At 32.3% G+C, this 138,074-nt stretch overlaps 10 protein-coding genes, 1 non-coding gene and 1 pseudogene across 17 annotated transcripts; 8 read left to right on the forward strand and 4 right to left on the reverse strand.

Moving 5' to 3' along the window:
* Nucleotides 1-23,501: 23,501 nt before the first annotated feature.
* LOC118039704 (squalene synthase 1) lies at nt 23,502-29,068 on the forward strand. The gene is made up of 14 exons (XM_035046466.2): nt 23,502-23,867; nt 23,993-24,035; nt 24,534-24,623; nt 25,179-25,254; nt 25,431-25,500; nt 26,071-26,214; nt 26,319-26,423; nt 26,595-26,741; nt 26,963-27,038; nt 27,480-27,568; nt 28,219-28,310; nt 28,395-28,440; nt 28,697-28,766; nt 28,851-29,068. Exons 1-13 carry the CDS (start codon nt 23,673-23,675, stop codon nt 28,763-28,765), a joined length of 1,242 nt encoding a protein of 413 aa, XP_034902357.1. The 5' UTR covers nt 23,502-23,672; the 3' UTR covers nt 28,766; nt 28,851-29,068.
* Nucleotides 29,069-36,844: 7,776 nt separating this feature from the next.
* LOC118039703 (SH3 domain-containing protein 2) lies at nt 36,845-40,712 on the reverse strand. The gene is made up of 10 exons (XM_035046465.2): nt 40,430-40,712; nt 39,386-39,508; nt 39,235-39,304; nt 38,992-39,143; nt 38,486-38,587; nt 37,987-38,187; nt 37,810-37,872; nt 37,546-37,698; nt 37,355-37,429; nt 36,845-37,264 (listed from the first exon to the last, which is right to left on the reverse strand). The coding sequence occupies exons 1-10, from the start codon at nt 40,487-40,489 to the stop codon at nt 37,148-37,150; spliced, it is 1,116 nt and encodes a 371-aa protein (XP_034902356.1). The 5' UTR covers nt 40,490-40,712; the 3' UTR covers nt 36,845-37,147.
* An 8,201-nt stretch (nt 40,713-48,913) lies between these two features.
* LOC118039702 (subtilisin-like protease SBT3.9) lies at nt 48,914-52,983 on the forward strand. Its single transcript, XM_035046464.2, has 11 exons — nt 48,914-49,146; nt 49,231-49,322; nt 49,626-49,723; nt 49,828-49,977; nt 50,053-50,164; nt 50,418-50,961; nt 51,285-51,382; nt 51,467-51,706; nt 51,837-51,951; nt 52,027-52,240; nt 52,313-52,983. The coding sequence occupies exons 1-11, from the start codon at nt 49,054-49,056 to the stop codon at nt 52,879-52,881; spliced, it is 2,325 nt and encodes a 774-aa protein (XP_034902355.1). The 5' UTR covers nt 48,914-49,053; the 3' UTR covers nt 52,882-52,983.
* Nucleotides 52,984-62,744: 9,761 nt separating this feature from the next.
* Nucleotides 62,745-64,532, forward strand: LOC118039701 (GATA transcription factor 5). The gene is made up of 3 exons (XM_035046463.2): nt 62,745-62,987; nt 63,102-63,416; nt 63,510-64,532. Exons 2-3 carry the CDS (start codon nt 63,105-63,107, stop codon nt 64,182-64,184), a joined length of 987 nt encoding a protein of 328 aa, XP_034902354.1. The 5' UTR covers nt 62,745-62,987; nt 63,102-63,104; the 3' UTR covers nt 64,185-64,532.
* A 4,949-nt stretch (nt 64,533-69,481) lies between these two features.
* Nucleotides 69,482-71,748, forward strand: LOC118039700 (cytochrome P450 84A1-like; annotated as a pseudogene).
* Nucleotides 71,749-72,781: 1,033 nt separating this feature from the next.
* On the reverse strand, nt 72,782-75,691 carry LOC118039699 (protein FMP32, mitochondrial). The gene is made up of 7 exons (XM_035046462.2): nt 75,366-75,691; nt 75,154-75,285; nt 74,985-75,044; nt 73,921-73,997; nt 73,780-73,836; nt 73,260-73,326; nt 72,782-73,159 (listed from the first exon to the last, which is right to left on the reverse strand). Exons 1-7 carry the CDS (start codon nt 75,537-75,539, stop codon nt 73,040-73,042), a joined length of 687 nt encoding a protein of 228 aa, XP_034902353.1. The 5' UTR covers nt 75,540-75,691; the 3' UTR covers nt 72,782-73,039.
* A 969-nt stretch (nt 75,692-76,660) lies between these two features.
* Nucleotides 76,661-88,636, reverse strand: LOC118039698 (zinc finger CCCH domain-containing protein 19). Its single transcript, XM_035046461.2, has 10 exons — nt 87,143-88,636; nt 86,934-87,013; nt 84,669-84,856; nt 82,414-83,329; nt 82,190-82,317; nt 81,793-81,852; nt 81,668-81,718; nt 80,431-80,501; nt 79,240-79,394; nt 76,661-79,131 (listed from the first exon to the last, which is right to left on the reverse strand). Exons 1-10 carry the CDS (start codon nt 88,510-88,512, stop codon nt 77,054-77,056), a joined length of 5,097 nt encoding a protein of 1,698 aa, XP_034902352.1. The 5' UTR covers nt 88,513-88,636; the 3' UTR covers nt 76,661-77,053.
* Nucleotides 88,637-99,089: 10,453 nt separating this feature from the next.
* Nucleotides 99,090-103,439, reverse strand: LOC118039697 (uncharacterized). Of its 4 annotated transcripts, XM_035046459.2 has the most exons (5): nt 103,270-103,439; nt 102,757-102,812; nt 101,807-102,020; nt 101,072-101,164; nt 99,090-99,862 (listed from the first exon to the last, which is right to left on the reverse strand). In XM_035046459.2, exons 3-5 carry the CDS (start codon nt 101,935-101,937, stop codon nt 99,325-99,327), a joined length of 762 nt encoding a protein of 253 aa, XP_034902350.1. In that variant the 5' UTR covers nt 101,938-102,020; nt 102,757-102,812; nt 103,270-103,439; the 3' UTR covers nt 99,090-99,324. The 4 variants fall into 4 exon arrangements, with proteins under 4 accessions (XP_034902350.1, XP_034902347.1, XP_073264932.1 ...); XM_035046456.2 differs by lacking the exon at nt 102,757-102,812; XM_073408831.1 differs by lacking the exons at nt 102,757-102,812; nt 103,270-103,439 and adding an exon at nt 102,602-102,749.
* Nucleotides 103,440-111,413: 7,974 nt separating this feature from the next.
* On the forward strand, nt 111,414-115,246 carry LOC118039696 (endoglucanase 24). The gene is made up of 4 exons (XM_035046455.2): nt 111,414-111,896; nt 113,032-113,331; nt 113,495-113,656; nt 114,341-115,246. Exons 1-4 carry the CDS (start codon nt 111,477-111,479, stop codon nt 114,947-114,949), a joined length of 1,491 nt encoding a protein of 496 aa, XP_034902346.1. The 5' UTR covers nt 111,414-111,476; the 3' UTR covers nt 114,950-115,246.
* Nucleotides 115,247-118,297: 3,051 nt separating this feature from the next.
* TRNAE-CUC (transfer RNA glutamic acid (anticodon CUC)) lies at nt 118,298-118,370 on the forward strand. The gene has a single exon. It is a non-coding gene; the product is annotated as a tRNA-Glu (tRNA).
* A 4,460-nt stretch (nt 118,371-122,830) lies between these two features.
* LOC118039694 (fructose-bisphosphate aldolase 1, chloroplastic) lies at nt 122,831-124,968 on the forward strand. Of its 2 annotated transcripts, XM_035046454.2 has the most exons (6): nt 122,831-123,112; nt 123,353-123,622; nt 123,814-123,923; nt 124,024-124,114; nt 124,207-124,476; nt 124,567-124,968. In XM_035046454.2, exons 1-6 carry the CDS (start codon nt 122,942-122,944, stop codon nt 124,843-124,845), a joined length of 1,191 nt encoding a protein of 396 aa, XP_034902345.1. In that variant the 5' UTR covers nt 122,831-122,941; the 3' UTR covers nt 124,846-124,968. The 2 variants fall into 2 exon arrangements, with proteins under 2 accessions (XP_034902345.1, XP_073265056.1); XM_073408955.1 differs by having other exon boundaries at nt 124,207-124,968.
* Nucleotides 124,969-135,579: 10,611 nt separating this feature from the next.
* Nucleotides 135,580-137,999, forward strand: LOC118039791 (putative transcription elongation factor SPT5 homolog 1). 3 transcript variants are annotated; one of them, XM_073408550.1, is made up of 8 exons: nt 135,580-135,781; nt 135,867-136,240; nt 136,324-136,565; nt 136,660-136,806; nt 136,914-137,072; nt 137,154-137,237; nt 137,474-137,544; nt 137,640-137,999. In XM_073408550.1, the coding sequence occupies exons 2-8, from the start codon at nt 135,898-135,900 to the stop codon at nt 137,695-137,697; spliced, it is 1,104 nt and encodes a 367-aa protein (XP_073264651.1). In that variant the 5' UTR covers nt 135,580-135,781; nt 135,867-135,897; the 3' UTR covers nt 137,698-137,999. The 3 variants fall into 3 exon arrangements, with proteins under 3 accessions (XP_073264651.1, XP_073264653.1, XP_073264652.1); XM_073408552.1 differs by having other exon boundaries at nt 137,478-137,544; XM_073408551.1 differs by having other exon boundaries at nt 135,580-136,240.
* The last annotated feature ends 75 nt before the right edge of the window (nt 138,000-138,074 follow it).

Here is a 138,074-nt window from a genome sequence, read left to right on the forward strand (position 1 = left end):
TATTTAATTATCAGACTTTCATACTTTCATGACACATATCCTAAGCTTAACAAATTAACTTGGTTTGATGGGTTAACCCAGTTAATTCTGGGTAAACCCCGTTTTTTTTTTCTATTTAGTTATCAAACTTTCATGATGCAAATCCCAGGTTTTACGGGATAACCTGGTTTAAAGGGTTAACCCAATTAATTCAATATTGTTTTCTTTTTCTTCATTAGTTTTTTCCTTTTTGTTGATTTTTTTTCTTTGTTTTTTTTTAATTAATCTATTTAATTATCACACTTTTATGACACGATCTTATAGCCAGACCCACATCCAATATTCTTGGGTCTGGTGTTATAGTCAGGTTCACTTAAACTTGAGTCATGCAAGTTTAATTTTATTATTAATATTATAAATATTACTCTTAGATCAGGCGTTGCAGTCAAACCCAAATTTTCTTGGGTATAACTTTACAGAAAAACCCAACATTTTTATATTTTTATTTTTTTTAATATTTTTTATATAAAAAAAATAACCCGCGGCATGGTGCGGGTATCAAAACTCGTCAAGAACTGGAAAGGGCGATGAGCTTATTGTCTCTGGGAAATTTTCGAAAGTCCCGACACTGCTGCTTACTTCAATATGATATTGCCCGGCTGTGTTCGTTGATAGGTTTATTATAAAAAACTCATATTACTTGTCAAATATCACTGAATTTTCTTTTTTATATAAATATTTATCTAAGCATTTATAAAATAAAGCTTTTATAAGTATAGGTTACCAAACATTAACCACTCTCTTGCTTAGAAAAAAATATATCAAATTACTAAAATTAACTAATTATTAAATATAAAAATTTTATTTTGAAATATTTTCCGTCAACATGTAATAAAAAATTGAGTATAAATTAAAATACTCTAATCATTCTAGTGGAATAAAATGTGATTTTATCTTTTATTTTGGCACAATTTTTTGTATTTTGATTGTATCTATACAGTAACTATTATTAATTATTACTGCAATGATACATAAATTTTCAAGTTTCTCGTACTCGTTTGCTCGCAGCCTCTCTTGACATATTCCTGAAACTTAACTGGACATTGCAACAAATTATTCAGTATGGATAAATATATTTTTTAAATTTAATTTTAATTTCGGTGTTCGTATTTAAAAAAATATTAACTTAATAGAATTATATATGAAAAAATGTTAGGCTCAAATAATATGGATATAGCTTGCTTCTAAACCTAACATTATTAAATTTAATTATGAAGAGAGTACAAGCAAACTTAGATACCTGACAAGTTGTTATAATCTGAAAGCTTTGTATCATGTCAAGCCCAAATAGATACGAGTTTGATAATTATTATGCTCCCTGTTGAGCACCGGTTTTATTTGTTTATTCTTATAAATTTTAATATAAATTGTTGATGTTGATAATCATCATCTATCTATATTTTAATATGTATAAAAATCTTTAAGGACCTATAATACTTATCCTTCATCAATGTTGTGTGAAATGATTTTATCTCTTATTAATTTTGTCGAGAAAAAATAACACTTCAATCCTTCATTCAAACAACATGACAATATTCAAAGGTAATATATACTCATTGAATCACATAGATAAAAGAGTTTGCAATTTTTATTTTTCAAGTATTTGTATTTTAATTCTCAAAGTATTTACTATACAAAAACAAAAACAAGTATTTTTATTCTTAAAATTTAAAACTTATTCTTTCATTTATTATAATTCCCTACTAAAAGCACCATCAACATTATTGTCCAAGGATATCCAAACTCTAATGAAAACAAAATAATTTACAAATATTAATCTTTCATAATCAATTGTCTATTTTACAAGTTTTAAAAAAGGGAATATTAAAGTGAATGATTGATTACTCACTATTCAAAAATTCAAAAACTTCATTTATAAGCCTAATGTAATTCTAAACATCATCAATTCCTTTATCTTTGGTCACAACAAATTTCCTAACCGAGTGACGTCATTGTTGGTATATAAAAATATATTCAGATGAGATTTATTAAACTATTTTTTCATGAATCATGGCTTCCCTAAAAATGTCTTGCTTATAAAAACACGGTGTTGATGGATGTTTCATATAATCTCTCTGATTCTGGGGATTTTAACTTTTTACTCAAATATATGAACTCCACCCCTCATAACATCCGTAGTTACCTGGATTCAATGGTAAAAAACATGGTCACGGCAATTCTCTTCTAGTTGGTGTTATATTTTTTTCAATTAAAATGATATGATTTAGTTTTAAAGTGTTTCGAGTATGTTTGGAGTTTTTATTATTTATATTTGTTGAATTAATATATATATATATATATATATATTAAATAAATTTAAAAATAAATTAGTTTTAAATTATATAATTCAAATTTAAAACAAAAATAGAAAAATAAGAGTTGAACCATTATGAGCCGATAAACTCAACGAATTTAAAGACAACCATAACAACTGGTAAAAAATATAATTTGGCTAAAAAAAATTTAAAATGACAACTTTTTTTTTAAATATGGAAAAGATAATTTATTGGATCAATTTGGGTTAAAGCAGGTTAAAAATTCAAATTTATAATTCAGGTCATGAGACCATGATAACCCAAAATAAAAAAAATTATGAAATTCAATTATCAATAAACTCACTATTGAGTGATGAGATCGATAAAAAATCAATATAAAAAATGATATAATAAAATAACCAAAGTCTACCTAGGTTAACTCGTTAAACTTGTGATTCAAGTAACGAGACTGTGATAATTTCATAAAAAACAAACTAAAACAAATAAAAAAAACTTAATTAACAATCAATCAAATGTTGAAGAAATTGAATGATAAAACTGAAGAAAAAAATCAATTAAAAATAGACAAAAAAAAACTTAAATCAACTAAGTTAACTCGTTAAACTCATGACATGAATCATAAAATAGAAATAACCACACAAAAAACAACCACGATAAAATTATTAAGTTTAGTATCAAATAAACCAAGTGTCCGAGATGTGAAATTAGAGAAAATAACATGGATTTTTTTTTTTTATAAAAGAAAACATTGTTTAGCCAGAATAGATCTAGAACGTTCGATGCACAATTTCTACGATGAACTAAGATTTCGAGTGAGTTAAAATTTATCTTGATTTGTTATATTTTTTTAACTTAAACAAGATCCACTATCGAATCTAAAATAAACAAAATTGATAACCTTATGCTTAACAATTTAATAAGGCTATGTTTGTTTTCCAAAGTGTGATTTTTTAGAAACCATTTTCCAAACTTTTCTTGTGTTTATTTGTCATTAAAAAAGTTGGTCAACGGAAAACACTTTCCAGTCAAAGAAAAATTTGGCTTGGTTTCTATGAAAGTGCTTTTCTGGAAATTTGGACGGAAAAACATTTTTTCGGAAGTTATAAAAAAATTAAAAATGTCATATTATTTGCTGATTATATCAAATTTGATCCTCAAACTTTTGATTTTTATATATATTTTGTTTTGAATATTTATTTTTCAATTTCATATCTTAAAATTTAATTTTTATATTAACTTTGGTTTTCATTTTTATAATCATTATTTTCTTTTTCCTTGTCATTTTTTTATTGAAATTTTTTATCTATCAAATTTTGATCATCATTCTTTTTGATTGTTACTTATTTTATTTAAAATAATTTATGAAATGTTAATTATTATTATTTTAATTTCTTCATTTTTTATTATTTTTTTATTTCTTAGATTTGATCTTTATTATTTTGATCATTATTTATTTTGATTTGAGATAATTTATGAAATTATATATTTTTTTCAATTTCATTCTCATTCAACTTTTTAATTTCTAAGATTTGCTCCTCATTATTTTAATAAACTCGAGAAAAATATAACATTAATAAGTTATTTTCCAGCTCGTTTTTCATAATATAACCAAACACTAGAAATTATCTTCCAACTTATTTTTCATTACACTACTAAACATCAATAAATAATTCACTTTTCAGGAATTCACTTTAAAAAAAAAAAAAAACTATTTTCCAGCAAACAAACAAGGCCTAAGTGTTGTGGGTTTTTATTTCCGGGCATACCATTTGGTCATGGAACCAGTAACTTCAGTAAAGAGGTTAACAGATGAGAGACATAACTAAGAAACCATAATAGAATTTATTGAGAATATTATAATTTAGTCATGGTTGCTCTTTAAAAATTAAAAATTAGACTAGTAATCTTTATACTTGCACTATAATTAAAACAAAAATTTAGCATGTGCTATAAGCATATAATTGAGTATATAAAATCACATTATGATTAGGAAATATTAATAGATTTTCTGTAATTGAAGCACGCAATAATAAAATTGCAATTCATTTATATAAAATTTGTTATCCTTTACTATTTTGAATAATCGATAAACTATGGCTGGAATATATTGACAAATTTTATGTCCTGTTAGAATTAAAATTCCTGTCTGTGTAAAAATATATACTTGTCAAAAGGTCATAAATGTCACTTGATTATGAGGTTTTAAGGAAATATTCTTACATCAATTTAATATATTTTTAAAAATATATTTTTTCAGTAAAATCTAAACTTTTAAAATTAAAAAATGTCAAAGCTTTAATTAAAAATATCTGGGAGTGTAGCCGCAGTTATTTTTTAAAATCTCTTTTGTGCCGAAATGCATCAAAATAATTTTTTTTATTTTTAAAATCAGTGCATCAAAATAATTCAAAACATATAAAAACTTATTTTTTCACAATGTTTTTTTTTAATTTAAAAATACTTGTTTATAAATATGGTTACTTATCAAAATACTTTTCATAGAAATGTGTCAAAATAATATATTATTTTATTTTTTAAAAATTATTGTTAAAATCAATACATCAAAATGATCTAAAAATAATTAATTTAAAATAAATAAAAAAATTTAAAATTTAAAATTTTTTTAAAATATTTTTTAAAAACACACAAAACAAGCTACAATTCAAAAATACTGAAACTCGAATTTATAGCATGTGGGCTAGCATAACAACACCCCCATTGACATAACAAGACGCAAGATTCCATGAGCTGTCCCATGTGATTTGACTTGGGTGATATGTGGCCTTATAGCACAATTATATTTTTGATTTTTGATTTTTTTTAGTTTTAAATTATTTGTTTTTTTATATTTTTTAACTATTTTAATGTAATGACGTTAAATTTTTTTTTAAAAAAAAAAATACATCAAATATAATTTAAAACAATCAATTACTCTAATAATACTTACGATCATGGGAGCATTCAGGTGGCAATTCCTATTCTTGTCCGCATTGCAACATAAAAATCAAGAATAATAACGTCCATGAAAAGCAAAATGCGCAATCGACTCTCATGTTATCTTGTCTGGACACGCGTAGGAATGTCTGACAGTTCGGCAATACATCGTCATAGAATTCAACCATCTACTCAGTCCATATTGTCAGGTAGTCAGAACAGGTTACAGATGAAGTTATAATTTTATGTTATCACATACTAGCTGCAGGGAAATCACAAATCACTTAAATATAGCTTCTAAATATTGTGGTAATTTTTGTAAATTACTAGCGTAGCTTTTAAATAATTAACAATCAAGACATCAAATCATGGTTTTTTTTTTTTATTATTATCAATATGGGTGTTCGGCCAACATGCTTGTACATTGACTAATTTCACGAGCTCTAAAACTAACGACTGTGTAAATCTTCAATGATTATAAAAAAACTTGAACTCATAATTATTAAAAAACAAATTCAAAATTTATCAATTAAACTATTCTCATCATTTCAAATCATAGTTATTGAAATTAGAGGAATTAAGATATAACATCACTAAAACCAAAAAGGACTAAATCGTTACTGACAAGAGTAAAATGGAATGGCAGATGGGAGGAATTAGACAAAAGGGACCTGGCTTTTAGAGTGTGTTTGGCAGTGTGGTAGCGGTTGCTTTTCAAATAGCTTTTCGTGCTGAAATACATGTCAATGATGTTTTTTCATTTTTTAAAAATCATTTTTGACACCAGCACATCAAAACGATCCAAAAAGTACAACCAAACTTAATTTTAGCAAAAAAAAAATAAAATTGAATTTAGGCAAAACACCGTTTGGAACGCAATGCCAAACGGTGTCTTAGTCTTTCAAGATATGTTTGATATTGAGTTTTGGAAGCGTTTTTGAAAAAAATAAATTTTTTTATGTTAATATTAAAATTTTTTTTAAAAATAAAAAAAAATTATTATTTTAATATATTTTAAAATAAAAAATATTTTAAAAGATAATTACTATTATATTATCAAACACACTTTCCATGCAATGATGATATCCAAAACCATCCCCAATGAAACAGATTAAGGGACTGTTTGGTAGTGCGGTTGCACCTGCGTTTCGTCCAAATTTGAATTTTTTTTTTTTTACTAAAATTGAGTTCGGTTTGTACTTTTTGGATCGTTTTGATGTGCTGATGTCAAAAATAATTTTTTAAAAAATAAAAAAACATCATTGGCATGTATTTCGGCATAAAAAACTATTTCAAAAACAACCGCTACCACATTACCAAACACGCTCTAAAAGGAGCCCTAAGCACAAAGAAAAAGAGGTAAGGTGTAATTGTGTGGTCCAATAGCAACACAAGTGATTTTCTAGAGATGGGCTTGTTTAAACTAACCACCTACCATGTCTGAAAACCTACCCTATCACTCCAATCGGCAGCTCCAAACACGTCAAGAGGACCAAGAGAAATGTTAGCTTCTGAGATAAATCACTCACTTGTTGAAGTAACTCTTTTCTTCATGCGCCTTCTGTCCTGCAAACGACTTAATTTCTGACAAGAGTACAAGTAAAGATAGGTGTATGCGTTAGCAATTGACATCTTTTTTTTTTAGCAAGGCTTGATTGGCACATGCAACCTTTTATGTGGACCTAGAGATGTGTATGGTTGTGGATTCTTTTGATCATGTCTTGTCTGATTGTGATTGTGAGGTGAAAGTAGCTGCCTGTCATTTCCACTATGTTTGTGCCTTACAAGTTGCTCATGTGCTCTCAAGGCATGTATATGTTGACATGTGGGGCAAGAGTTCCTTTCTGTTTGGAAACGCATATTTTTTTAAAAGATTTATTTTTATTTATTTAAAATTAATTTTTTATATATATATTTTTAGATTATTTTAATACATGTTCTAAATTATTTTGATGTGATAATTTAATTTTTTTTTTTAAAAATAAAAAATATTATTTTAATACATAAATAAAAAAACATGTTTAACCACTACCACATTTCAAATACCTCCTTAACCACTAAATAGGAGTTTCGCAGAGCGGATAAAATGCTGTTTGTTTAGAATTTGAGTTATTGTTTTTGTTTTTTAAATGTTAATATGTTATATAAAATATAAATTAAAAAACAAAGATAATATTATTTTAATATATTCAAAACAAAAAACAATTCAAAGCACAATCTTTATCCCACTCTCATATATAAAAATATTCCTGGAAAAAGTTGCTCAATCCCATCCAGAATTTGTTGAAGTTGAATGGAATTGGGGTTCTGCCTTGGACTGTCTAAACTCACTTTCCTTTTCTCCTTTACAACCAACCCTAGAAAACCCGCCTGGTCAATTAACTGGAAATGGAAATGGCAATTATTCTTCTTTGGGTATTTTAGCTTCAGCAGTTTATTTATGGAAATGGAGTGGCAGAGTAGCTTGAGTTTGGTCTTGATGTCTCTCCAAGGTGTCCAGCTCCACTCTCCACATTCCTTCCCAAATACGTTGGCCGAATTCGAGATTTGGGGAGATTTCATTCTAAAAGATTAATTTAAATGTGATAAATAAATGTAATAATGGTTGTTTTTTTAAATTAATTTTGAGTCAGAAATATATTAAAATAATATTTTTTAAAAATTATTTTTTATACAATTACATAAAAATTTAAAAATATAAACAAAAATTAATTTAAAATAAAAAAATCAAAAATTTAAAAAACACCTACCTTAGATATTTTGTGTCTCTCTTTGTATCTATTGGTAGATGACAGAACTCCTCGAATGGGTTTGACGACCAAGGGGTTTCTGTGGTAACGAGGCGTTGAACATGTTAAAGTTCCGCTATCAACTTTTTGCTAATTAAAAGAAATGCATATTATTGAAGAAAAAAAGTGGTTCACAAGTCGCAACTCATGGCTAGCAAGTTCCTCAGTTCCCAACAAGGCTGGTTTATGGTGTTACAAGCCTTATCTCAATGGACTCACGACCCTGGCAGCTCACCCATCGTGTGGACGCAGGATGGCTCGCAAGCTTTTTGCGAGCTTTTAAACAAATGAAATAAATGCCGTTTTTCTGATGTTTTGATCCTGATGGTTAAATAATTATAGCCGAACTGTTGATATAAACACCGACAGAAAATTTAATCGTTAAAACTATTAAATCTGGTTGCGGTGGTACCGTCGGCGGAGGTGCAAAACATGGATAAAGATACGAGAGAGTGCACTATGGAGCAAACGTGAATGTACGGAAAAACTGATCAAGGTCACATTTGTAACTCCAATTTTTGAGATATTATCGCAAAAAATGTGAAGAGGGACGAAATTTCAGCAGTGAATGTTTCGAATTCGATGGAGAAAATATACAGATAGGTTTCTCATGGGCCAAACCTCTACAGAGAAAAGGTCATGAAAATACCTTTCTAGTTTGGTTGGATCAGACAGGCCTGAGAGGCCATGTATTGGTCTCAAAATAATGGGCCACCACTCTCCTAATCTTTGAGCTCTCTAATTAATAATATAATCATTTTCCTTTCCCCCCCCCCTTATTTCGAACGAGTCCTTCTCGTCTGACTAGAAGAGGAGCTGTTGTTAATAGAAAATGGAGTGCGATGACCATTAATAAAAAAATTCCAAGGATCGTAAAAAAAAAAAAAAAAAACCCGTAAACACTGCTAATCAGCAAGAGGTATCGAGGCTAGAAAGTTAATATAGAATCTCATAAAAACAAATAATATTGGTGTCAAACATGCAATCAAACCATTTGTATTGAGCTTTAGCCCCATTTGTTGAGAAGTAAAAAGGTAAAACACATCAAACAAGAATACTCTGATAAATTAAAAAAAAAAAAAAAGGCTTGATCACCCTTTCACGGTGGAGCAAAACTCAGTGTATTGTGGATTGATATAATATATTAATAATTTTGCTCTTCATGATTGAAAAAAAAGGGCCGAGCTTTTTTGGGACAAAATAGTTTTTTTACGGGGTTTTGTTGGCACTGTCAATTTGTTTGGGGATAAATTGATGTTTTCATATTTTGATTGCAATGAATTTACTAATCTATTATTTAGAAACAAAAATTATAACATGGGGTTTTAACATTGCAATTACTTAAATACCCTTGCAATTTTGTTTTGCTTTAACTTGGATTGAGGGGTGTTTTCATCATTTTTCTCTAGTTTTAAGTAATTTTCAATAAAATTTAGAAGCAATTGAGTCTTTCGATGTATATAAAATAGATTTAGAAAACAAAACTTGTTGGAGCATGCACTATACATACCTTTCAGGTGATGCATGTTAGCTCCGCCAGCAATCAAACATCGTTTTTTACAGCGCTTTTAAAGTGATGTATTGAGAGCTTTCATGTGGTGTCGCGTATGTTGACAATGATAAACAGTGTGGCTCCGATTGACCCCCCCATTTCTCTCTCATCTCTTGGGAAAAGTACATGAGATTATTTTTTATATGTTTTTTTATACAATGTGGTTCTTATTTCTTTTTATTTCCATCTATTTGAGTATGGATTTCATTTAGTTTTTATTTTAAATTTAATCCTTATTCTTTTGATGTTTATCTATTTTGTGTTTTTATCTTACGTGTGTTAGTTTTTTTTTTTTTTTCTTTCTAATTCCATCCCTCATCATTTAGTTTCATTTAGTTTTTATTTTAAATTTTATCCCTATTATTTTAATTGCTATTTATTTTAGTTTTAGCTTTTTTCTAATTCAATTTTGTTTTTAATTTCATCTCTCAATATTAAAGATAAAAATTTAATTTGAACTCAATGATACACATGTGTGTTTTGTTATTTTATAGTTTAATAATTGGGCACACACACTCTCTTCAAATTTATATATTAGTTGATAATAAATAATTGTTAGGATAATAGATATCCATATGGATAAATAAATTCATCCCTTAACATTAGGGGTGAAAATCTAATCCGAAATTGATGGATACTGACCTGAACAAGTCATTATTTCTTTCATAGTTACCTTACCCAATAGGTAATAGATTATGTATGAATATTATTAAAAACCGACCCAAAATCCACCTAAACTTAACATGAAATATATATTTATATCATATAGATATATTTGTTGAATATTTTTATTTTCTTAATGCAATATGATATATGCATATCTTAATATTGACATAAAATTATAATTTTATAATTTAACAAACACATGCTTCAAATATATATGATTTTTTTATTGAAAAATAAATAATAGCCAAAGGATCCATACCCATGTGAATACACAAAATCCGATTCATAGTTTATGGATATTTAAATTTTTTATTTGGTTGGTAACGTGTAAGATATGAATATCGAGAAATTCAACATACATGTACTCATTGCCATCCATACTCAACATTTGATTTTGATTTATATTTGTGTCAAATTTTATCCATTTTTTATTGCTCTTTGTGTTGTTTTGGATTTCTTTTTGTTTTTTCCTCTCCAAATTTTACTTCATTATTTTTTCGGGTTTATCTTTAATGAGGCTAGTCACGAGTTTTAAATATTAACACAGGGTAACCTCAATTTTTTTTTGGTTCTTTATTATTTTTTTCATTATTATCCTTCAATGTTTGATTTATTGCAGATTGGTCTTTCATGTTTTTTTTTTTCCACTTTCTTTTCTATTTGATCATCTCAATCATATATTTGTGGTTGCAAGGTTAACAAGTTGACTTAATTTGATAAATATTTTTTTTTTAGTGTTTTTTTTAGTTTTACCCTTTAATATTGGATTGTTTGATAATTAAATTTTTAGTTTGTTAGTGTTATAAGCGGAGAGAAATAAATCAACACAAACTTTGCTGCATTCCAGGCTAGATTTCTTTTTTAACCCTAAACCTCATCTTCTACTTGTTTTTAACCAAAAAAACTTAGGAAACACTTTATAAACCTTGATAAATCAATTCATGGCCACGAGAAACATAAAAAACTGTCCTAAAATCCAAAATCCACCCGAAACAAAAAAAAAAATTCTGAGCTTAGATCTAGTTTTTAGTGTTTTTAAGGTAAAAAAACATATAATCTTAACTTTTCTCGTTATATAAAACCATTTGATACAAAAAATAACTTTTGGTGGTCGAATTCCAACATACACTTTCTCTCTCAAAGCTATAATCCAATGTCCTCCTCTCTCTCCTCCAACCAAAAAGCATTGAAAAATAATTAAAATGAAGTTCAGTATCAAAATTTAATTTTGTAAAAGTCTAGGGACCGATAACCCTATAAATAAAAAAGATGGAGGAAACAAATAAATTTTTGACAGAAATTTTCAAACTACCACCTATCTTACTTGCTTTTTTCACTTCAATTTCATTTTTTTCAATTCATCTATTCCTTTCAACAAAAAAAAACTTGCAATTAGTCTAATTTAGTTTTAATAGGGCTTAATTGTGTAAAAAATAAGTTTAACGCTTCGTTTGTTTGTTGGAAAATAGTTTTTTTTATAGAAAGTGGTTTTCTTGAAAAATAAATTCCTAAAAAGTAAATTATTTTATGATGTTTGATAGCATCATGAAAAATAAGTTGGAAAACACTTTTTAATGTTTAGCTATGTCATGAAAAAATGAGCTGAAAAATAACCAATTACTATTTTTTTTCAAGTTTATTAAAATAATGAGGAACAAATCTTATAGATTAAAAAAGTTGAATGAGAATGAAAATGAAAAAAAGAACTAATTTCATAAATTTTCAAATAAAATAAATAACAATCAAAATAATGGAGATCAAATCTAACAGATAAAAAAAAGTTAAAACATTATGAAATAAAAAATAATAATTACAATATCATAAATTATTTCAAATAAAATAAATAAAAATCAAAAGAATGAAGATCAAATCTATTATCAATGATAAGAGAAAAACAAATAACAATAATAAAAATAAGAATCAAAATTGATATAAAAATCAAATTTTAAGGGGTAATTAAAATTTTAAAAAAATTTAAAATAAAATATATAGCAATCAAAAGTTTGAGGATCAAATTTGATATAATTAATAAATAACATGACATTTCTAATTTTTTCACAACTTATAAAAAGTATTTTCTGTCCAAAATAAAAATAAAATACTTTACTGAAAATTAAGTAAAAATTTTCATTAATTGAAAAATAATTTTATGGACCAATTTTTTTTAATAATAAATAAAAATAAAAAATAAAAATATTTTTTTTAAATCACTTTGCTATAATGATATTAAGAACAAAAGTGATTTTTTTTTTTTTAAATTGCGAGTGAAGAGTGCTTTCGTGAACAATAAAAGCAACTCTTGTTTCAGCTCTATGTATAAAATAATGTATAATGTATAATTTCCTTTCATCATCTTGAGGCTCCACGCCGGAAGAAGTGTTGAACATGACCTAGCTAGCAGCTCTCTCTGCTGTGTGTTTGCTACACGCCATTAATTCTTCAAACATTGCTCTCTCCATGAAAAACCAGTCTCGATTCGGTGTTATACTGTTATCAATGGTTGCCTTGTCTTCTACTCAAATTAGCACCTTGAGCCCAGAAGCACCTGAGTTCTTTCCTCACAATTACCTAATTAACCTGCAAAACATTGCTGCACCTTCACATAATGTTGTTAACTATATAGTCAGCAATATCTGCCAAATTCACCAATCTTTTCAGCAACAAATCGAAACACATCTTCTTATTACTACTCTACCTCAGGACCATCTCATTCTCATCCTTATCCTTATAAAACTAACACTGATTATGAACATCCTAGCAATGCAAAATGTGGTATATCACACAACCATGATCTCGTGGTCTCTACAGTATCAACCAAGCCAAGCCCTATTTTGGCGCTGTCTGTGCAAACGCAAATGGTGCAATCCCAAGATGAGCCCAAAGCCGCGGAGATGCAACAGGTGGTGATTGCAAGTGTTGGCACAGAAGCAAAAAGAGAGGGGACTGTAGCAGATATCATGGTTCTTTTAATGGGAGAGAAGGAAGGTATAGAGGGCATGAAAAGAAACACGCCAAGAAGGAATATTTGAGAGCCAACTCTAATGGAAGTGGTAGAAATCGCGAGAGGCAATATCCTTATACCGGAAGAAATGCGAGGTCCTGTGCTGCCTGATGGCCAAGATACCACAGTCATGGTCAGGAACATTCCCAATAGATACACGTATCTGGTTCTTCGTATTGCTCTCTCTCTTTCTCCTCTTGTGTCTATGACTGTAGAGGGGTTCTTCAGTAGCTCTTCTCTGTTAGGTTTAATCAAGAAGTATTGTGAATTTGTATCAATACTAACCCGGTTCAAAATTATTCAGAATATTGTCCTTTTTTTTTGCTGCAATAGCATTTGTAGTTTGTCATTTATAATCTCTCCAACATTGGTTCTAATACGTCCACTTGCTCCACTTCTTTTCTTGCAGCCGTGAAATGTTAATGGAGTTCCTTGACAGTCATTGCAAGATGGAGAATGAAAAAGCAAAGCTTCAAAACTCTGACTCCACCAAGGAGACAATTGTGTCGGCTTTTGATTTTCTTTATCTGCCTGTTGACTTTGAGCACTTTCCATTTATGCATTTGATCTTCAATTTTCCACTGCTTTTTGTCCAGCTGAATTATTTATTGTAGGGTTTGGTTGAGATCACTCATATCTATATATTGTTGGGTTTGCCAACAAAGGTTATGCATTTGTTAACTTCACAGCTACAAGAGCTGCGTGGAAGTTTTGCCTTTCCGCCAAAAATCAGGCATGGGATGTTTTCCAGTCCAACAAGATACGTGAAATAGCCTGTGCTAGGATCCAGGTATGGCGATCATTAGTCATTAGTGTTATCTTGAAAGGCGGCAAGTAAATAAAACTCCCGTCTCTCATATAAACTTTTCTTGGGTTTGATTTGAAAATGTGATGATATCGGGGCAAGGAGCAGCTAGTGAAACGTTTTGAGAAATCAACTTTTGAATGCGACTCCGATGAGTATTCACCGGTATGCTCCAGCCCGGGCAGGGATGGTTCAAGGGCAATGGTGGAACAAAGGACGGTAGGTAGACGTATTGGTGGCAAAATCTAGCTATGCCTATTAGATCTGGTGGCCAGGATGTGACAAGATTTATGTGCTTACGTCATTATCATTTCTTGGTCATCAATCTCAAGCTTCTAGAGCTAGTTTGGTTACTGATTTAGTTCAGTTTCGGTTCTTGTTTAATTAGTTCTGTCGGGGTTTGTAAGTTTTTTACCTTCTATGACTAGATAAATGCATTAGGCTTAGGTTAGGGGAGGCCGGAAGGGTCACTGTGCAGCCTCTAGACAATGCTAGTAGGCTGTGATAGATGCTAGGCTCGAGAGAGAGGGGACCTGGTCACCTTTCCAGAGTGTGGAAGGGAAGGTGTTGAGGTCCACTTTCCATACGAGTACAATTTTTTTAGATTTTTTTTTTTGTTTATACTACAATTTTTTCCTTCTACATATCATCTACCAATAAAATATTTTTTTCAAAAGATATTATCCAGCGATAAAATATTTATTTCAAAATATTAATAGAGTACTTAAAAATTTTAAGAACTTCAATTTCTCCTTTGAACTTTTTTTTAATGATCACAAAACAAATTACTCTGTAATTTTACTAAAAATGAAGGGTAATGCAGTCTATCAATATAATTTATATTAATGAATGTTGATTGAGAATAACAAATAATGAAATGAAAGTAACATTACCCTATTGTTTACCGCTAATAATAGCTCGCATGCATTTTCTAAAAAGAAACCCAAACACACTTAAATTTCATAAGTGAACTTTAATCGTGATCTGTCAAGCAAAGGTAAAAAAGCGTAAAAAAAAAATATGGATAAAAAAAAACCTATGAAACGGATAATGTAGGCTAACACATCAAATCAATTTTTATATTTGATTAAATCCTTAATTTTTTTTTATATGTTATTGTAATAATAAAAAAATCATTATAAAAATATAAAAATATCTCTTGATACCAATTTTAATTGTTTTTAATAGTATTTTGATCGATTCACTATTTATATAGAATGAAAAAAACTTATTTATTTTAAATTAATTTTATAATAATTAATAGATCAAGTTAAAAAACTTTAATATCTTTGAAAACCATTGTTAAATATTTTAGATGGAGAGGAAAAAACAATCATTAACATGGTTTTAGTAAACAATGTCTCAAAGTTAAGAGTTACAACATTTTTCCAAAGCAAATTAGTTTCTATTAACTAGATATTTACCCATAACGTACTTTCATTATACACAACCCGTGCTTCACTCCTCATTTAGTGTTCAAAATGAATACTCTGATAAAAAAAATTAAATATAAAAAATATAAACGCATTTCTAATGTGTTTTGAAGAATGAAATAAAAAAAAAAAATTGAAGCTTAATTTTTATTCAACTAAACATTGAAGAATAAAAATAAAAAAAAAGATAAAAAAAAGACCCAAGACAACTTGGATTAACTTATCAAACCTAAATTATAAGACCATGATAACCTATTAAAAAAACAAATAAAAATAAATTATGAAGATCAATTCTAAATCAATCCAAGGTTGAAAAATAAAATTTAAAAAAAATCAATTAAAAAAATAAAAAATAAAAACTCGAGTCAACACAAGTTAACCCACAAAAACCTTGACTCGGGTTATGAGATTACGATAACCTAATATAAAGCAAACTGAAGTAAGTTATGAAGCTTAATTCTCAGAGTATGTTTGGCAGTGTGGTAGCGGTTGCTTTTCAAATAACTTTTTCGTGCCGAAATGCATGCCAATGATTTTTTTTATGTTTTTAAAAATTATTTTTGACATCAGCACATCAAAACGATCCAAAACATACAAACAATATTAAATTTTAGTAAAAAAAATAAAAAATAAATTTTTTTTGAATTTTGTGGGAACACGGTTTCAACCGCGTTCCCAAACGTTACCTCAATCAACAAAATGTTGAAGGATGAAATTAAAAAAAACAATTACAAAAATAGAAGAAAAAGAAACCCAAGTTAATTGGGTTAACTTGCAAAACCTACGACTTAAGTTATGAGACTAAGATAAACTCATAAAAAACAAACTGAAATAGATTATAAAACTCAACACTTAACAAATCCAGTGTTAAAAGATGAATTGAAAAAAAGTATTTTAAAAAGAAGAAGTATTGTTTCAATGAATGGTACTTTGTGAGGAGAAAAACAATTAATTTTTCTTTTCATTTAGTTTTTGTTAATTTTTTTCATTCTTTTTAATTTGTAAATTTCATCATTTTATAACCAATTTAATGAGTCGGGACTTCCATTATGCCCCAACTCTTGCTTCACTATTCATTTACTAATCAAATAATGCCTTTTTTTTTCTTGTTTTTTTTATTTTTTTTTAATTTTATCATTTTATATCAATTTAATATGTTTTGAATAGTTTTTTTTCATTTTTATTCTTCAATCTTTTTTTTTAATTTCATCATTTTGTAGCCAATTTACTAAGTTTTAGTTTAAATTTGTAATAGAAAAATAAAATTTAAAACAATGACAAAGCTGTAAAACATAGAAAAATGATGTCAATTTAAATGATGACAAAACTGTAGCCAATATGGAATTCACGCAAAAACTTTTTTGCTCAAAATTTCATTTTCGATGTCATCATTTCATGTCAATTTAATATATTCTGAATAATATTTTATTTCATTTATGTTCTTCAATTTTTTTTTATTTCATCATTTTTTAGCCAATTTAATAAGTTGTAGTTTAAATTTGTGATAGAAAAATAAAATTCAAAATAATGACCAAACTGTAAAACATGGAAAAATAATGTGGTCAATATGGAATTCATGCAAAAAAAAAAAATTAATTAAATTTTTTTTTTATTTTTCAATTCCTTTGTTTGAGAGATAAGGGATAAACTTATCATCAAATAATGAAAGAAAAAGTTGTCTATTGGACAAGTATAGCAACACAAATGGTCAATATTTGTCTAAATATGCTATGTCTTCTCGATAGAAGTTCGACAATAATGATCTTTTTTTTTTTTTCTATAAACATGCCAGAAAAATAATAGTGGTTCATTTAATTGTTTTATTTGGTTTATTTTTATTTTTAAGTGATTTTGTAGTGGGGGTTGTTTAGTGGTCTATCAAGGTTATTATTGTGTTTTGAATGTGTTTACAAATGAAAATATGATGAAAATCAAGTTTTTAAGGTCTAAAATCTGTTGATAAAAAATCTAACCATTCAGCAACACATCATTTGTCACTGTAGACGACCTACTACCCAATAGTTAATAAAAGAGAAAGTAAAATGAGTGAAATTCTTAAGAATGAGAGGTAAGTTTTCTGCGATTTCTATCTTTTAATTGATTTTTTGGCAAATTAAAAAGAGTATAGGGATCAGGGTTTTCTACTATCAAACTTATACTAGATTATAAGTGTTTAATAGTTATTTTAAGGGTTGAATTAATTGAATCATTGTGTAAACATCAAAACTAAAGTTATTGGGTTATTGTTTAATGAAATGTCTTTGTTGGAACCTTATCTTAAACTATTTATGTAATTTTTCTGATTCAGTTTTTACATAGATATAAAACTTATGTTGTCCAAGTTTTAAATTTCATAAACATTATTTTAATCCAATCTTTATAGAGAGAGCTATGGTTAAAAGAATGAAGGGTGGACATATAGCACATCAATTGAAAATAATTACAACAGTTATTATTACAATATATGTAAAAAAAGCAATTAGATAAAGGAAAAAGGATTAAACATAGATTCTAACTTGATAAATAAATTATAATTTTGAGGTTTCTAAAAATATTTAGAGTGTATTTGATATTGTGGTAGCTGTTGTGGTTGTGGTTTGAAAAAAAATTGTTTTTATAAAAAATACTTTTAGTTGAGTTTGAGTTGGTATTTATGTATGTTTGGTTAAAACTGTGGTTGAAATTGAGGTTGAATAAAAAGTAGTTTAATGTGTTTGGTTAAAAAAATGCTTTTTCAAATTAAGGTTATAAAATAATTAATATATATATATATATATATATATATTAATATTGATGGTTTTTAATTTAAATATTGTATATTTAACTACTGTTATTACATCGTTAAATAAATAATACTTATATTAAACATTTATTATTGTTCCATTAAATTATCTACAATTTCATCACGTACGAAATCCATCCGATAAGGACTATAGTTTCCTTGGTTTCTTAAGCGTACAACAATATTAGGTAAAATATCATTATGAATAAAATTGGGATTGCGATCAAATTCTGCAAATGTTACGTCATCAAGTGATCTTCTTCTAATTTTTTTGAATAAAAATAAAATATAAAAATAAAAATTTAATTTTTTTAACTGGGTCAAACCTGTTTCAATGCATTTAGTTAGCTTTAGAATTCAATTATATTGTTTGATTTAAATTCAATTCATAAATAAATTGAATTAAGATGTTTTTAAAAAATATAAAATTCAGTTCATTTTATTTTTTATATTACCTTTATCACTTTTATATTATGTTTTCAAAGGTATTGAAAAAAAAAAGGCTAGATAGATTTTTTTTATTTTTTTTTTGATATTTATAGAGATTAAATTTATTTTTTTTATTAAAATCTTTAAGTTAAATTTTATTTCAAAGGGTAGAAAACATGTCGTGTAACCTTTTCTTTTGTCAGTTTGTGCCAAAGGGTAGAAAACACTTCCTTCTTTGAGTCAAAGGGTAACTGTCAAAGGGTAGAAAACAACAACGTGTTTTGACGTCTGGACTTCATCATAAAATAATAAACAACAGGTTTGCGGAAAGCAGTTCTCAGCTGCTTTTCGAAAACCTACGATTGATTCTAAATTTTGTGTGGGTTCTATGTCAATAGTGAAGTGCGTTTTATCCTAATCAAATATTCAGTTTGCGCGGTTTGCTTTAAAAGTAAAAGCTACTACGTAAAAAAATGACCCCTTATGATGAAATATTGTAGAGTTAAGAGAAAAACGTTAATATTGCTTCAAGTGAAACTTTGATTTATAGTGGTCATTATTGTTTGGGTGTAATGAGTGTTTTTTTATCCATTTTGAGACTCTTGGATTTGCTAATTAGCAACTAATTTACATATCTCATGTTGATTGAGTTTCGATTTTAAAATTTAAAACTAATTAAACATCCATACTGGATTAAATCGGTTCAACTAAAGAAAAGAAACATTATAAAAAAAAAATGGTCGAGATTCATAACATAATTGAGTTGAAAAGGATATATGGTCAGGGTTTAGTTCAATTTTTATTTTTAAAAACTTTTAACAAAGTCCTTAATTAAATGGTGTTGTATATATTCACTCTGGTCCTTAAATTTTTCTAGTTTTCACATGATTTTTATTGTAATAATCCATTATTCTTTTTAGATGAAAAGTTACTATTAAAATATTATTAGACTCATAAGAAATAAAAACAACAAAAAAAAACTAAAACATCTTATGGTCATTGTCAAAAAAACTCAAAACAAGATAACAGAAGCCCAAGCCCGATTAAAACTAAATTGATTGGTTTAAACTAATTAATCGGTCAATTTAGTTTATAATTTTAAAAATTAAAAATTTTAATTTGGTTAGTTTTTAATACAAAACCGAACTTAATAGAAATGCTCACCCCTGCATTATACAAGTCACCTGCGTCGTTATTGTTACCTTGCTGAAGAGCTGCCATGTACGGACAACAGGAGTTTCCCGCAATCCGATGGGAAGTAAATTTTAATTTTAATAGAAATACTCCTCCGTCGTACCTAAATCCTTCCTTTGACACAGTTATTTTTCAAGCTAAAATTCCTTAATCACAAGGCCAATCTGGCTTTTTTTATAAAAGCCACTCCAGGTCTTACGTACCATGTATTTCTCTATAACAAAGATTCAAGCAAATCTTTTCTTCTCTTATTATTTTGTGTATCATCATATGATTAAGCCAACCACAATACCCTCCTCAGCCACCAATTGTTGATTATACGAAAATCACAATCAGCCAGTCAATTTTGCCATTTTCTTGACATTTTCCTTTACAAAAGGGGAGAAAAACATAGAATAAATTAAAACATTGAATTGCCGAGAGAATTAGGAGAAGCCACCAACGGTCTTCGTAATGCACCTTATAATTATGATGCTGCTGGTTTATTTATTGCTAAAATTGATTGATGTGCTTTCAGAGGTTGCTTTTCTAACAATCCGGAATTTAAAAATCGTCTGAAGATATTTGATGATCAAGAACTATCTATTATAATATTATTTCAAGTTTATTAAATCTTCCTGCAAATCGAAAAAAAATAAAAATAAAACTTGGTTCATATCCTACACTTACATGATCAGTGATTCAATATTTCCACGAATCCACCATCCACTTGACTGTCCATATAATTAACATGCAAACTGTTTCGAGAATCCTTAAAGATTTCAAGCTAGGGTTCTGCTTTCACCCTACCCGACAATTCAACAAGAACCCTTATGGCAGCATGACGAGCAGAGAGGAGGGCAAGCGTTAACTGCACTTTAACCCATCAACACTCCAAGGATCTCCCAAGACTGGTTGTGATTTTCGTGTTCTGCTACTGCATGCAGATAGCTTGTTGTGATTATTATGTTTATCGTGTTTTGCTACTGTTTTTTAAGGGGCGTGGTGTGGTGGTAAAGGGTTTGAGATTTGCATAGCAGGTCTCGAATTCGAGTTATGTATGTATTTTTTATAAGAATCTGGAACAGTCAGGGTTTTACTTATTCACCTAAACCCACAAAGTACGTTTTTCGGAAAATGAAGTTTTCTCGAATAAAAAAAAGAAGAAGAAGAAATGTTCTGCTACTGCATGCAGATAGCTTGTTGTGATTATCGTGTTCTGCTACTGCATGTGGATTGTCTGAGGTTAGAGTAGCAGCAATGATACCAGTCCAGTGTTCAACAACTAGATGTTATATTTCGAAAAGATTTTGCTAATTTATTCTGCTATTATAAACAGATGTTCCTCCCATTATTCACGGGAAGGTGAGAAGGATCTGGGATTCAGCGTGTTGACAATTTTATTTATTGTTTTATTTAAATAAACTGGTTTCAATATTTTTATTTTTTATTCGAAACGCTACGTACATGCTATGCTTTCGGCAAGGTGCGATGGCTTCTTCGCTGGTCAGACGAGCATGTCGGCGGCATAAACAACTGGTTATATGTTGATATCGTTTTAAATTACTGATCTGCGTGTGTTTGCTGTTTCAATTCAAAGTCAAAACTGTAGCAAAAGAAAAATTCAAAGTCAATATTATAAAACTGGCAGCTCAGCAATCTTCATTTACGAATTATTTTATTCCCAAGTAAGAAATTCTTTTTTTTTTTAATTAATTTAATAACCGAACCAACTTACGCCTAACTCAATTAATTCATTGAATTTCAATCAAGAAATTATTGAATGGTAGGGCAGACTAACCTCCAAACGTTGCATTGTGCTATATCAGAGATGACCCTTTCAATTGCCATCATGATACGCTGCTTGTAATTAATTTTAATAAAATATCTAGAGGGGCATTTTCTTGATACCTAAGAAACGTTTTTGAAAAACAATCCAAACACGGTCTACTGCATCAAATAATCCGAGCCCGGACAAATTTTATTTTAAAGAAATTAAATCCTCGTAAAGTCCACCACTCACCATTTCCTTTCGCAAATTCGCATTCCGTGTTTATCTTTAGTTTTGGTCAACGAGCTCACGCGTTGACCCAAAATGAAAGGAGAGAAAAAGAAAGAACTCGTATCCACCTGGAAGATGGAATTATTCCGAGATTTAACCTTACTTGAATTTATTAGGATTATTAACTACAAATTAATCTCTCATCTTTTGGGTTAATGTATAATCGACTTGTATAAACATCGACAGATAAAAACTATCCTTCACGTAAGATTGAGAACTCAAGATTTAACGTTGTATATTGATTTTTAGATCATTCTTCTAGTTTTGATGGCAAAAATATAGAAATGTGCAGAGTTCCAGCATGAGATCTTTAGCAGGTCCATATCAGTAAATTTATTGGTATAATGATCAATTTACTTTTGACCGCCAGAGCATGTGGGTAATTTAAGTAATGACTCAAGTCCTCCTCCATTCCAGCATTTCTCACCAATAATTTATGTGTAAAAACCAAATAATTAGATAATTTATAATTTATGATAATATAATTTTTAAAAAATTATTTAAAAACAAAGAAAATCAAATATTTAAATACGTAAGTAATTCTAAATTTGTTTAATAGAATTATAGTAACTCTTGAATAATTTTATTTTATTATTTTTTAAAACATTAATGATATTCAAGAACCAATATTATTGTCATTGAAACACTCAGAAAGCTCGCGCCATTGATTACTATCCTCGAGCATTATCCATGGCAAGAATTATGAAATTTCAAAGGTTGAGAACTAAAATAGTATATACTTGAAACATTGGGGCATTAATAATAACTAACCCCTGTTTCTAGTGCCGAGTTACCGGCTAGAATCACATGGTCTATATTTTTCCTGTTTGTTTTTGTGTTTCAAAAGGGTTTTTAAAAAAATTTGAAATTTTTTTATTTTTTTATTAGCTTAAAATTAATATGTTTTTAGTGTTTTTAAATCATTTTTACGTGCTGATGTCAAAAATAATTTTTTTAAAATAAAAAAAATCATTAGCATGTATTTTAGCACAAAAAGCTATTTGAAAAGCAACCGTAATCACACCATTAAACAAGCTCTTATTCATATTATAAGACGAACTGTTTTAATTTGTTAGACAAATTTGATGTGACATAAGTTTAGAATTTGATCAGTAAAAAATTCTAATTTTTTTTAAATAATATTATATTAAATTTTTTTTTTTTAAAAAAAGCAAACATAAGTTAAACCACTCCACTCATGATACAAATCTTTAGACCGATTTATAATGAATTAAATATTATAATTATATTCATAAATAAAAAGGCTAAATTGAACAATAAAAACCACGTGAAGACATAAATGTAGTAAAGATTTATGGCAAATTGTGCTTCTTAATTTTTTTTAATTTTAAATTATTTTATTGTATTAATATAAAAAAATATTTTTTTAAATAAAAAATATTATTTTAATATATTAATTTTTTTTAAAAATAAATATTACCATAATCTAAATATTAATTAAAAATATTAAATATATAAAACTCTATTTCGCCACCACGCGGACCAAGCCCTCTTTTTTTAATTTCCCCTCCCCATATAAAGTTATAAAAAGGAAACTCTCTTCACCTTAAAGATTTCACCGAAAAAAACACACCTGTCTCCCCGTCCCTCTCTTCTCTCTCTCATACACAACAAAAAAAGAAAAAGAAAACGCTCTCTAAATTCTGGGCGAGAATCAAAATCCTGTCATTTGGTGATCTCCGATTTTGATTTTTCCAAAAAGAATCGAAAATGGGGAGTTTGGGAGCGATGTTGAAACACCCAGTTGACATATACCCATTGATGAAGCTGAAAATGGCAGCTAAGCATGCTGAAAGACAGATCCCACCTGAACCTCACTGGGCTTTCTGTTATTCTATGCTCCATAGAGTCTCTCGTAGCTTTGCTCTCGTTATCCAACAACTTGACACAGAACTCCGTAACGCTGTAAGCATAATTTCCATTGCATTTTCATGTGTTATTTGCCTTGTTTTGATCTCTCTCTCTCTCTCTCTCTATCTGGGTTTTGGGTTGTGATTATTTGTTGATTATGGATTTTTTCTTCTTTTCAGGTATGCATATTTTATTTGGTTCTTCGAGCCCTTGACACTGTTGGTTTGTTCTTGTTAACCTTATGTTTTGTATGTGGTTTTTGGTTTTGTGCCTCGCAAAATTTGATAAATCCTCAACGGGTTTTGTTGAATTTTAAGATTGATTATGTTGTGTTTTTGTGTTAGACAAATGTTGATGCACCAGGTCCTGAAATGGGGTTTGCTGAATTTTAAAATCCGCGAGTGTCATATTGAGTTTGAATTTGCTAGCTCTAAAATTGTTTATGTTCTAATATATGGCTAGTGGGAATTTTTATGTTAGATTTTAGTTTTGCAACCAGAAGTCACGAGGTCGTTTTGTGGAAGAAAAAGAAATCTGAGAGGAGAGAGTGGTAGCTTTTGCCTTTTGCTAAGTAGTTTTGGCCTACAGTGAGGAGAAGATTCCTTAAAACACCCTGTCTCAGTAACACTTGATCTCCTCTTAACTGTTTCACTTATTGATGTCATTTTGTTAGTTGATACATTGTTTGTGTTTTAATCTGTTCTGATCATTCCTTTACAGAGGATGATACAAGCATACCTACAGATGTCAAAGTGCCTATCCTGATAGCTTTTCACCGCCACATATATGATCATGACTGGCATTTCTCATGTGAGTTCTGAATTTTTACTTTTATTTTCCTTGATTCTAACAAATTGGAGAACATTTCATTTGACTAAATTTGTTTTGGCTTTGAGAATTTCCATCTGCCAGCACTTAACATTTCTTCTCTGTGCAAGTAATTTCTTCCACTGACAAATTAGGGCATCTAGACTATATCAATCTAATTTATGATTACCCTAATTCTTTTGTTCTATCACTGTACAGATTTTAACACTATTTGCTTATAACTATATTCAGTTTGCATAAGGGTGCTTTGAAATGCCTGAAAATCTTATGCATTTATGACCTATAAAATTACGTGTTCTGATTTTTACCATTTTTAATTTGATAACCATGTATCTAGTCCAAGCTTGAACATTCTTATAAAATTTGTTTTTACATCTATCTTTTACAAACTGTTAATTCATGTCTGAGTCTTTCCTTTTTGATGAAGTTTCAGAAGTTATATACATGAGAGTTGACAATTCTATGGCACTTGTATCTGTAAAATGTAACATCAACTAAATATTTTGACTCTCTAATTTGATGCTTCTTTTGCATAAGGTGGTACCAAGGACTACAAGGTTCTCATGGACCAGTTTCATAATGTTTCAAATGCTTTTCTGGAGCTTGGAAAAGGGTCAGTTCTACAACCTTTTGCCACCTGCTTGACTGGAATGATTGAGGATTTAATTGTTTTAGGGTCTATGTATTCTGCTCTACACATCTATTAACTCATTGCATCTGATCACTATAGTGTTTGTGTGTGTGTTTCTTCTCCAATAGTAGACTTATGGAACTCAATTTATTCTGCAGTTATCAGGAGGCAATCGAGGATATTACCAAAAGAATGGGTGAAGGAATGGCAAAGTTTATCTTGAAGGAGGTTGGTGATGTGGGGTGTTGTAATGCAGGATTGAAGGATGATGCATGGATAATTAACTTAAGAAAAAAGGATTTCTCATGTTTCCACTGCTGAATTTGCATGATACATGATACAAATGTGTGTGTGTGTGTGTGTGTGGTGTGTGTGTCTGTCTCTGTGAATGCATCTGTCATGCTATCAAAGGTATAATAAATATGCAGATGTGTATTGTGGACTGTAGTGAGCTCAAACAATATGCATTCCAGGATTCAGTTGCTTGGTTATCAAGTAGAAGAATAGATTATCAAGAGAGGGAAGAATGAATGGTGAAAAGTTAAGAGCATGTAGTTATCCTTCTAGAGAGAGCACAGGACACTAGGGATGCATATCTGATCCCTTTGGATGTCAGCTAAAGAAATTCTTGAACTTAATAAAAGATGCTGAAAGAACTATTGTATCCTTTAAGGCTATAACAGTTTCCTCATTTTTTATGTTAGTCATCAAATTGCACAAGCTTCAATTTCTCCAGTTTTTCTTAATACAGAAGGTGAAATGTTATGTTTATGTGACACGCTAGACTCTGATATGCAGGTGGAAAGCATTGATGACTATGATGAATATTGCTACTATGTAGCAGGACTTGTTGGACTGGGCCTGTCCAAACTCTTCCATGCCTCTGGATTAGAAGATTTGGCACCAGATAGCCTCTCCAATTCAATGGGTTTGTTTCTTCAGGTAATACTATTATGCAAGAGTGATCAATGTGTTTAATCTGTAGGCTTAACTTTGTTTTGAGATGTAATTCTAACATGTTAAATCCTGGATTTGATAAAACACAGAAAACAAACATTATTCGTGATTATTTGGAGGACATAAACGAGATACCCAAGTCACGCATGTTTTGGCCTCGCGAAATTTGGAGCAAATATGTCAACAAACTTGAGGTTTACTTCTTTTCCATTTATTGTCTCAACCTTGGTACCATCGACATCCTTTTGCCATCATTATGTTCATGAATGATGTTAATTTAATCATAATACTTGAAAAGCAATAGTTTTTTTATTTGGTTCATCCATCTGATTAGCATTCTCCCCATTTTGTGTTCTGTGCCTTAGGACTTGAAACTTGAAGGGAACTCGGTGAAGGCAGTGCAGTGCTTGAATGATATGGTTACCAATGCCTTGATACATATGGATGATTGCTTGAAGTACTTGTCTGAATTGCGGGACCCTGCTATATTTCGGTTTTGTGCTATTCCTCAGGTAAGAAATAAACTTTAAACTGACATCCGAAGATATATTGTTTATTGTCTTGTAGCTTGCCTACTTGAATTATACTTATGCCTTTTCACATAATCTGCAACTCCTCTGAATTTTTCATCCTGTCAAATATTTTATTACTCGGTGAACAAATCCCTGTTTAGTAATAGGTATGCTGGATGTTTGGTGGAAGGTTTCCTTTAATTTGACTTCTCTCTTGCCAGATCATGGCGATTGGAACTCTAGCAATGTGCTACAACAATGTTAATGTCTTCAGAGGTGTAGTGAAGATGAGGCGAGGTACGACTAATTTATAGACAGCATTCTTTCCCTGGCACCTGAAACTGGTGGAATGTTATAGCTGTAACACAGATTATTTTGGTTCATGTAAATATCTTATGAAGCTGGAAGGTTTTTATTGCTGTTATGTTATCATAACATGGAATTGCATTTAGAATGCAAATGCAATAGATGATATAATCTCCCAAAATGGCCATTCCACAAATACCATTTGTTTGTTCAGGAACTGCATAATTCTCAGACTAAGTAAATCATGACCCAACTTGTATATCTCGGATTATTTTTTAAAATCCCATACCCCATCCACCAGATCACCCCTGCCGCTCTTTAGTGTTTAAAGGATTTTAGTTTGTTGTTTATTACCAACATCAAAATATAATGGACTGGGTTTTCATGATTCCTTATTCAATGATGTTTAATTTAATGTTAAACGATTTCTAGGTCTTACTGCTCAAGTTATTCATCAAACGAAAACAATGGATGATGTCTATGGTGCTTTCTTCGACTTCTCTTGTATGCTGAAGTCCAAGGTATGATGCTTTCCTTAAATTCTAACTGATATATCGCTTTTCCTGGCAAGTTCCAGCATGGAAGTTATATTTCTCCCACTTGTAACAAATACTGCACCCTTTAATGCTTCAGTTTTCTCTTGCCAGCTTGTTTTGGACTTATTCATCATCTTGAACCTAAGAAGTATGACTGCACAATCTATGCCAAATAGACTTTCTAGACAATAATTTCATAGAAGGGAGCAAAACTTTTTATGCTTCCAATCCTTGACAATAGGAAGCCTATTGTGCATTTCAATTTGGTAGAATCTTACAAGAACGAATATATGTTCTTCCATCAAAGCCTTATGCGGTTAGGACTGCGCCTCTCCCCTCTTTGATGGATAAGCAAATGATATTAGGTTGCTACATTGTTTCCCCTGCTTGGTTGTAGGCTTTGAGACATTGTATAATTCACTAATGTAACATCTTGATAACAACACTAGACAACTGCGGCAAGCTTTATGTATAAAGCTGTGAGTTTTTTCGCTAAGTGCCTGTGAATGTTTGGTGTGGTCAATTTTAATTCACACCAAGTTTCTCTACCTTTAAGTTTGGTTGCTGAATTCTCAAGAAAAAAAATAAAAAATACTCGTGCCTACATTGAGAAAATGTGAAATTCTCTGCTGCAGGTTGACAACAGTGATCCTAATGCAATGAAAACCTTGAGCAGGCTGGAAGCAGCACAAAAATCTTGCAGGGAATCTGGGGCTCTAAACAAAAGGTTTGTCAACCTATCCACTGAGCATTGAATGGTATTTTTCTTTTGTTTCTTTTTTTGGCTGACACTCCGTCTTTCTTCTACCAGGAAATCTTACATAATTAGGAATGAGTCAAAATATAATTCTGTTCTGGTGAGTTTCTGCTGAATTGTCAACCTGATTTCCTCTCCTGTATGCCTAGTTGCAAGTTTCTTGTTCCAAGCAATTCATTTATTTCTAATTACATGCTATGCATATAAATTTCAGCATAGACTAGAACTAGCTGGATTGTATATTTTTTTAATCCTAATTTTTCTGTGAAATATGCCTATATCTGTCTTGTATGCTTTGCGGGTTCCAAGAACATCAAATGGGAATATCATCTGATTTCTTTTATCATCTAATGCAGATCGTCCTACTTTTCATTATATTGTCAATTATTTTCGCGTATCTCTCTGGCAACAGATCAAGTTACTAGGGTAAGTTGTTCCACCACAAGGTTATTGATTGGATTTGTTATCACGAGAACAAATTTTTTAAAGCTTCTTTTGTTGATGCAACAGGATGGTCCATTTCTTGAGTTATCGGTGTGCGCATATGGATGATGACTGGCTGCACAAGTGGCTGCTCTATTCCATGGAAGCTGCTTTTCTTATATTTGTGTACAACATTGTAATGGCTAAAGTTTAACTCAGTGCATCCAATATTACAAGTTATTACAGTTTCCTCAGCTTCCAATGTCTTTAAGTTGTAACTTATAATTTAATTATAGTTTTTATCAGCCTCAGTACTCATGAGCGTACAAGTAAGATAGTCATGGCAATTGAGAGTAAGTTAACTATAAAACAACCCACCGCATGGACTGCAATTATAATGGGAAAAGCTGCTACCCAATTTTTTTGAAGTTTCTATTAGTAGCTGCAAGAATTTCGACAAAGACAACGAGACTTTGAATGATTATAGAGCACACGACGCGCAAAGAATTTTCAAAGTTTCCTCGAGTCTTACCACAGGTATAGAATGGACAACAAGCCAAAGAAAGGAACAGAAACAGAGAAATTTCCATGAGACGAGAGGAGCTATGTACAAGCAAAAAAATTAAAAAACTGATTAAATTAAGAAAACAGGTAAAAAAAATAACTGAGAAAACTGAATTGAAAAAAAAAAAAAAAATAAACTAATTAAAATTTTTAAAAAAATCGACCGGTTTAGTTATGTTTTGGTTTTATAAGACTAAAAACAAAAAATCCGTACCGGAAAAAACCCGGGAAAAAACTGAGCCAAACAAATCCAAAATTGAGCCAAACCAAGAAAACCAAGCCAAACTGGTTTGAACAGGTTTTTGTCCTAAAAAACCGAACCGAACTGAAACTAGTCGGTTTGAATCAGTTTCAGATTTTTTTTATAAAAAATAATTCAATTTAGTTATTTTTTTTTGATAAAAATTAAACCAAACAAAAACTAATCACTCAGCTGTGACTTGACCTAGCCCATTAACAAACCAAATAATTCTACCATATCGTTGGTGTGTTTTGGATATTAATGATATGGCATTCTTAAACAGAAAAACCAACAAAGAGAGCGCGTATAAAAGACTATAAGAGCCATCACCGGAAGAATTTTTAAAGCTTCGCAATATGGGCTATAACAGCATACAGTAAAAATAGCAGGGATCAGCAAGAAAAACAATATGATAAACCCATATCGCCTTGTTGTTAGGAGGAAAGATACCAAAAAAGCCCATCTCTTTAACAACGCCATGGCGGATTGCTCCTTGATCTATCTTTAACCCCCTTTATTGTTTATGTTTAGCCATCAAATTGCACAAGCTTCAAATTCTTCGGTTTTTCTTAATATGAAAGGTGAGAATATTGATGTTAAATCATTGTAAAAGCGGTCACAATCATGATCACATGTATAAAATTATGGTTACAGCTACTGTGAATGCATTAACAATTTGAAATACTTCATTTTCCATTTTCCAGTAGATTTGCTAATATATACAATAATAACATTTTCTATCACAATCGATTTGTGCTAAGGATGGAGAAGAGGATTAGATAGTTGCTAATATTTGAATAAGACGTCATCGTTATGAGATATATGTTTTAGTTAGGGGTGTTTGTTTGATGAAAAATAGTTTTATAAAAATTATTTTTAAAATTTTTCTATATTTGTTTGTCATTAGAAAAGTTGTTTAATGAAAAATATTTTCCAATCAAAGAAAAATTTGATTTGATTTTTAGGATATATATATATATATATATATATATATATATATATAATATATATATATATATTGTTATAAATATTTTTTTTTCAATTTCATCGCTTAAAATTTAATTTTATATTAACTTTGGTCCTAATTTTTATAATTTGTTATTTGCTTTTTATTTATTATTTTTTTAATTAAAATTTTTTATCTATCAAATTTGATCCTCATTCTTTTGATTGTTACTTATTTTATTTAAAATAATTTATTTAATGGTAATTATTATTATTTTAATTTCTTCATCTTTCAATTTTTATTTTTATTTTTTAGATTTAATCTCTTTTATTTTGATTATTATTTATTTTATTAGCGATAATTTATGAAATTATATTTTTTTTTAAATTTATTCTCATTCAACTTTTTAATTTGTAAGATTTGTTCCTCATTATTTTAATAAACTTGAAAAAAAATAAAATATTAATAAGTTATTTTCTAGCTCATTTTCCATGACATAACTAAACACTAGAAAGTGTTTTTCAACTTATTTTTCATTACACTATCAAACATCAAAAAATAATTTATTTTCTTAAAATTTATTTTCTAAAAAAAACTACTCTATTTTCCAGCAAACAAACAGGGCTTTAGTTATACTCTATATTTTGTTTTAATTAATTACACCTTGTATTTTGTTTAAACATTTAGTTATACACTTTGTTTTTCCTAAACCTTATCTTCTTTAATTTCTTTATATGCCACCACGTGTAGCTAGTAAGAAGCAATAAAGGCTTTATTCTTTAAGAGGATACCCTACTAGTATTTAGCTCTGCATTGTAACATAATGGTTAAAAAAAAATACGATGATTGTTAAATGTTGAGGTGGTTACGAGGGATGTTCATCACACCGTCTATTTCTACTTAATGCTCATTGATAACTAACTTGCTACTTATAGGTTCTAGAATTCTTCTCAATAATCCCTAGCTATTCTTTTTGTGGGAACTTTACAAATTGATCTTGTATTAACTAGTATTATAGCCACAAATCTTCATAATCTTATCAAGCCGTTGAATACTTGTTTTTAAGTTCTTAAAATGATTGAAGATAAGGTTGATGAATCCATTACAACTATCAATAAGGATCATGACCAAAAGTATGACAAGGTTGTGAAACTTTTAGAGGTGTATGAAAAGTAGTTGGAAGAATATAAGATCAATAATAAAGTCAAATATGAGAAAACTAATCTTAGACTTAAAAAACTTTAAGAAATATTGGGAGAGCTTACTTGCCAATAAAGTTCATGGCAGCAAAAGTGATATACTAATATTAGGGAAACAAGTGCTTTCCATAACCATTAAAGGGGTTACCAAGCTGGGTATGTCGTTATAAACCATGGAACTTGTGATGGGGGTCATTATTCTTAAAAGGCATGTAAACCTAAATGAGATTTTCCTAGCTTTGATGGTAAAGATGTTTATAAGTGACTTTACAAATGCAATCAATATTTTGAGGTTGAAAAAAATTAAGGAAGGTGAGAAACTCAAACTAGCTTTCCTACTATCTTGATCAGATGACTCTTTATTGGCATCTAAATTTTATAAGAAGTAAAGGTTGGTTTAAGGTTACTTGGAGGGAATATGTGGAGGCTATTAATTGTAGATTGAGGGGCAACAAGATCCTTTTGGAAGAACTTATGAATCTAAAAGTAAAAAGAGATTTCAAAACTTATAAAAGGGACATTGATATTTTATGGAATAGGACTAAAGTGGAAGAGAAACAAGCATTAGTGATATTCGTAGGAGGTATAGAGATGTATATTAAAAAATCTTGTTAAAATGTTTGAACCAAAACAACTAAAACAAGCTTACAATTTAGTTAGACTTCATGAAAACATCATATCTTATTAGTGCAATCATTTACCCTTTATTAAACATTCAACCCATTCAACTAATCAAATCACACAATTACAATACCAATCCCAATCCCCTTACTCTAGAAACACCATAAACTATAATACTCATATCTTAAAACCACCTAAAAAAAGACTTGACCAATTCTATTATCCATAACAACATCAACAAAACATTTAACAAACCCTCCAAGACCTTTAGAAATAAGGAGTTTTATGATAAAAGAGTGAAATAGTTATGTTTTTGGTGTGATGTAAAGTTTGTGCTTGATCACAAATTCAAAAACAAAAGACAATATACTTTATTCATCATTGAAGATAAAAAAAAGGATGAAGTAGAAGAGGAAGAGTGTGGTTATGAAAACATTAGTCCACACATATCCATCATTTCCATTGAAAAGAAATATTATTGCCACACCTTAAAGGTGACCAATGAGGTGAATAAATGATCCCTATACATCATAGTGGATTCAAGTAGCACATATAATTTTACTAGTCTTAAGATGGCTAATAAGTTGTAATGTCAACTAATTAACATCAGACCCATTATTGTTGAGGCTTCTAATGATGGGAAAATGACTTGCATTGTTGTGTGTAAGACTTTTAGTGGAAAATACAAGATATCAAATTTATATCTAATGTATTCATTATGGAACTAACCAGTTGTGATATGGTTATGAGAATAAAAGTGGTTAACTTTACTTGGTGATATATAGTGCAATTATAAAGACAAGTAGATGTCTTTCTATTGACATGGACAACAAGTTATACTTAAAAGAAACAACCCTACTCAACTACAAACTATTAGGTTTGAGCAACTTAATGGATTATTAGACAATGCCACTCACAAAACAAGTACTATCTTGTGTAGTTTGAGAATACTAAATGAGGATACCTGAAGTTCCTACTTTATGACTGCAACTTGACACCTAATAGAAAAGGTAACCATACACTAAAGAAGCTGCTTGAAACATATGCTGAGGTTTTCAAAGAGCTAAAAACATTACCCCAATTTAGATTGCATGACCATTATATTCTACTGAAAGAGAGAGTGTAGCCTATGAATTTAAAACCTTATAAATATTCAAGATTGCAGAAAGATGTCATGATTATATAAATGCTAGAAACAAACATTATTCAGAATAGCACAAGCCCATTTGCATCTCCAGTTGTATTAGTGAAGAAGAAAGATTATTTTGTGAGATTTTGTGTGGACTATAAAGTGTTTAACAAGTTTATTATTAAAGATAAGTATCTCATACCTATAATATATGAACTGTTGATAGAGCTAGTTTGTGCCATAATTTTTTCAAATATCAATTTAAGATCAGGCTACCATCAAATCATAATGGCATAATAAAACATCTATAAAACAACTTTCAAAACCCATAATGACCATTATGAGTTTATGGTGATGTCATTTGATCTCACCAATACATCTGTCACATTCAAAAGTATAATGAATGAATTTTTTAGAATACATCTTAGAAGATTCATATTGGCTTTTTTTTTTTTTTTTATGATATACTAGTATACAGTCAGTCTCTTGATAACCATTTGAAGTATCTCAAAGTAGTATTTGAATTCCTGATTGGTTTCTTTTTTTTATGATATACTAGTTGATAACCATTTGAAGTATCTCTTGATAACCAACTCACTAGTTGGTTGCTAAAGTTAGTACGTGTGTTTTTTGTAGTAGTAAGGTGGAATACTTATATGATATTATTTATTGAAAAGGAGTAGCTACTGACCCACATAAAATTAAAGCTATTGTTGAATGGACTATTCCTAAAAACATCAAACAACTAGGGGGCTTCCTGGTCTAATTCGAATACTATATGAAATTTTTAAGGGGTATGAATCATTTTGTAGACCCTTGACTTGGTTATTTAAAAGGGTGTTATCGTTACCTCTAAAAAGGTTGGCAATTTATTTTACTAGAAGAAACAACAAAGGCACATCAAGAAATTTATGCATCAATGCTTAGTCTACCAAAGAAACAAATATGAGAATGTTCTTACCCTAGGTCTATCGTAGCCTTTTACCAATTTTTATAGTCCTTTTTATTGACATAACCATTGGTTTTATAGAGGGTTACCTAAGTCTATTGGAAAAAAAGTTGTATTTGTAGTGGTAAATCATTTCAGCAAATATGCTAATTTCCTAACACTAACACACCCTTATACTGTGGTTGTAGTGGCTAGAGTTTTCATGGACAACATATACAAGCTACATAATATGCCAGTGCCTATAGTTAGTGACAGAGGCTTTATCTTTTTCAATCAATTTTGGATGACCTTTTCTCTCATCAGGGAGCAAACCCTCACTACTTTACAACTTATCATCCTTAATTTGATAGTCAAATAGAGGTGGATAATAAATGCTTAGAGAACTAATTTTGATGCATGACTAGACACTCTCCAATTCAACGACTGAAATAATTGTTTCTTGTAGAATGGTGGTATAACACCAACTTCCATTCTTCTACTAAAACCACCCCCTATAAGGCCTTGTATAGATCCAGTCCTCAGATTCATATTTCTTATTTCCCTAAGGACTTTATAGTAGAGGCAATAGACCGGATGTTATCTAGAAGGAAGGGAATGCTTAAGGTAATTAGAAGTAATCTCCTAATAGCTCAACATATAATGGTGTAATCATCTAATAAAAAGAGGAGTGAGAGGTAGTTTGGTATAGGTGAATCAATGTGCATCAAGTTGTAGCCTTATAGGCATTAGTCTGTGGTAAAATGAAATTCCTAAAAATTAGTAGCAAGGTTCAATGGACCTTATTGATATTGGAGAAATGAGCATAATGAGGTATCAGTTAGATCTTTCCTCTTTAGCTATAATTCACCCTATCTCATGTTTCACAGTTGAAGAAGCACATTGAAAGTAAAATGGTACAGACTCAGTTGCCAAACCTTCCTCTAGAACCTCTACTATAACCTCAAGCAATATTTGACAAAAGGATGGTGAAACAATGAAATAGAGCAGCTACACAAGTGTTGATTCATTAGAAACACTTACCACCATCTAAAGCTACTTGAGAATTCACAAATAATATAGAGCTGAGGAACTTGACATTTTCCTCTAAGACCAAGGGCATTTTGATGGGAGGCAAATTGTCATAATCTGGTCCTGTTAAGGATGCAAAACAGAATATAGAAGGAGGATTTGACCATTGGAATATTTGAATGATAAGTGATTGTTATGAAACGATGTGTTTCATTTAGTTATACTCTGTATTTCATTTCAATTAGTTACATGTTACATTTTGTTTAAACATTTAGTTATATTATGCATTTTGCCTAAATCATGTTTTCTTTACTTTCTTTATATATTGCCATGCGTAGCCAGTAAGAAGCAACATAGGCTTTGTTTTTTAGAAGGATACCATGCTAGTATTTAGCTTTGCATTGTACCAAAATAGTTAGAGAGAAATATGATAATTGTTAAATGATAAGATGGTTACGAGTGATGTCATCACATCGTCTGTTTCTTCTTGATATTCATTAATAACTAACTTGTTACTCATAAATTCTAGAATTATTCTTAATAGTCCCTAGTTACACTTTATATGAAAACTTTACAAATTGATCTTGTATCGTTTTTAATGGGTCAAAACATACAATCAACATATTATAACTATGAAAAATAGTGAAAATATAAAACATAAATTTAAAATACAAAGAATATGAAAAACTCAATGAATTGTTACTGGGTTGTTGCTAAACCATTATTTGTAATATATAAATAATGGTCGTGACTTTTAAATAACAATGTTATGGTCATCATTTCTTTTTTCTTCTTATTATTTTGAAATGAATATTGAAAGGATTTTTATAAAATAAAATAAAATTAAAGAGTAATTAAGACATATACAATAAGATTATTTTGGTCTCTACAATAGTGAAAATAACAAGATGTGGAGTGAGAACAATACTATTTTTTCTTTTTGTATTTTTATTTTGTTGAATGATCGCAGGTTGTCCTTCCTTTTATCGTGGACTGAACGACCAAGTAAGAAGGGTAAGTTCAGCTATTGATCAGACTCATTATTGAGAATGGTTGATTTCCTAAAATTCCTCTGTTCATGGATGATGGCTGGCGACACCTAATGCTCGACTTGTTCTGTGTCAAAGCAGCTCTTTTTCTAACGTGTGTACTTGTAATGGCAACACTAGACCGTTCTCTTTTCCTGGATGGGCTTTTGCTTTATCCTCAAAACCATAGATTTGTTATCCTGAGGTAGAGTTGGCCAATGCTGTCTGTCATCCTGGCTTTCTGACCTAGCAGAATCTTAAACGTGCACTTCCACGAAAACAGGAAGAGGTCGCTAAAGCTTTTGTAGTGATCATCTCTGAACTTAAAGACCTACATATGTATGACTCGATTAAAAAAAATGGTGAAAATATGTATGACTCATTAAAACATGAAACTGGAGAAAAAAATTTCTTCACAGGAAATTCACAATATCAACAACTCAGGTCAAAATCTCAGTCGTACCCCTAGAACAAAATAATTAACAAATAATACACATGAACGCATTCATATATCAATAAGATCACAATGTAACACCAGAATCTATATCACAAGAAAGGAAAGCCACGGCCTCTGTTTCGCAACGATTTTTTTCCTGATCTTCGATCTGCAGCAATCATCCTCTGCATTTGACAACATGCAGTGCAAAACATACACTCAAAACAAAATCCTCTGCCCAAAAGCCAACCCAGAAGAAAACTCTAGAACACTTCAGCTATTTTGCTAGCGAGAACACGGTCCCTTCTTTCAATGTACCCATATGGGAACCAGCCTGCTTTACCCTTGCATTCTCCTTCAGCCCAGCCATTGTTTGTCACCTATCAAGAATGCATGGCAGAACATTAAACCTTGCAAAGATTTTAGCAGACATAATGCATAAAAAGAAGTGGTTTCAGAATGCTTTAAACCTTTCGAACAACAACAAAGTCACCAATTGACAAAGTCAGCTCCACATCAGATTGACCTTGATATGAATGCATGACCTGCAATAAAAAGCAAATGATGGCACTCGATAAATAAAATCAACAAGCCACCATCAAGGTGCAATTTTGTAAGAATATAAGGTAACATTAACAGCGAGATAAATCTGATTCCTCACCTCCCCTAAAAAGTAACCCATGCTGTCTGTTGTTCCATTATGTGCTTGAGAAGCGTACACACCGTTAACTTCTTCATATGATGGAGGTGGAGGCATACTGCTCTCCGCAGTTGGGGTGGGAGGCGCTTCAATTCGTTGTCGTTCTGATGTCATCTATTAATAGTAACAAACATGGATTACTATCCAAATAAAGGCAAAAAACAATTGAGACAATTTCATCCCAATTCAGGCTGGGTAAAAGGACTTCAATGCAGGATAATATACCTCGCCTTCAAGCTGATCAAGTATCTGAAGGACTCTCTGATGATAAGCACGTTCTGCTTCAACCTTCAAATCAGAAGGTGAATCACAGGAGGATAAAGCTTCAAAATGATTTCTTCCCAACACATAATTCATAACTTAGTTGAATCCACAGCAGAAACAAGGGATCATTCACATTACCATAGCAATAAGTCTCTGGAGAGTTAGCCTCTGTTGTTGGGCTTCAACAGCAGCCATTGCTGCAGATGCTTCCTTCCCCAATATGGCCATGTTTGACTTTAGATCTTGCAGCTTTGTCTCTGCAGATTCTAACTTCATTGCAAGCTCAGAATTACCTGGCATTTCTCTCACTTTTGCCTGGCGCTTGGCAACTTCAATAGCCTGTCTAAGTTCAAATGAAGGGTAACTAAACAATTTTGGGGAAAATATAACCCATACAACATGATAATTATGTTGTGAAATGCAATTGAATTGATCCATGATCATTCATGGTTAGATCACATAATAAATATGACTGGGAATTCTCTAGGGAATGCAAAAACCAAAGGAAATTAAATGAATATTATGCAATTGGAAGGAAAATCAAAACTAGCAAGTGAATCTCAGGAACAATTCATACAAGATGTTCATTGAATAATATGTTTCAAAAACTTGGTAAAAGAGCGATATTTCAGTATACCTGAGCTTCTGCTTCTTGTCGCATTCTGTCATAACGTTGAGCAAGATGTCGTGCATCCTCCAAAGGAGCTCCCATTACCATTGCTCTTAATGGCTCAGCTACCTAATAATCAAAACAGTCAACGCCATACCAAATGCATGATAAAATGCCCTAGAATAACAGGAATGATGATGATAATAAGTATGATGAAAAATATTAACCATAGAGTAAAGAGAAGTCTTGAAACAATTCAGTTCTTCCACTAAATCATGAGTATTTTGGATCAGTCTTATTGTTTATTCTTCAAATGTTTTAGATCACATGCATAATCTTTTCCATTTTGATGCTTTCTTGACATTTGTTGCATGGTTACTCAAAGTCTAGTATGCAAATTAACTAAAACCACCTGCAGCTTGCAAGACAATGGAGCACAGGAACCATGAGATGTGTATAAGCTCATTAATAATATTTATCTAAATAGGCACATTTATAAGTAGAAAAATGGAAAGTTTTGTTATAGATCAAACCTGTGTACCAAGAGCTTTCAGCAGATTCCCACGTTCCTTTTCCATCTGAGCACGGGCATTAGCATAATTCACAGCAGCCTTTGACAATGTATTACCACTGGTACATGTATTTTCAGCACCATATTTCCTGCTGTCTTCCGAGAACCTTGTTCCTGTTGAACATAATAAATTTGTATATAACAACACTTCTTGAAATTCAATATAGAATACAACAAAATAACTTCAAGACTTTCACTAGCCCACCTATTTCAACTTGTTTAGATCCTGTGACAATATATCCTTCTACACCACGAACAATATCCCTTTGAAAATGCTGAAAAACAGCATTTGACATTCGTAAGTCAATGACTAAAACAAATTGAGAACAATATGCCACACAGGAGGATTAGACAACCTTGCCAGCACGTGTTGATATGTAAAGCTTCTCAAGTTTCTGATGCTGATGGAGTTCTGCTTCATCAGTAATAACAGTGTCTGAACCTCCATATCCACCAGCACCAAACTGCTTGAGAACAGCCTGAAGTAACACCCCACACAATTAGATTAGTGGTTTTGTAGAGCAAACTACTACAATGTGGGAAAAATAAAATGCTGTGCTTCATGAAGCCAGAGATGCACCCTAATTAAGTCAAGCATCATGAGGAATCACAATCAAATGGATAAAACCAAATGGAACTTCAAATTGATGTTCCAATAACAAAGCACATTGAAACTGAAACTTATATTGGAATAGAAAAAATCAGTTACAAGCATAAATCTTATTTAAAGACACATAAAGAAAATCACATCGCGAATCACTTCAAAAGGTAAGCAAAATGAAGCTTCAACTTGATGTGTCAATAACAAATTACAGTTTTACACACTAAACCTAGCATTACGATTGTAAAAAAACGGTTGCAAGCACCATCGGAAGTGGTGTAGAACAATGCCTTGGCAAATCATACGTCGTAAACATGAAGTAATTTCACTCTCCATGCATAAAAACAATCACTTTATTCTCTCTTCACCTTCACTCCCCCGAATCAAACTCCTCTAAAAACATTAAATTTAAATCCCAAACCTTCACAATAGAAAAACCTTATTAAGAAAAAAATCAATTAACACTAACAATTTTCCCTACAATCTTCATTTTCACTAACGTACATTCCATTGAGCATTCTTAAAAAGCCACAAAAACTCTTCGGCTAATAATCCAAGACAGCAATTTCCATCTCCAAGGCTTAATACTACTCCACAAATTTGACCAAATCAATAAAATTTGCAAAACATTTCTACCAAAGTCGCGATCTTTCTAATTCCTAAACCTAAAAGACAACATGGGTTATCCATAAAACAATCAGAAATGATGAATCGAGGACAAAAAAAAATGATATTGAGCTAAAAAGAATAAAAATTTAAACTTGGATCTAACATTTTAGGGCTTGATTAAGAGGGGTACCTGTTGTTGCTTAGCGACCTGTTCTCTAAGTTTTGTGGCTTGTTTTCTTATTGCTTCCATCCAAAGAAGAGGGATTTAAGAGTCTTGAGAATTTGATCGATTTTTGAGAGGTGAAACCAAACGCTGTGTTAGAGAGGGAGATGCTTTTGAAAAGAAAGAAAACGGGGATGGTGTCGCTAATGCTGGTGGCCAGTTTGGGTCTTCGGTAGACTCCTTTTGGAGCTTCCAACAGCAGACATTTGTGTTTTTTTCAAAGCACCAAAAAGATTAATGTATGCCTGCGGCAGTTCTCATTTTACCATTGCTAAGCTCTTTTTTTCTCTCCTATCAATCCAAAAACACCCCAAAGAAGTGGGAGGTTTTATTAAAATAAAAATAGTGAGAGGGGAATTATATTTTTATTTTAGTTAGAATATTCTCAAGATTAAATTCTTGTCCGTGGGTCTCTCCATCTCCAAAACTTTCTTCAATTCAAAGAATAAGGTTGATTTAGATGTTCCGTGAATTTGTTTTATTTATTGTTATTTTGGATCAACCCCAGGAATGGTTGTGCTGAAAAATTTGCATGTTGAAAATGTACTTGTTCTCATCATGTCTGCATTTCCTTTATAAGCTGATTTCATGTGTTTTTCTAAAGTTGCCATGAAATTTAGCAAAAAAAAGAAAGAAAAAAAAAGGGATTTAGGATGATGATCTTCCTAGAACTCAATCTACTGGATTAGCAATTGGTATGCTAAAAGCAAGGAAGAGAAAGTTGCCCGTACATGATTAGTTTTATTGTGTTTGCACAAGGAAATTACCCTCCTCTACCTTTTAGAAATGTTTGCTAGTTTTTGAGAGTGTGGCTAAATTATATTTCTGAAAAAATTGAATCTTTTTTTTTTAAAAAATATTAAACGAAATATATATATATATATTTGCATGAAATGATACCATCAGTGGATCGTGGATTGAAGCAATCAATTGTTAAAAGCTTGCACCACACCTTTTCCTAATCGTCCAAAGGAAGTTTGTTTACGAAGAAACAATTAGTGTTGGTTACTTGGCATTATTACTCATCAATGTTCCCACTTTAATAATGCCCCTTTTTTTTTTTTTTTTTTTTTTTAATATATCCTTTAGGTCAAAAGAAGTGGGCAGGGGGTTTAACAAATGGAAACTGAGTAAACGGGCACAGAATCACATAATCCAAGTTCACTTCTAATGGAGACATCATCACATGTGGTCATAGACATGTGGTTGATAGGAGGTTGGTTTTTGCATATCTTTTTGATAAAAATGGGAGTTTTTTTTTTTTTCACTGACATGTATTTTGTACATATGTATCCATGGGTTGCACGCCTGTACTACACGAGCGACTACTTGGTTAATTATCTGGAGGCCAATTCCTCTTTTCTTATTCTTTCCCTTAACTTTTTTCTTCCCCTGCTTCTCCTTCCTCCTATGCCGCTCTCAACTCAGGCCACTTGATCTTTCTCTCCACCACAAAAAAAATATCTCTTTCTCTTTACCATGACAAACCTTACCCCCCCCCTCTCCTCTCTCTATTGTTGGTTCTCTCTCTAGCCATCCACTTGTAACAACCACCGGCACCTCATTGCTGCTGCCGCCACCCAAAAAAGTTTAATTTAACCAAATTGAGATATATTAGCCTTCCCTCTCTATTAATTTGTTATTTTAGTCGGCTAATTTGTGATTTTTTTATAATAAGAGTTTTAGGGTTTGGTTTAGGGTTTTTATTGATTTTACCTAATGTAATTATAATTTAAGATTAAATAGATATAAAATTGGTTAAGTAAGCATATAAATTGTTTTATTTAGTGAGAAAATTTGATGAATTATGTTGCGTTGATTATGGATTTTTTAATGTAACTTGAACAGTTTGTTATTTTGATAAATTAGCATTGTTTATTATTATTATTATTATTATTGTAATTTTCATTAAAAAAATGTCTTTTATAGTGAGAATAGTATATTATTATGGTGGTAAAATCATCAATAGTGATAATGGTATCACTCATCATGGAGGAAGTACTGAGTTATATAGCTTGAGATTTGACAGTTCATTTAATGAATTTAAAAATTTAATATGTCAAAGAGTTGGGTGGAATTTGTCTACATTTGATGTTGATATTTCTTGAAGGATATTGAATGTGGGCCATCCAAATTGTTATGTTGGTATCTCATTACTAGTGATATAAGTTCTAATGCAATGGTTGGGTTGATTGATGTAAATGGGTTGCAAATATTAGAGCTCCACGTGTATAGAAAACCTAAACTAAGATGTAGCCATGCTAGTCATCCTTTCTATAGATAAAGCTCCTGTTATAGGCCCCACGACTTAAAAAAAAGAAAGAAAGAATGACGTCTTTGTTTGTTGGGATTGGTGCTTCTCTTTGAGGAATATAAAAGGGGTTATATTAGGTTAACATGGTTGAATGAGATTTTCAAGACCCCACCAAAGGGTGTTACAGAGATTGTATTGGATTATTATGCTAGAGCATACATAATGCATATATTTGAGGCAATGATCTTTACTGTTTTGACAAGCAATGTAGTTCCATGTTACTTTCTGCCATTACTAGAGAACTTTGTTGTCATTCATAACTGTTGTTGGGGTTCGATGATGCTTGTATATTTGTATCATTAGCTTTGGCATGCTTGCATGTCACACAAGTAATAAATCTATATATTTTTATTCCTACATGTATAATTTAATATTACATTCTATAAAATATTGTTAATTTAAATATTTAATAAATTTTTTTATTGTTAATATGAAGTTATAGTCATTAGAGCATCTTCACATCGGTCATCTTGATGTTCAGAGAAATCAGATGCTGGACATGGTTACAAGAGGATGACTTACAATTGGAGCTTGATAATAATATTTATAAACACATTATTAAATTTAAATTTTCTATAAGAAATTGTCTAAATTAACTATTTAGCTTGTTACTTGGGTTGAGAAGAGGTCTAGGTGTTTTAAACAAAATCTTATTTATGTTCATGATTTCTATCAGGATGAGTTGGATTCATACGAGCTTCACCAAGTATGCGTGAACCTAATTATTTATTTTCTTATTTAACTTTATTGTTTTAGTTGTGAATGTTTTTAATATATAAGCTTTATGGTTTCATAAGTGATATGGACACCATATACCAATGATTTTATTGGAAGAACATCTTCATTATGCATGGAAGAAAGTGATTTATGGCTATCAATGGTCCTTATGTACTGTTTTGCCATAGTTGAGGTGCATTGCTCTAATAGGTTAATATATAAGCTTGGATTGCATCAACACATACCTAATAATGTTAACACATTTAATGACCTACATGTTAATTGTCGAGACAAAATGGATGATGATTGGTTGTGTACAATGTTATAACCCATCTTTGGGTTATTCCCTAAATTCACTTTTTTTCTTTCTAGAATAAAAATAAAAAATAAAATAATAATAGCAAAGAGACTAGTGACATGGAAAAAGCTGGCTGAGAAAAGATTTTAAATGTAGAAAAATCAAGCTGCAATTTTGGATGGGATCAAGAGCCTAATTGTACCTCATTATTCCCAAAATTAGAGAAACAATGTAGATTTAAAGTCAAATTAAATGGGTCAAATTAATTTTATTAGGGACTTAATTAGTGAAAAATTAGGTTTGGGAGCCCAATTTGGACTTAATTAAGAAGATTGGAATTTTAGGAGATCAAATTTAATTTTTACCAAGTCAATTGGTTCTAATCAGGGATAAATTCGCAAGAAAATTAAAATTTTAGGGTCAATTAAGGGCTAAATTAAAGAGACTAGCAGCCAAGAACCTTTATGTACAAAGTGCCAAACTATGAGGAAAAAATTGGATGAAATCAGGGGTGAATTTGAAGAAAAATAAAAGTTAATAGTCAATTGAAGATTAATTTGTATAAATCCAAAACTAAAGACCTAAATGAAAAAGACACGAAAATATGGAGTTGAAATTGAAGTTCATTAGGGGCAAAATTGAACAAAATTTAAAGTTTGAAGTCAATTAGGAATGTAATTGAGAGATGATAAATCAAATGACTAAATAAACTTTACCAAAATGGCGCCGTTTTGATTATTGTTTTTCATCTTCTTCTTCAATTTTCACTAAAAAGACTGCTCAAGAGCTACTTTTCAAGGGCATTTAATGCTTCATCTCTCCGACGACAAAACTTGCACAAAAAGTATCACCTGGCATTTTACTACACTTCGGTATGGTTCTTTTTAGCCGACTAACACCACAATAGTCATGATGACAACACAAGAAGGCAGACTCAAGCAGCCTTCAACTGCTAAAATTGACAGTTCATGATACACTTTGAGCCAACGATTGATATCCTTTAGGGTTGAATCATGGGCCAAGATTTAACACCATTAAAGACAAAATGTCCCCTTTTCCACCCCATATAAATAGGGATAAGTTTCATGACCCGAGGAGAAAGAAAATCAAGTGCAAAGTTGATAAAGAAACCAGCCTCCTCCTAGTTTTTTTTCCAAGCCGACAATTCTCTCTCTTCTTTATTTCTCTTTATCGCCTTTGCAACCACCACAACCTCAGAACCACCTTGAACAACTACCACACAACCTCCTTTCCAATCCATCGCCTCGTCGACAACATGGACAACCACCGCTAGCTTCTCTCTCTCCTCTACTAGTTTCTTCTTTTTTCTTCCCCAGCAGTTAATGTCGGCCACCACCTCTTCCATCAAGGTCACATCGGACCTCTTAGCGCGACCACCAACCATCTCCACACCAAGCAATCCTACATCTCTCTTGTGCCAGGCTCCCCCCAATTTTGCATGTAAGACATGAATTAATCCATGTCTTGCAACTGCTGGCTTTCGTAGCAGTTAAAGGTTTGGGCTGGACCCATTTTAGCCCAACCTAGATGGTTTGACCGATTCCAAGCCACCTAGAAAAAGATGCATGTTGGGTCGCTAATTAGCCCAACCTGGCTGGGTTCAGCCTAAGTGGTTGCTTAGGGTCTAGCCCAATTTATATTTAATAATCTAATATAATATAATATATTATAAAAAATGAAAATTTTCAAAAGTCTTTTCAATTTTATTTTTTAATTTTCTCGCATATTTTTCTACCAATTTTGAATAACATCAAGCTATATATTTACATTGTAAAATAAAGATTCGGTATTAAAACACCTTGTTTTCTCTGAAACATTTATAAAAAAAATTGAAAATTCTAAGAAAATCTTGAAAATTTTTAAATTAATTTTCTCTTTCAAAATTATTTTTTTCATGCATATGACCAAATCTTAAAAGTTTTCCAAGCATATTTTTACAAAAAAAAAAAAACATCTTTCTCATGTTTTAAAATGTAAAATGAATATAATAATTGGTTTATGATTATCCGTTAGGATTTCGATCAATATATCAAAAATCATTCACCAATCATTTTGTTCATTTTATATTATGGTTTAGCTGTAAACTTTAATATTAGGAGGTGTAAACCTATATAGTAAAGTATACCCTCATATATTAAATATACAAATTGCAAAATAAATATGATGCTAAGATTTAAACCTTAGGTAGGGTGCACTGGGGGTAATGCGTCTTTTCCTTTTACAACCAGTCCCTTACCTGAATTCTCGCAGACCATAAGTTTCCTAGTAACCTTAATATTAGGTGGCGTCTCCTAAACCTTACAATCATAATTTTATTATTATACCCAAAACCCTATTTCCCTTCCAACAACACCTTTCAGAAGGCATTAGCGCGTCATTTGACGTCGCCCCACGACATACAATATGTCAATTTATGGCATGTGAGGAGAGATTGTATATTTACAAAGTGATATTTTTCTATAAGGCGATTCATAACACTACCATAAAAGTGTTACGAGACGTCTACATTAGCTGACATGTAATCTGGATAGTTATGAGCCTCGTGCATCAAGATATAATAGAATGATATGTATGGATTAGTTTTTTTAACATTCAATAAAATTTTTATTTGTATATTATAAATGATAATGTAATATTTTATCATATATTAGATGAATTTTTTAATACGCAAATGTCGAAGAGCTGCGACCATAGTTCATGATGCTATTGACAATGTTGGACACAACGTTTTCTATACTTGATTCTCATCATGTTGCTCTTCACTTGATGAGGTTGGGGAAGTTCAACATTTGGACAATGAGATAGAGAAGGACGAGGTTGTTCATTACACAAAACAATGACATGCCAATGGTTCTGACGGTGCAGGCCCATCGACAAATTAATTTGTTAGATGCTATTTAATTATGTAATTGAATTGATATTGTTTATTGTAATTGATTATTTTGATGTTGAGATTGAGTTTTTATTATTATTTTAAAATTACTTGCTATGAAAATTAAGTGAATTCTTTAAATGAGTGTTGAAATTGGTTCTGATGAACAACTTGTTGGCTTGAGTTATAGCTGTTCTTTTTGTAATTTTGTTTTCTTTGAAATTGAGTTTTTACTGGGTAGGGAGGTGAAAGCATTGATGCATGGAATCGCGTGGTATTTTAATAGGAATACATGCACGACTACTAATTGAGGAAAAAACTCTATAAATGGTTTTAGTATTTATTATAAAAAGTTTCAAGGTGCGCTTACAACATACTTCCATGCTTGCATAATTTCTTTAGCGACCGTAATGTCCTTCCTTGAATATTATCCTTTCTAATCCCAAGCAATGATATTAAAATATAATTTATATAATTTTTTTAACAAAAACAATATTATCCTTTCTAATCACTTCTCAATGAATTAAATTATCCACAACTTAATCAAAAGAATCAAGAAGTTACAAAAAATAAAAAAGAAAGAATAAACTCAGGGGCAATTAAGGAACATAATTCTTTATAGTGGCCTAATATTAACATGCGGTAAAAAACTATGTTTGTTTTTGTATTTCAAAACCATTTTTAAAAAAATTAGTTTTTATTTATTTTATTTATTTTAAATTTATTTTTTTATTTTTTAAATTATTTTGATATGTTAATATTAAAAATAATTTTTTAAAAATAAAAAAATTATTATTTTAATATATTTTTAAATAAAAAAACTTTAAAAAATAATCAATTCAAATATAAACTTGAATAACTTAAGATGATGGCATTCTTTTAATTCATTTTTCCAATTGATACCCGCCTTGAAGAATCAAAAGGTATATTACTTTTCGAAAGCAACTTATCTGAAATCTCATTGGCTATAACCCCCCCTTTATACGGTATGCTTATTTTTTATGCTCCGTTTGTCAAACTCTTGAAGATGGTTGCAGGTAAAAGACCCTTCCCAATTTCAACTACTACCAATCATCTCTAGAGAGTGATAATTGATGAAATAATTAATAATTATTTTTAAAAATATTTTTAGTTTAAAAATATATTAAAATGTATATTTTTTATTTTTAATATTATCATATTAAAATGATATAGAATTATTAAAAATAAATAAATAAAATAAAATAATCTAATTTTAGACGAACATTATTGGGTCAGCAAGGCAACAATTTTGCATTAGTGGTTGGGAAAGGACATCCATGTATTGAGTAAGTTTCAATTAAGTCCATTTCCAGTGATTGCACAAAGGACACACTTGACCCTTCAAAATTATGCCTCTCTCTTCTCTTCGTTAGTGACATGTTAAATTACAACTCGAATTCTCATGTTTCAACTTCCTTGTAGCTGTTTCCTTGCCAATTTCAACTACCCCAATTCCTTTTTAGTGCAACTTCATTAGTAGTATTAAATAAACATTTGCTTCTGAAACTAAAATCTTCCCAAGTTTTTTACTTGCATGGAACCAAAACTTGCAGGTTTATGTTCATGAAAACTTGAGGAGAATAATAGCGTCATGTGAGTTTCATGTTACTCTAGTTTGCTGGTATGAAAGTGTACTTGTAGTTTGCTGGTATCCATGAATTTATTGTTCTTTCGCAAATCAATACACACACACAAAAAAGAAAAAGAAGAGGAAGAAGAGGAAGAGGAAGAGGAAGCAGGAAGCCAGGTCATTTTCAAATTATCATCCCTTACATATATTTATATCCTCAAACGGTCTCCATGCTAAAGAATCACTCAAGCCATTGTCATATTTGCATCCCATTTCTTTGTGTCATCATTTCATGTATAAATGGAAGGCAAGATTTGCACATCCAGGGGTGTGTATAACCACGAAGTGCATTGATGGTGTAGGATATGAGTGTCCCTTTTCAAATCTAAAAAAAAAAGCTGAGGACCCTTAACTACTTAAGTGTATACTTCCTCAATTGTACTGGGCCGCTGGAAAGCTACTCCTCAGGATACACTGTCCTATTGACATTTACAGAAAGTAAAGTCAACGCCACTTCTCAGTCTCCCCATATGCTTCCCCCATGAAAAGACATTTAAACAGATAAATCCACATCTCATCAGACTTCAACAGCACAGAACAGTTAGCACCAAACAGAGAAAACACACTCGACAGCTAATAATGCTAGTAGTAGGAGTAGTGAAGGAGTGTAACCTTTACTGTGGGGTCCCCAAGCATATACTCAATAAAATGATATGATCCCGTGATCTTTCATATAAATCTCACTGCTTATCACTTCGTTTTATGTTTCAGGTTTCTAATGGCTTCTTTATGGAGTCCTGGCATTTTCCTTGCTCATGTTCTTGCTCTACTGTTGAAGGCTTTGCCCCCAGTGATTCTTGCTGAAACCAATGTTAGTTTCTCTACTTGAGTTCAGCTATGTGTATCGAATTGTGTCTTTCATGAATTTCTCCGTGTTTAATCTTTATCTTGGCAGGTTTACATTGTGTATATGGGAGACAAACTCCATGACGAGCCTGAGCTGGTTCGAGAGTCCCATCATGAGCTTCTTGCTGATATTGTTGGAAGGTTTTATCTCTGGCTCTTTATAATCTTCATTTCCATTTTTTTTAATCTGTTGATTTTACCTTTAAAACGCCCAGTTTTGCTATTACTTTTACCTTAAACACGTTCAGTTTTTATCTTTCTTGGTATATATGTTCGTAGGGATATCGAATGATTTTGTATGCCTTAGGCTTCTTTGATTTTGCTTTATGCAATTTCAGATGCATGAAATGTGTTTTTCACTGTTTTTAGCTCTGGATGCATTTATTTGTGAGGTTTGATTAAGCAGTAAAGAGAAATTAGCATCTTGTGGAATGGTTTTGACAGCAAAGAAGCTGCAAAGGAATCGATTTTGTATAGCTACAAGCATGGATTTTCAGGATTCGCTGCCGTGTTAACCAAGTCCCAAGAGAAGCTTATTGCAGGTGTTACAATGTTGGTGAAATTTGAAATCCGTTTTCGTAGTCTATTTTTTTGATCTTAACAAGTCCCTGAAATTATTTTATTCTTTGTTGATGCACCAATACAGATTTCCCTGGAGTTGTTGGTGTTGTTCGAAACAGAATTATTAGTTCCCACACAACTAGGAGTTGGGATTTTCTACAAGTGCCTCAACTTGTGGATCGAATTTCCACGGGACATTCCGGGGCTGGTGCCATCATTGGTGTCATGGACACAGGTGAGTGGCAAGACGAAGGCATCGTTGTTTCTTACACAATTTACTTATTCTTGGTCTTACTTTCTTGTTGCATAGGTATATGGCCAGAGTCGAAAAGCTTCAGAGATGAGGGTATGGCAGAGGTGCCATCTCGTTGGAGAGGGATATGCCAAGAAGGAGAAGGATTTAATCGCTCGCATTGTAATAGGTTAGCTAATTATAGTCTATTCATATTCACTTTCTATCCGGGTTTCTATACTTCTAAACAGATTTGAGATTTTTAGACATGTCAATTGTAAGTACATTCTCTTGTGTGATCTTAAATTCTGGTCATAAGGATACAGTTAACTCAAATTGAAGAGGAATTAAACACTAGTAAATGGCTTCTGCTTATGAATTGTACTCTGTCAAGGTTTCAGCAGGAATTTACTTGATGCTTACTGCTTGAATACTTTGGGTAGGAAAATCATTGGTGCTCGCTGGTATATTAAAGGCTATGAAGCTGAATTTGGAAAGCTAAATGCGAGTGACGGGGATGAGTTCCTATCTCCTCGAGATGCTGGGGGCCATGGCACCCACACATCATCTACTGCAACCGGTGGTCTAGTGGAAAATGCAAGTTTTATGGGACTAGCTCGAGGATTGGCAAGAGGGGGTGCCCCGTCAGCTTGGCTGGCTGTCTACAAAGTTTGCTGGGCTACAGGTGGCTGCGCTGAGGCAGATGTTCTTGCTGCATTTGATGATGCGATCTTTGATGGTGTGGATGTGCTATCAGTATCTCTTGGATCAGCACCTCCTCTTGCCACCTATGTTGAGGATGCAGTAGCTATTGGCTCCTTTTATGCTGTAGCTAAAGGAATTTCTGTAGTATGCTCTGCGGGGAATTCTGGTCCTTATCCTCAAACAATTACAAATACAGCTCCATGGGTTGTTACTGTAGCAGCAAGCACCATTGATCGAGCTTTCCCTACTATAATTACCCTGGGGAACAATCAAACCATAGTGGTACTTCCTAAATTCCTTGCAGTCTAGAGAACTTGTGCATAGTTTGTATGTGATATCAATTGGAACAAGCATGTCAAGCAAAAGCACAGAATGTAGATGCACTTGCACATATATAGTCGACCAAATAAAGAACACAGATGCCAACTTTCTTTATGCGTGGCTGCATTCTTCACAATTTTTGTTGATTAGTTACACAGAAGGGATATTTTTCATCTTAAGATGCCTGTTAAAGTCAAGTGATATGTACAGCGTTGTCACTGCTGACTGTAAATACATGGCAGCAAGCCTTACAGACTAGAAATAAATTTTATTTTCTCAAACAGGGTCAGGCTTTGTATACGGGGAAGAATGGAGACACTTTCCACCCTATTGTTTATGGAGAAGAGATTGTAGCTGATGATTCGGATGAAGATAGTGCAAGGTATAATACCCTTTTATTACTGGCATGTCAAAATCCCAATTATTCTGAGAAAATCCAGATTCTAATCGCTCGTACTTTTAACAGAAGTTGTGATTCAGGAAGCCTGAATGCTACTTTAGCAAGAGGAAAAGTGATTCTGTGTTTTGAGTCTCGGTCACAGAGGTCAAATACCATTGCTAGAAGAACTGTATTAGATGTGAAGGGTGTTGGCCTTATATTTGCACAGTCTCCCACCAAGGATGTTACTTTGTCCTTGGACATTCCCTGTATCCAAGTGGACTTCGCAATAGGAACATATCTACTGACATACATGGAGTCAAGCAGGTAAAGTCTAACTCACTGCATTCAAGATGAATATTGTACTTGTTAAAGCCTTGCTGCTAAAATCTCTCCCCCTAAATACAAGAAGTTGCACAACTTGATTTTTACCTAAAGAAGTATATTTATGCGACAGAAATCCTGTAGTAAAGTTCAGCTTCACGAAAACAGTTGTTGGACAACAGATATCCCCGGAAGTTGCATTCTTCTCTTCTCGAGGACCCAGTTCCATCTCCGCTACTGTATTGAAGGTAATGGACCTTTTATTAGAGATAGTCATCGTTTTTGCCGTTTTAGCGATCAATGTGTTTCAATGTCTTCTGCAGCCTGACATTGCTGCTCCAGGGGTTAACATCTTGGCCTCTTGGTCTCCTGCCTCTTCACCTGCCATAATTGACAATGAAGCACGGCCCTTGGACTTCAAAATTGAATCAGGAACATCCATGTCTTGCCCCCATATATCCGGTGTTGTTGCTCTACTTAAAGCTGCGCATCCAAAATGGAGTCCTGCTGCAATCAAGTCTGCACTAATCACAACAGGTAAGAAACCATATACTTACTGCCAGTTTTCCCTCGATACTGGTTATATAAACGTGTCTCTATCCTACACAGCATCTATAGAGGACGAATATGGTCAAAAGACAGTCGCTGAAGGAGCTCCACACAAGCAGGCTGATCCATTTGATTATGGCGGTGGTCATGTTGATCCTGACAGAGCCATGCATCCTGGTCTCGTATTTGACATGGACACCTCAGATTATATCCGCTTTCTTTGTGCCCTTGGCTACAATAATTCTGCAATCAGCTTAATGACCAGGACTCGCACCCGATGCAAGAAATCAACCACCTTTCTTGTAAATCTTAATTTGCCTTCCATTACCATTCCTGAACTGAAGCAGAACTTAACTGTGTCAAGAACGGTCACAAATGTTGGTCCTATTACATCTATCTACGTTGCTCGCGTTCTAGCTCCAGCCGGCACACGTGTGACAGTTGAGCCATCAGTTTTGTCATTTGATTCGACAAGAAAGAAGATCAAGTTTAAGGTAACCTTTTGTTCCATGTTGAGGATTCAAGGAAGATACTCATTCGGAAATCTGTTTTTGGAAGATGGCTTTCATGTAGTGAGAATTCCTTTGATAGTTAGAACTGTAATTGATGATTTCTACGCACAAATATGATCCAAAAGGGATTATCATATTTTACGAGTAATTTGTCATTTGTTGATAATTCCTTGAAACAAAATGTTGTTTGACATGGGAAGAGTTCATTCAGCTTTAAAATTCTGATGTGCCAGTAGCCTCTGCCTTCAATGTTTCCACTATAAATAAATGGAGGTTAATTATTTACTATAACAAGAAATGCAACAACACATTGATAGAATTTGTTTTAAGTGATTATTGATGAGTATTGTATTAGTGAAAAAAACTAGAAAAACACAAGATTTAACATGGTTTGATAATATATTTCACTATATGTTGAATAGGGTTACATAATATGCATTTATACTAAACCCTAAACTGTCTAAAAAAGACCTAACCACTTAAGAGTTATTTTGCTCCACTTCGCTTGGTGCGCTCCGCTTTTCTCACTCTACCTCCCTCCACTCCGGCATCTTCGTGTAAGCCACAAACTACAACAGAATTGGATCTTTTTTGTCACAGTTGTTTATTTTTTATAACTTCGAGCTCTTTGCATCTGATATTGATGGTTAAAGATTTAGCTATCTCCATGACCACCGTGATATAAATTTTAAATTAGATCAAGTTGGTTGTGAGAATCTAAATTTTTATATATAAATCTTATTGTTCTAGAATGAATGACTTATCCTTTACCGGATAAATAAGTTGGACTTAATCTCGACTAATTAATGGGGACCATCTCTCTCTCGTAATCAATTGAGTCTGTATACGGGAGGTGTTTTCCGGCGAGTTGACTTTGATTTAAGCAGACATGACTGCGTTAGGTGAACTACCTTAGCTAATTAAGCTGATGTGTGTGTGTTATAAGCGGAATCAAGAGCACAGGCCCTTTAAAAAATGACTCCCAATTAAGTCATTTAAATTTAAATTTGCCCATGTAGATTGTTTTGAACTATAAAATAGACATGTGAGTTTGATAACGACTCATCATCAGAAAAGACATGGCTAAATTTCTGATAATTTCTTGGAAGGGGTCTGTATTGAAGGACAAAAATCAGCTGCCAGGACTATAAAACATTATGTAGGTTTTCGAGTGAATTGCTTGGTCTACCGGTCAACTCCTACCCCCACATAAAAGATTTTTTTTTTTTTATTGATAATTTGGATATTTTCTGATATCCAGTCAAAGCTGTTAAATCTCAAGACATTATATTTTCGGTTGTGTTGATTGGATCAATTCCATGGTTTTTTGTGCATGGTTAAAAATGTTTTTTTTTCCTGTTAAAAACACATTTAAGTTTATGGTTTCTGGGTTTTTTTTTTTATAATTCTGGAATGAAGATAATAAAATTATGAAAAACACTGATAAAAAAAAAAAAAAAAATGGTGCCGAGAAAATACTTCAGAAAAAACAATTCACTGAGCCAAGTGACAGGCTACAATGTAAGTGGTGGAAGTAATTGAATGTTTGAAGAAAAAAGCTGGATCTAGAGAATAGACATGCATGTGACCGCACCGTAGATGCAGAGGAACGTGGAGTTTGTGCGGATTGTGGTAATATAGCGGTTTAAAATATATTTTATTTAAAAATATATTAAAATTATTTTTTTTATTTTTAAAAAATTATTTTTAACATTAGTATATTAACACGATTTAAAAATATATAAAAAAATTTAAAATTTTTAAAAACACAATGCTGTATTTCCAAACACACTCTTCATATGTGTTTAGAATTATAGCAGTGATTGCAGTTTAAAATATTTTTTGTTTAGAAATATATTTAAATATTTTTTTATTTTAAAATTATTTTTGATATTTAAACATTAAAATGATTTGAAAATATATAAAAAATTATTTTAAATAAAAAAATTAAAATTTTAAAAAACATAATTTGTACATGCATTTCTTATATAGGAAGAGACTAATTCTCACTCACTGTTTGATTAGTGTTTCTTGTGTCCATGGTCGCTGGATTTTGCTTGCGGGAACACGAAACTACGGGCCATGGGGACAACGACAGTATTTGACTACTGTGATTACAAGTGGATTGTACGTTAAGTCTCAAGTGACAGCTGGAAAATACAAGGAAGCCGCACACAGACAAGCATAAGAGAGGGAACGATAAGAACGAAAGAAAAAGAAAAAGAAAAAGAAAATAAAAAAGGGCTGCTTAATCATGGCTGCCGGTCCTCAGCGTTGTTATCCTGGTTCACAAAAACCCAGACGTCACAGCACCAGGCTACGGGTCTAGTTCAATTTTGTGAATTATAAATAAATTTTCTTTTATGAGGGTAGCATGGATTGTTGATGAAGCTAGTCTATTTTCACGGATGATAAGCAGTTCGATAACGATCTTACTTGCAAAAAAAAAAAAAAAAAAAGTCTTCACTGTCAAAGTCAGCTTAAGTTTTTTTTATAGATATTCTGTAAAAAGAGAATAAGACTTTTTTTATTATTGTATAAGAGAGAATTCAGAATTCTCTCTTGTTAAAACCTTACATTTATATCAGGAAAAAACAAGAAATTTTTTTGAATAATATCTAGAAAAAATCTTTTAGCTTTCTAGGATAGCAACCCTATTACTAGGAGGAGAGAAAGAATTTCGATTGGGTCTACACTCAACAAGTTCACTCTTTTTTTTTTTTTATCTTCATCAATAGCATCTTAGGTAAATTCTTAGCATTGTTTTTTTAAAAAAATGACTTAAGGGAAAACAAACAATGATGATATCTATAAGGAAATGTGTGAACATATCATGAAAACAGGTGATATCATGACCAATATTTATGAAAATTAAAGTTTATGGCTATGTCAAGGATCATAAGACACATTTTACATGGCTGTGTACATAATAATGTTGAAATATCTTGATCCACCATGATAATAGTAATTATCTCAGGAATCTTGACACTTCTCTTCATTGTTTTAGGTGGGCGTGCCATAATCACTTGAATGATTGTTAGCAAAATCACTACTATAAATAAATAGCCATTACTTCTCCTTCACTTCAACATTGCATACTTTCTTTCAAATTCCTTGTGATAAACTTTTAGTGTGTAGAGGTAGAGGTGAGGAATCAAGTGGGAGTGGAGGAGCTAATTCTTCTCTCATCATGCTAGTGGCAGTAAAGGTGCTAGATCTTTTTATAAGGTAAATTTGTCCTCCATATCTATACCTAACCCACCTTAACCTCATGATCCATTAGGAGCATTGTAGCTAATAATGTTATTACTTAGCTAACATGAGGGTGAGTATAATGCTATGACTTTACTTCCTCATAAAAGAATAAGTAAAACATTAGAGGCAAAAACCATAAATTTTAAGATCATAACCTCTATGTGCATGTTTAAGTTTGGGTATTTATGTCCTTTGTTTGGTTTTGTAAGAGATGTGTTTTCCTACTATAACCTATCTGTGAGTTAGTTTCACCTAAATAGGTGGATGATTGTAGCAATTTTTTACAAGTATTTGAGACTTGAAAGTCAAAATCCTATTGTTGGCTTGTTTAAATATTGCTATAGTCTATCTAATTCTCCTGAAGATAAGAAATATATGGCATAGTTTTACATTTTTTATAAGAGACAAACATAAAATCTCTTAAAAGATATTTTTCAAGGTAAATCATTATCAATAAAGAATTGGAGAAGTGATTGGGTAATAGCGTGTTATAGTAGTTTTATAACCTTTGCTAGAAAAGTGTGGGGATGTTTTCCAGTTTGGAAAGTTTCTATTGTGGATAATGTTGCTTCTTTTTTAGTCCAAATAAGCATAATATATTCCAGAATCTTGCTAATAATTGTCAATACTGTCTCTTTTATTTGGCCAAAGAGTATTCTCTAGACAACAGTATTTATAGTATAAAATATATTTTGTCATCTTCCTTGAATTTCTGGTAACACAATATTGTATTGATATTTATCCATGTTATTTACAGGTGGGCCCTATTCTTTGATACAATTAAAGAATAAGAAAAAATGAGCTTTAAATTCCTTATCGCCATCATCATCATCACTGTCCTTCATCACTGTCCTCTACAAAAACACAAAAGAAGAAGGAGGAAGAGTCTCATAACAAAGAATATCAAGAGAAGGGATCTTAGAATAAGAAAGCTTATAATAAGGAAGGGATTGTAGAAGAACCTAAAGTAGATGTAATAGAAGAAACTTAATAGAAAAGTGGTGAAATGGACAACAATATTGACATGGAAATAGATAGAAACACATATGCTTTATGCCTAAGGAATAAGAAAAGGAGTAGTTCCCAGCTTGTAATTCCTAACTCTCTCATGTCAATGACACCTTCTTCTAATTTATATCAAGCCCTAAACATGTATTACCTCAGATATTATTGTTCTAAATCCTATGCATACCATGACAAGTCCCATCAATATCCCTGATGATATAAATTTAAGTAGTAGTATTGTTGTTGGCACTTTTTCTTCTTTACATCCTTTTTTATTTCATTGTCTTTCCACCAAAACTTTTATAAATTATATGATTACTAATGGTGGTTGTCATATGCTTGGGGAACCTTTCTTTATAGGATTTTAACTTCATGGAGATATGACAACACTAATAGAGTGAGAAAGAGAGAGACTTCATAACTTTTACATTTAGGAATAATATTTCAACTATTGATAAAAATGGATAAAATACATATATTATTGCTAAAATAACTCAGTTTCCATGAGATATTCAACAATTAAAAAGAGGAAGTGTGTACAATCTTTTGACGAGTAACCTAACTGAAACTCTTCATGAGAGTAAAAGGCAATTGATCTCTTATTATTATCCTTTATTATTTTTTACTACCGGTAACTAATTTTTTTTAGGATTCCCAAAGGTAAGTATTAGTTCTTTAAATATTGAAAGAAGAACTTAAGCAAATAATTGTCTTTGATATTAGTTCATCAAGAGATTACAACTTGCAAGGAGAAACAAGCTCAAGTAAATCAGAGTTTTCATGAACTATAATCAATAGATCGCTCATTGCGCATAGAAAGAGATCTTTCTATGCAAAGCTTACATCCCTTCATGTTGCCATAGTAGAATCCAAACAAGAAATGACTAATTATAAGAAGAGAATTGAGGAGCTTGAGAAGATATCATCTTATGCTCAAAAAGCACTATTTGGTGTACAAGATAAAGTAGCAAAGGCTCAAGGTAAGGTGACTCAATTATAGGGAGAATGTTCATGTTAGAAATCACCGAGAGAAAATTACTTTGACTTTAAAACTACTTATGGTACTATTCTTGCACTAAAAACAACAATGAAGGGTAGATTGGTTGACATGATGAGAGACCCTAACTTTCATAATAGTTCTCAAAACATTAATGTAAACTTCTCCTGAATTTTTTATGACAATGTGCCTCTTTTTTATGAGCTTCAACCAAGGAGACTCGAGCAGCCTCTAAAGAATAATAATTATCTAATAAACCAGAGGAGTAAGTGATGGAAAAAATATATCATCGTCTCAGTAATGAAAAAATGTTATCTTGATATTTTTTAAAAGAATATAAACTTTACTTTTTACTTAGTTATATGAGTTATTTTTAAACTCGTTAGTGATAGGTCATGGTTTCTTAAAATCAACCCACATTTAAGAGACAACGTGTGAAAGTCATAACCCGAGACGAGAGTTCTCGACGCACAATTCTAAGTGAGGGAGGGGATGATTGAGCCCAACCCTGTGTTAGGCCTGGACGTGACCGTCCCTGATCATTTTTTGGTGCAGTCACAAGCTGAACCCATTTTCTCCTGGGCTCTAAACATGATTTAAGCCCCACATCTCTTAAATTGGGTGCGAAACTGAAGGGCTACTCTACACTGAGCCTCCTATAATTAACTCGAGCCTGAATTAATAATCATGATGCTCATCATAATCCCATTAAATACGAACAACTCGTTCATACTTATATTAATTAGAAGTGATGGTACAAGCAGTAGAATAATATTATTTTACTATTATAAGATTACATCTCTACCCCTCCTACATTGTATGAAGCAGCTCAAGCCAGATAATATAAAAAGGGAGTGGGATATATAGAAGGGGGTTCGAGACCTGATACTATGAAACAAAAACACACTCTCTGCCTCTTCTTCCTTCTCCTCTTCTCTATTTTCATAAAAGCGTATTAGTACTTTCATTAATGTCTTTCTTTACACAAATATTCATTGTATTGACTTGATCTTCGGAGGGTCTTCTATCAACACCCTAGAGGACTTTGTGCAAATATTTGTTCTAGAAGAGTTGATATCCTCCATAGAAAGATGTGCCCAAGGAAAGCCTACGTGGACTTGAAGTGGAGGTCATTAAATTCACCATAAATAATGTAAAAGATTTTTTAAAAGTAATTCATCCCAGAACATTCCTTGTGATTTTTATAACCTCGTCAGTCAAGTCAAATAAATGACACAAAAATAATATTTATGATTTAATTTTAAACTTGGTCGGATAAAAAGTTAAGTTTCAATATTGATATTCAGTTGAGTGTGTTTGTTTTTTACGTAGTTTTTATGGTTGTGGTTTTAAAAAATAAATTTTAAAAAAATGTGGTTAGGTTTGGTTAGTTGGATTTAGATACGTTTTTGGTTAAAATTATTGTTGAGGTTTATGTGTAGCAAAAAACATCTATAAAATATTTTGCTAGTTGTGTTTGAAAGTATGGTTGCGGTTATTTTTCAAAGTGCTTTTTACTTAAAAATGCATCAAAATAATTTTTTAAAAAATTATTTTTGATATCAGTGTATCAAATTGATCTGAAAAAAAAATGAAAGTAAAGAAAAAAATAAAAAAATTCTAAGTTTTTCAAAAGTGTTTTTGAAACACAAAAACAAATAATATTTTATGAAATTTAATTAAAAAACATGTAAAAATTGCTTTATAAAAACTATATTTCAACTTAATTTTTTAATGAATTTCATAATATAAAATATAATTTAATATATTACCAAATAATTTTTTGTGTTTTTTGTACCGCAAACGCAGTAGGTAAATGTAAACAAACGCACCCAATTAATTTAATAATTTCATTGATTTAAGCCGCGCCGTGTAAAGTGTGTAATCTAGTGGGAGCTAAATAATTAAGAAACAAATCAGAAAAGCATGCGGGTCCCAACAGACAGCTTAGAGACCATAATGCAACGCGCTTGCACTTTGCTTGACAATGTGGTCATGTGGTGCACTATCGTTTCACGCTTCAAAATAAAGAGCCCCCCTCCACTCGCTCTCGCATCGTGACCGTTAGATGCAAGCTTCCAAACACTATTGACCGTTAGATTTATACGCGTTAAGGATGCGAATGGTTGCTGAAGCAGAAGAGGACATGAAAAATCAGCCAGAGATGGTGGCGTGGTTAACGCGGCCAAGGAAGCTAATTTGGCAAATAATTTGAATCTGGAAGGACAATTTATGTAGACAGAAGGGCCAAAATGATTTAGTGGCTTTTTAGATGATTCGTCTCTGTTTTTCCCTTTCTTTTTGAATGTATTTGGCGCCATATGCTCCCATGACTTAATTTTGATCCTATCCCATTTGTTGATTTTGTGCTATTTTTCACATTGTACAGTTTTTTTTTTTTTTTTTTAATAGTTTCTTGTTTTCAAAAAGCATTATACCATGACAATAAATAAAATAATTTCTATAAATTACTTTAACAAACTAAAATATGACTTCTCATCTTTGAAAAAAAATTAACATATCATCAATATAAATTAAAACTGATCGAAATATTGATTAAAAAATATAACCTTATGATAATTAAATTTTTTTAGATAAGCATTTAATTATTATCTCAGCATATAAAATTAAGAAAATAAAAGATAATTGAGATATGTTTTTAAAAATATAAAGATTTATTTTAAAAACATATTTAATTTATATATCCTTCATTTCAACTAAATACATGTGAACGGAAAAATTTAATATTCAAAATGGGGAACAAGTACGAAGAAATGTGTGGATATTTTTATGCAATTGAGAGAATCTTGTTACCAAAATTTGGGGTTGTCACATATGCACGCGTGCAATTTTCAGACTGTACGTATTTGTTAGACAAACACGCATGTGCCATGCACCCTACATGACATAGACAAATATTGCAGCTATTTGTTTTTGTTCTTGTTTATTAAAAACTTTTAACAATATCAGAAATAGAATATATGCAGAAATATTATAGTTATTTTTTAAAATAATTTTTGTTTAGAAATATATTAAAATAATATATTTTATTTTTTAAAAAATATTTTTTATATCAACGCATCAAAATGATCTAAAAATATCAAAAAATATTAATTTAAAACAAAGAAAAAAAATAAAAAATTTAAATTTTTTTTTAAAAAATACTTTTAAAATACAAAAATAAACAAGGTCGTGACAACTTGATACGAACAAATTCTCTTAAAGTAATCCCTACAGAAAATATGTTTTTAGAAAATTATTTTTAAATTTTTTTATGTTTGTTTATCATTAAAAAAATTAGTCAACGAAAAATAATTTACAGTTAAAAAAAAAATTAGCTTGATTTCTACAAAAAGTATTTTCCTTTTATTTTAGGCGAAAAACACTTTCTATAAGTTGTGAAAAAATTTAGAAATGTCATGTTATCTACTAATTACATCAAATTTGATCCTCAAACTTTTGATTGTTATATATTTTATTTTAAATTTTTATTTCTTTTAATTTTATCCCCTTAGAATTTGATTTAATTTGATTTTTATATCAACTTTGATCCTTATTTTTATGATTGTTATTTATTTTTCTCTTATTATTTTCTTAATTAAATGTTTTTATCTGTTAGATTTAATTTCTATTATTTTAATTGTTATTTATTTTATTTGAGATAATTTATTAAATTAGATTTTTTTTCAATTTTATTCTCATTCAACTTTTTTAATTTGTAAGATTTGTTCTCATTATTTTAATAAGTTTGAAAAAAAAATATTAACAATTTATTTTTTAACTTATTTTTCATGACATAGCTAAATACTAAAAAATATTTTTTCCAATTTATTTTTTATGATACTACCAAATATAAAAAATTAATTTATTTTTTAAAAATCTATTTTTCAAAGAAACTACTTTTCAAAGAAAAAAAACTAAACGGGATAAGTGTTATAAAAAGGATTATATCATAATTTATTTTTTTGATAGACAATAGCAGGATAAATCACACATCAAATTAGTTTTTAATATTTCTACATGCAAAATTTCACTCTGATATATTTCATTTTATTTGAGACAAGGAGTATCCCTATAAATTTAATTTTATATGAGTAAAAAACATATATATCGAGAAGACATAATAGTCTGTCCAGCCAAATCATTTTATTAATTGATTGACTTATTGTCCGTAGCCCCAACTCATGTACAATCAATCCCCGTGTTCTTACCCTTCCATGGAGTTTCTTCTCTGTAATCTTCTTCAAGTTCTGTTAATGATAAAAATCTTCAGTGAAGTTGTCACGAGAGAAATAGAATCTCTCATTTTCTTAATAATTAAAAATTGCCAACTAAAATTAAGTTCTGTTTACGGCAGTGTTTTAATTGAAGTTTTTTTAAAAATTGATTTTTTAATATTTTAAAATTATTTTAATATATTGATTTCCTAAATAATTTTTTTTTAAAAAAATATTAAACACCGCCTTCAATCCACGCTGCAAAACAGTTGCTTTCTGAAATCTTTCTCAAGATAATTAAAGTGCGAACGAGGGCAGCTGGACACAGGTAGAAAATCAAAGAATCGGGGCCTAACTAACCACGAAAGTTCTTTGATTTTTTTTTTATTTTTTTTAGTTTCTGGCTTTGGTGGGTTCGTATGACCAAGGCATGGTGGCTAAAGGTAAGAAATCTATACGGGAACTGTGGATTCGCCTGGCCAGCCTATAAAGACCCGAGAATAGTCATCTCCTAAATTGACCACATATCACTCACAAAAATAATTCGCCACCATTAACTTTTACATACAAACATTAAATTTTCAAAAAAGAAAAAGAATTGCTAATAATAAGAGAGAGATATCTAAGAGAGGCAGACAAAGATAAGCCATTAACTCCGCACCAGTTTCGCCCAGTAAGAAGCCTTCATTTCAGTGCCCAACTAACACCATCTATCCTTTCAGTTTCTTCCTTCCCCTCATCTTTGTCAGGTAATTTAGCCATTTACAGCACATAAGCAAGCAATTAGTCTATGAACAGAAAACTTGTTGTATATTTAGGGAATTTTGGTTAAAGTTTTTTTGGTTCTTGAATTTTGAATATAGGAAATGGAGTTCTGCATGGAGACAAGAGCCTTGAAGTCAAGTTTACGCTACGAACTAGCTACAAAACCAACCCAACATGCTATTTCTGAAGATTTCTTTGCTTTTAACACACCTGCTGTTGTTTCAAGTGACCAAGATTTCTCTGTTGATTGTTTCTTGGACTTCTCTAATGGTGAATTCAAAGATGGTTATGCACAAGAAGAGGAAGAGAAAGACTCTCTCTCTGTTTCCTCTCAAGACCGTGTTGATGATGATTTTTACTCAAACTCCAGCAGCTTCTCCGATTCCTTTCTCTCAAGTGAACTTGCTGTACCAGTAAGTGAAGATGATTGAATTTTTGTCAATTATTGTTAATTCTGATGATATTTTTTGTGTTCTTAATGAAACCCATGTTTTGTCTTTTGACAGACCGATGACATAGCAGAGCTTGAATGGGTATCTCACTTTGTAGATGATTCTTTGTCTGATGTCTCTCTTTTGGTTCCTGCCTATAAAGGAAAACCAGAAAGCCACCATGCAAAGAACCGGTTCGAACCAGAACCCAAACCCTCTCTTGCAAAAATTCCTGGTTTTTTCCCTTCACGGGTTCCCTCCAAGGCAAGAACCAAACGGTCCGGACGCACTAGTCGCACCTGGTCGGGTAGGTCGAACCCAACCGAGACACCGTCATCCTCAGCATCCTCAACCTCTTCAATGCCGTGTCTTGTTTCAGCCAACACGGTCCAAACAATTGACTCGTTATCGTGGTTGAGTGAACCGCCAATGAAAAAACCAAAGAAAAGACCGGCGGTTCAAACTAGTGGGATAACGGCGTCGCCCCAATTCCAGCGTCGGTGCAGCCATTGCCAGGTTCAGAAGACCCCACAGTGGCGAACCGGGCCGCTCGGTGCGAAAACGCTATGTAATGCTTGTGGTGTTCGTTATAAATCCGGTCGACTTTTTCCGGAGTATAGACCAGCCTGCAGCCCTACCTTTTCGAGTGAAGTTCACTCGAATAGCCATCGAAAGGTGTTAGAGATGAGAAGGAAGAAGGAGATGGGCGGACCTGAATCCAGGTTGAACCAGATGGTTCCTAGTTTTTGAAGGTTTATCTGTAACGTGTAGGTTTTTTCTGAACCAGAGTCAAACCCGGTTCAGTTAGTCCGGTTTTATTTTTAGGTTGCAGACATCGAATGTATCATAGGAAGGGCATCTCTTAGTTCTAATTACCATAGTTTATAGGGAGATTCCTATCTCTATAGTCTTATCCTTTACTTCGTTTTTCTTAGTCTTCCTTTTAGTTTAGTTTCTTTATCGTCTAATTTCTTATTTTTTATATTGGGAGGGTTTTTGAAATAGCGGAGGGGGAATATCAAGTCTCTGCCTGTTCTTAGAAATCCCAGCCTGTTTTTGTTCGTTAGTATTTGCTAGTAAAATGCCCATTTTTGTCAATGTCCTTTGAAATGTTCAAAACAATCCAGCCATCACCTTTGACAATACAAAAAATTAAAATTAAAATTAAACGGATGGAGACAATTTAGACAATAAAATATGGTGGTGTTAGATTTCGGACCACCAAAGCCAATTCAATTTTGGACAAATGGTGCTTTCCCGAGTGGATGCACTATAAATTGTTTAGTGGTCTGCTGACTAAGAGCATGCCCCTGGTGTCATTATTAAGAATGACGTGTTTGAAATTGTATTTGAGATTGAGTTTTAATTTATTTTTTTATCATAATTTAATTTAATTTTTTTTAATACTTTTAGATTATTTTGATATGTAAATATCAAAAAATAAATTTTAAAAAATAAAATATACATATATATTATTTTAATATTTTTATAAATAAAAAATATTTTAAAAAATAATTAACACTGTGTTATCAAACACAAGTCAAGAGTCATGGCCAGCTTTCAATATTAGTATTTATTAACAAAACAACCTTGATTTTACGGTGATAGATAAGCATGATCAATTGGTGCACTTACGTGTAAGGCGCATGAATCATTGGTGCAATTATATGTCAGGACTGTTTGGTACAGTGGTTTAATGTTTTTGAAAAATTTTAAAAGTTTTTTTTTTTAATTTTAAATTATTTTTTAATATTTTTTTTTTTAAAAAATTTAAAATATTATTTTAATATATTTTTAAGTAAAAAATATTATAAATATTATTTTATATTTTTAACTAAATAGCTGACACTCCCGAGGCTGACAGGGGTGGCGATGTTTCCATGAACGTGAAATAATAAAGCAGCAGCATTCTGATATGGGACAACATTATAATTCTCATCTTCTTACACGGGCATGATGTTATTTTAGGTGCGATCATTATTCATTGCAATTATTCAGTACCAAATAAATCATGAACATGATTGACTAAGAAAAAAATGTTTTATTTATTTATTTTTGTATTAAAAAAATACTTTTAAATTTTTACTTTAAATTAATTTTTTATAATTTTGGATTGTATTGATGTTCTATTATCAAAAATAATTTTTATTTTTAAAAAAATATTATTATAATATATTTTCAAATAATTTAAAAAATAAGTATTGTTATAACATAAAGGATACATGTCTTCGTATCAAAGCTTGTTTTTAGTAATTTTTTTTTCGAATCATGTTGAAAATTATTTTTTAAAATAATGTTTGGTTGAAAGTTTAGTTACAATTAATTTTTAATGTATTTTTTATTTAAAAATATATTAAAATAATAATTATTTTTGTTTTTTTTTAAAATTATTTTTGATATCAAAACATAAAATATCAAAAAAATAAAATGCAAATACAAACAAGATCATAAGTAAAAAAAAAAAAAAAACAAGAAAAAACATGAAACTTACTTTTTGCGGTGGCTTTTTATACATTTTAAAAAAGAAAAAAGATCAGCACACTCATAAAGTGAAACGTTTAAAGTGGACTTCAAAATGGAATCATGATCGTTGGTTCCTTTGTTCTAGATGGGCTGGATGGACGGGTAGGATACCCAATCCCTCCAAACCCTCTTTGGAGCTACACCTTGGCTGTTGAAAGAGACTGGCTAATCATTATGAGTTTTTTTTTTTTTTTTTTAAATCGGATTAAGATGGATTTGGAATGTGATTATCTTGGCATATACTGACAAACTAATTAATTGAAAACCCTTAAAGGGATTGGTCCCTAGGAAAAGAGATTTAAATGCTTTCTTTGTTATATGAAAAGGAACTCCTAGCTCATGTTGAGCACCGTTTACTTTATACACAACACATAAAATAACCCCTTTTTCAAATAATTTCTTGATGATATTCTCACAATTAAATATCTTGTTTTTTATTGATTACTTTACTTTTTATAAATCTGAATTAACTTTAAAAAATTATAATGTTCGAGCTGAATCCATTGGATAAAATTAGTCACAATTATCTTTGTGTGTATAAACATGAAATAATAAGTTGTTAGTAATCTTCCAAGTTTTTGTTCAGTTTTCCTTCCCCACGTGCATAGTGAAATTCATGATGATGTTTGGAAGGAGTATTTTTTTACTTAGAAATGTATTAAAATAATATATTTTTAAAAAAATTTAAAATTTATTTTTAACATAACACATCAAAATGATCCAAAAATATATAAAAATTAATTTTAAATAATTTTTTTAAATTTTAATTGACCTTATTTAGACCGCATTCTTCTTAAATAGGCTTTCATCTTCTACAATAAAAAAAAAAAATTTAAGCAAAGTATCATATTTGATGGGTTTCTCAATCATTATTCTTCCTTTGTATTTATTATCTCCCAACTTTTGAATTTTCTTGTTATTAGAATTAATTTGTCCCATGTGGCCGAGCCAGACCTAACAACTTTTGGTATAAAAACAGTAAAGATAACGCCCTTATGGTGCTACAGTGTATTGTTCACAGTGCAAATACTTTATGTCTATAGTGTGGTCCATAATGCAATGAGTATATGTTCATAGTACCTACACAATTTTTTCCCCCTGTATTTTAAAGTATAGTATAATTTGTCATATTAGTTGATGTTTATGTGACAAAATATATCTGATAAATCTAAATTTAACGAGCCTAAAAAAATCTCTTAAAATACTAAAATAAAACTCTCTTGTAAAGATATGGACCCGGGTGGGAGTCTAGGTCCACGTTGGGCATGCTGCCTAGCCAAGAGGAACAGGCCAAGGTTGTTGCGGGGCCCATACTAGGTGTGACACGCCTAACTGGGGTGTTGGGTGTCAGGCTAGTACTCTCACGGACTCGGCCCCACCTACCATGAGGCTAGATAGCGTGTTTGAACCTATTTTTCACTACTATCAGGTTCAATAAACTTGTTTGAGCCCAACAATTCCTTGGTAATTTTTCCAAGACCCAATGCGAGTCTATTGGTAATCTTTCAGGACCCTCATGCGAGTCCTCCCAATATTTTATACTAATCCGATACATGTTATTTTGAGTAAACTACAACTTAAAATACCATATTAGTTTATATGGGTGAAATTACTCTGCAATCCCTCTTCTCCATAAAAAGACAAGATTCATGGTTTATAAATATCATATGAATCCACCAAGTTCAAGGTTCACAATCTCTTCATTCTTAATATTTTTGGCACATATATTTTCGAAACCTATCTCTATAAAATATCATCGAACTTTCTACCTCTATAAAGTTACTGACGTAAGCATTTAAAAGTCATTGCGTCCATTAAAGGAGACATTTCGAAGGTACTTGGCTTTCCATATCAATCTACAAGCCACCTTGACTTTTTACATCAAATTATCAACCAATACAAAGATAAGATTGCAAGAACTTAGTGATTAACTAATTATCTAACACATTATACTTATTACTAAACTACTTGGATATTTTAAGATATTATCACCATCTCTTCTTATAAAATAAGTTTAAAACATGATATTTATGAAATTAAAATTTAAAACAAAATTGTTTGAAAAAAAAAAACTCTATGTTATATAAAGGAAAAAAAAGTTATTAGAAAAATTTAAAGATTTAAAAGGAATGTGATATTTACTAATTTTCCATCATGACACAAAAATATGTTCATTTAATGGTAAAAAAAAAAAAAAAACAATGGTTCACATGCAAAACATGTGCCAAGTACTACTGACGTGTAAGTTGTGCAAGCATAATTTTAGTCACGTGTAAAAACCAGCAAATGTCATCTCCTAACAACGACAAAGTTAGAAATTATGTGCTGGTGGCTAACAAATATATTAAGAACAAATTATTCCATATATAATATATACATATAAATTATGGATCGACTTCTTAAAATGCTAAAATGTAGATTAAATAAAATTTGGCCCAAATAACGAAATATCTTGTAACTTGTTTTTGTTGAACTTGTATGCTTATTTAATTAAATGAAATGTTCAAAACATAATTTTTTACCATATATATCTAGCTAGTATTTCAATACAAAAATATAATATAAACATGTTTGATTGAAGAAATAAATATATAAAATAAGTTTATTTCTTAAAAAAATTATGTGATTTTTTGTTGTAAATATAATTTTTATTTTAATTATAGCATTTGATTGTTATCTCAAAAGAACAATAAAAAACTCAACTAATTTTTTTTTTCAAAAAAGACAAAATACAAAGATATCACTAGTATGTTATGATATATAAATTAATAATGAAAATACATAAAAACAAAATTTATTATTTAGAACCATCATGTAGAGATGATGGAACTTATACAGACTTAAAACATATTTTCATAATAATTAAAAATAAATAAAATTATCATATGGATAGGATGTAATTGAAAACAAAAAATTTTAGATTCTCAATATATTTTATAACTTTCATGTTGAAAAGGGCAATCTAGGAGACTTTAATTGCATGGCCATCAATATAATATTTGAGTAAAGTTAATTTTGACCACTATTTTTCTCAAAATTATCCTAAGAAATAATCATCTCATAAGTTTTACGCAAGAATCTTACGTTGGACTCGCAAATTTAATGGTTGAGGTTTTTTAGGAAGTGATTCTGAGACAACCTTATCAAATAAAATAAAAAAACAAAACAATAAGTGGGAATTGTTTTTATTCCATTTTGTACTCTGGCTCTTCACTCACTTCCTCCCTTAATCGGCTTACCAAACAGAACCTTGTTATGAGGACTATGGACTGAAAACATAAAATAGGAACGTAGGCAAGGGGTGGCCGGTGACCGATGACAGTAGCAAATCAAATCTGGAATCTCCAAATGTTCCCATGGAATTCTTCCACGTGCCATCTTGCTGTTGCCACTTATACAAGCAATTTCTCTGAACAACAGCGTTTTATAGACACGGCTAATTCACTAATCTCTCTATATAAATGCAGCCATGCAATGGTTATTGCCTGTTACCCCAAAAGTCACATTGTGCCAAACACAAACCCATGGATTCTCTCCAATCTCTTCAAATTTCTCCGATGCTGTTTTTTTATCTTAGTCTCTCTATCTGTCTCCATAATTTTACTGATTCCGATGCGTAAGAAGCCCCCATACCCTCCTGGACCAAGAGGGTATCCGATTAATGGCAACATGGGCATGATGGACCAACTGACCCACCATGGTTTAGCTAGACTCTCTAGACAATACGGTGGGCTCTGCCACCTTCAAATGGGAGGGCTTCATGTTGTGGTTGTGTCAACACCAGAAATAGCTCGTGAAGTCCTCCAAGTTCAAGATATTGTTTTTGCCAACAGGCCTGCAAATGTTGCAATTGTCTACGTGACCTATGATAGAGCAGATATGGCCTTTGCCAATTATGGTTCATTCTGACGTCAAATGAGAAAAATCTGTGTTATGAAGCTATTAATTTAGTCCAAAAGGGGCTGAATCTTGGGTCTTCGTAAGAGATGAAATGGAATTTACAATTAGACAGACGTTGAAAAAAACTGGTGAACCTAATATTGGTGAGCTGGTGCTTGCATTAACGTATAAGGCTGCTTATGGCTCATCTCCGAATGAAGAGTTTGTGTCAATTTTGCAAGAATTTTCAAAGCTTTTTTTGGAGCCTATAATGTTGTTGATTTCTTTCCTTGGTTGGGTTGGATTCATGCACTGGATTTCAATAAAAGGCTAGCTAAGGCAAGAAATCCTGAAGATGGACTGGGGCCAAAGTTTGTAAACTATTTTGGTTCTTTAGATGGGTTCATTGAGACAATCATCGACGAACATTTAATCAAGAAAAAGACTAGCGAAAGTCTCAATTCCAAAGACTAAAATGAAGAGGTAGACACAGACATGGTGGATGAATTACTTGCCTTTTACAGTGAAGATGCTTCGAAAAATAATTTTGACAAATCAAAGTCCACCATCAAGTTCAACAAAGATAATATCAAAGCTCTCATCATGGTAAATTAAGAACATTTACTCTATGATATTCCCTCATTTATTTTTTTTATTGATTATAGGGACATAAATTTAACATCAGAGCAAGCTAGAATCTCTCGCATTAATCAATACGTTTTTTTTACAATTATTTATCTCGTTTTGCCCTTTTTTTTTTGTCTCTATTTACCTCATTTTTCACTTTCGATCTTATCCATTAAAGATTCTTTGAAAATCAACACACGTTTTGGTGAACAAATGGCTATTTTTTAGTGATAGTTGAATTGTGATTCTTTCATGAAACTCCCACAATTTTAAGATTAAATTAAAAAAATTTGTTTTCGAAAAAGAGCATGCAAGTAAAATATGTTGTGTAGAAAAAAAATCATGGCCTCAAGCCATAATGATAGGATTTGTGTGTGTGTGTGTGTGTGTGTGTAAGGTGATGCATTTATGGTAAATATTCAATAACTGACATGAAATTATATATATATATATATATATATATATATATATATATATATATATAGAGAGAGAGAGAGAGAGAGAGAGAGAGAATACGAAGAAATAATATTAAATGACATCACTCCACCTCTTAAGGGTTCACAAGTTTTTACTATTTCTTTGGTTATTATATATCAAATGACAATTTGTTCATGCTCTTAGTTTAACTAAAAAATGGCTAAACTTTATATAAATTATTTAGATTTCAAATATAGAATCTTTAATTCAATAAACTATCCAATCTGTTCATTTAATTAAAAATAAAATAATCAATTAGAAATTGGTAAAAGCATTCAGAGCATGGTGGGCAAGAAAACTAGTTCTAAACACATGCATTGTACTTCGCCTCTACAGATGTTTGGTGGAACTGAAACTGTGGCATCAGCAACAGAATGGGCAGTTGCAGAGTTAATGAAGAGCTCAGATGACCTCAAGAGAGTCCAGCAAGAACTTGAAGACGTGGTTGGCTTGAATCGGAAAGTCCATGAACCGGACCTTGAGACTTACCTATCTCAAATGCGCAATGAAAGAAACCCTACGTCTCCACCCTCCAATCCCTCTCCTCCTCCATGAAACAGCTGAAGATATATAGTATCCTTAACGGGTATAGAGTCGAGACCGCGTGTCATGATCAATGCATGGGCTATCGGGCGTGACCCGAATGCAAGGGCTGTTCGACTTGTTGCTGTGCCAACTTGTGGGTTGAATTGTTCCTTTTGAAGTAAAAAGAGGGAGGGAAGAGGAAAATGGCGGTCAATCTCTTCAGTATCTTAGGGTTCCATTGTCTCAGAGTCTCGACATTATCCTGAGTACGTACTAAAGTATTTTGTGCGCAACTTTCTTACTTTACCCGTCTTTCCGTCTCCTGTTCTGCTAGGTTCATGTGCGAGTAATGTTCGGTTCAAATTAAGCCTGAAAAACGATAGTCATGACTTGTTCTGTCTTTTCGATATTTTGGATGGAAGTATAAAACTAGTAAACGAGATGTCTACAAGTTGGATTCTTGGTGTCTCCTGGGATCTTCGAAGCTATTCTGCTACAACATATAACCAACGAATAGACTTGGGCTATGCTGTGAGCCCGCCTAATTTTTTTTTAATGTGAAAAAAAAAAATCAAAGAAATACAAGTGTTAAAACAAAAAAATAATTTTTTTTTTTTAGATTCAAGTCATTAAATTGATTAAATTTAATAACTTAACTAATTTAAATAATACAAATAAAAAATACAATGATAATAAATAAAGTAGTAAAAAAATTAACAATGAAAAAAAAAAAAGAAAAAAAATCTACCGAGTTAGCATATTAAATTTATAACTGGAAAACAGGGGATGATTAAATTTTGAAATTTATTTTTATTTAAAATTTATTTTTTAAGAGTTTTCAGATTGCTTTAATATATTAATATCAAAAATAATTTTTTAAAAAAATATTTTAATATATTTCTAAATAAAAAAATACTTTAAAAATCAATCATTAGTGTATTCTCAAACCACCTCTAAGTCTGAAGCATCAAAGACACCTAGCACTGAGGGAATAAAAAAAGGAATTTTCAATTAGTTACAAATGAAGAGTTATGAATTTATTAAATTTATTGAATGTAATAGGTCGATACAAGTAGCGCACCTTTAAAATCGATTAATGTGCAGATTAACTTGAGAATACCTCTTTTTGGCTAACAAAAAGAAGCTGTGATAAAAAAATCCTTGGATATTTTATGATAGACAGCCCATAAAAGCAGATGATCCGACGTCTAAAAAACTACACAACACAATCTTCACAAAATTGGAGTTTTTATGCACCCATGTGCTTCTGCCAGACAAAGAACACCATTTTATATACTTAATTGTGTCACATTCCATTTATATGTGAAAAAAACAACTGAGTTCCTAAAAGCACAATCAATAATTGCATCTGTTTTCCGGTTTTTATATGGCATTAAAACTAAGGGTAGCACGAAATGAAACCTTGCGGATACCCATGGGAAAACCAACAACTGTTCTAACTATGACTATCAAACAATGCTCCTATACTGTTTGATTTTGTTGTGCTGACAGTTTCCATGAAAAAAAAGGAAATTTATAATCTTGCAAGAGTTTTGCAATTAATTGCCAAAGCACTACAACAAGATACGTACTGTTGCAATTCCAACTGCACATATGGATACGAGGGTACCTATGCAGTATTTAATCACATCATATTTGGCTGCTTCCAAGTGTGCTCTTAATGCATGAATTTCCTGTGGACAAAATCAAATATTTCAAATTGAATCAGGTTTCTTTGCCATTACAAAAGGCTAGAAAGCAAATATTATTTTCACTTGAAATTAATATGCTCACCCGATCAAGCTTGTTTGTGAGACTGGTGGTTTCTGCATTTTGATTAGCTAGCTCGTCACGGATGCGCCTGCACATAGTTAAAGCATTCAATATGAAGCAGTTGTAAAGCTAGAAAGTGACAAATCTGGGGATAACAAGTAGGAACGAGAACTGCCATGGGTATCCATGTCAGAGCCAAAAAAAACCCTTGGATCAGCATGTTATAAATAATGTTTTATAACAGTTCTTTTAATTTCATTTTGTAATATAAAAAACAAGATATTAAAATTCAGTCATCTGTTTTCCATCTCACTCTCTTTTCTGTTGTATGTATGTAACTAAAGCCTTACCAATCAAAGCAGCAAGGACCCTATTCAAATAGCCTAACCAAATAACCTCCATATTTGGGTTCTTGCAGTTCAAAATGGAGGAAAGAATCAAGTAAGAATTTTTTTTGCTTTGGGGATTCTCATTACTAATCCACGGACTGCATACTCAATTGCTGGTTGGGTAGATTAGTAACAAAGTCAATTTTCCTTACCCTCTTTCGAGATTCAAATCCAAACGCTGTCCAGCAGTGACCTTGTCGATTTCATGCCTGTAGAGAGAAAAATATTAAACAGTGAGCATCAGCATTAAAAAAAAAAAATCATGCATCTGGCAGAAAACTGCTACCACAGACCTCAGTTCACTGCTCATTTTCTCGATGTCACCTCGTAATTTTTCAATCTCACGTTGCAACATAGAAAAATGATGCTCCTGCATTATGCAAAATTCTTCATGAATAATCAACACAACAAACACCAGGGATAACTGCACTAAGATCATCTAGTAATTCCTGTGTCAATCTATAATAATTGTATTTTATGCTCCTAATTACTTTGAGAAGCACAAAATTTATATAAAACTGATGCAAGAATACATACATAAAAGTCCATCACTTTTACTCTCTGCAAAAGAAATCCCAAACCACAAAAAGGTTCATGAAGCACTAAAACTAGAAATTCTTCAAGGTAACAAGTAGAATGCTTTAAGAGTGAGAAAAAAATTCCGCTTGACAAACAAATTTGTTAAGTTGATGCATAGCTGAGAGTATACGCTATCAACACTCTTATTGAAACATTTGATACTACTTATGGAGTAGCTCATATACAATAGCACTTGAACACTTTCTTGCTCTATAACATGCCACATCTCACTCTCTCCTCCCGCATAGAGTGACTATCCTAGAGGCTTCAGAAAGGCTCGAAAAGTTCTTCCATAGTAATCACTCAAAGATCTAAACAGTCAATTTTACTTCCAACAACATCAAAATTGGTTGTAAGAACAACCATTTTTTCAGATTAAAGTGATTTCTTCCAGCCTCAACTCATAGAAAGTGCTCCTACAACTACGTCCGAATATACATGCGATAATATCCTACATTTCCTGAATATTGTTGAAATCTCTTTGACCAACCGTCAAAGGAAAACATCGACATGCTACTTGACATTAGATATTGTTCAAGATCACATAATTACATCCATGAATCTATTAAAGAATATTACATTGCACACATAAAAGGAGAAAACAAACAATAAGCAATTGTTTGAACAATAATCCTGAACGCAAACTCCCAACCTTTGATAAATGCAAGAACTTAAACACTAGGATTATCCTAAACCTAATAATACACCGATAGAAACCCTGGAAATAAACACATAAACGGACATTATATCTAATAGAAATCGAAGAAATTCACAGTACCTGAGAACTCTGTACTTCAGATTTAAATTTGGACAGGTTCGATTCCTGAATCATTTCACTCTACAAAAATTCCAAAAATTAAAATAAGCATCAAAATTCACAGTAAAAAGAAGTAAGAATATCAAACAGTTGGCCCGCAGGAAAAATCAAACTCGAAAAGAATTACTACCTTCTGCATTCCAGCCTTGGAAACAAAACAATGAGCCACATTCTCCAAACTATCATTCAACACTTCAGTAATCGCAGCCGTTATCGCCTCCGCTTGCTTCGACGGCACGCCTTGAGCTTCCAATCCTCTCACCTTCAAGACAACAAAAAATCAGTTATTATTTTTCCACGTATTAAACTTCGAAACTTCTAAAATTGAAGTAATATATTTACCAGTGCTAACGTATCAACGAGAAATGCGCGTTTATTGTTAGGTTTAACGAGCTGCGAAACCTGGCGGTAATCAAATCTGTTCGACGAAGAAGATGACGTGTGAATCACTCGAGATTTTGGAAAGAGAATCGCAGAATTAACGCCTGATTTAACCACTCGATTGCAAAGAGCCATTAATTTTCTTTTCAAATCTGTTGACAAAAAAAAGAGTCAAAAAAGACGAAGAATTAGATTTTGTTCATTTTTTGTTTGTTTGGATATAAGGAGAGCTGGATGAAAAATTGGAGCGAGGGACAGAGGGGGAGGAGGGAGGCGGGGATTTGGGGTAATTATACTGGATGAAGTGGTATTCGTTGTTTTTAAATTTTTTTAAAATATATTAAAATAATATATTTTTTATTCTTAAAAAATTGATTTTTAATATTAATATATAAAATATTTAAAATTAAAAATTAATTTGATAAAAAAATTCAAAAGTTTTTAGAAATTTTTTTTTAACGCAAAAACAAATTCTTTAAAAAAAAAAACAAGGAAGAAAAGAGTAATTTGTATCAGCGTTTTATTTATTTATTTATTCAAGTGTTGCTCGCTTGATTGTTGAGAATGTTTCCTTTGCTTCTATGGGTTCCCTTTATTGCCAAGTGCTTTCCCATTCGAGGAATGCTCAAGTCTAGTTATCTCTCCCCTTTGTATATTTTCGTTGAGAATTTGTTCGTGTCGTTACCAATCTAAAGAGAGGTGAATGAATTAATTTGGACGTGTAAGGAAAGCCCAATTTTGGAACCCCACATTAGCTAAATATTTGGTTAAACCAGGGATTAAGGCGTGTTTGGAATCGATGGTATTGGATCAGAGTGCTCTTAAAGTGTGTTTTGAAAATTCATGAATGATAATTTTTTAAAATATTTTTTATTTAAAATAATATTTTTTATTTTAAAAAATTTATTTTTGATATTAATACAATGATCTGAAAATATAAAATATATAAAATTAATAAAAAATAAAAAATTTCAATTTTTTTAAATATATTTTTTAAATATAAAAATAAACCCGATTTAAAAAAAATGATAAATTGCGGACTGAATTAAAACTTAATAAATTAATAGACAATGGCTCCCATGCACCCAATATATTTTTTTTTCATCCAAATGTCTACTATACCCTCCAACCCCACCCCAACCCACCCAAGGACATCCGTTTACGTGGATTTGCTTCCCATGTCATGTGATTTACCACGTAATTCGAGTGCTAATCCTGTGAACAAATTGATATGATCAGTTACTGAGATAAAGAGAGAAGAAATAAAAAATCAGGTAATAATCTCAAGGCATTTCATCGTCAACCATAACTTAAACAAAGGCTGTAAACATAAATTATAACTCTTATCCATCACTCGATCAGCAACCTAAACGCATCAAATCAGAAGTGTCCTACTAGCCTTCGATGGAAACGGGACAATTGATCCCAAGCAGCTGCCTCGACTATTCAAATAAACCGTTGACATAAAGGTGGAATAGCCGAGCATCTACTCAGACGAAAATCCAAGATGGGAAATGAACGAGCTGATGCAAGAGGTTTTTAGAAGTATAAAGCATCAATGGATGATTATTATAACATCAAACTTCTATCAAAGAACATAACTGTACAGGGATTAACTAATCTATGCTGCCTCAAAATTCCTAAAGCTCTTAATTATGCATATAATCACATGAAGCTCCTTTTTTGCAATGCCCATGTTCATGATATTTGCAGATTCTCTGCCCTTTAAATGGAGGCCTGGGGGAGTCTCTGCTTCTGTTAAATGATGACTGCCTATTCCATTGCTTGCCTCCACCATAACCAGAATCTCCACCATGAGAACCTCTATCCCTTTGGCTCGAAAACCTATCTCTATCTCCATTTTGATTTGCATCACTTCCCCATGTACCTGCATTCCCAGTAGGGACTGGCCAATTTGTATTTGCATTCGGAGGAGGTGGTGGCGGCCCTTGACTGGGTGGTACCCAACCAGTGTTTGCATTTGTTGGTGCTGGCCCCTGACCAGATGGTCCCCAACCTGAAAATGCATTTCCAGGTGCTTGCCCCTGAACAGGAGCACCACCCCAAGCAGGATTTGCATTTCCAGGTGCTTGTCCCTGGACAGGAGCTCCCCAACCAGGGTTCACATTTCCAGCTGATGGGACCTGACCAGGCACAGCCCACCCCTGATTTGAATTTGGAGGTAAGGATACTCCCCAGCCCATGTTTTGATTTCCTGGAATTGGTCCCCAACTGGTATTTTGGTTTTCTGGCCCTTGCCTTGGAGTAGCACCTTGGTTGTCTGTAATACCCATGCCCCATGGTCCGCTGGATGGAACAGAAGGTTGAATGTTTGATGGTCCTGGAACAGGAGCTCTCCAAGGATTGGTGCCCGTGCTTGGCACAGGGGAAACCCCACTTGGATTTCCTGTGGTCAAGGATGAAGAGGGGTTCCGGACAGAGGTTTGTGCATTGCCCCAGTTACTATATGCACTGGGCTGTGAGGGCATCGAAACCAGATTATTTGCCTCTGGCTTCTGCAATTGGGTACTTCCCCATGCTTGAGATCCAGCCCCAGTTATTGCATGTGAGGCATACATTTCTGGCCTTGGAATTGAACCTGCCCCCCATCCATGTGTCCCAACAAGGGAGTTGCCACTAGTCCCTGGCTGAACTAGGTTCTGGAGACTTCTCATATCAACAGTTGCGTTAACTGAAGTTCCACTGGGATCAAGTACTGAATGCATATGGGAATTGACCTGTACCTTGGGTGATTCAACTGGCAACGTTGATTGAGAATGCATTTGAGAACCATTTGAAGATATTGAAAGCATGCCTGGTTCTAACTTGGGCAATGGGCTCACTCCATGAGACATTTTTGATGGAGTCCCTGAGATAACAGTAGCACCTTGCAGTTCTACATTGCCTACTGAGGATTGATTGGCTCCCAAGGCAGAACCCACTGGTTGAGCAGGAGTTGGTGACCATTGGCTTTCAAACACTTTCCCCTTTGTCAAACTTGGGGTTGTTTGGCCTGGAGTTGGAGAAGGGAGGTTTGTCCCAGAATCCCACCTATCCGTAGAGTACTTGGGGACCTCAACTGGAACCGGAGCAGCTTGGGCTATATTCCCTGTAAATGATGATGGTAGATGCGGACTCTGAACCAATTGAGTCTTTAGGAAACTATTGTCCACTGCTGGAGGGTCTCTCTGGAAATTTCCAGACAGTGCTTCAGTCAAAAGTATGGAGTCATCTTTCGTCCCAGTATTTCTCCATATCCTCAAATCAACAGGAAAATATCCAGTATTACTCCATTTCCGCAGCTGCACCATCGAAAATGGTCCTTGAATTTTTCCAGATGGATCCTGATAGTACCATATTTTTTCTGCTTCATTCACTTTGGCAGCAGATTGTGTGACCACTGTAGATGGAGTTGAAGGTGAAATCTCTAGGGCAATCCCAGGAACAGATTCTGATATTACCGTAGAATTAGTACTCTGGGACTGCTGTGTTTGTTTTTCTCTTCCTTGACCCCAGAAATTCTCATTCACAGACTCACCACCTCCAATGTCATCCCCTTTGCTTGAGAAACCTTTATCAGACAAGTTTCTGCTTAGCTCCCGATTAGTGCTTGAATAACTTTTTGATCCACCCCAGGTATCATTTGACGTAAAACCTCCTTTTCGGGGGGAAATTGGCTCCCTCCCTTTCCTGCTAAAGCCACTACCTCTAGGTCTGAGAGAGTTCTCTGCAACACCAAAATGTATTTCATAAATAAGAAATAATAAAAGATGTAAATATAGTCAGTATAAGTTGGAAGATTAGGTTTGAAATGCACAAGAAAAAGAGAAAGGACCTTGTCTCTTATCTTCTGTCTCGCCTTCATCTTCATCAGATTCATGACTTGGATCCATATTTGGGTCTGCGTGTATTTCTGGAATTTCTTCCAATCTACGCTGCCGCTCCTCAGGTGTTTTTAGAAGCTGCAGCTTCTCTACGCATTCTCTAAGCGTGAACAGAAGTCAAGGACTACTTCACTATCCAAAGGAATGCAACCATTTTCTATAGAAAAAATCCAATGATCATGATATAATAGAATAAAGAAAGGTGTTCTGGTCTTCAACTTGATCAGATTTCTCTTCTTTTCCATGGATGAGGATGCTTATATCAAATCCTAGATTGAAATAGGACATTCTAGCCTGCTTTAGAGAGGAGCTATTTAACTGGATAAGCTACCACAAAACAATATTTAAACTTCATATCAGATCATCAATAGCAATTTGTATATAATTATAAGTACATCTTAAATGCTTGCTTGCTCCATGCAAATGAATGCATATTTTTCACAAGGATGTGGATAAAGGGACTAATAACGTGTTCTGCATCTAGAGCAATATTCAAAACCGTTACAGGTTTTGTCAACAAAACAACCACGTATAGAAGTTCTTAACAAACCTACTAGTCACTATCATATGTATAGAGCTCACACAATCTCCTTTCTTCAAGAAATATACTGAAAAGAGAAAAGGGCCAAATCCAGCAGATGGCAATTGTTGTTTACATAATCACCAGGTTCTTCCTTGAAAGAAAGGGGAGTGGCAAGGTGAAAAGGGTTGAGCATGATGTCCATTTACATATTGTTTATTTTAAGTGAGAAACATTTTAATCCCCCAACCCAACCAAAGAGAAAAATATAATGAATAGCAGCCCGCGGGTTAAGTATCGTGACATTTAAAATAGAGAAGATTATCAAATCGTGTAAACTATCCATTTTCAGTTTGGATTTAAGAGTTTATATCATGCAGCACGTTTATCTCAACCAGCTTGCAAGACTTAAGGATTATTAAGCTGAATCACAAATGGAATTAGATCACCCACTCAACAGCTATTGAGGCATCCAGAATGAGGCTGCAGAAGTCAGAGAACACTCACAACTTCCATTATATGTTCAGAATGTAAAACAGGACATAAAATGTTAATGACTGCAAAAAACAGAAAAATGTAAAAATGATAAAATTGCCAATAAAATTTCACAAGCAAAGGATATTCCTTTCTGTGTCCCATATCACTAGCTCGATCACGGAGATGACTGAGACGTGTAATCTCTGACTCCAAGGACTGCATCAGAAGTAAGATCATTAACCGCCATAGAAAACAAACTTCATTGCATAATTATCACATACCCACAGCATAACAAATGAAAAGAGCAAAAGCCACGGTTATGATGGGGTAAAAGAAACATATTCAAGATGCTTAGCAAAACAATTGAGTCTACATCAGAGGTAAATTCACAGAAAAAGATCTCAAACATCTACTATAAGGGTTGAGCAAATGATCCTCAAAAAATAAAGTTGCTCTGATAAAACACTGTTCATTTGGGGAAAACAGGATATACAGGCAAAAGTTATAGATTGTCATGTGGGCAAAAATATTTTGCATTACCACAAACACCCATCTAATTGAGTTCATTTATATAATCTTCTTTGCCATTTCCATCTGGACATCTGGAACAAAATGAATTCGAGAAGTTTTAAATCATATAGCACCTAGGGAGATTCCATATTTTAGAAGGAAACAGATACTATCAAAGAATCCAGGTCTACTAGTTTGCTTGAAAAACAGACTCGGAGATTAGGAGACATTCAATACCAAGTAACTTAGTACTTTAAGGTAGCATTTTATAGGGGGGGTCAATCACTGATATGGCTGGCACACTTATTCGTAGTTAACATATCAAAAGATTGTGATGAGAGAGGCCCCTGTCCACAGAAAACTTCTTCTATTGCTCCTAGCCAGTTGACTCTAAGTTGGGATGCAAGCCAAATGAGGTGAAAATTACATGCTATACAAGTTGATTTATTATACCTGTTGATTCCTCCAAGCCTTAAACAGGATGCTTCATGATGCCAAAAAATGCACATCTTACAGGGTTTTTTTTAAAAAAAGAAGAAAATGTTCTGTCGATTTTTTGCTAAGCAGATATTATTTACCTTTACTGTCAAGTTTGGACCCGTATAGTCTCGGTCAACTTAGCTCTCTTTCAACTAGAAAGGAATTTATTTATCATATAAAGGCAGAACATGTCAACAAATTAATCATTCATTTCTTTGAAGCTTAGCTCCATCCATTTTTTGGTTGTCAATCATTTTTTTTTGTGCTGTCAGCATTACATTTTGGTTCAACATTACTCATGATGGAAATTGACCATATTCCAAATTTGTCAAGGAAGATCAATAGTGAAAAAGTGAAGTATGGCAACAATAGATCACATCAAGAAAACTCACATCCTGAACTCTGACTGCCTGGATTGCAATGGCCTTTTCCTGAATGTCGCCCTACAAGCAACAAATAGCCTTTTAGGACAGAATCCAGTAACCTAAAAAGATGAATAAAAAGAAAGGTACATTACCACAGTCAACCGATTGATAAGTCCACATTTTATGCTCTGGCGCAGACGCTTGCACTCATCCTGAAAAATATAAGAAGATCTAGTTTAATGAGGAGATATTCATATACAAAAAAGCATCACTGCTGATATGTAAACAGGAAAATTTCATTAAAAAGCCGCTCAAAGCAAACATTGCAGATTAAAAAACAAACATCAAGCATAAAAAATGACTTCGGCAGTTATAACATGTTTATGACTTCAATTGTCATTGGCAGGTGTTGAAAGAAAAAATTCCTCTCATATTCACATATCATTTTTTCACTCCAAACTGGGATTGCAGAAGATTCACCTTGCAGTGAAACCATATTAACAGAAAAGGGCAAAAATAACCTGAAATAAAAGTGTGAACACTACTCACCTCTGTGAATTCTTGATTTGAGATTATATCAATTGATACAAGCTCTGTCTTGTTTAAATTTAATATTTCCAGCATAAAGCTAGTCATCTTTTTGCCAACTCTGTAAGGCTCGGCAGCTTTGCTTGTACCTGCACACATCGTATAAAGATTTTAAAATCTTTAACAATTTCTTCAGGCCCAGGTCAAAATTCATGCAGAACGCGGATAGTTATCTATAAATTCACCTATAACTTGGACCAACCGATATAAATCTTGCTTTTGAGCATTGCCGGATATTCTTATTCTCACAAAAGATCCGACAGCTTTATCATGAAAAGCTTCAGTATCTTCAATTAGATCTTCCAGAAGACTACGTCGCAAATAAATCAAATTGATATTGTGCATATTAATGGCTGCATAGTCGTCAATATTAGATTGCAGTCCTCTCCCCTCACCCTTTTTACGTGATTTTCGTCGCTTATCCTTACTTGCCTTCATAAGAGCATCAGAGTTCCCATCAGCCTCCAACTGACTAGATTCAGTGTCAACAACACTCCCTTGAAGATCATCTGCCTGAGAATCATCTTTCAAAAGAAAATGAGATTCAAGAAGCTTTAACATTTCAAAATGCCCCACGCGTGGTTTCCCAAACAAATTCTCAAGCCTGGAATCACAAATTATTTGACTTTTGCGACGAGGATCACGAAGTTTGTTCCTTTTTATGTAATCAAGCAGCAAAGCCTGTACATCAAATTGAGAACAAGCAGATTTATCGCCATTCTTCATGTGCATAACAAACTCCAAAAGTTCCTTTGATGCCCACTCAACACTTTCATCTTCAGATTCCCCTTCAGCCCATGATACTGAGCCTGGTGAATCCTTCTCCTTTGCACGAGACCTCAACCGTTTTTTAGGCTTCCTTCTTCTAGAGGTGGTGACTTCTGCATCAGCAGAACTGTCTGATCCTGATCCTCCATCATTATGCACATCATAAAGCTCATCAGCCAATTCCTGCTTTCCAGTATGTGAATCAGAACCTTTCCATGGATTTTTAGCCTGAGCAAGTTCTTCCGGTGTTAGAGAGAGCCTCTCTTTTAAATCATTCCAATAATCCTTGAAGAGATACTCCCAGCTGCTTTTGTCATCAAAATCTACTTGAACCTACAAAAATACAAAGTTATAGGAACACAGAAAAGCTTAAAAGGAATATATAAAAAACATAAGAAAACACTTCAACAACCAAGTAAGAGAAAACAAGAATTATTGATGGAAAACTAACACTAAGTTTGGATAGGAGCAGTTAAGGGGGGACGGAAAGAAATGCAGCAAATGAAATTTCAAAGGCAAAGTGCTAAGTGCTAGCTACTAAGGAAAAAAGGCAATTTGATGGATTAATTTCAAGATATAAGGCTTTCCTACAATAACAGGCTACTCAAAAGGATCTCCTGTAATTCCATCAAATATTCCCTCTTTCTGCTAAAAACAAAAGGCACCTTCTTAAAGGAAAGGCAGTCCAGACCCACCTCTGGACCATGGACAAGCTGCTTTTAGAACCGCTTAAGGAATAGCAGATTGTTGGAATTCCCTAAGCGATCCATTCTTGAAGAGACTCTGTATTGGAGTTGTGAGAGTTCCTATAACCCCCAATTCCCTCCTATTAAAAAAATCCAAAACACCAAATTGGGTTTTAAGGAGGAAAGGATTGAATTCAAAATCTCATTTACCCTAAGATAATGAAAGATTTGTTTGTACTTTTATAAGGCAAAAAAAAAAAAAAAAAAACTCTACCTTCTAACTGAATACGAAAGTGGTACATTGCTGATCTCTCCCCTCTCATTAAAAATGTAAGGCAAGGTAAAAACATTGGTGAACCACCAATTTCAGGATGAAATAAAGCTTGTTTACAGTTAGTTGAGGCTGGAAAGGATGCATTAGTTCCTCAATTGGCAGAAGAGAAAACTGATTGCAGCAACATCTATACAATTATGTGTGTGCTGAACAGGGATGCTCCCCTAAAAAATGGGGAACAATGCCCTATAAAGCAAAAGCATGATTAGATAATAACATGCATCTGCAAGATATGTAGAAGGAAAAATCCGCCTCCAAATTATAATAAGTGAGATTAAGAACATTTAAAAAAAAAAAAAAAAACTTTTTCCTAAATCTCTCCAAAAGAAAATGAGAGGAGAGAGCTTAAAAAGTCAGAACAAAGATAATGCAGGAATAAAATAGTGATGCTTTTAAATCTTTATTTTTTTTGTATATGCACTAACCATTATAGGTACAACTGTCAAATGATAAGATTTCATATTCAGCACTTATTTTCTATGGCCAGCATATTTGCTAATCTACATGCCTGTTGATATTCAAAGAGAGCATCAGGGAAACAGTCAAAGACAAACACAAAATGACACCAAAATTGTAGAGCTAATAGCTAGATGCTAACTAGAAAGAAAGAAAGAAAGAAAGGGAAAAAAACATAACATAAGTTTGGACATACCGTTTCCTTGCTTCCTTGCTCATTCCTTTCAATCAACATGATAGTTTTCATGCATGTCTCACAGAAGCCCTTGTTACCTCTTACACATAATATGACAGCATCTTTAATGCATCCCTTGCACAAGGAAAAGGTACAAGTATAGCACATATAGTAGGCATTCTTCACACAGTTGCTACATAGATGCCAACCTAAATCAACAAAGAAACAAAACTCATATTAGATAGAACAAATGACCAAAGTTAACATAAATTCATATGCAGGAATTCAATGAAAACAAATGAATAGATGGTAACAGATCTTGTAAGAAAAATCATAGATTCCCAAAAGTATTCACATCTGCATATCAAATGACAATAATTACCAGTAATGCCATATGTGAAAAAGCCATCAACAAATTTTATGCAAGAGAAACAAAAAGACGTTTCAATGTGCTTACCACATCTGCCATGCAATGAAAGCATCATACAACAGTCAACCATCATTGTAGCTAATGCTAACAAAGCAAGTGATTTACCACTCCATTTACAGAGAGGGAATTTTTGTTTCCCTGTATTCTAATACTACCTCACATTCTTTCAAACTGAAATGATCTAGAATGCAATTCTGAGATACTAAAACAAGATCTCCAAATTCTCTTTCCCATAGAAAGTACTTTTCAGATGAAATAAGAGTCTCTAAAAGTGTGTTCTCCACATATCAAATCCCGGTGTTCTCCCCAGAACACTACGCTTATTGCATTCAACATCTCTTGAAATTGATAATCTCACTGAACAAGAAGCTGCAAAGAAGTCAAGTATCTTGTGTTTTACATGGCTGTTCTGCTAAATACAACAATTACCACTTGTCAAGTTCAAGAAGCAAGGATCAGAAATCAGAAATCAGACGAAGGGCATCTATGTACTTGCAGGAAAAAGGGTCCTTGATAAAATGCACTCAGGAATCTTGCAGCTCGAAATGATACAACATACTCCAGCTGTCATACCCTATAAGTATAACAAGTTGGTTTGAATCCTCACCTCAAACTCCCCCCTTCTTTTAAAGTTTCCTTTACATGAATGACAAGACCCTTAACAATTTTTTCTCATGCTAGTAGAATTCTAATATTTTTCCTTAGTTCTGCTACAAACAAGCTACTGTGAAAAAAATAATAGTTTAAAAAAAAATCATATCCAAGCCCTTAAATATGTTGATTGCCATGAGTGAACAATCAACTACCGTTCTTTTTTCTTACAATTTTCCATAAATAAAATGATTTGACGGAATGCAAACCATTTTGCATGATAAAATCTATTCCCTCTCAACCATTTTAAAAAGAATATACTCTCTAGTAAAAAACAGAATACGTTGCTCTTAGCTTCTATGGTTACTTGAAAACTGACCCAAAATTGTATAAAGAGGCCAAAAGGACAGAGCTGAAGAACATGTATAATATAGTCCTTCACAGAAACATGTTTACAGAGCAATGGAATCATCGCATCGGCGTTAGTGCTAACAATTGTCCTGGAGATCTCAGATATTTTATTGACCATGTAATTGAATCATTGATTTTGTTTTCACTTTCCACTCACCACACTTTGCCATCCTAATCAAACCCAAACATTGCAAATACCAGCAATTAGTTTGGTTTTTCAACAATTCACACACCCTAAACATTCAAGAAAATGTAACATGTCAAATGATGAACAACAACCCAACCGGGTGAGTTTGCAAAACTTAAATAATGTGATGGGCAAGAACTTCTGTCCCTTCACACAAATCTTCTGTGACAAACTTTACAGTTGTGTACATCAAACTCTTTTGCAAAGAAAGGAAAAATTAACAACTTAAATACTTGAAAGCAATTTCAATTAAAAGAGAGATGAAAAAAAAAATGTCAGGATTATGATAACTATGGTTTGAGTCGTTTGGTTTCCTTTAAACTAGACACTACAAGTGGCTTTCTTCTTTCCAAGTGCTGTGAGGAAATTTGGACTATCTTTTGCAAAAAGAAACACTGCCCACACTAAGTAAACACAAATTCTTGCTTTTTTAATGAAAAAATTTACTTTCACCTCTTGCAGTCATCTAAAAATATATGAAAGCAAATCACAAGTGAAAAGAGACAAAAGCAACATCATAATACTCCTGATCAGCAGAAACAAAAATATTGAACACAACACAGTAACAAATAATGAATAACCAAATCCAAATAAGCTCCATCACATAAAACCTAGCAAAATGACTGGTAACAGCAAGGAAAAGTTTTAAAAAAGACAAACAACTTACCACAATTCCATCGACCTTTTGCCCGAAAGAAAGCCTCATCTCGATTAACACAAGAAGGATGATAAGCCTTAGAGCAACCCCTGTACAAGCAATTATATATCAAAACCATTAAAAAAAACAATAATAATAACACCTAACACAATAATGAGCATAGAACTAGAATTACAAAACACGGAGCAATGCTTCAACAGTTAGTTCATTATTTTTACCTGCGATCACACAGCACAAGTTCACCTCCATCAAAACAAATGAAACAGACATCCTCCTCCATCTTTTTCTTCGATGTTGCTCTAGAGGGAGTTTTAGCATTCTTTCCCCGCTTCCTCTTCCCACCACCACTTCTACCCACTTCTTCAACTCCGTCCCCCACTCCTTCAGCTTCATCTGCCATATCATCTCCTTCATTCCCTTTCTCTGCCATTTCCATTTCTGTATCCTCTTCCTTATCACCTTCCTCTGCCACGTCAATCATTTTTGTCTCCATAGCTTCCCCTTCCTCGTTAATAGCCTGCTCTGTCCCTCCCGCAACATCAGTTGTTTCTAATTGCCCTGCCACCATAATTTCCTCTGCAATGTCTGTCATTTCATTTTTCTCATCTTCTCCCATTTCCTCTGCAATGTCTGTCATTTCAACCTGCAATGCTGACTGCTTTTCGTCATTAACTTCTATCTTCTCCGCCTTCTCTTCCTCCACAATCTCAGTCATTCCAACCCGCTCCACATCCTCCGTTTCCCTTGCAACATCAGCAACAACTTCTGTCTTCTCCACTTTCCCTTCCTCCACAACGTCAGTTATTTCCCTCTGCTCCACCGCCTCCATTTCATCCCCCACACCATATATTTCCGTATTCTCCACTCTCTCCTCTTCTTCTTCGTTCACCCTCACAGTTTTAGTTTCATTCACCACACTATCCATCTCCACCTTGTCCACCACGTCCGCACCCTCTTTTTTCTCTTCCACTACATCCGCATTCTCCATATTCTCAGTATTCTCAGCTTCTGCCAATTCCTCTTTCACTTCAGCTACTTCCTCTTCCATTGTCTCTACTTCCTGACTCGATGTCTCGGTCTCTAATTCCGCTGCCACGCCAGCAACGCCCTCAGTTTCGGTCTCCATTTCATTGTTTCCAGCATTCGCATAACCGCTCACATCCTCATTCCTCTCCTCTTTAGCAGCCAAATCTCTATTTTCCACTTCTTTCTCAGCAACCTCTCGCGGTGCCTCAATCTCTCCACTCCCCTCTGTAGCCTCCGCGAACTCCTCGCCTTCGCGTCCCTCGATCACCAAATGTTGAGGAGAAACCGATCCAGAGTCGCCTACAACAAAATCCTGAGCATCGCTCATATCGACAACTGTTGTTTGTGTTTGAGATTGTGGCGGTTGTGATTGTTGTTGTAGTAAATCGGTATCAGTAATACGTAGTTGAGACGCATTCGACTCGTTCAACTCGGCCACAGACTCCGTGTCTGTTGTTGTTGTTGTAGTAGTTGTTATTGTGGTTGTTAAATTAGATTCGTTTTCGAGTTCAATAGAACTTCTTGAAGGGTTTATTGAATTCTCTTCTTCTTCGGTTTCCATTTGGGAGAGATTGAAAAAAAAATTGAGAAACCCTAAAAACAATTAGGGTTTTGAGTTTTTAGGTGAAATTCGTGTCGTTTTTTCCTAAAATGTATACACAGAGTAAATAACAAATTTGAGAGAGAAGAATTCGCGCAGGAGATAAATTGCGTTTGGAAAAGAAGGCACCTTCAAAATACCGCATCTACCCCTAATCTAAATGGGCCTTAACTTGTTAGGTGATTTTGGGGCAAAGCACATCCATAATGAGCAAGTGCAAAGAACTGTAGCTGTCGTCGACACGATGCCTTTCTTCCGTTGGACACCGTGTTGTTTAAATAGTTATTTAGATAGGTTTTTATTTTTTTTAATGGGTTGTTGTTTAAAATATTTTTAGTTTAAAAATATGTTAAAATAATTTTTTTATTTTTTTTAAATTTATTTTTGATATTATCATATTAAAATAATAAAAAAATATTAAAAAATATATTTTTTCATAAATTTTTAAAAATATATTTTTACCGTAAAAATACACTCTAATTATATTTGTGGTCGGCACCCCGCTATAAAACAGGATGAACCTTCAAAACTTGATATAATCTCTAAAAAATTACAACTTATAAAATCTTGTATCCAGGTTTAATTAAAAAACTTAATTTTCAACTAATTTAGTTTTAAATAATAAAATCATGAAAAAGTATACATATACTAAAAGAAAATGATGCTTTCCTGTAAAAATGATATAATTATAAATTTTTCTAAATTTTTTTTACTGTAACGAAACTGTAGAGTGGTAAAATTGTAATTTTTTTCTTTTTCTTTTTTATGAAAACAAGTTTTTCTTATACTTGTTTTCTCTTTATTCTTGGTATTTTTATCATTTTACACTTGTCTTCTTTATTACCATTTTTATCTTTATTTTTTTGTAATAATTTTTTGGTTTTTCTTTACATTTTTTATAAAAAATATTATTTTTATTTTTTACACTTTGAATATTTATCACTATACACCTAACCTATTTATATCATTCTTTTTAATCTTATCTTTATTCTTTTGTAAATTGTTTTCCTTACATTTTATTTTTAAAAACTTATTATACAAAGATTAAGGAAATGGTGTTTCAGGGTAGTAATTATAACATTGTTCCAATCTTCTGCTATATTAAAAACTAGTTTGAGATTTACATGTTTTTATTAACACATGTGATATTTATTGTGTTTTCTTATATATAAACATCGACTTTTTGATTCACAGTTATATTTTTTACTCAATGTCAGAAAACGTGCTAAAAACATCTACACATTTATTCTTTTGCGTTATAAAAAAATTATTTGACCAACAGCAAGGCAAGTTGAATAAACACATTAGCACTTTATATTTTGCATTTATTGGTACATATTTTTTGTATTTATTGGCACATATGGTTCTCTATTTATTTAATTAAATGCATGCATGAGCCTTTTGATTTATAATTAGAATTTGAAAAAAAAAAAAAACATTTTAGAAGCTTGTATATTTATTTATTTTTGCCAAAAGAATTTTTGTTGCAGGTCACATAACTAATACATAAATAGAAATGGTGTTTTCCTATAGAAATGACATAATTGTAACTTTTTCCAATTGTTTTTTTATGTAGCAATGGCAAAATTATAATTTCCATATATTTTTTTTTAGAAAATAAGTTTTTCTTATATGTTTTTCTCTTTATACTTGGCATTATTATCATTTTACACTTGGGCCTACTTATCACCATTTTTTCTTCTTATCTTTATTTTTTTTTAGTCTTTCCTCTCCTTTTTTTACACTTTTTTTTGGAAAAAAAAATATAATTTTCTATTTTTTACACTTTGAATGTTTATCACTCAACAATTGACCTATTTATACCCTTTTTTTTGTTCGTATCTTTTTTCTTTTATAAACAAAAAAATTATTTTTTTTCTCACTTTTTTTTGTAAAATTATTATAGAAAGATTAAGGAAATAGTGTTTCACTATAGTAATTGCAACATTGGTTCCATTCTTCTGCTATGTTAAAAATTAGCTTGAGATCTTACATGTTTTTATTAACACGTGTGATATTTATTATATTTTATTATATATAAGTATCGACCTTTTAATTCACAGTTATATTTTTTATTCAATGTCAAAAAAAAAAGCGCTTATAAAACATACACATTAATTATTTTGCGTTCAAAAAATTATTTAACATGCAACGAGGCGAGTTGAATAGACGCATTAACACTTTGTTTTTTGCATTTATTGGCATGGATGGTTCTTGATGTATTTAATTAAAAACATGTTTAGAATTTTTTGTTTATAATTAGAATCTTTTAAAAAAATACATTTAAAAAGCTTGCATATTTGTTTTTTTTTTTCAAAAAAATTATCCGACCCGCAGCAAAGCGCATGTCAAATAACTAGTATAAATCTAAAAAAAAACTTATCAGAGAAAAAAAAACTAATAATAAAAAAATAAGGATCAAATTTGACAGAAAAAACTCAAAGAAGGTGAAGTTGTAAAAAATTTTAAAAAAGATCTTAAATAAAACAAATGACAATTAAAAAAAATAAAGATCAAATTTTAAAGATTAAAAAATGGTAGGAGTTAATGAAACATTTTTTATTTTATAGATCATTCAAAAGTAAAAAAATATATATAAAAATTAAAAGGGCAAGGAGCAAATGTGAAAGAAAAAATAATTGTAAGGGTTAGTCTGAAATTTCAAAGGAGTTTACACTAAATTTGAGGAGAGAGAGAAGTAAATGATGTTGACACCAAACCATAAATGTGTTTGTGACATGCGTCACCCCATCGCAAAGGGGACACTAAGATCATTCAAACACATTTGGTTATTAGTTAACTCCACATGCACAACTTGAAGGGAGCAAAAGGTGTCCACTTATTGACGCATGCTAAACACATGTTAGCATGGTTTTTAATAACACATATTATATAATTAATTACAATAATATCCCTGAGTAAACTTCACAATAACAATAAAAATAATGTAAAATGATAAAAAAGAAAAAAAAAAAAAAAAGCTTTTTTGAGAAAGTTATATTGATTTTGTCCTTTAAGGCAATATAATACTTTCACTATTAAAAAAAAATAAAAATACCATAACACCCCTGATTGAAAGGCATTGTATTTTTTATTATAGGGATAAATAAGTAATTTTATTTTCCTTTGAAAATAAAATTACTAACTTAGCCCTGCACAAATTGTTAAAGACAATTGCTGTAAATCCTCAACCTAAAAATCAGTAAATTGGTGTTAAATAGGGTAACTCTTAATTGAAAATGATTAACAATGAGTGAAATTATTGCAATTTGGGAAGAAAATTCTAGGTGAATTGATTTAGATTTCAGATGAGATAAAGTAATATATTGATATGCGAAATACCAGCCCAGTGATGAATCGTGTAAATTCCCTAATAGGATAAAAGAATTATGCAAAGGAAAAATTTTATAAACTGAGATGATAATAACAACAATAATAATAATAGAGTGGAATTCTAAATAAAATAATGTATAACTTTTACACGTAAAAACGTTTGATCGCCAATATAAGCCCCACGTACAATTGTGCAATTTTAACCGAAAGTAGTGAAAATTTTGAAGGAAATTTTACAATGATTATGAATGGGATCCCTCAATGGATTATTTTAAAAATCATGATGATTTAAGTAAATAAAATAATAAGCAAATTCATATTTTTGGAGTTAAATTAACTATTGTCCAGTTTTACAGGATTAAGCATAACACTTAATTTGATTGTTGGATTAGACTAAAATTTTATGAGGAGTTTCATGACATATTATTTTATCTTATTTTATAATTCCAAGATAATCGAAGTTTAAGAAGGTCTTGCAAGAGCGACCATAATAAAAAAAAATACAAAAACAAATAGCATATGGGCTCATTAATGACATTATCATAATTTTGGCTAAATCCTTCTTTCCTTTACTATTCTATCCGAGAGCTCTTTAAAGAAGGGAGAGCTGGATATTTTTTTCTCACTCTTTCTTGAAGATGGGTGCTTATTCTTCTAAAATCATGGGTTAGAGAGTGTATGTGTGTGATTTTTTATTAGGGAGACTCATCCAATAAAGAAACACCAAAGAAAAATGGGTTAGGAGGAGAGAAGTTAGAGAGGGAAAGTGTTCAAAATGAAGGGAAAGTTTGGGTTTCAGAGAGAGGAGAAGCAAAATCCTTGGAGATATGGTGAAGAGCTTATTAAATTGAGTTTGAAATTTATTAGTATGGTGTTCTTCCTTATGTATTTTCTTATTTGATGGGTTTAATGGTGGAAGAATAGAAAAGTCTCGTATTCTTAAATTTAGGGTTCTTGAAACTAATTAGGGAAAAAAAGGAGATTGTTATGAATTGTGTAATTTGACATGGAATGAATGTAATATAGGGTATAAATGATGGTTAAATTTTGATTTGGTGTGTTGTGTGTGTGTGGTGTTTTAGTAGGATATATGATTTTTTATGTTGGATTTGTGATGTAGAGAAATTAAAAAAAGAAAGATAAAAGCGTGTTAAATTTTGATATTGAATGTTTATGAAGGAATATGAAAGTCTAAGATATTGTTAGTAAAGTAGAGTTTTGTTTGGGTGTGTGAATTACATTCATGGAAGTTTAGAAATTTGTTTAAGTTGTATAAGAACTTGTTAAATTGGATTGTGTGTAGTGTTTTGGTATTTATAGTATGGAAATTAACATACTTGAAAAAAATGAATTGAGGAGACTATGAAAAAAATCATATGTTTTATGAATGAAATGAAAGGGTGAGAATGACAAGAGTGGTTGTGAAGTTGAGTTAGGATGTATGAACTTATTTTGGGAGTGTTTTGGAAAAATCAAGTGAAATATTGTGAAATTATATGTTAATTTAATGTGTATGTGTGAGAAACATGATATGGGATAAATTTGATATGAGTATGTGTTTAAGAAAGATTCTTGGTTGGATATGTGAATTTCATGTAATATGTGTGTTTGGGGGGAAGTTGTGGATTTTAAGTTTGAATTAATTTATGATATTGAATACTTATACTATAATGTGGAGGCCTTATAAATTGTAAATGAAGTGTATTTCTTGTATTAATAAATACCTGACATGTTGTGATATATGTTTAGAAAGTGTAGAAATGAGGTTTGAATACCTTGATGTTGAAATGATTAAATGAAATGTATATTTTGTTCCATAATTGGAAGAAATATGTTTGAGGTTGTGTTAAAAAAATTATAACAAATTATGAATGTTGTTTAAATTTGCCAAATTGTTAGGTTAGAGAATTTTAGAAAATTTGAGAAGTTAATCATGATAATTTGATTAATTTGCATTGTCTTAAATGCTAAACGTGTTGATGGTATGTTGGAATTATTTTGTGTGCGTGTTGATGGTATGTTGGAATTATTTTGTGTGCGGTGTGAGGAAGATTTCCTTGTTTGGATTATATGTGATGTTTATAGTGGTTATTTTGAATGTGTAAGTGGTCGTTGATATGTTTAAGGGGATTGAGTATGTTCAAATACCAAGTATAAGATAGTTTAAAGTCAATGTTCACCTTGGATTTAATAAAATGTTGGAGATTGAAACTTGCTAACGAAAAACTAGGTCATTAAAATTCATTGATGAAAATGAATAACAAAATGTTCAAGCGTTAATTGTTATAATAAAAACATGAGATAATGTAAATGAATTCAAGTGATAAATAAAAATATTATATCCATGAACTTGCTTATAAAAATATTTGATTATGTGAATTAGTAAATATGGTGAAAGGATTGAGTGCTAATTTGAAATGTTTTATTGGAATGTAGAAGAAGAGTTTGGAGTGGAACCCAACTTCTTACAAACATGTATTAAATCAAAAAGTTATCATGGCATTGATATGCCTATAGATACATTTAAGATGTGAATGTTTGATTGTTTGATTTTAATAAATATTAGTAATTATGATGGTACGAGTATTGATTTCATGATCCTATGTGTTTACAATCACCTTCTCTCAAAATACTTAGATTTTGATATAGTGTTATCAAAATATATTGCTTTTCATATTGAACAGTATCTTGTAATGTCAGACAGAAGTTTGTAAGCAAAATTTATATGTATGAAATTAAGAAAGAGTTGCAACCTTAGAATTTTATATGTATAAGCATGTATCATAATACTTGATGATGAAAATGATGGATGATGAGTCTAAGATTACAAATAAGGCTCTGGAAAAAAAATTACCCCATTTAACAAGTACATGACAATTGTGAGAGGTGAAAAAATACATTGAAAGTTCAAGTCATTACAATTGTATCATGATGAAAAGATTAACTTGCCTCCAATATATAATTTAAAAGTTTTTTGAACTACGAGCAATTTCTTCAATTTACTATTCCAATGTGTAACATCATTGCATAATTTTATTATTCAATATTTACATATATAATCTGCACATATTTCAAGGAAATTATTATTATTATTACATATAAATATCAATTCTGACTCAATAAAAAATTTGACAGAGTTTCCCCTATAAATCGATATACCAAGTTATTAACCTTTTCACATCCTTCTTTCTTAGCACATTATCCATTCTCAATTTTGATCCAACCATCATGGATCATGTCTCATGTAAATTCACCATCATTGTCTATTATCTTAACAATTCAATGGTACATTTCAAACATAAATTGAAATATAACTTATTCCTAATATCAATACACATAATACAAATAAAATATTAACTCTACACAATATAATGTACATAAAGATTAAATTTCATGCCTCGAAATGATAATATAAACAGTACATGTATCAAAATCCTATATTAATTAATAGTATATAAACTTTTACAATTAAATACAATTCCCAGAGTGATGATATAACATTAGCATTACATGTTTTCAATTACTACACTAATAGTTCTAATTATACAATCAAAAGATTTGAACATAACATTTACAATAACTATACAATAAGATGATATATTAATTATTCCTACTCTGGATAGGACTATGAGGAACTTATACTTAAATATTTTATTCATTAAATAAAATTTCAATATCCAGTATCAAATAAATTCATATCTATAATTTCTCCTATTTATCTCCGATACATTCAGCATACCGGTATTACTAATTTCTACAATTACAAATAATGCATACGATGATTCAATTAATGCCACTACTCCAATAACCCCTATCGGTTACCCAATAAATCGGCAAGTTACCCAAATCCGATAACCCCACACAGTTACCAAAAATCTCGACAATCTTTCTAATTGTCTTTCATTTGATAACCCTTTATCGTTACCAATTATAGCAATCCATCTTGTTGCCATTAATTTGATAACCCCTCATGGTTAATAATAATTCTAGCAATCCATCTTATTATCATTAATCCGGTGACTCCTCATGGTTACCACTAATTCTTATTACCTTAGCTTCTTCTTTTTTTCTTTGTATATAAGATACATATCTAAGTAACTGAATGATTTGAAGTTACAATTATAAACATAAAATTCTAAAATTTAAATGAGGTGGGAAACACCTACCTCCTGCTTGTGATGATCCTGATCCTCTTAACTAAGCTCTTATCCTAGCAACTGCCTCTGTAATAATAGCATTTTTCCACTCATTATGAACTTATTCATAAACCTAATATGCCTAATTTCAAGGCACAACAAGTTTTGTTTTAAATAAATCATCACATCAAATAATCCAATTATTTGCTAACCATATTTCTCAAAATATCAAGTATTATGTTTCATTATCAATCAACATACACTATTTCTCACACTTCTAGTGAATTTCAAAACATCATCAACATGTTTACACTAACAGAATCAACATGATTTCACTATTCATGTATATTTTGTATAGGTAATGCATCATTCATCTTACAACAATTCACTTACAATGTCCTTACATACAATTTATATAAAATGTTTTTATATTTTCCCTTACCATGGCCAACTCCTTTGCCTTCCCAACAATCATAATTTTTTCTTCAATTTTGTTCCTTGATTCACACATATACACATTAAAAAAACACATTATTCCAATTCACCTCTAATTTTTTGTTCCATGGCTGGTCATGCATCATAAAACATAACTATGAATTTTGTCAAATTTTGTTATAATTTCACTAGTTTCATAACTATATGCAAACCAAGAATCCTAGTTTAAACTAATTTTTCAAAAACCTCAATCCATCAATTTCAAACCCTAGGGACAACTTGAAAATCTTAACTCAATATATCTACTTCTCATGTAACCTTGTTAAATTAAAAGGAGAATATCTTACCAAGTACTTGTACAAGCTTTAAATGTGTTCCAAAAGGCTTCATATAATTCTTTTCCTTTCCTTGGCCAGCCCTCCCTCCACCGTTCTTTACCTCCTCTTGCTTAATATCTTCTTAATTTAGTGTGTAGTGTGTAGCACACTTAATTTCTATTTATCTTCAAGATTTTTCTCTTTAATTTTCACATTTCTCCCAAGTTTTTCTTAGAATTCTCTAGAGTCCTCTCTTCTTTTTTATTTCCTTTGTTGATCAGCCAAACATTCCCCTCCCCTAACACACACACACCACAATTTGATTGATTTCTTTTTTGTCCCACTTTTGAACCTTTTATTTTTCCGGGTAAGTTTTTATATATTCCAGAGCTATGTTTCCACCAAATTTTGACAGGGCAAATTCAAAATTCATTCAACTCTATTTCCAGGTTTTTCTTTCCTATTAAGTTATTTTTTTTTTAGATTTTATTCGTATTCTGGACTTTTTATATTTTCTAGGTATTTTTTGACATTTATTTTTTAAAAAATCCTTTTAAAATAATTTTTATTTAATTTCTCCCAATAATCATTCCCATGAGTTAAATATTCATTCTCAACATTTAACTTATTATTTCCTTCCTTAATTTGTATAAGTTTGTTCATATGGGGGTTTACACAATACATAGTGATTTGTTTTGAGGGCTAGGGTAACTTCTCCTTCTCTTTTAGGTTTTTGGTTAGTTTTTTTTACATGATTAATTATTCAAGCCAATCGATAAGCCAACTCTATCATCAAGTCCAATTTAAGCCCACCAAATTAAATTAAAACATTTAGGTTCAATTCATATGGTGATCTAATGCAAACTTTAAGGAGCATGCTTGATGTTGAAGGAGTTTTTTTTATTATTATTCAACTTTGAGGTCAATATTGAAGAGGATTTATTAATTTTTTTCAAAAACATTAAATCAATGTGAAAAGAACTTAATCTTGGTATGTCTTTAAGATAGTGTTTGACCATTCTTTGGAAACAAAAAAAAAATGGAGATAACAAGGGCAAAAACATGATTGATTGAAGAGAAAGGGACATACAAAGACATAAAAATAAATATGTTTCTAGAATAATTTTGGAGTCAATTTTTGTACTTTCAAAACAGGAGGTACAAAAGGTATTTATTTTCAAAAACAATATTTTTTTTTATTTTTTATCCCTAAAATATTCATATAAAAAATTGTTAATTCCAAAATCATCCAATCAAGACATGTTAACATAAAAGAGGTTATTATTATAATTTTAAAACTCAATCCAATAGTTGACCCAGGTTATGAGATCAAGAGAGTTAACCTGAGCTAACCCATTTTTTCTTTAAAAGATCAAGTTGTTTTGACTATTTTTTTAAAAGTCAAAAGGTTTTTTACCGGGTCGACGTGGTCAAATCAAGTCAATTATTTATTTGTTTTTTCTTTTCTCAAACTGGTTCAAATCCCAAGACAATTAGGTCCCAATTCTACCCCTAAGCTAATTTGAGTTTTATAACCAGAGTTATTATTCTATTATTAACTTAAATACTCAATATAAACTAAAATAATATATATATATATATATATATAATTATTTATTAAAACAAGCAAGTTTGTCAATAATATATATTAAGAGTAAAATATATTTTATCATTTTTATTATATCTTATCAACTATCAACCAAACATGGTACAAAGATAGTTACTTTATTCTATACTAGTACCAAAGATAATAGTAATCAAATACTATAAAATTAACCGGGAAAAAAAAATAAATAAATAAGGGAACATTCAGGTGGAAATGCCAAAGCATGGGCTTGATTTTTTTATTTTTTTTTCAATCCAACCATAATTCTAACACCTCCAGCCATATCATCAGTCACACATTTACCATGCTTTCCTTCTATATGCTGAATGCCAGGTTGATAGTCAGGCGGTAATGTTATTTGATGACCTTATGCTTGATGATTTTGCACTATCGATGGTTATTTGCGTGTCCTATCTTTCCAGTACAAATGGATTTGCTTGATGAAAGTTGGATGATTTAATTTTGAATTTCATGGTGCTTGCAGTTTCTTCTTTAATTGAAAAAACTTCACCAGAGTGTTGAACAAAGGCTAACTTGTTACATCTCTTGGCAATAGAAGAAAGCTTAGTTGGTCTTACCGTCTGCTACTGCACTTGCTTGTTTCTGACTAGATAACCATTATCCAGGCTTCCAGATGAGCTCATGGTACAGTGAAGAGCTCAGGCAAAAAAACTGCACATGGAAAACTCGCCTCACCATCAGAAAACATAATTAGCACACTGCGTAAAGAATCCCTTATTCCAAACCAGAGCGACTTTTAACACAATTATTAGGTACTGCTATAAAATAAATGCTCCGCATGAAACATCATCAAATCACAGCCTATCAAATAGTGAGTTTCAAATGCCCCCGCAAGCCTAGTGTTCAACACTCGATTAAAAAAAATCTAATAACTAATTGAGCTACCTCCCTCAGCTAGAAATATTGCCAACACTCAGATCATTATTCAACGGTAGAACCTCTGTGGATAGCGGTCCATCATCCTCCCGGAAGGGCACTCAATTGCCCGGTGTCCTCGGCCCCCACAGTTGTGACAGATCATCAGAGGGCCCATGCAATCCCTGCTCATATGTCCATACTGGTGGCAGTTCCTGCATACAATGTCTTGGTAACCACTGCTGCGCATGCCTCCCCGATCTCCAAGCATGTTCGATTTTGGGCACTGCCTAGCTACATGCCCAGCAACATTGCACATGTTGCAAATAGGCTCATTGGGGCACTCACGTGCAAGGTGACCTGTTTTCCTACAGTTGTTGCATGCTTTGTCATTTGTACAGTCAGCTGCAATATGGCCTTGCTTATAGCAGTTGTTGCATAACCTCAAGTCCCCAGGTGGCATGGGTGGAGCTGTGCACTCTTTAGCTCGATGCCCAGCCTTTCCACAGGTGTGGCATATTCCCTCATTTGGACAATTGCTGGCCATGTGCCCAGGTTCCCGACAGTTCCAACATAAAGATTTTGTGGTGCATTCTGAAGCAATATGCCTGCCAGACATTTTTATGCATGGATTTAGTCAGCTTAGTAGCAACTGGAAGGTCAATTTGGTTTGCAAGGGAAACTAAAATCAAAACTGGAAATAACATTAACACTGGTGCACTTGCAGTGCTATGACCAAAACTTGAGATTTTTATGCATGGACTTGGGCACCATTTGGGAACGCGGTTGAAAACCTCAAAATTCAATTTTTTTTTTTTTATGTTTTCAGATCGTTTTGATATGCTGATCTCAAGAATGATTTTTAAAAAATTAAAAAACATCATTTTAATACATTTCTAAGCGAAAAGCACTTTGAACCGCAACCACTACCACAATCTCAAACATACCCGCTTAGTGGTAATTGGAAGGTCCATTTGGTTTGCAAGGGAAACTAAAATCGAAACTGGAAATACCATTAACACTGGTGTACTTGCAGTGCTATGACCAAAGCTTGAGATTTCTCAGGACAATTTTCTCCAGTCAGACACAGCTTGCTTTTAAGTCCCACACTTCCAGGATTTCAGTACCAGTACAAAGATAGAAGGCTAAAATCATATTTTGGTAATGCCAAGATGCAGCTAAAAAGGTGATGGAATGGATGCTAGACTACTATAATGACAAAACACATGTTGCAGGTGCCAGCAGCAGAGTCAAGTATCTTTTTCGTGTTTATAGGTGGATCAGGTGAGGAAGAAATAAATAGATTTGCATAGAAATAGGAGAAAAGGGAAGTAAACCAAAAATGACATGGAAGAAGCTTCAAAGAAATTTTCAGAAATCTCAATTCTACGTGTGATGCTTAGAAAAAAATTTCAAAACACAATAGGCCAAAGCCAAACATCCTTTAGTGGATAACCATAGATGTTGAGTTTGCAAAATGTCGTCTAGTGAAACATATATTCTTCCATTTACCCTGAAAGTAGAAAAAGATTCCAACAATAGAGCCTATTATTCTAGAATGTCATTTAGCCATGTGAGGTCAGGTAGATGTCCTAGTGGATCATTCTAGAATGTCATTTAGCCATGTGAGGTCAAGTAAATGTTGTAGTGGAGCCTATCATTCTAGAATATCATTTAACCATGTGAGATTGAGTACATGTCATAAATTGTAAATCTAAACCAAGATGCCTGCACAGTTTTGCTCATGAATAAATGCAGATTTGCATTATAATGAACATGATGCTCCAATTCACAGTCTCTAGAATAAAAGTCCATACCCGGGAAGGCCACAGTTGTGACAAATTGCCACATTGGGGCACTCTCTAGCATAATGACCTGGTCGTTTGCAGTTCTTGCACAGATTGCTTTGGCTGGTTGCAAAATCACAGAAAACTAAACTTTAGCAGTGTATAACAGCACAGAGAGCATTGAATTTATATAAGAAAAGGAATACGAGAATCAGTGATTCTTTAACAAGCCTTCACAAAGAGAGATATGTAGGTACAACATCAAGGAAAAGAATTGGGCAGACATCTATCATAAAGGAGCCCTTGTTCTTCCACACAAACAAACAGCAGAAAGAAACAGAGAGAGTTGATTCCATACTTCTCCACGCAAATTGTTGTCTAACCAAAAACCACAACAAAGAAGGAAATGGAACAGCACCCAATAGCACCACTTAACAAAAAATAAAGTACATAATTTCTAAATAAAAAAAAAGGTATGACCACATCCTTATTCCATGAATGAAAGCAAGCATTCAATCCCAATCTAGAAGAAGCGGCAGAAACACCAGTGCTGTGCATTTCTTTGACTTGGAACACAAAGTTGTTACAATTGCACAACCTGGCAATAGCAAAACTTTAAGAATCTCCAATCGCATAACCACAGAGTTTCACTCTCCATGACACCATCAGATGAAATGAAATTCTTTACTAAATTCTAACACTGTTAGTTTGCTCATCTAGGCCACTTGCAAAGTACATAAACAGGAAAAGAAACTAAACAGAAACCTGTAACCCCGACGTGACTCTCGTCTGTAAGGTGCACCACGATAGGAAAAGCGATCGGAGCGGATCCTACGATCCATTGGGCTCCTGCTCCTGCTCCTGCTCCTGCTTTGGCTCCTAGTGTCAGAACTCATCTTCAAACTTACCCTTATTAACACCTACCAACACTGATCTGCAAAACAACACAACACCAACACCCACCGCTGCTGCCTCCTTCCTGTCCACATCAGAACCACACACCCATCATCATCCATTAACTCAAACCCAAACCCCTAACTACCCCTCCAAAACAAAAACACCAAATCCCAACAGTACAAAACAAAACGTTTTTCAACAAGCATCCATCCTACTAAGAGTACATAGCAATGATACCACTCAACTCAGCACCAGGAACACGTAACCCCGTTCCTCAATTATATCCTTTGATGAAAATTGTACATCTCTTGCAAACAATCACTGCCCCCAACAGAGTCAAATCTACATAATTATTAATGACACTACATAACTCCATCTTCTTCACTGACCATTCACACCAAACCAGCCACTACAGAAAGAGGCAAATTAAAAGAACATGATACGAGGTGAGAAAAAATTAAGTTATTAATTAGTAAAATTTTCTCCCTGCAACAGAAGAAGTCCATCAACAATTAGGCAAACGCTCAAAAAATAGTTTCAAGAGGAGAGGGTGGGTATTTAAGCAAGCTGGCTATTTCTTTCTGTTACGGAATCAACCATATCTAGAGATACAATCCTGAACTAAGCTAGGAGGTCCTGACCAATACTGCAAAAGAAGATTACCAACAAGCATTCGGAGCTTTTTCATAGTTCTGTTGAGAGTTTCCAAAATTTTTGGGAAAAGGGCCAGAATCTAGATATGTAAGCCCTCGGAAACCTCTGGCAAGAATTTTAACATTCGACCGTAATATACACCACAATGCACAACATATAATTACATTTCCATCCCCTGCCTTCAAAAACGCTGCTGTTTGGTTCTGCCTCCCCGTCTCATCTGTAATATCGGAAAAGTCAAACTTTTTAACCTATTTTCCTAATCAACCTCTTCCACAAAGCATAACAGTGACCTGACAATTCATTCATCTCCTAATTGTTATCTAGACATTCAAAAGAGGACGCATCCAGGTCAGTCTAGCAAAATTATCTGGGTCATCTGAATAATGGAAAGCCATTGCAATTTACAGCCAAAAACCCATTTTAAACACAGTGTAAACATGAATACCAGAACTTTTAGACCTTAAATAATATTACAATTCCAAGCAAAAATCACAGATTAACAAGCACAAAAGGCAAAAAAAATAACACGAAAAACTCTAATGACAAGTTGTGAGATAAATTATACCAAAAAAAAGAACCAGTTTTGCACCAAAATTTGAAACATATAAAGAAAGTTATCGCTAACCCTAATATTTTGAAATCAAATAATTTTTTTGAGAATTGAAGAGGCAAACCTGAAGCTAACAATACAGTAACGGGGTGAGGCGACCCAGTAAGAGAGAGAGGTGAAGTAACAAATAGCTGTACGAACCGAGAAAATGAAGGGGTTCGATTTGGGGATTTTGTGAGGTCGGTAAGCTAGCGAGCGGCGAGTGCGCGTTTGTTTATCAAGGCCTAGGGCACGACTGGTGTCGCCTCTTGTTTTAGAGAAGGTTGTGAATGGGTTTTAAGGCCCACTAACCTAGGCCAAATACAGACCAGCCATGTATTAGATCCAGCCCATAATAAAAAGGATTGCTTTGAGCTAAAACCATGTTTGTTTTCCATTTCAAATATACTTTTAAGAAAAAATATACTTTTCTTTGCTTCAAATTTAATTTTTTTATGCTTTTAAATCATTTTGATATATTGATTTTAAAAATAATTTTTTAAAAATAAAAATAAAAAAACATTATTTTAATGTATTTTCAAACAAAAAATACTTTGAAAAGCAATTACTATATATACTCTTAAACACACCTTTAAATCATTTAGAGTGTTGGAATTTAATGCAAAATACAGCATGTTGGTACATTTATTAGGAGGCAACATCGCTGTAATTATTTTCTAAAATTTTATTTTAATTTTTTGTTTTAAAGATATTTAAAAAATATTTTTTTATTTTAAATTAATAATTTTTTATACTTTTTTAGATTATTTTGATATGTTGATATCAAAAATAATTTTTAAAATATATATATATATTATTTTAATATATTTTCAAATAAAAAAATATTTTAAAAAATAACTATAACATACTTCTAAATATTTCTAAACACTTGGAAGAAACACCGTCCTGTTAATTTGCAGATATTCATCATAAATTTCCCTCTCGTGACCATATATATCTGGCCCGGGATGAAAGTTGTTGTCTTAAGCACTGGTCTAATAAATGTATGGATTTAGAAAAGCTATTTGTGGTACAGTCACCTGTTGTTGTTGGGTTTTTTTTTTTTTTTTCCTGTCAAGAAATCATATGTTCTATTCATTTCTAGAGTTTTGGGCTTCCTTATGTTAGTGCCAAATCTTGATTTAAACAGGTCAAGAATATTTTTTAAGAAATCTAAGTTCGGATTTTTAAAATTAATATTCAGAAGAATTTACGATGTTGAACATAAGATATGCATTCAAAAAATGCTTAATATGAATTGACCACTGCGTAAACCTTATAGTTGAAAAGAAAAGGGAAAGAAAATTAACTAATTTTTTAAATTGTTTTAATCAACTAATATAAAAAAAAATTATTTAATAATTAGAAGAGAAATTAAAACTCGAAATCGGTCAAACTCGGTCAAAATCGCTTAAAATCGGTAAAATCGAACCGATTTTACGAGTTTGACCAATTTCGAGTTTTAACCCACAAAAGCTAAAAAATTTACTACCTCCCTATCCGAATCCCTTGATATTCCACTACATAATCCCCACTCCCCAATCTCCCCTTTCCCCGTTGCCCAAATATGAAAATTTCATTCTTAGCAGACTAACACTTGCATTAGAAGACCTTGGATATGGGAAAGCCTTATACTGTATTTTAGGTCGGGAAGGCATGATCGGAGGATCGAAACCATAGAAAGACAGATGTAGATGGTGATGAATCAAATGAGTAAAATAAAAGATAGGAATACTTATATATAGAGAAATATTGTGTTTTAGACTAATCATTTATTAACTAAAAAAAAATAACAAAGATTAAAAGAAAACTCGAAATACATGTCTTGCTTTGTGTGATATTTGAACATTATTTCTAGAACTTGTTACTAACATAAAAAAGGTGGAAGGTGAGGTGGCATTATATTAAATTGATATCATTTTGTACGTTTTTGTTCTTGTTGTCACAGGTTCACTATACTGGTCTTTGTTGTTATTTTTTTAAGTTGGTGATACACGTTAGAATGTTGTATTATCTCACTAGTTGCCTGCAATGTGTTTCAAGACTTGTCATCTAGAAAATGTTTTGAAACTTTTTCAAATAAAACATGGTTGTTTAATCTTATTTTTTTTCTTTTTGTATTTTTAAGTTATTTAAACTATGTATTAATTTTTATTTGAATTATATATTTTAAGGTATTTGGATATCTGTATTGTTTATTTTACTTTTATTTTAATTGTGTTATGTTATTATTTACTACTTGACTGAAATTGTCAATATATAGTTAGTTAATATATTTTTTTATGATTTTATAATTTAAATTTATAATCCAAGTTTATATTATATATTTTATATCGTGTTAAAAAAACGTTTTTTTACAATCTGTGCTAGCATCTCCCCCAGTAGGCAAAAGCTCGTGACAAGGGGATAAGAATCTGAATAATACAGACAAGCCCTCCTGCTCCTTGTCTCTCGGCTTTCAACATGCTCGGAATCCTCAGCCTCTCAAATTATTGCATCCATCTCGATTCAAAACACAACTACTACCTCTCAACTTGCGTGTCGAGTTTGGTTTCTCTCTTTTGGAAATCAAACTTGCATTTAATTTAAAAAAAACAACATATTCGTTAATTTTAAAATCATTAAAAATGTATATAATTATTAATTTTAAAAACCTATAAAATTAATAAAAATACACATTCACGTTAATTAAAAAATAAAAGTTACAGGAAAACTAGTGCATTAATCTCAAAACTGTTTCCTGTAACACGCCTTAAGGTTTTAGATTTTTTACGAACTTATGCTTCCCTGTCATTGAAATTTGGTTTCCCTGTCATTTGTCATCAGGTACAGCACGGTATTGTTGCTTTCCACTTACCATTTTGAGTACACGTTCAATATAGTTTCTTCTGACCTGTTTTTTTTTGTGTTTTAAAATTATTTAAAAAAAAAATTAATTTTTTTTTATTTTTTTAAATTAATATATTTTTAGTATTTTTCAAAATTATTTTAATGTGTTGATGTAAAAAATAAAAAAAAGCATCATTGGTATGCATTTTGGCACGAAAATTTATTTGAAAAGCAATCTTAACCACGCTACCAAACAAACTCTAAATAAATACTACCTTTGGCTATTTAATCTGTGAAACATTGTGGGCTGTAATTTTTTTTTAATAAAAAAATTATTAATAATAATTAGAAGAGAAATTAAAAAAAATTAAAAAATAAGTATGGATCAAGATATTCAATCACACACAAAAAAATATTTATCCATTTATATTTGTTGAACTTATTTATTTAAATCAATAAAATATAATAAAAAAACAAATAAAATTGATTGAATAAACCTATACCCTAGAAAATATATTCCACAAGGCCAAATAGAACATAAATATTATTTAAAAATGATTTTTTTATTTTAAAAAATAAATTTCATTTGTATAAACCAAAAAAAAAATTATGGATGAATTAGAATAATATTTTCAAAATCAAACACAAATAGTTTTTTAAAAAAAAACTTGTAGTCAAAAAAGACTTGTAAAAGCTGTAATCTAAGTCATGAGACTGTGATAAACTTCTAGAAAAAAATTAGACATAATCACAAAACAATTTAAAAAAAAACTAATATAGAACGTTAAGATAGCAAAAGAAAACGAGAAGAAAAAAAATGTTGAACGGCATTAACTTTTCAAACACGTGGCCCGGATTATTAAACAGGAAGCACTATAAATGAAAAAGTTACGAAGTTTAATCCCCAACAAATCAAAAGTTAAAAAATGAAACCAGGAAAAAAATCAGCTCCACAAAAAAATCTAAACAATATATAATTAAAAAGAATAAGGATGAAAATTAAAATAAAAAAATAAATTAGAGGGAAAGCAAAAAAACTAGGTTATTAGATTGAAAAATAACTCTAACAAAAGAAAAAAAACAAATCAAGAGAATTAAGGTCAAATTAAAAAAAAAAAAAACAAGATAACATAAATTTTGATTGGAGGATGAAATTGAAAGCCACCAAAACTTCAGTAAAAAGATTGGGAAAAAAACTTAAAAATCAATGAATAAAGAATCGAAATGAAAAAAAATAATGTATGAGAAATTGTAATTTAAAAATTAAATTGAAAAATAAACAAAACTTTTATAAAAGCAATAGGAACAAAAAATAAAATAAAAATTAAAAAAATAAAAATAAAAAATTGAAATACCAAAAACAAAAATAACAATCATGCACCTTTTCTATCATAAAAGAGAGAGAGAGAAAAACAACCTCGGAGACATTCTGACAATTATATGTTATCATGTGCCATGCTAAGAGAAAAATGACACAATAATGCCTTTAAAAAGATAACAAAAGGTGAGGTTTATACCACTGAGTGTCACTGCACACTCCACCCAAGTAACTCTAAAAATTAAAAAAACATGTGAAAAGATAAAAGTACTCCAAACACATATCTTATTTATTGTCTTTTCTAAAACCAAATGTGTATTTTTACTATATACTAAGAAGGTAAAAACTAAAAAAACCACTGGCAAGTAGCTCTATAATTTTTTCACCCTGTGATAAAAAAGTATGTCGATTATTTTAAAATCTATGAAAAAGACAAAAAAAAAAAAAAGCTGGTTAAAACGGTTTTATATCTCGTCAAGCTCAGGGGTAAAAGCTTATTTTACTGCATAACAAATTTGGAAAAAAATAAATAAATCCCCGAATAATATTTTTAATAATCAAGAATTTATATTAAAAAAAAAAAACCAAACTACTCTAAGTACAAAACCTCCCGTTTTCTTAACTGAATAATATAACGATAATTTTATTATAGCAATCTTAGTACTTTGTTTAATGATAAAGTGAAAAACTCACTTATATATTTTTTCATGTGAATATTCAATTATATGGAAGATAAGTAAGAGGGATATATATCCAATATTCTATTATATAGACCAACAGAATCATAATTAACGAGATGATGACATAATTGGATAAAATTGTCATCATCCATCCACTTCTCTATTGATTCTAATCCATATTCTGAAAAAAAAGAAAAACTATAGACTAGTGTTTTAAATAATAATAATAATAACCATAGAGTAGTTAACTAATCTCAAGTTCTCAACACCAACCTTAATTCATCAACCCTTTTCGATTAACATTCAAGAACAACCTCAATTGCTACATAAATCAGTATTGATGATTTTACGTCTATTTGGAAGTGTGATTGTGATTTTTTTTTAAAATACTTTTTTTATTTAAAAATACATCAAAAAAATATTTTTGATATCAGCGCATTAAAATAATCAGATAACACTAAAAAATATTAATTTAAAGTAGATAAAAAATTTTAAAAAAATGAATTTTTTTTAAAATACAAAAATAAATAATTCTGAATCATTTTATATGCAAAATCGCATAAAAGTAGACAATTTATGAAGTTGGAATTTCAATTTCAGCACAATCTCGCCCGAGCTTCCAAACCAGCCTTTAGCTCTCCACTTTTTTCCGACCACTGCACGGAGAGTGCCCTCAACTTCCGGTTGACTGAAGGTATAGATTAATCCATGTAGTTCCCTCATTCCACAGCTCTTCTTTAATTATTTCAGGGGCCCATGAAAAAAAAAAGAAGGAAAAGAAAAGAAAAGGCCAAGATACTTAGGCCCCGTTTGGTAACGTGGCTGCGGGTGAGGTTCACCCGCAGCCACACCAAATGCTGTTTGGTTAGCAAAAGAAAGTTGTTTTCTGATGGTGGGACCCATCAAAATCCCGGCTGCACCGCATGTTTTGGAGAAGCAGCAAAATGCTGCTTCTCGCAGGGAAGAAAAGCAGAACAGTGGAGCATGGCTCCACTGTTGCAACTTGCAACAGTGCGAGTGAATTAATTCACTCGCACTGTTACAGTTTTAGTTTTCGTTTTTTTTTTTTTTTTTTTTTTGGAAAACATTGCGTTTTTTTTTCTTGAAAAACAAATACAATTAATTGATTTTACTTTTTTAAAAAAATTAGTTTTAAGGTGAATTAAATTTATTCGTACTGTAATCTCAATTTTAATTACTGGTAATATTTTACTTAAATTTATTGCACACTCAAAAAATTATTTTTTCTATAGTTCTTGTCGAATGAATTTTGTACATAATAAAATTATAATTTTTTTTAAAAAATTGTGTTTTACTTGAAAAACTAGTATTTAATATTATTTAATAACACTACATAAATTAGAAATATATCGCATGATAACGTAGCATTTGGGGGATTTGATCGCAATTCCAATTATGTTCTTGCCGGGTCCGACCCAGTTAAAAAAGAAATTCAGTTTTTTTTATTTATTTGTGTTTTATTTATAAACTTAAAAGGAGATCGCTTAATGACGTAACAAAAAATTCAGTTTTTTTATTGCGCATTTAAGAAACCATGGAAAATATAGTTTTTGTTGGATAGATTTCGTATGTAATGATATTGCACATAGTTTAATGGAATAATAAAAAATATTTGATATCAATATTATTTATTTCATGATATAATAACAGTGGTTAAATCTACAATATTTAAATAAAAAATTATTAATATTAATATTAATATATATGTATATATATATATATTTTAATTATTTTATAACCTCAATTTGAAAAGTATTTTTTTACCAAACACATTAAATTATTTTTTTTTCAACCTCAATTTCAACCACATTTTTTAACCAACACCTATTTTTTTCAAACCAACCTCAACTAAAAGTACTTTTTATAAAACAACTTTTTTAAAACCACAACCACAACAGCAACCTCAATACCAAACACACCCTTAATTGTTGTCCATGCATTCTGCACTGACATTGCGTATACCTGTGAAGTAAACTGACAGACATGGGAAGTGTCGGCGCTTATACTCATCCCATCCCCTTGTCTCGTGACAGCACCTCCCTTTACTCTCCGGCGGGTTAATGGTGGGCCTTTAGCCCTTTACTCTCGTCTTCGGTATTCCTACTTTTGCTTGTCTTAGAATGTGTTGGGCATTACGGTGTTGGGCAGTATGGTAGTGGTTATTTTTTAAATAATTTTTTATACCGAAATACATGTCAATAATATTTTTTCATTTTTTAAAAATCATTTTTGACATCAACACATCAAAAAGATCCAAAAAATATAAACCATATTCAATTTTAACAAAAAAAAAAATTTCAAAATTTGATGAAACACAAATAAAAACACAATACCAAACAGTAACTTAATGACATCCTCCTACTCTGTTTATTAATCAAATGGTCTTTTCATCAACTACCTTTTGAGCTCGGAGCTCTCAAGTGAAGAAATTATAATAAGAAAGTTTTTGTCTTCCTTGTTAAAATTATATTTTTAAAATATTTTTAAATTATTTTGATATATTAATATTATTTTTTTAAAAAATAATATTATTTAATACCTTTCTAAATAAAAAAATTATTTTAAAAATTAAATATTATCATAAAAACAAATATTGTTTAAATGGAGTCAAGTTTCATATTACATGTAGCTTGGGTAACTTAGGGTAGAGATTTAATTAAATACAACTATTTATAGAATGATTAATTGAATATAAAATGAAGACTAGAATAAAGACATAATGATTGAAATTACAATTACACGACATGTTAATAAACAACATTCATAGAACCATTTAGTAACTGATGTAGTTGTAAAAATTCGGGACTAAAAAATTTATTTTTCATGTAGTCTCAAGTTCGAATCCTGTAATTGCTAATATAATAACCACTAGAGATTTATATGATTGTTCACTTCAAGACCCATGTGATTAGTTAAGGTACACATAAGCTAACTCAAATATTTATATTAAAAAAAATTAAATATATAAAAAATAACATTCACAATTGGTTATGTTGAAAAATAATTTGATTATAAAAAAACATGATTATAGGACATGAGCCTACACGAAACAACTTGTTTTGTAAAAATACACCGTAAATATGAATTAAACTTGGATGACATAACCTATCTTACATGTCCACTGTAAAAATAATTTGAGATATGCTTCTTTTATGATTTTAGGTTCGAGTCTTATGATTGTTTATATGATGATTATTGAAGAATTATATGGTCGTTAACTTCAGAGTCCATAGAATTAGTTAAGGTATGTGCAAGCTGATCCGGACACCTATTTCAATAAAAAAATAAATAAAATAAAATTGAGAAATAAAAGGATTAAATGCACCATTAAATAACAATAAATAATAATAATAATAAAAAAAACCAAAACCTCAACACCACACTACACTTTACATTTGCATAAACTAAAAGAAGAAGCCACCACCACAACCCATCTTCAGCACCATGAAGAACCTCTCTCCTCCCCATTACGCTCTTCTTTTCACTGCACTGCTCGCTCAATTACCCCTGTTTCAGTCAAGCTACCACGAGTACCAAGATGCATTATCAAAGTCCATTCTTTTCTTCGAGGGTCAAAGGTCAGGCTATTTGCCACAAGACCAACGCGTAACTTGGCGTGCTAATTCAGGCCTAAGTGACGGGTGGACATATAATACAGACCTGACCGGTGGCTACTATGATGCCGGTGATAATGTCAAGTTCGGCTTCCCCATGGCATTCACAACTACAATGTTGGCGTGGAGTGTTAATGAATTTGGAGACTTAATGCCTCCAAATGAGTTGAGAAATAGCTTAGTTGCCATTCGTTGGGCCACCGATTATCTGCTCAAGACTGTTTCTCAGCCTAACCGGATTTTTGTTCAGGTAAGTCATAAGTGGCCGCAGGGACACTAGTTTTCTCTCTCTCTTTTTGGTAAATGCCAGGGGGTAGTTTTGTGATTTTCGGGATGGGTAGGGGTAGTCTGGGGAGTTGGGGCATGTGAGTTGCTTCCGGCGAGGTTGAACTAATCTGGGAGTGAGTGAAGAAATGTAGATATGTGGCCAATTGTGTAAAACTTGCTCGACAGATTGTCCTGTACCGACCTTTTTGGCCCCCACAAGTCATCACCCGGTGAAATATTAGGTTTGACCAGATTAAGATTTCACCTGCTTGCACTGCCTTCAAGGTATGTTTGTCATCGTGTTTTCTTTAAAAATAATTTTTTTATACTTTTAAAATTGGTTTAATATATTAATAAATAAAGATATATTATTTTAATGTAAACAATTATTATCACATATCCAAACCCATCCTAAATGTATATCTATCTATTTTGGATGTGTTTATTTTACTTTTTTAAGAAAATAACTTTTTGAATTTTTTCTATTCCAATTTTTTTTATATAAGTTTAGATTTTCATTTTTTTATAAGTTTATAATTATTATCACATATCTAAACCCATCCTAAACAATTTTTCTATTCCTTTTCCTTTCCAATTTTCATTGTCATCACGGGTTCGCAATGATGCATGACAGTACTCTGTTGTCCTTAAAGGCCCAGGACCTGTATGGGTCAAGAGAATTGGGCCCATCATGTTTATGTTCAGTAGAAAATAAGGAATTTAGAATTTGTTTTACGCTTACTTTTTAAATATTTTTTTTATATTAAAATATATATTAATGATATTTTTTTTATTTTTTTAAAATTATTTTTAATATCTATATATCAAAATAATTTAAAAATATTAAAAATATATTAATTTAAAATTAATAAAAAAAAAATTAACCTTTTTAAAACATAAAAATAAACAGTCACTTGACTTAGTTTTAAGACTGCACTTCACTTCCCTTGACGGGACGATTGATCTACCATGATTGTTATGTTAATTTCAAGGACTAATTAAGCCCATAGTGATAATTAATAAGAATCAAAACATAAATACATTTTGTTTGATGTTTTATTTTGACCATAATAATTTGATTTGGCTGTTTAATTAACACTAAATTTCTTATGCTGCAGGTGGGGGATCCAAATGCAGACCATATTTGCTGGGAAAGACCAGAGGACATGGATACTCCTAGGATTGTTTATGCTGTGGATGCACCAAACCCGGCATCTGATGTTGCCGGTGAGACTGCGGCAGCCTTGGCAGCTTCATCTATGGCATTTCGATCGTCGGACCCGGGATATGCAGAAACATTACTAAGAAACGCCATTAATGCCTTCCAATTTGCTGATAGTTACAGAGGAGCTTATAGTGACAACTCCAATATTAAAGATGGTGCATGCCCATTCTATTGCGATTTTGATGGTTATCAAGTGAGTAGACATCTCTTTGATGATTTGATCAATTTGCAATGCTCTCTGCGTGCTAATTTCTTACCATTTGTAGGAATCAGACAATTTTAAGTAGTCTGGATAAAGGATGTGTTAAATTATTAAATTCAGACTGATCTGATTCTATTTTGACTGGTTTCGTCAGGATGAGTTGCTATGGGGAGCAGCATGGCTTAGGAGGGCATCTTACGATGACACTTACCTTAGTTTCTTACAAAACAATGGGGAGACCCTGGGAGCTGATGAAAATATTAATGAATTTGGGTGGGACAACAAGCATGCTGGCCTTAATGTTCTTGTCTCAAAGGTTAGTAGTAAATTCGAACAAGCTTGCACTCCTGATTCTTTGCACCAGTATTGAATCAATTCTATAATATAATTGATTTCAAAGTTTGTTATTTGAAATGGGTTTTAAAAAATATGAAATTCATTTTATTTGACACAGTGAAAACATATTATATATAACAAAATTAACTTAAGGCATACATGTGAGAGGAAGAGGAGAGAAAATGGTGCTGAGATACACGCTCCTGTTTTTTTTTGTTATTATTAATATTTAATTAAATATTAAATTACTTCTGAGCTAAGTAATAACAAAAATACTTTGTAAAAAGATGAAAAAGCTCATCGACTCTACTTCTAAAATTTTTGTTTTTAAAAATGTTTTGATTGCTTTACCATGTTTTTTAATTGTTTATTATTTTTATATTTGATTAAATGTTAAATTATTCCTTGGTTGATATTAGAATAACAAATAAATTATTGTGGATATATGAAAATGAAACATAATACTAGTTTTAAATTCTTTGCTTTTGATAGTGTTTTTGTCGTTTTATTATGAAAATAAAATAATAAAACTTATTTATTTTTAATCAATTCAATAATAATTAATGCAGACTTTAATGTTTTTAAAAGCTAGTGTTAAGTTTTTTAATTGCATCTATAGTTTTTTCCCAAGGCTATTTATGTAAATTTGATTATTGTGTCATAGGAGGTTCTAGAAGGAAACATGTACTCTCTCCAGTCATACAAAGAATCAGCTGATAGCTTCATGTGCACCCTCATACCTGAATCATCATCCTCTCACGTAGAATACACTCCAGGTGGCCTAATCTACAAGCCAGGAGGCAGCAACCTGCAGCACGCAACGACGATTTCATTTTTGCTACTTGCTTATGCAAATTACCTGGAAAGAACATCGCAATCTGTCAACTGTGGAAATGTAAATGTCGGTCCCTATTCACTTCGGCAACAGGCTAAGAGGCAAGTTGATTACATTTTAGGAGACAACCCTCTGGGATTGTCTTATATGGTCGGATATAGCGATCATTATCCTCAACGGATTCATCACCGTGGCTCATCGTTGCCGTCGGTTAAGGATCATCCTGATCTTATAGCTTGCAAAGAAGGCTCAATCTACTGCAATTCATCAAACCCTAACCCTAACGTTCATGTTGGGGCTATTGTGGGTGGACCTAGCGAAGATGATTCATACGAAGATAGTCGAGATGATTTTAGAAAATCCGAGCCAACAACGTATATTAATGCACCATTTGTTGGTGTGCTTGCTTATTTTGCAGCAAATCCCAGTTTTAGTTGAGACAAACAGAGCTCAATTTTGCACATAAACCAGTGTTTTTATTTTGAGAAGTAAAATCCCATTCTGGCTTTAATTAATCTGATACAAGGAAATGAAATCTTCAATTTTCTTGCAAGTTGCCTCATCTTCCATTTTCTTGATATTTCATTTTCAATTTAGTTGTAAGAACAGAGCATTCGCTGGCCGGCTTTCAATCAATTGAAAGACATGTGATGTGTTTCGTGACTTTACAGGCATGCCCTTTACAGATTCCTGCCTGTGAAAATTTAATTCCGCTCTTGAAAAGCTTTCGTTCAATTTACTACTTTTTAGTGGGCTCTTGACTCAAAAGCGACTTAGCTTCTCTTTCATTTTTGTGTGTTGGAATGTCGGCTTCTGAGATTACTGTGTTTAGTATCGTGAAAGTTCCTGGGGTTATGAGTTGAAAAGGGGTTATGAGTTGAAAAAAATTATTTTATAAAAATATAATTTTAGTTGAGGTTTATTTGAAAAAAATATATATTTAGTTAAAATTATGGTTAAAATTGAGGTTAAATAAAAAAATAATTTAATATATTTAGTTAAAAAATACTTTTCAAATTGAGGTTGTACAATAATTTTAAAAAATATATATTAAATATTGTAGATTTAAAAACTGCTATTACATCATAAAATAAAAATATTTTATATATAAAATATTTTTTATTGTTTCATTAAACTATTTACAATTCCATCACATATGAAATACATCCGACAAGGATTACAGTTTCCTTGGTTTCTTATGTGCGCAACAACATCGGATAAAATATTATCAAAAATAAAATTGAGATTGCGATCTCCGTCTAATTTATTATTAGTGTCATTGAATAATATTAAACACTATTTTTTTAAATAAAATACAATTAAAAATAAAAAATTAAAATTTTATTTTATTTTACTAGGCCGGATAGGTTGGTAGTTATGTTTTTTAATTTTTTTTTTATTTTATAAAATTTTTTTTGATATTAATATATAAAAATTTAATTTAATTTTTATTTAATAAATAACAAAAATAAAAATAATTTAACCATAATCCAAACATGGCCATAATCATCATTTATAAGAAGAAAGCACTTGGCATTGGCATATAAAGAAAAGAATCTCTATGACAGTAGAGTATAATAAATTACTTTATCTGGCCATAAATATCTGATACCCCGTAGATTAATTTATTATGATAGGTAGAGTCCGTAGAGAATGAGAGCTCAATTATTTACTGAAACAAGCGGGAAGCATATGAAAGCATTTCTTGGCTGTTTCTTCTAACCCTGCGTTTGCAACGCAATAAATAATAGGATCCATGAACAGTAATTGTTGTTTTTTTTATTTACCAAACATTTAGCTTTTGTGTTTTGCTTCAACTGCAACCGTCACCTCGTAAAAAAAGGAGATCTAACTAGATTTGATGCCTGTTATCCACTCCAAGTGGACAAAAACAATTTCAATGTAAAAGATAGAAAATTTTGAGATATGAATTAATGATTTAATTGATAATTTAAATAATATGAATAAAAAAAATTAAATGACAAAAAAATATCAAAGAAAAAAATAGACATGAGCCCATTTGAGTTATCAAACAAGTCAATATTAAAATATAAAATTATAAAATAAATAATTTAAAGAAAAAACAATAAAAAAACCCTGTTAAACTAGGTGAACTCATAAATTTTATGATCATGAATATAAGATTAAGCTAATCTCATATAAAGAGAAACAAGAAAAAAAAAATTTTTGAAGGATGAAATTAAAATAAATCAACTAAAAAAAAACAAAAATCAATTCATATTGACATTTGAAACTAGTGAACCTCTTAAACTTATTTTAATCTCTAAACTTAGCAACTCGTGAAATCTTGGACCCGGATTCAATCGATAAACTTAATTCCCAACTAATTTAATTTTAAAGGATAAAATCGTTTAAAAAAAAACTTTCAAAGCAAGAAAGGTAGCAATGAAAAGAATAGGGATAAAATTTGATAGAAAAAATTTAAAAAGAATGAAATTGTAAAAACAAAAAACTAATTTAAAAATGATCCCAAATAAAACAAATAACAAATAAAAAAATAATAACCTGAGTTTTATCTTCAGCTAATCGGGTCATGGATTAACATAAATTTTTGATCAAGTCTAATTGGATGAATCTTGTCATGGATTAATCAGTATTTTTAATCAAGTCAGGTTAAATAAATTATTTTTTTATTTTTTTTAAACATGGATCAATCCAGATCTTGGATCTACCGAGTCTGTTCCAGTGTCTATCATTCACAAAAGAAAACAAATTGTCTAGTCAATGCAAAATACAATAAACATAGGATAATTATCTGTACAGTCCTGTATTATTCAATCTTCAGCTTAATCTTATTCATTTTTGTTTTTTTTTTCTTATCCTGCTAATTAAAACACTTAGTATGAATCATATCTCTAATACTTCATAATTAATTTTATATATGTTTTGCTCCAGATACTTAGAATAAATATCTAACAAAGTAAAAAACGTGGGGGTGTGAGAAATGTTTCCTAGTGTAGGCAAAATTGGCCAAATGGCCAGATGTTCATTGGCTAAAGATCGTATGGAGAAAGGCTGAACGAGTAATGACATTGACACATACAGAACATGGCTGGCTTATTATTTCACGTTACGAACCAAGTTTCTCTTTTATGAATGGTTAGACATTGATTTCTTGGATCATCTAACGTTAGTAAAGTTCATTTATTGGCCGAACACCGGTCATTTTGTTCCCTGTCTGCCGTATTCAACTGGTGGTTTCACCATTATAATCAAAACTCGCCATTATATCAAGAAAATGGAAGATGAGGCAACTTGCAAGTTTATCAAAACAATGAGGCGTGGTTGCCAAAAATTGATGGACTGTGAAAACCAGCACAGGTTCTTTTATTTTGATCTGGTAAACAAGTTAATGTGATTCTCGAGGTGTTAAGGCTGGATGGTTTGTAGATTTACTTACTCATTTGCTTATCATTTAGAAGATAAATAAAAGGAGGAATTTTTATATATATAAATAAATCAATTTGGACATGGATGTAAGAGAAGCTGGTCCAAGAAAGCTTCACGAGAGAGAGCCATCCTTCTGCCCTCCTCTCTCAAGAACTTCAGGGCTTCAACAGACGTTTGCCGGGTAGCTGAGTAAAAATGGAGTTGGATTAATGGGCCTAAAAAAGGTTTTATGGGCCTTTTTGAACCGCTCAATTAACTGGGCTCAATACAGGATCTATTCCAAAAGCTGGAAAGGAAATGTCCAATTCGCTCAACATCAATGAATAAGAATAATGTATTAATAAATAAATTTACTTGCCAACAACTTGTCAACAATCCGTTGTAGTCTAGTTGGTTAGGATACTCGGCTCTCACCCGAGCGACCCGGGTTCAAGTCCCGGCAACGGAAATAATTTCTTTTTCCGGGCAAACAACGAATATGCAGCCTTCTATTCTTATATACGCCCTAAAAACAGAGGGCAACGAGAATAAACTAAAAAAATAGGCTCGCATTTTTTGACAAACAAGAAAATGAGCAGATCCATTAACAAATGCACGAAAATAACCCAAGAGCCCAAATTGATCAAGAACACCCACAACGCTTCTCCAGGCACTACTGCAAAGCGTGCATATCTCAGCTTTCAATTCTTCAGTGTAAATATCTCTATAATAGCTTTCTTCCATGGAAATCTTAAATTTCTTGCTCTTGGGGCCACTTAATCTAGTGCAAAAGATCCTCCCTTTTCATAGACTAGAACACTAGTGTCCTCATATGTAACTGCATTTTATGTGCCGAACACCATTATCTTGACAAGAGCAAAACAACCCTTTACACGAATTGCTTAAAGTCAGCGCATTGGGCCAGCAATTGAGCTCTCGCAGCGAGATTAAAATCGTGGGTTTCTCCCTGAAATTCAAGTCAATAAAACATGCAGTTCAATTGTTTTAATTTGAAATATATTAAAATAATTTTTTATTTTTAAAATTTATTTTTTAATATCAATACATTAAAAAAATTTAAAAATATTAAAAAATTAATTTAAAATAAAAATAATTTTAATTTTTTTTTAAATACAAAAACAATCAACTCTAAAAATTATGGTTTTTTACTCTATTGTTTGGTTTTTTTTCCTCTTATTCAGGCTGTTATTGGGCAGTTGGCCCAATATAATTAACATAAGGTTTGGTTATTGGGCTAATGGATCATTGGCCCAAAAATACTATTTGAACCAACTTGTAAGTTCTAACTAAAGCTACTAAACCAGTAAATCAAATGACGACATGTCATAGGCGTTACAACAACATAATCAAGCATTGTCTCTCTCTTCGCCTTCTTCCTTTTAGAAACTTCAATTACAATAACCAATTTTATCAGCTAAGAATTAGGGTTTTTTCTTCAAAACAGTATGTTTCACAACTTTTCTTTTCTCTCTCTTCACCTCACACAGGCATTTGATGGATATATATAAAGTAGATCCAAAAATTCCTCCAAAATGGATCTAAGAAAATCCTTCAAAAAAAATAAAGCAAACAAAAAAAATTCTAAAAATACATGAGCTTAGACATGGTAGCCTGGGCCCCGCTACCAAAAAGCATGGGCTCAGGTAAGGAGCTCGAGCCCAAGGACTAGGGACACGAGTACTATGCCTGAGCCCAACGTTCACCAGAAAAAAATTTTCAGAACTCATATGGATCTTTTAATATTTTATACTGATCAAATATATATTATTTTAACTAAAATACAACTTAAAATATCAGAAGAATGAAATTATACTTCATCTCTTTCTTTCCATAAAAAGACCAAGATTTATGGGCTATAAATATGCCATGAATCATTTAAGTCAAAGATTCATAATCTTTCCATTCTCAATATTTTTAGCATAACCTTTTATAAGTACTAGTTATCGGTTACCTGACTTATCAAGCACCACTTACTACTACTATAACTATTGTAATTTGTTTTATCAGGCATTACCTACTACCACTTACCAACCATTTTAAACTTTTTATATCAAATTATCAGATACCTTAACTATAAAGAATAAGTTAGATTACTTGAACCAAGAGATCAACCAGTTATACAACATAACAACCTTATTCTTGAACCGAATTTGGAACTTATCAGCATCAATCATTGATAGTTTCTTACTTCAAAATTGCCGCATTGGAAACCTCTAGTTGATTTCTAGTAAGAGACACCAACTTTAATCGTCGAGCTTAGTTAGTAACAATGCTAAAATCTTGCCTCTAGTTTGTTAGAAATTCAACAAATTTCATGTTATTGTTAATTATTTTGCCCTGATTGTAACTACTATTTTTTATGATGCATTTGTTGTCTATGCCAACTTTTTCGTAGGGTCATACTAGAGTGTGTGTGTGTCTATATATATATATACATATTTATTTATTTATTTTGATAGTAGTATGCTTGCTAACTAGGAATGGGAATTGCTGTCTGATATGACTGAATGATAATGCTTGTAATAGTCTGATGATGAGTTTCATTGCAAGGGGGCTGAATGTTATGATTAACATAGGTAAAGGTATATATGGTTACGGTTCTAGATAATTATATTGCTGGAATGGTAGGATTCCAAGTGGCTTTATTTCTGTCTTGGCTTCTGTATTCTTTGATATTGGACAAATGTTGGGATTTGAGTATTTTCCGTGGCTACTGTGGGTTGTGACGGCTTGCCGCATACTCTCATCGTAGGACAAGATAATAAGAAAGCTCCCCTTTTGCAATAATTTTTTTAGGACATCCGTTTCTCTCAGCATGTGAGCTGGCCTGTGTTCTTGGGAAAGATGGTTTTATTCGAAGGAAATGCAGTACGCTTATCATTAATAGAAAGAGAAAATGAGTTTTCTGCTTCCGGTGGACTAGATCGATGTCTTATTTGAACCATATTTTGAACTGTTATGGAAGCGCTCTTCGACTAGATAATTGTGCAGGGCAATGCCACCATGGAGGCCTCATTGCTTAGGACAAAATGTAATTTGCATGTCCTCACTAGAAAATCAATTTATCTCTGCCTCTTGAGTTTTTATGGCTGTGGATTAACCTGTCTTCCTTCTTGTTTATTGACGTTGCTTCCTACATATCTTTAGCCATGACTGCTGGTGATAGTGAGACGGTACAAGGCTCTATATCTTCTGTTCTTGTTCATTCTTGGGAGTCTAATTAATGAGAACGGAGATGCTCTTTCACCTGAAGATGTAGCTTGGGTTGATTCTTGCTTTGTTAAAGATCCTGAAATTTCAGATGGTGACTGGAGTTCTCTGAAAGATGTTTTGCTAGAATTTCTCAGTCTGCAGCCAGAGTCACATGACTCTTCTGAACCTGGAAATGATGACTTGCCTAGAGGAACAGGCATTCTGAGATAAGGTCTCTACAATTGATAAAGAAATACAAACAAGAAGCAACGGTTTTCCAATCAACGAGGAGGTTGATGTTTCATCATCACAACTCCTTCAGGGAGATCTCTCAGAAACTTCTCTCGAACATGCCTTCTCGCCTAATTACAAGGAAGATGATGACTCAAAGATGCGTCTGCCAGTAGGTTCAGGACTTGATATGGGTTTTACAGCATCTGATACTGAGCCATCAACTGAGGATATCTTTAAGGTTTGGGGTTCGGGCATTCCAGATGAGGAAGATGAGCTTATCAAACAATTGAACAAGGCGCTTGCTGCAAATCCTGTTCAACCCACTCCATCATCATCTGATGTTTCCGGAGCATGGAAAGATTTGAAAGAGGAGTCCCTTGATACTTTGATTCATGGCATTGCTGACCTGTCTTTGGATCAACATTCTTCATTTTACTTGAGAACATTTTACTTGAGAACATTGTACATTATATAGTTTCAACTTCGTTGCACATCTCCTGCTTCTAGCAACCGCTTTTAATTGTGATGGACGTAGGGTTTAGAGCTCTGCGTAAGTGTGAAATATTTTTACATAAGCACTCTATTCAACTTTGAATGATGGACCGGACAACCTTAAATTTAGTTGTTGTCTCTGAAACACTGACATGTACATTAAAGATTTTATATCTACTTCTGATGTTCATATTATACAATGCATGCATTACCGTCCCAATGAACTTGACAGGGGCTTTCCATGACTGAAATCTCACGTCCAATTGAATCCTGTACTAATTGTGAGGAGCCGCAGCCCTACTCACCTGATTCTCAGTTCTCGTTCTTCAGGCTTCTGCAACTGATGTTCAGAACCACCAGTTTGACCAACGACCACGTTGAGGCAAGGAATCAAGAATTAAGGCTCTAATTTGTCTAAAGCCGTACGTAGTGGGGTTCCTTTAACCAAAAAACGTTGGTATTTTGGTGCCTCTGCCATGAATCTATGCTATTTTAGTGGGTCCTTCAAGTGGAACCACCCAGTGATATTTAGACCCACTATAGGGCATAGAAACTCGAGCCCATCACATAGAAAGCTGATATGGCAAGCTATCTACCGTTGAGAGGGGAATCATAGACCATCAAATCTGGCTATTAAACAATGGCCATTAATCAAATGAAGCTAAGAAACAAAACAGGAGAGATTACAACCTCATATTTACTCTCCAGAGAAATCTCCCAAGCGACACTGATTTGGAATCCGTAACATAGTGAATGGGATGCGGTTGTCTGTTCTTCTTGACATAGAAGAGAAAATATCAGCTTTATGACTCCATAATTTCATTAATTTACGAGGTGGGAATAAAACCATCTATTTCAACCACGCATACACAAAACAAAGTGTACCGTGCTATATATCATCCACGTGGCAAATTGTTATTTGTCGATGAAGGACAGCCTCAAATGTGACATCTTGTGATAACATGGAAGCCAAATATAAATTGTGCATGCATGTGTGGTAAAGAGGCACAAGATAGAGAGGAGATAAGATATAGACACTTGTTATAGGCTATCTTGCACTGTTAGTGTAGTCTCCTATCATCAAAAACAGAAAAAAGAAAGATGGCCTCCGCATCATTTCTCAAGTCATCGCCAGTTCTAGACAAGTCTGAGTTTGTTAAGGGCCAGACCCTCCGCTTGCCTTCTGCCTCCATTGTCCGGTGCCGCTCCACCGCCCCTTCTGCTCTTACCGTTCGTGCTGGTTCCTATGCGGAGGAGCTTGTCAAAACCGCGGTATGTAATATTGTTACATCTTTCAATCACTTTAACTGGAGTTAGACTCGACAGTACTTGCAAAAAATATGACATGCAATGACTTTCTCATACATGATATATAGTGTGAAGCATAGGCTTTAAGTAGAAGGTGATAGTACTTCTCTTGCCAGCTTTAAGTCCATGATATAAGACACTGCCCTTTTAGTTTTTTTGGGTAAATGAGACCGCACTTATCTGTTCTTGTTCTGGATATTGTAGAAAACTATTGCATCTCCTGGCCGAGGTATTTTGGCCATGGATGAGTCCAACGCTACCTGTGGAAAACGTCTCGCCTCAATCGGGCTAGAGAACACCGAGGCTAACCGCCAGGCATACCGTACCCTTCTTGTAACAGTCCCTAGCCTAGGCGATTACGTCTCTGGTGCCATCCTTTTTGAGGAGACTCTCTACCAATCCACCACTGATGGCAAGAAGATGGTTGATGTTCTTGTTGAGCAAAAGATTGTTCCCGGTATCAAAGTTGACAAGGTAATACTCCGACACATGTCTCCTTACATTAAGTTTTCACGAATTCCAAACTTTTTTTATTGAAATTAAACTCTTGCTTTATTCTTGTCATTGAGTTAACTAAATTGATAGTATATGGCAAAAGAGCATACATCTTATTGTTTATTGAACGAAATTTTAGTAACATACAGTTTGAAAAATGAAAACATTAGGGTTTGGTGCCTCTAGCTGGTTCCAATGATGAGTCATGGTGCCAAGGTCTCGATGGACTCGCCTCCCGCACAGCTGCTTACTACCAACAGGGAGCTCGTTTTGCCAAATGGTATGAGATCTGTTTCTCTATGTTTCGCAAAATGCCAACTTTCTGTAACCATTACTTTGCAACGAAACTAATTAACTAAATGCTTGCTTTCATCGGTCAGGCGTACTGTTGTGAGCATTCCCAACGGTCCATCTGCCTTGGCAGTGAAGGAGGCTGCCTGGGGTCTTGCCCGCTATGCAGCCATTTCTCAAGTATAGCACCCCAAACAAATTGCTGTATCGCTACCTGTTGTTTATAATCTCAACTTTCTGATTGTGAAGATTTTGTCACTTGGATCTTGTAGGACAATGGATTGGTCCCAATTGTGGAGCCAGAAATCTTGCTTGATGGTGAGCATGGCATTGACAGGACTTTCGAAGTAGCCCAGAAGGTTTGGGCTGAGGTTTTCTTCTACATGGCAGAGAACAATGTCATGTTTGAAGGTATCCTTCTCAAGCCTAGTATGGTCACTCCTGGTGCAGAGTGCAAGGACAGGGCCACCCCTGAGCAAGTTGCTGAGTACACACTCAAGCTCCTTCATAGGAGAATCCCCCCAGCCGTCCCTGGAATCATGGCAAGTTTCAGTTCAACTTTCATTCCCTGTTTTACTTCTTTAGCAATAATAGTGAGTTTATGTACTGATCATGGATTGTTTTTTGAGCAGTTTTTGTCTGGTGGGCAATCCGAGGTTGAAGCAACCCTGAACCTCAACGCAATGAACCAATCTGCAAACCCATGGCACGTGTCTTTCTCATATGCTAGAGCTCTCCAGAACACTTGCCTGAAGACATGGGGAGGCAGGCCGGAGAACGTGAACGCAGCTCAGGAAGCACTTCTCATCCGTGCCAAGGCCAACTCTCTTGCTCAGCTTGGCAAGTACACCGGTGAGGGAGAGTCAGATGAAGCCAAGAAAGGAATGTTCGTCAAGAACTACGCCTACTAAGCTCTGTTGTGATTGTAATCTATAGATGAAGAAGATGGGGATCCGAGGGAGCAAATGCAACACTAATTTATCTCAATGTTGAAAAGATTTTATAGCCATGGAGACTATTTTTGTTCTTTGTTACATGCACTTTTTAGTCACATAAAAAACCTCTTTGCCAATGAGATTTGGTATGCATTAAGCACTGAAATGCTTTGATCTGCAATTTCAAAGTTCAAATCTTAATATGGGTCCTGATTAGAAGAAGAAAAATCAACTCTAGTTGATGCATTGAAAATGTTCATAATTCCAGACGAGGAGAAGAATCTATCATCCAAGCAGGCTAAATTGCTGGCGAATTGAAAAAACACTAAGACCTATGTGACCACCATAAAAACACTCGAGATTTTAGGCAAATTGAAACGTTATATCTACCCATTTTTTGGAACCAGCAATTCGTAAGCTCCAACAATTGCTGGCGATGACATCGGCCAGCCAGCCACATGGAATGGAGAGCAACATCCTTAGCCACTAGAACATAAGGCCCAGCAACCTTAAATAAGGGCCATATATAAGGCTGTGACCAAAATGAGACGGAGGCACCAAATTTACTGAAAAATTTCAATTTGGTTTTTCGAACTTCTATTTTATATAATTTAGCTTTTTGAGTTTAAATTATCACCCAATTGTATTTTTTTTAAGAGGGAGGGTTGAATTAAAAGAAAAAAGACTGAAGTGAAAGCAAGTAAAAATAAGTGGCGGATTTGAAATTTGTTTAAAAAATTCATTTTAGCCCCCCATCTTTTTTAGCTCTTCCATAACTAGTCCTTTTAATTTTTTAAAATTCAATTTTATTTATTTTCTCATTTTCTAGTCTTTTTTTTATAGGGGGAGAGAAAGAGACTCATCGAATTTAGGCGTAGAGAGAGAAAATTGTCTTTGACAATAATTATGGCCACCAAAATAATCAATTTTTGTGTTAAATGATTCTATATAATGAGAGAAGTTCGAGTTCAATGTTTTTACCTTGAAAGTGCCTAAATAAACAGATCTAAGCTTGAAAAGATTTTTAGTTTTGAGTTGATTTTGGGTTTTGAGATTTTTTTTTGGGTGTTTTTGAGGGTTATGATTGGTTTAACAAGGCTTCTAGATTATTTTCTAGGTGTTTTAGGTTAAAAATAGGTTGAAACGAGTTTTTGGGTAAAAAAAAAACATGAACCTTGTTTTAAGTGAGTTGCGCCATGGTTCTCCCTTTTTCCTCAAAAGAAAGTTTGGCTAGAAGGTATCTTAAGTGGGATTGCTCTCTTATAATAGACAACAACCTTAGAAAAAATCAAAGAAATAAATCAGGGAACGTTCAAACTATCCTAAAATGCATACTACTCTACTAAATGCTAGTATCTTTGAAATCCGTACAGCCATCCAAGGTAAAGAGTTTGTCTAATACCCTCTTCCTCCTATGAAATCGCCACCCAATACTTGTACATCTAGTAAGGATTGTTTATTTCATAAAGATAAAGGATGCAACACAAAGGAGTGTTACGCCTTGAAAAAGGAAATTGAAAGATTCATAATTAAGGGATATCTTCATCAATTTTTGAAGAAGGATTCCCATCTCGAGCCAAAAAGGGAAGTGCTTAGTCAATCTATAATGGCACTACCTGAAATCAGCATGATTTAAGGTGGAACCTCTTCGGAAGATGATTCTAGCACTAGGAAAAGAAAGTATAGGAAGGAGTCACTTACAACAACTCGTCTTTTAAACCAATGGCATGTGCCTATTGTCTTTACCCTAGAAGATGGAGAGGGAATAACTTTCCCATATGAAATGACATGTTCATCTTTATGATCCTTTCTAATCATCAAGTATATCAGGTGTTGGTGGATAATGGCAATATAATCAATATCCTTTCCCATAAAGTAATAGCCCAGATGAGGATATCCTATGCAAGACTGATTCCAATAAAAATTGCTCTTATTAGGATAAAAGGTTCAGGTGTACCGGTGAAGGGTGCCCTAAAACTCCCAGTCACCCTTAGCACTCCCCCTAAATGAGTTTCCCTCCAGCAGACCTTTATGGTTATTGACATGACCTTGGCCTATAATGTCATTTTAGGTATATCTCTTTTGCATTAGATTAATGCAGTCATTAGCACTAGGTGCTTGACACTGAAATTTATAACTCTGAAAATAATGTCCACAGTGAAGAAGAATAAAATAACCTTAAAGCAATGCACCTTTACTTATCTGAAGGGAAAAAAGGCCTTGATATTGAACCAATAAGGGTTATTGAAAGAAAGACTGGAGGTTAGAGCTAAAATTAATGAAGAATTGAAGGAATACTCTTTTAAAAGAAAATGACTAAGTTGTCATGAAAGTGAGGTTAACCTTAACACCAATACAATAACAATCACCGACAGAGCTCATCTATATCTAAAGGTTTAACTTTATGATAAAAACCTCTAACATGCCAGGAATCAGTCCTGAAATTGCAACTTATTAGTTGAAGAATAAGCTAACTGTTCATCCAGTCTAGAAAAAGAGGTGTTTCGAGGGTGAAAGGTAGAGATCAATAACACAAAAGGTAGATAAGCTTCTAGATGTTGGCTTTATTATGGAAGTGATGTACCCTGTTTGGTTAGCAAATATGGTAATGGTTAAGAAAAGCAACAGTAAGTAATAGATGTGTGTGAACTTCATATATTTAAATAAAACTTGCCTAAAGGATAGTTATCCTCTTCCCAAAATTAACCATTTAGTTGACTCCATTGTAGGTTTTAAATATCTGAGTTTTTTTAATGCCAATTTTGGATATTATCAAATTCTCATGCAGATGATAAGGAAAAAACAACTTTATATTTGAAGGGGGAAATTTTTATTATAGAGCAATATCATTCAGGTTTAAGAATGCTAGGGCTACTTACTAATGAATGGTTAATGAAAGATTCAAGAATTAACTTAGAAGGGATATGTTGATGACATGTTAAAAAAACTAAATCCTTTCAAGTATGTCTTTCCATCAAAAAAGGAAAGTTTTTGGGTTTTCTAGTAAGTAACAAGGGAATTAAGCCTAATCTAGAAAAGGTTTAAGCCATTTTAAACATGACTCATCCTTGGTTAATAAAGAAGTTTCATTATCTTATAGAGAGATTAATTGCCCTTAATTAGTTTATAGCTCATTTAGAGGGGCGTACTTTACCATTTTTTAAGACCTAGAGAAACATAACCAACTTTGAGTTAACTTTAGGTTGTCATAAGGCTTTTAAAGAGTTTAAAATTTATCTTTCATCTCCCAAGATATTGTCTCAACTAGGAGAGAGTGAAAACCTCTTTCTCTACCTAAAGATGGTTGACTCAGCAGTAAACTTTGTTTTGGTAAAGAAGGATGAAATAATATAATATCCATTTTATTACTATACTCAAACTATTCATAATGTTGAAATGAGATACTTAAAGTGAAGAAAGTAGCCCTTGCTCTGGTGAGCGCCTCAAGGAAGATGAAACCATATTTCCAAGCTCACAAAGTCATAGTTTTGACAAATCAACTTGATGTAGTCGGGCCTGCGATAACGAGTGATTCTAAGCCGTCACGTGTGTGTTTATCATAACTAAATAAAGATTTATCCTAGACAAATTACATAGATGGCCTAATAAATATATTTATGGACTGGTGGGTAAGTCAAAACCCAAGAAGTGATCTGGTCGCACCAGATTGAATAACAACTCAAAAGGTCCATAACTTCTGATTTGTTTGTTGGATTGTGTTCAAACTATTTACAAAATTTTACAAAGACTATTTTCTCTATAATATCCATTGCATTGCTACACGGACCATTGGATTTATAAATATAAAAAATCTCATCAAAGCCTCTTAATTTTGGCAACTTTTGTGTTTTTTCCACTTTTTTTTTGGATTTCTTACTTATTTTGGATTTTATGTTTTTTTTGTTCTTTGTAATTTCAGGTTTTTATTTTTATTTTCTAGTTGAAGTAAGGTTTTTGGACTATTTAAGGGTTTATAAACCTTCTAGCGAGGAAGACTTCATTATCATTATTTTAAAAAAGAATAAACTTGTGAATTTAAGACTCACACTTGTAGTTTCTTTCATTTAAAATATTTTTTGTTCCTCATTTAATAACTTTCTTTAGCTTCTACCTACATCACAACGTGTGTGATAAATCCTTCATAAGCCAGAGATGTTTAGACGTCTAATTAGATGGCTATTGACTTAAGAGAGTTTAGACTTCAATATAGACCTTGACCAATTATAAAAGGTCAAGCCTTGGTAGACTTCATTATTGAATGCTTGTTTAAAGGTCCTATAGATACATATGAATCTGTATTTTCGATCATAACTTCCTGAGCCAAACTAGAAGCTCTAGTAAAACAACCTCTGATTTTCCCTGCCTGGGGATTATATGTTAATAGCTCTTCCAATATTAATGGAAGTAAAGCTAGGATAATGCTTGTCAGTTTTGAAGAACAAGTATTGGAATATAGAGTTTATTTTGAGTTCCTAACCATAAATAATGTATTAAAGTATGAAGCTTTTTTAGCAAGATTACACCTTGCAGGGCCCTTGAATGCATACCAATTTAAAGTATATCCTGGTTAGTGGTTAATCAAAGCTAATAAGTATATAAAGCCAAAGAAACAACCATACAACAATATCTTTAGAAGGTTCAGCCTTATTTAAAACTTGGAGATAAAAGTATTTTAATCCCTTGTATTATAAGGGAAGACAACCACCAGACAAATCTTATGTCTAAGTTAGCAAGTTTAAATCTTGTAGACCTCCTTGTGGATATTTGGGTTGAAACTGTAGAAAAATTAAGTGTACGTAAAAAAAAGCTTATGGGTGTTCCCATCAATATTGAGAAAGATTGGAGAACCTTGATCATGCATTAATAACTTGTTAAAGAATTACCCTCAACAAAAATCAAGTCATTCATCTAACTGGGCAAGCAGTAGGGTATTACATAATTGAAAATATACTATATCGAAGATCTATCTGAACTCCATTACTAAAATGCTTATCTCTAAAATAAAGCACTTATGTTTTAAGAAAGATATATAAAGGTATATGTAGTCTACATACAAGTTCTAGAGATCTTGCTGCTCAGACTATACGAGCAAGTTTCTATTGGCCCCTGAGGTTTGAAACCTCTTTGGGGACATTCTCATTCCCTCTTCTAGTAGAAGAGGGTTTAGTAATGCCATTTTTAGATCTAGGACCTATTTCAATGGCTATAGGTTTGTCACACCCCCACAAAAAAATTATAAAGGCACGACATCGGCTGGCGATTTTCGTTGTGTTCTAAGGATTTGGTTCTTTTGGAGTCGCCACCTAGTATTTGGTCACTAGGAACCCTAACTGGTCTTTCAGAGATTCTAAGGCAAGGGACTGGTTGCGTAAAGGGAAGGTACTAGCACCCCTAATACGCCCTACCTGAGGTAAGCTGCTTGGTGTTTGGTTTGCTCTATAGTCTATGGTGTTGGTGTTTTCTAATCCCGTCAACTCGTAAATCGCAAGGAAAAGAGAATAAAAAAAACGAAGAAAATTTCACAATTCTTAAAAAAACAATTACTTTTCACGACTCATAAACCGTGGAGAAAAAAATTTAATTTTTGAAATGTTCTCGATCGCAACCAAAGCTTCTTTCAAACATGTGCGTTGATTTATTACTCCCGATAATATTTTGGATGTTCGTCTTTTAAGGATTTCTTCATCCAAACATTAGCGGTGAACAATAACCACAACTTCTCCTCCCAAAATAAGATTTTTATAGTTTTTGGAATATTGGCCAATACCCTTTGGAGTTTTACAAACAGGTTGTAAAATCCACAAATGCAAGAAAATGATTTGTGTTTTAAGAAATCCATGCGAAAACACATTTTCAAAAAAACTTCCAATATTTTTTTTTTTATATATAAAAAGAACATTCAAAACATGTTAGTGTATTGGCCGTATGCAACACGCAAGAAAATATTTTTTTTTTTTTTTGACGAAATCGGGTATTTTTTAATACTGAATTTGTATCTCCACAGCATAAAAATACAAATAATATTAAGCCACTTTGACAAAAATATGCATAAAAATCACAATATTTTTTTTTAGATTTTTCAAAAATATATTTTTTTATAAATATATATTTTTTTATAAATATATATATAATATACACACATATATATATTATAATAATATATAATATATTATAGGGCTGGGCCGGCCCAAATAAATGGGCCAGGCTCAGCCCAAAAAGGGGCGGGCCAATCTCGGCCCGCAATGATATTGGGCCGGTCTCGGCCCAAAACTAAAATGGGCCGATCACGGCCCGAAAAAAAATTCTACAGTCTGGGCCCAGACCGGCCCAGACTTGCAAGGCTGGGCCAGCATCGGGCTGGCCCAGCACCTTGCGGCCCAGCGGGGGGGAGAATCATTTTTCTCCCCCCTGCCTCCTGCATGCAACATGCAGGAGGCCAGACCACCGAAGAAAAACAAAAATGCAGGGGGAAGAAATGCGCACCTGGCGTGGAGGCGGTCGCTGGTGGAGCTGCGGTGGCGTGGCTCGCGTACGGCGGCTCCGGGCGGTGCTGTGGCGGTTCGAACGACGGCGAGAGAGACTTGTTTTCAGTGGCTTTCTCTTTGGTTTTTTTCTTGGTTTTTGGGTTCGGTTTCTTTGTTTTTGGTTTGTTTCTGCTCTCCCACTCTCTTTTGCTCGTTTTTTTCTCTTCTCCCCCTGTCCTCGGGTCTCTCTCTCTCTCTTCGGTCTCCTCTCTCTCTCCTCCCTTCAGGTTCTCTCCTCTCTTCGGTTCTCTCGGGTTTTTTTCCTTTTTCTTTTTTTCGGTTTTCTTCTCTTATTTATAGGGGCAGAACAGGTGGGGGGCCATGGTTAGTGCGCCTTCAATCACGCAACGGCTGGTCGGCCATTGATGCTTTCGGTGGTGGTGGTGGGGGCGAGGAGAGAGACGCGGGAGGTTTTTTTCAAAATTTTTTCGTCTTCTGTTCTGCTAAAACGGGGGGAAGGAGGAAGATGAACAGTGTCGTTCAAAACGACACCGTTCTGATCTTCCTCCTTTTTTTTTTTCATATATATATATATAAAACGGCGTCGTTTTAGGTAAAACGCGCCGTTTCATTTAAATGGCTAAACTTCAAATCAGTCCTCCAAATTCGGTCCCCGCCCCTCTTGTTGGCCGCCTTTTTCACTTTGGTCCTTGGTCTCTGAGTTATGCAATTGAGCCCCTAATTGATCAATAAACTTCCAATTTCTTCAATTAAGCCCCTGAAACAATTCCAAACAGCCCCCTCTATCTTTGCGCCTTCTCCAAATTGATCCCTGGTTTCAGATTTTCACAATTAAGTCCCTAATTGGCCCTTAAACTTCAATATTTATGCAATTGAGCCCCTGATTTGACCCAATAAATTCCTAAAAAATATATTTTGGCCCCAGAACTTAAATTTCTTCAAATTAAAGCCCAAATTGACTTAAAAATCAATTTTTCTTGCAATCAAATCTTCTATAAATTCAAATAAAAATCCAATTAAGTCCATAACATCCAAATTTGGGGCTTTTCTCCTCAAAATTCAAATTTTTCCTTCTCAAAAAGGGCTGTCAAAAATTCAATCCTTGTATTTTTAAATTCCTTGACCAATTTTCTGACTGTTTTTCCGAGCGCTTCTGCCCCCTGTTATTTTTCTAACCTCTTTTGGTTATTTATTTTATTTTTCATGGGGACCCAAAAAATGGGTTACAACAAGGTTCATGGCTAGTACTTTCAGTTTTAGGCCTAAAACTGAAATTTCCCTCAACGGATGAAATTTCTTTGCATTTTCTAGAAGTCATTTTGATGATTTAAAATAATAATAAAAAAAGATAAGATGTATTATGTGTTTACCTAGAAGATGACTCCTTTTCTGTTAAAAAAAAAAAACACAAAGAAACTTGATCCTATATAAGGCTTCTAATACATAGAATTCAAAGGAAATTTTTGGCAAAAGTAAAATTACAAAAGAAGAGGGTTTATATACATCGCCGCCTTCTACTCTAAGTAATGAATGAAGGACGTGTGACCTTATATTATAAACCTAGGAAGGATAAACACCTATTATATTGGTTGCATGTAACCAAATGGTCTTTTCAAAAAAAGATCATTTCACCTTCCTTTAACTATTTTTTTAAATACCTCTTTTTAAGGGAAGATAAAACGAACCTTACTAGTTGTCTCCCAAGAGGCTTTTCAAGTCCTTATGCATTAAATGCATAAAAGACTTAGGGTGAAACTGATGAGGAAGTCTTTTTTACTCAATATTTTTTTTATGTTTTGAAAGAGCTCAAAATCTATAATAAGATGATAACATAATCAAATATAGGGTTTGGCAAGTTGCTTAAACCGATATGCTGGGGTTTAGCCATGAAATGATCCCAAGTCTTCATGGGTCTAGCAAGTTGTCAGACACAATATGCTTAAGTTCAGCCATGAGCTGAGCCCAAGACATCGTGTGTAAACCTTTGGATAAAAATCTTATATTGAAGTAGTTAAATAAAATAAATTAAATTAAATTGGTAAATATGCTTTGAGAAATATTGGAGCCAATGTATAAATAAAAGACATAGTAAGGTCAATGTAAAAAAATAAAAATAAAAATAAAAGAGAATGTGAGGGGTTAATATGGAAATTAAGAAAACATAAGGGGCTAATATGTAAATAAAGTAAGTGAGGGTAAGATGCAAACAAAGAAAGTTATAATTATAAATAAAAAAGAATTGTTTAGAAATCTCTTGAAATGGCCGGCTATAAAAGGAAAAAAGTGGGAAGAAAAAATGAGCTAGAAATCTTACACAAAAAAAAGTTATATTAGAGAATTAAAGGGTGTTAAAAATGAGATTTACACAAAAAAAAATTTTTTGAAGAACTCCAAGGAATTCAACCTTGATAGGGGCAGCACAAAGGAGAGAAAAATAGGGTGAAAGAAATTTGATTCATCTTGGAATTTATTCTTTAATTTCTTGTTTTTTAAGGGGTAATGAATTCCTTTAATAAGTTTTTTTAACTTGTTTTGTGTTTTTCTTGAATTGTTGGACTATTTGGTAGAGATTCATGGTTTATGAAGTTGAATATGAAATTGTGTTTTGATGATATTTGATACATGTGATGAATAAAAAAAAAAGGTTAGTAGAGATAATTTTTATTTTAATGAATGGATTGATAAAGTTGATGGGTTTAATATTTATGTTAGATAATGATATATGAAGGTATTATATGTTATTATTGCTGAAAATAATGGAAAATACACAGAGAAATAAGTAAAAACTTGTTAAATTTAGAAATAAAAAAACTGGACAGTTTGTCTCTCAATTTCTTCTTTAAGATTAGGACCTAGGATGATGGAACTTAAGATAATTTCATTCATAAAAGTTATATATATTGATGATACATTTCAAAAAAAATACTAACCTTGCTTAAATCCAAATGAGAAAACACTAAATATGAGAATAAAACCAAAGCATGGTCTAAACTAAAATCAACATGATAGTTTTTTTTCTACTGTAATTTGTGAGTTTAAGCATGTAGATGGAAAAATTAAGTCTAGTCATCTTCATCAAAGTTTTTATACATATGTTTTAGCTTTTCAAATAAAGAAATCACTTATAAAATCAAGTTCTATAAAATCTAGTTATAATCACAATATTAAATAGTGTTCTGAGTTAATTACGTTGAACCACTTGAAATTTATAAAATGCGAACTCTTGTTTAGAGTTGTTCTTGATTAAAAATGTTGAATTATTGAGGGAATGAAAATGAAAAGTGTGTGTATGCACGGACAAGGCTTGAAATTAATAAAGTGTACCTATTGGTACAGGTGAGATTGTGGACGTTAAACGACAACGGGGGACAATTAGTAGAGCATAGATTTCAGGTAAGTACTCGACATTTTAGATTATTGATGTTGTTGTAAAATGGATGTTAACATTTTTATTATGCAAATTTATTATGAAAATATTGGTTAGACCAGTTTCCTGATGATAAGACAAGTGTCCTGTGAATGGTTATTCATTAAACCAATTTTTTGATGATAAGACTAGTGCCCTGTAAATAAGTTATTACTTGCATCATTTTTTTTTTTATGATAGGACTGATGCTATAGGAATGGATAATTAGTAAAACCAGTTTCCTGGTTTGAAACTGATACCTTGTTAAATGGATAATTATGAAAATTTTTTATTGGATTAACGGGAATTAAAACCCTAAATAATGAGTTGTTTAAAAAAAATGATAGAATATTGTATAAATGCCTAAATTGTTTAATTAATCTTATGATGCTTTATAAATCAATAATTTTTCATCAGCATAGCATCTCCTAATTGATGAATTTTATGTTTAAAAATGAGAAATTTCCTTATTTTTCCTCTCATAACTACGAAATAAGTTTTAAAATATTTTTGATGTTACAAATTTTATACTTTAGAAGAAATAGAATTGTACGGGGGTGTTAATATAGGTTACCTAAATTTATACATGGCATAGAATATTATTTTTTCAAACACGATTTATTTATTTTCTTAAGAATATAAAATAATTCTTAATTTTAGCACAAATAAATTTTATGCTTGCTTCATGTGTGAATTACATTTCCAATAATATTTTTTTAAAAATAAGTTTTTTTTTTATTAAAATTAAAATTTTTATATTTTTATAAAAGCAACTAAATGGGTTAACCCAACTTTAAACCCGTACATTGATGGTCAAACTCTAATAGGCGGGGGATCCGACTTCAAACAACATATTGTTTTTCCTTTCAGATAAAAAAAAAAAATTCACTAAAATTCTCGACGTCTTCCTCTCTTCTTTGTTTCTGTTAGGGTTAGCACACTCTCTCTCTGTATCTTGCTCCCCGATTGATCGAACTGAGCTTAGAAAATCTTAAAATCCCTAATCCTCTACTTTCAGCAGGTACAAGATTCTATCCTATTGTTTTTTCTCTCTTTCTTGAAATTAGCATGAACTGTTGCCTGCTGACTTCGATTTATTGGATCAGATTACAACTATAGCCGTCAATTCAATTAACCATGTCTCGTCGAAGAGACGAAGACGACGACCTTGAAGATGAAGAGTATGAGGAGCAGGAAGAGCAAGTAATGGATGAAGAAGAGGAGGAATATTATGAGGGTGAAGAAGAGGAAGCGATTAGGAAGAGACGGAGATCAGATTTCTTTGATGATATTGCGGAGGAGGAGGAGGAGGAGGAGGACGATGATGATGGGGATGAGGATTATGGTGGCGGTGGTGGTGGAGGAGGAGGTGGTGGTGGTAGGAAGCAGAAGGGGAAGAAGCGGCGTGGCTCAGAGTTTTTTGATGATATTGCTCAAGTTGCCAGTGATGACGAGGAGGATGAAGATGATGGCGAGGACGGTATGTTTGTTTAAATTTTAAGCCCTTTTTTTTTAGTAATGGTGGTGAATTCAATGCTCTTAATTGTGCTTTTGTAAATGCAGATTTTATAGTTGACGATCACGGAGCTGATTTACCTGATGAGGGTAGTGGTAGAAGGATGCATCGTAGGCCGTTACTGCCTGCAGAAGAGGATCAAGAAGATGTTGAAGCACTTGAGAGAAGTATTCAAGCAAGATATGCAAAGTCAATGCACTCAGAATATGATGAAGAGACTACGGAAGTGGAGCAACAAGCTCTTTTGCCATCTGTTCGGGATCCGAAATTATGGATGGTTAAGTGTGCGGTATGTCTATCATTCGTCAATGGGCATGGTTTTTCTTATTTGTGGTACTAGATGTGTTCATGTACTTATTTAATTGTTCTTTAATATTCATCAGATTGGCCGTGAACGGGAGACGGCTGTTTGTTTAATGCAAAAATACATTGATAAAGGATCGGAGTTGCAAATTCGGTCTGCTATTGCTCTTGATCATCTTAAAAACTATATATATATTGAAGCAGACAAAGAAGCCCATGTGAGAGAGGTATCCTTCTGCTTTGGGGCTTTCCAGTGATTACCGAATCACTCAACTTTTTGCGTTTTCATGCTTATGGATGGAATATGTGATCTATTGATTTGCTTCTGCTTCAGGCTTGTAAAGGCTTGCGCAATATTTTTGGGCAGAAAATCATGCTTGTTCCAATCAAAGAAATGACTGATGTTCTTTCAGTGGAAAGCAAAGCAATTGATCTTTCAAGGGACACCTGGGTCAGAATGAAGACTGGGAATTACAAAGGGGACCTTGCTAATGTATGTTTTATAACTTCTGTTCCTATTCACCTTCTTGTTCTCAGTTTTTCCTTGCTGATTTTTCGTTCTCTTATTTTGAAGGTTGTAGATGTAGATAATGTCCGGCAGAGAGTTACAGTAAAGTTAATTCCAAGGATTGACTTGCAGGCTCTTGCAAACAAACTGGTAAGTTTTCACTTCCATTATTGCCCTTTGTTTGGTTGATAGTAGACATATTCGACTGAGAAAATTGTCTTGTTCAAGGTCATGTCTCATCAAATTGGTGACCTCATGTAGATGCACTAGGCATTCCCTTTTTTATCATCAATATTGCTTTGCCGATGCATGAGATGGTGTGAAACTTAATTATGGTCGTGCACTTTCATAATAGAAGATGGATTTTGTTACCCCTTTTTCCCCAGGAAGGCAGAGAAGCGCCAAAAAAGAAGGCATTTGTACCTCCTCCACGTTTTATGAATGTTGAAGAAGCTAGGTAAATACCGATTGCTTCTTTTTTCATTCAAATATCAATAGTACTGAATTTTTTTGTTTATTATATGATTATTTGTTGTCCCTGTAAATTTTCAGGGAATTACATATTCGTGTAGAACGCAGAAGAGATCCAATGACCGGTGATTATTTTTGAAAAATATTGGCGGGATGCTTTTTAAAGATGGTTTCTTGTATAAAACTGTATCAATGAAGTCAATTAGTGCTCAGAACATTAAGCCATCATTTGATGAGCTTGAGAAGTTTCGTACACCTGGAGAGAATGGAGATGGTGATATTGCCAGTTTGTCAACCTTGTTTGCAAACAGAAAGAAGGGCCATTTTATGAAGGGTGATGCAGTTATTGTTGTCAAGGGTGATCTGAAAAATCTAAAGGGATGGGTTGAGAAAGTTGATGAAGAAAATGTACATATTAGACCTGAAATGAAGGGTCTTCCGGTAAGAATTTGTTGGTAAATTTAAAAATAATCATTTGTCTTTTGTTATGTTGTTAAGAATAGGTTGAATTTGCTT

Source organism: Populus alba, chromosome 4, assembly GCF_005239225.2.
Source record: "Populus alba chromosome 4, ASM523922v2, whole genome shotgun sequence".
In the NCBI taxonomy this organism is placed as follows: domain Eukaryota; kingdom Viridiplantae; phylum Streptophyta; class Magnoliopsida; order Malpighiales; family Salicaceae; genus Populus; species Populus alba.

What these genes read in the sequence shown, in the direction of transcription:
- LOC118039696 (XM_035046455.2), top strand. Translation starts at nt 111,477, where the DNA reads ATGAAGAACCTCTCTCCTCCCCATTACGCTCTTCTTTTCACTGCACTG. An exon ending in CTAACCGGATTTTTGTTCAG is followed by an intron (nt 111,897 to 113,031) that starts GTAAGTCATAAG and finishes CTTATGCTGCAG; the next exon opens with GTGGGGGATCCAAATGCAGA. An exon ending in GCGATTTTGATGGTTATCAA is followed by an intron (nt 113,332 to 113,494) that starts GTGAGTAGACAT and finishes TGGTTTCGTCAG; the next exon opens with GATGAGTTGCTATGGGGAGC.
- LOC118039703 (XM_035046465.2), bottom strand. Translation starts at nt 40,489, where the DNA reads ATGGAAGCAATAAGAAAACAAGCCACAAAACTTAGAGAACAGGTCGCT. An exon ending in ATCTAAACAAGTTGAAATAG is followed by an intron (nt 39,144 to 39,234) that starts GTGGGCTAGTGA and finishes TATGTTCAACAG; the next exon opens with GAACAAGGTTCTCGGAAGAC. An exon ending in GACAAGAAGCAGAAGCTCAG is followed by an intron (nt 38,188 to 38,485) that starts GTATACTGAAAT and finishes GAACTTAGACAG; the next exon opens with GCTATTGAAGTTGCCAAGCG.
- LOC118039697 (XM_035046456.2), bottom strand. Translation starts at nt 101,937, where the DNA reads ATGAGTTCTGACACTAGGAGCCAAAGCAGGAGCAGGAGCAGGAGCAGG. An exon ending in GAGTCACGTCGGGGTTACAG is followed by an intron (nt 101,165 to 101,806) that starts GTTTCTGTTTAG and finishes TTTTGCAACCAG; the next exon opens with CCAAAGCAATCTGTGCAAGA. An exon ending in CACAACTGTGGCCTTCCCGG is followed by an intron (nt 99,863 to 101,071) that starts GTATGGACTTTT and finishes AATGTCTGGCAG; the next exon opens with GCATATTGCTTCAGAATGCA.
- LOC118039791 (XM_073408551.1), top strand. Translation starts at nt 135,898, where the DNA reads ATGTCTCGTCGAAGAGACGAAGACGACGACCTTGAAGATGAAGAGTAT. An exon ending in TATGGATGGTTAAGTGTGCG is followed by an intron (nt 136,566 to 136,659) that starts GTATGTCTATCA and finishes AATATTCATCAG; the next exon opens with ATTGGCCGTGAACGGGAGAC. An exon ending in AAGAAGCCCATGTGAGAGAG is followed by an intron (nt 136,807 to 136,913) that starts GTATCCTTCTGC and finishes CTTCTGCTTCAG; the next exon opens with GCTTGTAAAGGCTTGCGCAA.
- LOC118039699 (XM_035046462.2), bottom strand. Translation starts at nt 75,539, where the DNA reads ATGGCTCTTTGCAATCGAGTGGTTAAATCAGGCGTTAATTCTGCGATT. An exon ending in CTGAAGTACAGAGTTCTCAG is followed by an intron (nt 73,998 to 74,984) that starts GTACTGTGAATT and finishes TGCATAATGCAG; the next exon opens with GAGCATCATTTTTCTATGTT. An exon ending in GATTTGAATCTCGAAAGAGG is followed by an intron (nt 73,327 to 73,779) that starts GTAAGGAAAATT and finishes AACTATGTGCAG; the next exon opens with GCGCATCCGTGACGAGCTAG.
- LOC118039694 (XM_073408955.1), top strand. Translation starts at nt 122,942, where the DNA reads ATGGCCTCCGCATCATTTCTCAAGTCATCGCCAGTTCTAGACAAGTCT. An exon ending in AGGAGCTTGTCAAAACCGCG is followed by an intron (nt 123,113 to 123,352) that starts GTATGTAATATT and finishes TGGATATTGTAG; the next exon opens with AAAACTATTGCATCTCCTGG. An exon ending in GCTATGCAGCCATTTCTCAA is followed by an intron (nt 124,115 to 124,206) that starts GTATAGCACCCC and finishes TGGATCTTGTAG; the next exon opens with GACAATGGATTGGTCCCAAT.
- LOC118039702 (XM_035046464.2), top strand. Translation starts at nt 49,054, where the DNA reads ATGGCTTCTTTATGGAGTCCTGGCATTTTCCTTGCTCATGTTCTTGCT. An exon ending in GGAACAATCAAACCATAGTG is followed by an intron (nt 50,962 to 51,284) that starts GTACTTCCTAAA and finishes TTTCTCAAACAG; the next exon opens with GGTCAGGCTTTGTATACGGG. An exon ending in TCGGATGAAGATAGTGCAAG is followed by an intron (nt 51,383 to 51,466) that starts GTATAATACCCT and finishes TACTTTTAACAG; the next exon opens with AAGTTGTGATTCAGGAAGCC.
- LOC118039701 (XM_035046463.2), top strand. Translation starts at nt 63,105, where the DNA reads ATGGAGTTCTGCATGGAGACAAGAGCCTTGAAGTCAAGTTTACGCTAC. An exon ending in CAAGTGAACTTGCTGTACCA is followed by an intron (nt 63,417 to 63,509) that starts GTAAGTGAAGAT and finishes GTCTTTTGACAG; the next exon opens with ACCGATGACATAGCAGAGCT.
- LOC118039698 (XM_035046461.2), bottom strand. Translation starts at nt 88,512, where the DNA reads ATGGAAACCGAAGAAGAAGAGAATTCAATAAACCCTTCAAGAAGTTCT. An exon ending in TTATCAATCGGTTGACTGTG is followed by an intron (nt 81,719 to 81,792) that starts GTAATGTACCTT and finishes TGTTGCTTGTAG; the next exon opens with GGCGACATTCAGGAAAAGGC. An exon ending in GATATGGGACACAGAAAGGA is followed by an intron (nt 79,395 to 80,430) that starts ATATCCTTTGCT and finishes ACTTCTGTTCAC; the next exon opens with GCTTAGAGAATGCGTAGAGA.
- LOC118039704 (XM_035046466.2), top strand. Translation starts at nt 23,673, where the DNA reads ATGGGGAGTTTGGGAGCGATGTTGAAACACCCAGTTGACATATACCCA. An exon ending in TCATGACTGGCATTTCTCAT is followed by an intron (nt 24,624 to 25,178) that starts GTGAGTTCTGAA and finishes CTTTTGCATAAG; the next exon opens with GTGGTACCAAGGACTACAAG. An exon ending in TCTGGGGCTCTAAACAAAAG is followed by an intron (nt 28,311 to 28,394) that starts GTTTGTCAACCT and finishes TTCTTCTACCAG; the next exon opens with GAAATCTTACATAATTAGGA.